Raw genomic sequence first — 144,179 nt, forward strand, 5'->3', positions numbered from 1 at the left:
GGATCCTACAGCCCTTTTTGACTGAGCTATAGCCAACCAGAATTCATGCTTGAGTTTTCTTATCCAGCTTGCTTCTTTTAACAGCTAGTACTTGAGCATAACACAAACAACCAAATACTCTCAGGTGAGCCAGTGAAGGCTTGAACCCAAACCAGGCCTCAAATGGAGTCTTGTGCTCCACTACTTTGGTTGGTAGCCTATTCTGAATATAGACAGCAGTATTGACTGCTTCAGCCCACATAGTCTTGGGTAAATTCTTCTCAAACAGTAAGCATCTGGCCATATCCATCAAGCTACTATTCTTCCTTTCACTTACACCATTTTGTTGAGGTGTATAAGTGTTGGTGAGCTGGTGTTTAATGCCTACTTCATCACAAAAGGTATTAAATCCAGATGAAGTATACTCTGTCCCATTGTCTGACCTCAAGGTCTTCAGCTTACAGCCTGTTTCAGTCTCTACAGCAGCTTTAAACTTCAAAAATACAGAACCTACATCTGGCTTGTTCTTCAAGAAGTAAATCCAGCAGTACATTAAAAAATCATCAATGAAAAGAATGAAATACCTACTGCCATTTAATGACAGAGTCTTCATTAGGCCACACACATCAGTGTGTGCTAGCTGCAGCTTATCTGAAACTCTTCAGCTTGATTTTGCAGGAAATGGCTGTCTGGATTGTTTTTCAAGTTGACACATTTCACACATATCATCATTTTCCACTGAACTAGTAAAATTTTCAGCCAAACCTTCTTTGATCATCTGAGCCATAGACCTGAAATTTGTATGACCAAGTCTTTGATGCCAAAGTTTGGACTCTTCTGAAGAAACAACATAGGCACTATCTAGGCCTTTAACCCAGGCAACAATAAAGCTCTTGTCTGTCATGGCTACTGACATGAGCATAGATCCACTTGGATCACTAATCTGACATTCATTTTCTTTAAACACCATAGTATAGCCTTTTTCAACTAACTGAGCTATACTTAACAGGTTTCTGTCAATTTCAGGAACTAACAAAACATTTGAAATGATTTTGTTACCTGTTGGAGTGCAAATAACCACATCTCTTTTTCCTTCTGCCTTAATAAAGTGGCCATTGCCAACTTCAACTTTTGTTTTACAGCTTCTGTCTAAGGACTTGAAAATAGTTGCATCTGGTGACATATGGTTGGTGCAGCCACTGTCTAGGAGCCAACCATTTGAAACTTTCTTCTGAGCAGCTGAGCAGGAGACTGCAAAGAATTACTTCTCATTATCACTGCCTTCTTTAGCTACCCGAGCTTCAGCCTTTGGCTGCTGTTGATTCTGCTTTGGTCTTCCTTTCTCTTTGCAAACTTTTTCAATATGGCCAATCTTTTTACAGTGTTGGCACTGCACATTTTGCCTAAACCAGCATTTGGCTTCTGGATGACTAGGCCTCTTGCAATGCCTGCAAGGTCTTTCCCATTTTCTTGAAGCATCTGACTTAGGTTTATCCTTCCAAGTCTTCTTTCCTTTATAAGCAGTGGTGCTTGAGCCAGTGTTTGTTTTAGCTTGGAAGGCACCCTCCTGGTGTTCCTCCTGTTTGTTGGCCCTTCTTTGTTCTTGTGCATAGAGAGCATTGATCAGCTCAGATAGAGTAATGCTGGTCAAGTCTCTTGAGTCCTCTAAAGAGGATATTTTTAACTTATACCTTTCAGGTAAGGTAGAGAGCACCTTCTCCACTATTCTTGCTTCATTGAACTGCTCTCCAAGGAGCCTTATGCTATTAACCGCAGCCATTATTCTGTCTGAATACTGCTTGACAGTTTCTTCTTCCTTCATTTTCAAGTTCTCAAAGTCCCTTCTCAAGTTGAGAAGCTGCTGTTGCCTTGTTCTTTCAATACCTTGGAACTCCTCCTTCAATTTGTCCTAGGCTTGCTTTGATGTCTCACAGGCCATGATCCTTGTGAAGATCACATCTGAGACACAGTTCTGAATACAGGACATAGCTTTGTGCCACTTAATCCTTTCATCAGCATGTTGCCTGATCTATGCAACTGTTGGATTTGCCCTCAATGGTGCTGGTTCAATATCTGAGTTGACCACCTCCCATAGATCAAACGCTTGGAGATAGGTCATCATCTTAACCACCCAAATGTGGTATCCTTCTCCACTGAAGACTGGAGGTGCAACTGGTGAGAAGCCTGATGAAGCCATTATTTTGAAAGTATGCAAGGACAGGTCCACTAAGAAATGAACTCTTGATACCAATTGTTGGTGTTTTGGGACACTTTATCCGGATGAAGTATGAACTTCAATCTGGACTTTAACAGTAATGTAATGTATCCGGATGAAGAATGAAGAAAAAATGCTTGAAATTCAAGCTTTGAGCTTTAAGCAGGAATAGAAATAGAATTTTGAAAGCAAAGAAAAAATTGAGCATATGAAAGGAAAATCTAATGATTTCATTCAAAAAAAAATTTGGCTTAAAGTCATTACATATACCAGACATTAGCTGGTCAAAATAAAAAAAATTCATCACCTAAACACTACCTAACTTCACTTAATACATTGGAACTAGGTGATACTAACTTGTACACTTAAACAAAGCTGGTAACCAGCTCTATTACCATCAAGTTACATCAATTGTCATCCAAAACATAATTCAAAAAGAACTAAATTACAAGACATTGTTAAAAAATAACTAAATGAAACTAAGATGAAACAGTAGCATTAACATCACCAGTTGCACGTATTTCATCCTGAAAACCTATGTGCATGAATTTGCATGAGCTGCATGGAGGCCAACTTCAACAATTTCACATGTCGTGCTTACATGGTTGAAGTTGATACATCTATTGGTCGGTACTACTTGTCATACTCAGTACAGTGAAAGAAAGTAAAAGAGATTAATGGCGGGTATTCTTACCTTGATTGCAACCGTCAAGTTCAACTTCTTCTTCTCAGGTAATTATATTTTATTATTGTAATTATGTTTAACATGAATTATTAAAAAATAATTTGCCTACTATTATTGATTTATACATTAATTGTTATTTACTTGCAGTAAATTCAAAAACATTTCATCAATAATGACCTTTCATTCATCATTACTTATTCATTACTATTTACCTTGCTTATTACTATTTTAGGTATATTATCACTGTTAATGTTGCTCACGATGCTAGCAATGCAAAGTTTCTCTTATTTGATTCAAAAGCAACGCAAATTCTTAAGGAAAAACAAGAAGACAAGGATGGTGATTAAAATCAATATTAAGAAAGCTTATGATAGGGTGGGATTGGAGTTCATTGAAGCTTTGCTTAGGGCCATTGATAGTCCGAAATTTTTGAGGAAGATCATTATGTCTACCATTTCAAATTCTACTATATAGTTATTGTGGAATGGGTCCCAACATGGAAGTTTAAACCTGCAAGGGAGATCCTCAAGGATATCTTCTATCTCCATACTTATTTGTGTTGTGCATAGATTGGTTTGGGCCTGATATTTATTCAGTAACTTTAAGAGGTTAGTGGTGCTGAATCAGACTGTCCATGTTAGGTCCAAATTCATCTTATCTTTTTTTTTTTTGTTGATAATTTAGTTATTTTTAGTAAAACAGATTTGGTGCATACAAAACTCATTGAGGAAGTTTTGGGCCATTTCTATATTTTGGTCACAAGTTTAATGCACATAAGATGAATATTTATTTCTCCTTTTGTGTATGAGCCTCTTGGAAATCGAATTAGTAGTTTGTTGGGTTTTTAGAAAGTTCATGACTTAGACTCTTATTTGGGGGTTCCTTTATTTCAAGAAAGAGTTACTAAGAGTACCTTAATATTTGTGGTGGACAAGGTACATAGTAAACTTTTTAGTTGGGATGTTAGATATTTGTCTCTTGTTGGGAGAGCTACTCTAGCACAATTTGTGCTTTTATCAATACCTAATTATTTCATGCAGTCAATGATGATACCGAAATGAATTTGTAAGGAGATTAAATGTTTGGCTAGGCAATTCATTTGGGGGTCTTTGAATGGGAAGAGGAAAATGGGTCCCAGAAAACATAATTAGGCGTATTGTGAGTATACCCCCTCCACATCTTGAAGCAGGGCCAGATAAGATTTCTTGGCTATTGAATTTGACAGGGATCTTTTCGATTAAGAGTGCCTATCATTCGATTAGGAAGAGTCATTGGAATTTTAAATAACCAATTTGGGATACTCTTTGAAAGTTTAAGGGACCTCATAGAGTCACGTTTTTTCTATGGCTCGTATTCAAACAACACCTCCTTACTAATGTGGAACGAGCAAAACGAGGCATTGGATAGGAAGCTTTACGTCCAGTTTGTAGATATGACACAAAGGATATTCTTCATGTGCTTAGAGATTTCTATGCAGCAAAAGAGGTGTGGGGACAGGTGGTACCTTTTAGCCAAAGTAGTAGATTCTTTAATTCAAGTTTTCTAGATTGGCTTACACGTTACTTGCAATCTTATGAGCTTTTGAACCTTGTGGGAGTTAGTTGGGCAAGTTTATTTGGCATAAGTTTATTTGGCATCATCATTTGGCGCATTTGGAAGAACAAAAATTTATTCATCTTTCAAGGATTTACATGGAATACCGTTGAGATTGTTAAATTCTCTATTACTTGGGCGAGACAATTTTGGTCCACACATAAGGAGGTTTTGACTCAAAGACGTACCTCCATTCAGAAGGACCCTTTATCAGATAATTGGGTTAGCCTGCATATTGATGGTGCAATTAATTTGACCATAGGTTTAGCGTTTGTAGGGGGAGTCGTACAGAATCGTACAGGTGATTAGATTTTGAGTTTCACTCATTTTTTGGAGGAATGTTCCGTCTTTGATGCTAATTTGTGAGGTATTTTGGATTGGCTGACTCTTTTACAAAAGCGGGGTGTGGACAGGATTTTGATTCAAACTGATAGCTTTGAGGTAGTCCAAGTAATCCAAGAGAGGAATTCAAAAGCCTGAGTTTAGCTCTAGTTAGACGTGTTCAAAAACTATTATAGAATAAAGAATTTTGTGTGGTAAGACATATCTCTAGGAAAGTTAATTATGTTGCTGACTAGATTACCAGGATGGCTCCTGCTAATGTGGATGGGTAAATGTGTTGACAACTGCTTCTACGAATTTAATTAAAGTCATTAATAATGATAAGACTAGTGATGCTTTTGACATTGTAATTCTAGATTAAACTTTTATGATTTTTTTCTTCACCAAAACAAGCAACGTGAATTCCTGATTACCTTACTGATCAATTATTCCACCTTCAATATGAGGTTCAATTAGTATCTTCATAACTATTCAATGCACTATGTTAACATTGTAAATACTACTAACACTTTTAATTTTTTTTTTATGTTAGGATAATGGTTTTTGGAAAGTTAAAAGACTCAATGACAAATTTGGCCACTAAGGCTTACATGTTTTGTCAAAATGACCCTATTTGTATTTTTGAACTTTTTTTAGCCATCAACATTTACTCTTTGTTTTCAATTTTTTTTATTAACAAATTTGATAAAAATACCATTGAAGTAATAACTAAGAACGTCTTTAAGTTTTTGTTTGATAGTTACGTTTATTATTTAATTAAGAGTTTTTTAAATTTTATGGATGATTTATTTATTTTATTATTTTTCACATGTAATTATTTTATTGGGATACTTAAGTATTAAATTAATCTCATTAAAAATATTCCACATGAAATTCTATAATCATCCCGTTAACTTTTTAACAATATTTTATCAAATTTGTTAATAAAAGCAAATTGAAAAAAAGAGCAAAGGTTGATGGTTAAAAAAGTTCAAAAATATAAGTAAAATCATTTTAAGAAAATATGTAAACGTTAGTAATCAAATTTATCAAATTAAAATATAATTCAAAGAATGGTGGACGGTGAATACTTATTTGACATAGAATTAAAAGATTCCAATTACAAGTTGATTGTTACAAATGTGACTGAGATTTCATTTAAGAATGAATCATGATTTCTTCTTGATAAAATTAAGAAGGTAATACATACTTCTAATTATTTTAAAATTATAAAATAAAAATAAAAATAAAGAAGAAGAAAAAGAAGAAAAAAGAACATCGTTTATGTCTTCTTAATATCTTTCATTTTAATTGCGCATTTCATCTATCTCACCTCTTGCATGACTTGATTCACAGATAAACTTGAGTTCTGCAGAAATTGAACACCAAGACTATGAGTTGCAAACTCCATCAAAAAGACTTTTCAGTAGGTACTGACAATCTCTAAATACCAACAAATAAAATTAAAGTTGTACATTTATCCTTCTTTAATTATTAAAATTCCTTAACTTTTAGAGAAGGAAGCAACCGATGGAAAATTGATTTTTCCACTATTGGAACCCACCCATTTGTTTGAAAAGTCAAAAAGGGTAGGCACCGAAAGTAGAAAGTAATATTGGTTGGCAAGTTGGGTTAAAAGTTGGCATGGGATAATTGCAATTTTGGTCCCTAATTGTATAGGGACATTGCAAGTTGATCCTTGAACCTCAACTATAAATAGGCCTAACCATTTCTTACTTTCTTCATCCCATAATTGCCATTCTCTACTTAAGGCATTATTCTCTCTCTATTTGTAAATTTCACTTGTAATTTTTGGAGTGAAATATATTTGGTAGTGCTTGGGGCGTAGGCAAAATTTGTTGAACCTCGTTAAAATTCGTGTTCTTTATTATTTATTTTTCATATTCTGTGAATGTGATTGTAGTGATTTATTGTGCTATTAAATTACGATAGAGGGATATTCTGGCTAGGAAAGACTTGGTTTTTAAGTGATCTTCGTGATCTACCTCTCTTTCCTGGGAATTGAACTTAGTGTGATTTTTCAGTACAATAATTTTACTCTTTCACACGCTTCCGCGCAACAATTGGTACTAGATTCAGATTCATACTTGGGGAATACGACCGTTTACGGTACTATTCACGTATACGGCACTATTTACATATACGACACTATTCACGTATACGGTACTATTCACGTATACAGTAGTTGGGATTGAGGAGAAAATGGCAGCAGCATCGTCATCAGCAAGGACTACTGTGACAAATGCAAAATTTGAAGTAGAGAAATTTGACGGTACCAATAATTTTGGTATGTGGCAATGTGAGATCTGGATGTCTTATGTCGCAAAGAGCTAGATATAGCCCTTGAAGAAAAACCCGACAAGATGGATGACAAGGAGGGCCAAGATCAATAGACAGTGTGTGGTATAATCCGCCTATGTTTGGCCAAAGAGCGAAGTACTCATCATGAGGAGACATCGGCGAAGAAGTTATGGGATACACTAGAAGAAAAGTTTCTAACGAAAAGTCTTGAAAATAGGCTTTATATGAAAAAGAAACTTTATCGATTCACGTATGCACCCGGTATGCCGATGAATGACTATGTGAACTCATTCAATAAGATTTTAGCAGACTTGCTAAATTTGGATGAGAAATTTGAAGATGAAGACAAGGCATTATTGTTGTTGAATTCCCTTCCTGATGAATATGATCATCTTACCACCACATTGCTTCATGGGAAGGACACGATCACATTTGATGCAGTCTGTAGTGCGTTGTATAGATCTGAGACTCGAAAGAAAGATAAAAGAGATCACAGAGATACAACCGCAGAAGTCTTAACAGTAATAGGTCGTTCACATAGCAACAAATCTGGTAGAAGGGGAAAGTCCAAAGGGAGACCTGCCAAAGATGAATATGCCTTTTGCGTTGAAAAAGGGCATTGGAAAAAGAATTGTCCTAAGCTACAAAAGGGCAAGGCTATTTCTAATGCATGTGTAGTGAAGCATGATGAGGAGTCAGACTTTAGCTTGGTTGGCATGGCAATGGCATGTCAAACGGATGAGTGGATTTTGGATTCAGGATGTACTTACCATATGTGTCCTAATAAGGACTGGTTTTCTAGTCTTAAAGAGCTAAAAGGTGGAATTATTCTTATGGGCAATGATAGTACTTGTAAGACAATGGGAGTGGGTACAGTCCAATTGAAGAATCACGACGGCTCAATCCAAGTCTTGACAGATGTTCGCTACGTACCTAGCTTGAAGAAAATCTCATCTCATTAGGGGCCCTAGAATCTAAAGGGCTCACAATCACTTTGAGAGATAGATTACTAAAAGTAGTAGTGGGCAATTGACGGTGATGAAAGGCACAAGAAGAAATAACTTGTACTTTTTAAATGGAAGTACGTTATTGGATCAACATCAACAGCTTTCTACAAAAGATGTAGATTCGAGGCTACCAGATTATGGCATATGCGATTGGGACATCTTTGGTGAAAAAGCTTTGCAGACTTTGGCGAAGCAAGGCTTGTTGAAAGGTGCAAATTCTTGCAAATTGGAATTCTGTGAACATTGTGTTCGGGCAAGCGAGCGAGAGTAAAATTTGGTCTAGCAATTCACAATCTGAAAGGAATTCGGACTACGTTCACGATGATGTGTGGGACCTACCAAAGTGGCTTCTTTGGGAGGTATGCACTATTTTGTTACTTTTGTTGATGATTATTCAAGAAAAGTATGGGTGTATCTAATGAAAAGAAAAGTGAAGTTTTGGATGCATTTCGAAATGGAAAAAGATGGTGGAGACTCGGTGGTCGAAAGGTCAAACGACTTCGATCGATAATGACACCGAGTACAAAATGATCCATTTCTACAAGTATGTCAAGATGAGGGCATTGTGCGACACTTCATTGTTCGGGATACACCACAATGAGAATGGGGTGGCGAGCATGAATCGAACTATCTTGGAGAAAGTTTGATGTATGTTGTCCAATCTTTGGATTGGGCAAGGAATTTTAAATGAGGCGATTACATATCGTGCCATCTAATTAACCGCTTGCCATCACCGCAATAAATGGAAAAACTCCTATAGAGATGTGGATGTAAATCACTCTCGATTATGATTCTTTACATGTATTTGGTTCCACTGCATATTATTATGTAAAAGAATCTAAGTTAGACCCAAGAGCAAAGAAAGCATTATTCTTGGGTATAATTGATGGAGTAAAAGGATATCGTCTCTGGTGTCCTGATACAAGGAAGATTGTTTTCAGTAGAGATGTGACTTTTGATGAATCAACCATGTTAAAGTACAAGGATTCACAAAAGGATGACAAAACCAGTAGTACTTTGCAGCAGGTGGAGCTTGAAAAGGTTAACGATGATCCAGCTAATATTGAAGGGACAAATGATGAAGAGGTTCCTACCCAAGAACCTCTACAGCAACAAGATTCAATTGCATATAGGAGGCCAAGAAGAGAGATTCGTAAGCCTGCTCGCTTTGATGATATAGTGGCCTATGCACTTCCAATTGCAGATGATGATATTCCTTCCACTTACACAGAAGTAATAAGTAACCCTGATAGTGTAAAGTGGAAGCAAGCAATGAATGAAGAAATGCAGTCTCTTCATAAAAATAGGACCTGGGAGTTGGTGACACTACCCAAGGGAAAGAAGGCAATTGGATGCAAATGGGTATATGCAAAGAAGGAAGGATTTCCTGGTAAAAATAAAATTCGATACAAGGCTAGATTGGTAGCAAAGGGTTACGCTCAGAAAGAAGGAATAGACTATAATGAAGTGTTTTCTCCAGTTGTGAAGCATTCATCTATACGGATTTTGCTAGCCTTGGTTGCGCAATATGATCTCGAACTAGTTCAACTTGATGTGAAGACTGCATTTTTACACGATAATTTGGAAGAGGAAATCTATATGACTCAGCCAGATGGATTCAATGTTGCTGGAAAAGAAAATTGGGTTTACAAACTGACAAAGTCGCTTTATGGATTGAAGCAATCTCCGAGGCAGTGGTACAAGCGATTTGATCAATTCATGAAAGGGCAAAGGTACACAAGAAGTAAATTTGATCATTGCGTATATTTTCAGAAGCTACAAGAAGGAACTTTCATATACTTGCTCTTATATGTTGATGATATGCTAATAGCATCTAAGAGCAAAATTGAGATTGAAAGATTGAAGACTCAACTCAATCTCGAGTTTGAGATGAAAGATCTAGGAGAAGCTAAAAAGATTCTCGGCATGGAAATATGGAGAGATAGAGCTCATGATAGAGTTAGCTTGTCTCAGAAGCAGTATTTGAAAAAGGTACTACAGCAATTTGGCATGAACGAACAGAAAAAACCTGTAAGTACCCCGTTGGCTTCTCATTTCAAGCTTTCTGCACAACTATCTCATTCGATGAATACAGAACGAGAATACATGTTGTAAGTTCCGTATTCTAATGTAGTGGGTAGCTTGATGTATGCAATGGTGTGTATAAGACCCGACATTTCACAGGAGGTTAGTATAGTGAGCGGTATATGCATAATCTCGAAAAGGACATTGGCAAGTCAGAAATGGATTCTACGGTATATTCGAAGACCGTGGATGTTGGATTCTTGTTCAAGCGAGGATAATACACTTGGTAAAGGTGTTATTGGGTGCGTTGATTACGACTATGCGGTGATTTGGACAAGCGAAGATCAACCACCGGTTATGTGTTTACACTTGCTGGAGGACCAATAAGTTGGAAGTCTACACTACGATCTCTGATTGCGTTGTCAACCACGAAGCCGAGTACATGGTACATGTATAGAGGTCGTAAAGGAGGCTATTTGGTTACAAGGTATGACTAAAACCTTGGGATTGGTCCAGAGCATATTAACATGTATTGTGATAATCAAAGTGCTATTCATTTAGCAAAGAATCAAGTTTATCATGCACGTACAAAGCATATTGACGTACGTTTCCACTTTGTGCGGGAAATTATTGATGAGGGGAAAATTTGTCTTCAGAAGATCAAGACTGCAGATAATCCCGCAGATATGATGACCAAGGTGGTAACAGTAACCAAGTTTGAACATTATTTGAACTTGATTAATATCCTGCAAGTTTAACAGTTGAAGAAGGCACTATCAAGTATTGTTGTCAAAGGCAGAAAGAATTGTGTGAAGATAAGATTATCCTAATCAAATCTTCAAGGTGGAGATTATTGGAACCAACCCATTTGTTTGAAAAGTCAAAAAGGGTGGGCACCGAAAGTATAAAGTAATATTGGTTGGCAAGTTGGGTTAAAAGTTGGCATGGGATAATTGCAATTTTGGTCCCTAATTGTATAGGGACATTGCAAGTTGATCCTTGAACCTCAACTATAAATAGGCCTAACCATTTCTTACTTTCTTCATCCCATAATTGCCATTCTCTACTTAAGGCATTATTCTCTCTCTCTTTGTAAATTTCACTTGTAATTTTTGGAGTGAAATATATTTGGTAGTGCTTGAGGGGCGTAGGCAAAATTTCTTGAACCTCGTTAAAATTTTGGTGTTCATTATTATTTATTTTGCATATTTTGTGAATGTGATTGTAGTGATTTATTGTGCTATTAAATTACGATAGAGGGATATTCTGGCTAGGAAAGACTTGGTATTTAAGTGATCTTCGTGATCTACCTCTCTTTCCTGGGAATTGAACTTAGTGTGATTTTTCAATACAATAATTTTACTCTTTCACACGCTTCCACGCAACATCTACATTTGATCTTTACATTTGCTACTATTATTTGTTTGCTTTCAGTTCACGTACATTTTCCTTACTTTTATTTATGAATAAACTTATGTTTATATATTCCAAATTTGCATTAATTTCTATAAGTACTATATTTATAATAAAAATTTGCTTATAAAATTATAATTGAATAAAAAATCAACTATTATGTGAAAAAATATTATTTCGGGTTATAAAACTAAGTTTTAATTAATAAAATCAAGGTAATTACAGTTCAATCCTAATTTTTTTTTGGTATATTAGGCAAAAAAAAAAAAAAAAGGAATACAGGATTTGAATGGGCAAGTGGTATTGTAATCATAAGACGCACTTTTCTTCAACCCCACGTTGATTACTTACAAGGAAAACGGTTAATGAGACAGACAATCACAACATTAACTAAAATAAAAGTCAGGGTTCCCTGAGGCGCCCCCTGGTTATGAGTGAATCGTTTCTAGTTTTCAAGTCAACCACGTATCTAAAAAGTCCGCTACTACACCAATAAAATAAAGTCAAATAACAGAATATATTAGTTTTAATTCGAATTAACCAGCCTATCCAAAACCACGACAACAGAATACTGCTACCACATAAAACCAGACACTGATTCTCCTGCAATCAAAACGGTCATTTGACAGAAAAGCAAACCATTGGTGTGCTTTGCGTAATGCAGTGACCTGGATATGGCTTCTGCAGCTATAAATACAACCTTGATACCTTTCTCCTTTCTCCATCAAGCACACACAAGAAAATAAAACCAAGTAATCACATTGACAAAAGACTTTATTTCTGTTAACAGCCATTATGAGTACTGCTGGTCAAGTCATCCGTTGCAAAGGTGATCAATCGACTCTCTCTCTCTCTTTCTTATAAGCAACTGTTTCTGATTATATGATCACTGTTCTTTGTTTTTTTTTTTTTCTGAGATCTCTGGTTTTGCATGTTTTCTGCTGGTTTTGACTTTTGTTAAAACTTTCTCTTTGTTTTGTCCATCTTGTGACTGATTAATGGGTTGTTTGGTGATTGCTTTGCTAATTCAGTGGTTGTGGTATTATTGCAGCTGCTGTAGCATGGGAGTCGGGAAAGCCACTGTCAATAGAGGAAGTGGAAGTGGCACCACCGCAGAAGGATGAAGTCCGTATTAAGATACTCTTCACTTCTCTATGTCACACCGATGTCTACTTCTGGGATGCTAAGGTTCACACTTCTCCTTTTGTTTACTTCAACTTGTTAGGAGAAAGATTTTCAATCTGACTCTGACATTGTTTCTGTTATTGTAGGGACAAAATCCTCTGTTTCCTCGCATACTTGGACATGAAGCTGGGGGGTATGTATATGTCAGTCTAAATGTTTAGAGTTCCTACAATATACTTATCATGTGTATACGCATTAATCCTTTTCTTTGAATATTGTTCAGGATTGTGGAGAGTGTAGGAGAGGGCGTGACTGATCTAAAGCCAGGTGATCATGTTCTCCCCATCTTCACTGGGGAATGCAAGGAGTGTCCCCATTGCTTGTCTGAAGAGAGTAACATGTGTGATCTCCTCCGAATCAACACTGATAGGGTTGGAATGATTAATGATGGAAAATCCAGGTTTTCCATCAATGGGAAGCCTATCTACCACTTCCTTGGGACTTCTACTTTCAGCGAATATACTGTCGTCCATGTCGGTCAGGTCGCCAAGATCAATCCACATGCTCCACTTGATAAAGTTTGTGTTCTGAGCTGCGGGATGTCCACAGGTTAGTTAGGGACTAAATCCCCCCCCCCCGGGGGTCGCCTTTTCTTTGGGATATGTAAACGATGTAAATGAAAGTGAAGTTCTTGTGTCACAACTTGTTTTGCTTTTGTTCTTGTAGGTTTTGGTGCCACTGTGAATGTTGCTAAACCTAAAAAGGGTCAATCAGTTGCGATTTTCGGACTAGGCGCTGTTGGTCTTGCTGTGAGTTATTCTTGTCGCTTTGATGCTATGTTTTCTTTTTCTTGACGACTAGAAAGAGTGTAGGACTCATTTATCTTTAATTCTCTATTCTGCAATTTAGGCTGCCGAAGGAGCAAGAGTATCCGGTGCTTCAAGGATCATTGGCATTGATTTGAACCCCAGCAGATTCGAACAAGGTAGCATTGGTTTTGTAGTTACTTGAACAAAACATTCCAAGATCGGTTATGTTTCTGATTAAGCGAAATCACAAAACTGATCATGTTTTATTCTTATTACTTGTTGCAGCCAAGAAATTCGGTGTTACAGATTTTGTGAATCCAAAAGATTACAACAAACCTGTCCAAGAGGTTGGTTCCCCCTTGAAAATTCATTTTATAAGCATCCTGTTGGATTCTGATTGGAACCTAACCATTAGTTACTAGGGTCACCTTGCGTAAAACCTGTCAACTTGTTATGGGATCCTTAATAAGAAACGATTCTAATGATCAGGTCATTGTTGAGATGACTGGTGGAGGAGTCGATCGCAGTGTTGAATGTACGGGGAGTATCCAGGCCATGATTTCTGCATTTGAATGCGTCCACGATGTAACTAGCTTCTCAACATTTTCCTCTTCATCAATGATGCTAGATTATATCATTTTTCATTTTTAGCTGAAATGACTTGATTTTCAGGGGTGGGGAGTTGCGGTGCTTGTGGGTGTTCCAAACAAAGACGACGCATTCAAAACTCACCCAGTGAATCTGCTGAATGAGAAGACTCTCAAGGGTACTTTCTTTGGAAACTACAAACCTCGGTCTGACATTCCTGCTGTTGTGGAGAAATATATGAACAAGGTGAGTTTATCTTCCTGTTTATTGGAACCAGGAGTGAGTGTTGAATACCAAAACAGAATGTGTTCGATATTTATGCATGAATATGTAAATGCTGGTTCGAATATGTATTGGACACGAGTACATTTCCTCTTCCATACAAATATACTAACAGACAGTAAACACTGTGATATCTTTGATGTTGCAGGAACTTGAGCTGGATAAATTCATCACACACACTGTGCCTTTCTCAGAGATCAACAAGGCATTTGAGTTAATGCTTGCTGGTGAGGGACTGAGATGTGTGATTCGCATGGATACATAAGGAATGGATAGCCTGGATTGATCATCCATGGATGAAGGGCTTTTCTGTAGGGTTTGGATTTCCTCATAGTTTACGGACACAATATACACCACATATTTAATATTTTTAAAAGTCCTTGTTTCTTGTTTAATCAATTACCCTTAAAAAATTTAGTGGCTAAAAAGTTGTCTGAGATTTTAAATACTTTGAGCTTGAGTTTCTCCTTTTGTTTATGCACATGTGCAAAGAGTGATTAAGGAAATAAATAAAGTATGGTACATGGTTTTGCTGTTTGTAATGGTAATCTTCTTCCTTGTTTCGTGCCTTTCATTCTCTGTTCTCTGCATTCGTATTGCTATAGGTTCAGCTTACTGACACTTGTTTCGTTACCCCATTACTCCTACTTTTCTATTTGTGTCAATAATATCTGAAAAAGGACCTCGAGGAAAACATTCGCAATTTATTAATAAAGCTGTAAATTATCACTAAATCATAGATATATTTAGAATATTTAAAAACATTTTTTTATACAATATAATTTCAAACTCACACACATACACTACATTATCACATACACAAACTTAAAGATCAAACTTTGATACGAGATACAAGTGAATTTTATCCACATCACATCTAATTTAATAAATATGTCAAGAATTGTTTTGACCTGTAACATAATAGGGTTTCAGAAGTATTTATAATTTTCTTTTTGTGAAGAGAAAATTAAAAGAGAATTATATATATAAAAAAAAAAAAAAAACTCAAAGCCACACAACATATCAATCTCTCATTGAACTAGTTGTCTAATGTGACAAGATAAAAATTTTCTTAAAAGAAAAAAGTTAGTTGGTATGTCATATGGCAGCATCCTATAAAATGATTTCATGAAATGATGTCACATGGTATCATTAATTTTAATTAAAAATTATTTTCTGAATAAATTTTACATATTAGAAAAATAGATTTTTTGACAATATCTTTGCTTCTAATTAAGGACAATTCTCATCGTTACAGCCTACCTTAACTCTATGATGCTTGGATTAAGGTTTAAGGGCAATGCTATAGGACCCGATTTTCATATATTATAATTTACGTATATAATGTGTGATTAGTTAAAATAAACTAAAAATAAAATATATTAGATAGATATTAAGCAGATTTAAAATTATATACTATAATATATTATGAAATATAATAATTTAAAAAATATAATTCCTATGGATGAAATTAAGACTGCGTAAAATTAAGTAGGTTGTATAGATTGTACATGTCATAGTTTTGTTGAAGTAAAATTATTCTCTATGTTAATAACAATGTTATTGAAAAATATATTTTAAAACAATGTCGATATTTATATAGAGTTGTTTAGCGATAATATTACCTTTTTTGGAAATTTAATTTATACATTATTTGTTGTGTTTTTAGATTCTATAAGTGAATTTAAAGTGTGACAAATATTTAATAATTTGTAATATAAAATTAAATATATAAATAAATGTGATATTGATCACATCTTTAACATGATTGTGGAATCTAATAAAATTCTATAGACAATATATTAAATAATGGGAAAATATTTTATACAATGCGAGTGAAATTTTTAGATTCTATAAGTATGGTTAGGGTTGATAAGTGTCCTATATGAGTATATTAAAATATTAAAAATAGATATTTAAAAAAAAAGAGACAAATCAATTTTCACAACTCCTTATGAAATAAAAAAAATACACTATAGGTATACCAAATACTTACCCTTAAATAATTATGGTATTTTATCAATTTGTAAAAGATGAATATTTGATATATTGATAATGCAATTTTAACTCTAAAAGCAAAATTATAAATTTACCATGTTTCTTATTTCTTTTATATATAATATATATAATTGTCATCACTTCAATTTTAATTTTACTTGCAAAATTTTTAAATTCGAGTAATAGTGTTCCAAATATTTATCCTCTATAAATTAACTTCTTTATATATTTATTATCTATTAATATGAAAAATGCATTCGACTATAATAATCATTAAGAAATAAAAAAATTAACAATTAAAAAGAAAACTCATTAACTAAAGTTAGTATTTGCAAATTTTGGGTAAAATCGAATTAATTCGTAGAGGTTAGATTAATAATTTTTAGAAATTTATTTAACGGTTAATTCGGTTCGAAATCGATTAATTAACGAATTAATCGAAATTTTATATTTTATATATATTTTACATATAGTAAATTCGGTTAATTCGATTAATTTGATTAATTCAGTTAATTTTTATATGTTTTATATTTGTTTTAACCAAAAACAAAAAAAAACATAAAAATTTCAATTAACTGTCCGAATTAATCGAAAAAGTTCGGTTCGGTTAATTTTTTTTGAAAAAATTTTGATTTGATTAACGGTTAAAAATTTAAAAGATAAATTAATTCAGTTAATAGTAGTTTGAATCGATTAACCGATTCAACACCCCTAATTATTACAATAAATCAGACACCAGAACACATACACTTTCACTCAATTATAGACTAAATTGACAGAAAAAAAAAAACTAATTTCTCCGATCGAGGATTTAATTTTAGTGAAAATAAATACTAAAGGGTTTAGTTGAATGAAATTGATGCTTGAATTTAATTGTTTTTTTAAATAATTAATTATTTAATTTTAATTCAATGATAAATTTATGGTTATATTATTTAACTACTAGTGTAATGTAAATAATTTGTGTTGCTTAAATTATATATATTTTAATTAAACTTTAGTAATAATCATAAATTTCATTAAAACAATTATAAGTTTATAAAACAATCGCAATATTTTTTTCTAAATTTTATTACATCCATGAAAAAGAAAAAACAGAAAATGAAAATGAACTTATAATTACATCACATCACATTTTATTTTGGAATTCATAGATAAAGATATCAACAATTGTGTTAAATATCAACTAAAATGATTATAGTGAAACAGAAACAAGACTAAGCTTTGTGTTCCAGTTGATGATGATGAGAACTTGAAGAAGCTTTAGTTCCTTCTTCAATGTCTTTAAGATTTTGCAGAGTAGAATGGAGATTGGAACCTTTTTCAGTTTTCTGGGTCTTTATAATATCTTCACCGATATGAATATCGTCTTCAATCTCAAGTAACACAGCGCGAGGTCCATCGGGACCAGGAACAATGGCCTCCTTCACTTTCAGATGTTCATCCACATGAACCCTGTCCATATCTTTAACCGTCTTCTTCTTCTTCTTCTTGAGGAAGCAAAAGAGAGCGGCGGCCAGGAATGCTAGGAAGAACACGCCGCCGCATGAGACGAATACAATTATTATAACTGTATGGTTACTAGGTGATGGTGCTGGAGGAAGTGGTGCTGGTGGTGGTGGACGCACATGGGGAGGTGGTGGAGGATGTACATGAGGTGGCGGTGGAGTGATTGGATGGTGGGGTGGTGGTGGTGGAGAAACTGGATGGTGGGGGGGTGGCGGTGGAGAAACTGGATTGTGTGGTGGTGGAGGTGGTGGTGGAGAGAAATAAGGGAAGTTGAAGTTAATAGGAGAAGCCATTGGGATATGAGAAATAGATAATACAAAGTAATTGATACCTTTTTATTTAACTTTTGGTTGCACAAAATGGTAGCATTTGGAAGTCTATTTGTAGTGAAAGTTTGGGCTTCTTTTTTGGAGAATAGAAAGCATATGAAGTTTTTAATAACTTGACTCTCATTCTAAGTTTAGAGGAGTTGGGCAACAGGGGCTTTGTTTGCATTGTAAAACACTTATACTTCCATGATAATAAGAAATACAAACTCATAAGATATATATTGTATATTTTATATATGCATATATGGATAAAAGTGGTCACCTTGGAGAAGCAAGACATGAAATTATAAAAGAAAGTCTAAATTGTCTTAACTTTAATTTGGCCAACTACTTAGTTTAACAAGGATAATTAGAACTTGCAAGCAAGCCATTCTGTAAACAAAGTTTCTTGTATAATCGCTATTTTCTGGTTTATCATCTCTTTTCATTGATATTTACCATAATTTATCATAATATTATATATGATAAGTATGATTAATTTTGCAATTAATTAAAAGGTTAAGTAGGTTTTTTAAATATAATTTTTAATAGTATCATGTCAAAAAATGTGTTGATAGGAATACTCTTTTCACATGAGCAACTTATTTATACACAATAGTTAATCCTATCCTTGAAAGATTTCTTTCCATGTATGACTATATGAGGCAGGCCCCAATGGCAAAACTGCAATGTATGTGTTTGACACAAGTCTATAGCATCTTAATAATTGGGGTAAAGTTGTGAGGGTGTTAAATGATTATTTTTATTTGTATTTGCTTATAATTTTTTTAGTGTAAATTATATAGATAGTCACTCAATTATTAGAACATTTCATATTAAGTTGTCTAACTTTAAAAAGTTATAAAATGGTCACTCGATTTATCTTTTTTATTTTTTTTAGGTCCAAAACAGTTAAATACTTAATAATTGGTTGATGTCGTTATTAAGTTAATCACTTGTTTTTTAACATTTATTTTTAACACACATCATTTTCCTGTCATATAATAATTAAAAAAATTATTAACTTAAATTACCTACCTTGTCCCTCTCCCCTCCCTCCACCATCGCTCTCCTCTCCCTTGGATGTTAGGGGTTGGTTCATGGTACTGAAGGTCTAAACAAGAATGTTTCCTGAATGTTTCAAGTTGAAATAAAGGGGATAACCTTAAAATTCACTTATATTGGGCCGAGAAAGGCTCAAAACATGGTTCCTTTGAACTCTATGGTCTTCTTATTTCAACTATTTTAGTAGAGCCTAGCAGCACATCTCTTCATGCTAGCTTGCCAGCTTTCCTTTTTTTTTTTTTCCATTAATTTTTAACAACTATCAACTTCATGTTTGAACGCAGTTCTCAAACCTGTAAAACATTCCAAGTAGCTCTCTCTTTTAACCATTGTTGGGATTTTAGGATCCATTGTTCTATTCTTGGTTTTGGTTTTTATTTGCCTTTGGACAGTGGGTTACCTTCGTGGCAATGAATAAAAAATCGAAGGTAAATATTAAATCAACTAGATTTAGATGAGGGTTTAGCTACTAAATCATGGTGCTAACACGATTCTTATTTGTTTTTGTGTATACTATTAACAACATTAGAAAAAAAAAACTTATTTCATTGCTTCACTTATAAGCAGCTAAAAGATGTCACACAAAATTTCAACAATGAAAACAAGATAGACGAAGGAGGGTTCAAAGTTGTCTTCACGGTATGGTCTCTTTATTCTTTGATGCTTGATGATAATGATTGCTGAAAATTATGAAATTGACATTTTGGTGATAGAGGGAGTGCCCACTTCTCTATCCACCAAATCTATATGAAATAATTTTCATATTTAAAGTGTTGGCAATTGAACTGTTTATGTGGGTTATGTGATTGAATGGATGATATCTAGCCCATTATGGAAAATCATATTAATTGGGAAATATTTTATTGGTGATTGGATTTGTTTGAAATTACCCAAGACAATCCCTTAGATTATGGATTTTAGATTGGATCGTGATTTTGTGGGATGAAACTTGCAGTTTCATACAAGTTAAGGGTGATTGATAACAATTTCTATTGTAATTATTCTAATTTATGTTAATTGTAATTTGTTATTAGAATAATGCACTTTGGTTGATTTATATGCTAGAACAAGAGATTTTCATCCATAAAGGTGATTGTTGGACTTAAAGGAAAGAAGGAGTTGAAGTTCAAATGCTGACGCTCAATGCCACAACAATACTATAGCATAAGACCTACAAGATTAGGTTGAGAGGTTGTTATCTTTAGATGCCCCAAATTTGCTTGTTAGACCTCAAAACACTCCTTAACTCAATGCTAAAGAGGACCATTAAGTTTGGATAGCCTAAATCGTCCACAAAAGAGGAGGAAAACCTAGTCTACATCTATCTCAATAACATGGGAGAAAATCAAGCAACCATCAACCACTGATGATGGAATTTGAACAGCCACCAATCCATTTGGAGAAAATCAAGCAAACTCCACCATGAATCAAGGAACCAACACCAAAAATAAAAAGGTATCGAGGGTGGCTAACAAGTATAAATAAATGGCAGTAGCTACACTTCAAACACACCACAATCACTACAGCAAAATAGGTTTTTAGTGGCGTTTGGATAAAAAACGCCGCTATAGATCGAGCATTAGCGGCGCTTTTCAAAAAACGTCACTATAGGTCAACCACTAGCGGCGCTTTTTAAAAAAAGCAGCAATAGGTCGACCATTAGCGACGCTTTTTGAAATGTCGCAAAAAAATTAATCACAACTTCGTCGTTTTATGTTGAGCTTTACTGGCATTGGTAGTGTTTTTTGAAAAACGCCGTATAGATTAAGCATTAGCAGCGCATTTAAAAGACGCCGTTATAAGTCGACCATTAGCGGCACTTTTTGAAAAACGCTGCAAAAAACATTTTATCTGTCTATTTATCATTTAACTGGTTTATTTATATTAATTAAAATACAATTTATTTTAATTGAATACTTAAATTCTTCAAAAATAATGACACGTAGAAAAAATTTGAAAGTAAAAACATAGAAAAATATTTGTTAAAAATGAAAAAATTAAAATATTATTATTTAAAATAATTTAAAATTTTTGGGTATATGACTGGTTATTTTTAATTTATATATTAAATAATTTTAATATAATCGTAAAAGAGATAGTATTAATTTTAAAATATTGAATTAATTATTATTATAGTTTAGGGTATATGGTTTAAGGTTTAAGCATTAGGAGTTACTATTTTAAGGTTTATGGATTATGGGTTTAAGGATTTAGTTTATGGTTTATGGGTTGGGGTTAGGGGTGAGCAAAATCCGATTCGATTCGAAAAACTCGATAAAAAATTTAAATTTTGAATTAAATAGTTCGAGTTATTTGAGTTAATCAAGTTATTCGGATCAACTTGAATAAAAAATTAAGCTTTTCGGTTTAACTCAAATATGAATTACACAATTCGAGTTATCCGAAAATTCGAATAAGAAAAGACAAAACTACGTAGTTATAATAAATGTTTACTTTATTAAAAGTTAAAATTCAAAATAATTAAGTTAAAAGGTAAAACTACGTTGTTTTGATAAATGTTTACTCATTGAGTTAAAAGACTAAATCATTATATTATTCATGTAGTTAAATAATCTTGTACTTCATCTACTAGTTAAATAATCGGTCCATCTAAACATAACATTAAGTATAAATAATAGGATTCGTTAACTCTACTCGATTTGACTCGAAATTTTTTGACTCGATTCGATTCGATTCGAAAAAATTTCAAATTGAGTTCGGTTGCTAAAATAGGATTTGTCAACTCGACTAACTCGAAAATTTTTTACTCGACTCGATCGAATACTCACCCCTAGTTGGGGTTTAAGGTTTAAGGGTTATGGGTTAAGTGTTAGGGGTTTAGGGTGTATGTTTTATAATTTAGGGTTTATAGGGATATAGGTTAGGGGTTTAGCGTTTATATTAATTAATATTTTTAATTTATATATTAAATAATTTTTATATAATTGTAAAGAGATAATATTAATTTTAATATATTAAAATTATGATTATAGTTTAAATTATTTAAGAGATAATAGATAAACTTTATATATATATATATATATTAAATAGCTTAAGATTTAAGGTTTACTTGAGATTTGTTAAATAAAGAAATTTTATATAATCAATTAATGCTTTTATATTTAAAAATATTTAATCTAAACCATTTTATATATATTTAAATATTAGATTTAAAAAAACATTGATAAATAAATAAATAAAAGTAATGATTGATATGAATAAGTAACTATCTATTTTGGATAGGACCAAATTATAACAAATAAAATGGAATACAAAAACTAAAATCATTCCACATCGAATATCTAGCAAAATAGTTATATTTTAGTTAGGAAGAAATATTTCTAATAAAATGGAGATTAGAACGGAAAAGAATAATATAAAATCATGATTAACGTCTCAATCTTTAATAGAAATTTGATATGTGAGAGATTGATTACTTACATTGGATAATCCTAACTTAATAATTAATTATAGCCATTTAATTATTTATTTTCTTATTAAAATATACGATATTTATTGTACTTGATTTTTTATAAAAATCTAATTTATAAAAGATAATAATAATAAATATTTTATAAAATCACTTAACTAATAATTTTAGTAAACAAAATAAAAAATTTTAACAGAGTAAATGACGTCGTTTTGTTCAAAATAAAATAATTTTTTGCGATGTTTTCTTCATAAACCACAAAAACACCACAAAAGGTTGGGCTATAACTTCGTTTGAAACAAAAACGCCACTAATATGTACTAAAATTTTCAAAGAACCTTTTTTTTTTTTACCCAAATCAATTCCCCCGCCCCCTCCCCCTTCCCCAAATCATTTTTCCCCAAATCAGTTCCCCTCCCCAGATCTGTATGTCTCTTTTCAATGCCTCTACTGTCCAGATCTTTGCATGTCTAATCTGTTGCTGAATGAGCTCAATTTTCCTTTTTGTGTTTTTCTTAATTTTAAATTTTAGGTTGGTCATATGATTCAAGCAAAATCCGATCCCCATAAAATGAATACTTGCAGAGACTGATGGCACTTCCCAACCAGGTTTATTATTGATAGACATAAGGTTACCTTTTTATTTGTGGGGTTTTTTTTTTTTTTGGTTTGATGGACTTTCGGTGTATGAATTGTTTTGGGGGTTTTCAGTTTCATTTTGCTTGATGTATTATGTTTATTTATACTTTTGGGTTTCCATTTCATTGTTAAATGATTCATCCTACTAAGTCCCGATATAGTATGTAAAGATGTAGCTGATTTAGCAGATTATGTGCAATAAGTTTCTTGTTTCTGAATGCTGTTTGCTGATATTTTCTACGTGGTTGGAATTATTTATTTTGATTATCCGATTGGATTTGTTTATCCATTTATAGTAATCTGTTCGGTGTGTATATTATGAAAATCCATTTGAAATATGGTGTGCTACTATTTCAAAGTTAGATTTCCTTGTGTACATTACTACTTTCAGCAATAGTGTAGCCCCTTTGTAATGTTGGAGTTGCTATCGAAGAGGAAAATATATGTATAATCACTCTTTTGGGATGAGCTTAGTTTATAAATTTCAGTAAGTTGACTTATCATGTTGATTAAATGGGACGCAACACCCCAGCGTTTCAACGGTGATCATGTGAACAATATTGCAATCTTCACTTGTTGCTATCAAGCCTTTTTATATTATTTTCCCAGCTGATTTTTTCAAGCTTGTGCATCGTATGGGGGGTTTGAAATTTGTGTAATTGTTGTATTAATATGCTTCCGGATTTCAGGTGGGTAATCGGATTATCAGAAGAGGATTCATGTCAGAATGGAGCATGTTCTTCAAATTGATAGCTTTTGGTTTGGTATCACTATGCTTTCCATGCATATCCAAATATGTGGTATCATTGTGCATATACAAATTTTGATTTTTTTCCCTTTTAACATTTCTTTATAACAAATTTTGAAGTAACAACTAGTCTGTTCCTCTTAGCATGTTTTTAACATAGTGACCATGTTTTTAACATGGTTTTTTTGCTATATCATTTTTCTTCAAAGTTTTTTGCTTTGTTGTGAGAATGTAATAAGATGCTTTTTACATTAATTTTTATTCTCCCATTATGCTGCAGGCATTAGTATTTAATAAAGTCAATTTTGTGTCTCGCTGCAGGCATTAGTGACAATAAGATATATCATTATCACTTAAATCTTAGAGGAAGTGTTTCTACCAGAAGGCGGACTAGGCTACCTTCAATTCCTAAGAATGATGCAAAGTTCAGGTATGGGCCATAAACATTTCTCTGATCTTAGGTTATACAAAACATTATGATCTTATTTATTTGTTTATTTATAAAATAAAATAAAATAAAATAAAATAAAAACTAATATTGTTGTGCTACCACCGGTCCTCTAGTGGATACTAATAGTAATAAAAAAAAGGGGGAAAAAGAACAAAGCTATTCCATATTCTGCAGATGAATATGGTGTCACCCATGGATCTACAACATCTATTCTTAACTTCTTCTTTTTTTAAATATATTGTTGTTTTTCTTTTTTGGTATGTGTTGTCTATGTGGCTGTAGGACAAATGGTAATCATAGTTCATAGATGACTTTGATCCAAGCAAGCATTGATAACTTCTACTTCTGTATTTAGATTGATAATTGAGTTTGCTCTTGTTTAAATTGTTTGTTCTTTTTATCTCTGACTGTCGTCTTGTTAATTTTGTTCCTTTTAAATAGATTTGACATTTTTCCTTGTTATAAGAAAGAAAAAGAAATATGACCTTTTAATGGACATGTGCATGTTCTTGATGTGTTTGTTTGCAGGCTTACATGCATTTGTTTGCATGTTTATATTCATGTCTCTGCTACTGTTTCATCATACTCATGTTTCAAATGACATTTAGTCAACATAATCAATTACCAGTATCTTACTTGTCGTAAAATAATCAGTTTAATGTTGTCGTAAATTAAAAACAAAAACTATTTAGGTTTTGATAACTTCAATGAATCAATATCTCTTGGTTTGGTTAAGTTTCATTATATTCATTTGATTTTAATTATAATTATTTGTAATTTTACCTTTTTATTAAATATTTTATAATAAAAATCTTATATAACTTTTTTTAATTTTTAATAAACTGCTTACTACCCTCAATTTCTAAAGTAAAATGTTTGAAGTATATTTTATAATTTTTTAATGAAGCAATTTCAGGCTCTAATTAACCTGCTAGTGCATCACTAATGAAGTGTTTAGTTGCTAGAAATTGAGATGTTTTATCGCTATAATTGAGGTGTATAAATGTTGTTAATTGAGATGTTAAAGTGCAGCAAATTGAAGTGTTTAAATGCTGTAAATTGAAGGGTTAAAGTGCTACAAATTGAAGTGTTAAATGCTGTAAATTGAAGTGTTTAAATGTTGTAAATTGAAGTGCTTAAATGTTGTAAATTGAAGTGTTTAAGTACTGCAAAATGAAGTGTTTAGTTGCTGGAAATTGATATGTTTTATCGCTATAATTGAGGAGTATAAATGTTGTTAATTGAGATGTTAAAGTGCTGCAAATTGAAGTGTTTAAATGCTGTAAATTGAAGTGTTAAAGTGCTGTAAATTGAAGTGTTTAAATGTTGTAAATTGAAGTTTCTAAGTACTGCAAATTGAATTGTTTAGTTGCTGAAATTTAGTTTATGTGCCATGTGATGATTGTGTTTTAAAATTTAACTTGTTTTAGTTCCTTACATTCTTACAGGATTTACATTCAATGAGCAAGAAACATTGCGGCAACTCATTGGGATCGAGCAGTCAAAATTCAGAATCAAACGACACATGAGCTATATTTGGAGCTTAGACTGTCACTGTAATCAGTAATTTTTTTCTGCCACTTTAAATGCATGCTCATGGAACTGCATTTTATGCTTTCCTAGAATTGTAAGTTCAAATAAGGTGTTGATCTTGCAATTCATACATACAACTTGAGCAAGTTGATATAAACTAATTTGAATTTTTTTAAAAAAAAATTCAAAGGAATCTTATGTAATCAAAGGCAATTTGACTTGCTGCATGAGATATAGTGAAAAACATTTTTCTTTTCGTTCATGAATTTCCATTTTAATACGTCTTCAAATTAAATTGTACATTTCTAAATTGGTGGAATCCCACTTCTGCTGCATTCTCTAACCAAAAAATGGAGTGATGTATGTACTGATAACATTTCTGAAGGATTTGCTTAAGCAGGTAAAGGGATGGGAATGGATTTGTGGCGTTTTTATAATATTTTAATTTTTTTTTTTATTTTTCGTGACCTTTAGTGACTTTTTTGGGAAAAGCGCCGCTAAAGAATATGACTTTTAGTGGCGTTTTTTGGGAAAGTGCGGCTAAAAGTTAAGTTCTTTAGCGGCATTTGTAGAGAGAGCGCCGCTAAAGGTCATGTTTTTTAGCGGCCTTTTTGGAAAAGCGCAGTTAAAAGTCTGGTTCTTTAGCGGCGTTTGTGGAGAAAGAACCGCTAAAGGTCATGTCTTTTAGCGGCATTTTTAGAAAAAGCACTACTAAAGGTCATGTTCTTTAGTGGCGTTTGTGGAGAAAGAACCGCTAAAGGTCATGTCTTTTAGTGGCGTTTTTGGAAAAAGCACTACTAAAGGTCATGTTCTTTAGCGGAGTTTTTAAAAAAAGTATCGCTAAAGGTCATGTTCTTTAACGGTGTTTATAGGAAAAGTGCCGCTAAAAGTCATGTTCTATAGCGGCGTTTTTTCACATAAATATCGCAAAATTTAGTGGAGTTATTTATAGTGGTGTTTTTTGCGGTGCTTATCAAAATGCCACAAATTGTTTTAGTGGCGCTTAATAGGCCCCAAAAAATGCCGCTAAAAACTTATTTTTCTATAGTGAATTAAGAGCATTCATCTTAGAAATTGAGAGTTGAAAAGAAAAGCAAAAGCCTAAGAGAAATGTCTAGGAGAGGATGAGAGCCACCGTGAGAGAGCAAGTAGAAGTTAGTCATAGAGAACCATTAGATTTGACTAACATCTCTTCTTAAATGTGCATTAGCCATAGAGAATCACTATTAGTTATTCATATTTCATCTTTCCCTTATATTATTTGTTGTTTTGTTGCTATGTTGATGAACATGATTGTAAATTGTCTTCTTGCTTTCAATTTAATGATCATGACTTAATGTTGTCTTCTTAGAATGATTATAAATCTTTGATATGTTATATTGACTCTTTGCTATTAATGTTTGTGTTTATGATTGTTTATTCATTCAAGCAATTACATGTTTAACTTACAAATGCATGACCATTATGTTGGATTTGGTGCCCTAAGTGTAGTATTTTCGTTAATATATACTTGTGATTTTTTTCTGTACAGATTGATTAATAAAACAAATTCATTGATTACAATTAATATGCTTTGTATTATTTTTCTCACATGATTTTTGCACGCAAAGCAAAATGAAAGCAAATGTTGCTCATTAGTTGTCTAATGTTTAACTAATACTAAGCAGTATTACGTGGTCAAATTGTAATATGAAAAGACAACTTGTATTAGTAGATAAAACTAAACATGTCTTTAGTCTAATCGAAAATGAGCAAATCGATTGAAAGGGTAGTCTTGGACATCGGAGCAAATGACTCTCAGAAGATAGAGACATAAATGTGACTGATTAGACTGATAGTACATTGGACATGATCTATACAGAACAGATTCTGAATTCGTTTATGGATCTATTCAATTGTGACGTTCAGAGTATGACATACCTAAATCCTAAGTGGATGGTGAGCTATATATGTGTGACTTGTACACTTTGGTGTAAGTAAAAGCCTGTGTTTAAATAAATAAGGAATTGAAAGCTGGTGTGTTGGGTGTATGACTTCTCTAGTATGTAGCATCATTCACAATAGTGAAATTCATAGTCCAAAATATGGGTAAATTATATCATTTCATTGATATTACATGGTTGATGAATAGTAAACGTAGCCACAGGTCACTCGTCTTTGTGATGGATGACTTGATCACTATTTGACAGTGATTGACTTTTAATGCAAAAAGATGTAATGATTACCATGAGATAATATAAGATCATATTGGGAGAACGGATATTATCCCAAAGAGATCAAGGATATTCTATGAGGGTAACACACTTATGACAATGTCATTGGACGAGCATTAAGTAGTTGTTTTCACAATGGTATATTATTGGGGAGAGCTTAGTCACGAGACTATTATGGAATGACTTAATGAATAAATGAGTTTATAATTAATAGGAAAAAATCTGAGACTTAATTATAAATTATTTAAGCCTCAACTACATATGTCTAATTGATCCCTCTGTTAACTTATTGAAACCATAAATGAACTGCTTGTTTGAATAGAAATGAACGGAATGAATAGAAAAAAAGAAATATGAAACATTCAAAAATGATTATAATTTTCTCCAAAATAGGGAAATTGAATCATTTGGAAGTGAATATAGGTTTCCAAAAATGGAAATGGAAATAAAAATGTAAGTTTGTAATCTTATATAGGATTACTTAAAAAATGATGGAAGAATGATTTTATATTTTTGGACTATTTTGAAGTTCAAAAATGAAAATAAATCATTCGGTCATTGTGAACATGTTGAGTTGTGACATATTGAACGAATTTTCTCGAAATTTTATTGGGAGTAAAATCGTCAAAATTTTACTGGAGTAAAATTGAGATGAAAAATTTATTTAATATGTAAATATGTAAATATTATTTTATTTTATTTTATTTTAGGAAATAGAAAAAATGAGTCGAGTTGGATCATATTATAGAGTACTGGATTAAAAAGGCCTAGGAATTACTCGTAATTGAGCCCGACGTAAGAAAGGTCTAAAACCCCTCATATAACATGAAGGGGCGAAAACCTTAGTAGAAATACAAGGGTGAGTCATCTATTTAAAATAAACTTCTACAACTCTACAAGGATTCTACTTTTTCTTCCTATAAATAGATGGCATCAGTAGATCTATTTACACAACTTTTGAGTGATTGTTATTTTACCAAAAAATAGAGAGTTTATTCTTAAATTTTAAATATATTTTTCCAGAATACCGATTTCTCTTAAGAAAGGAGAATTTATGTTTTCATCTTAAAAGAGAAAACTTTTTCTAATTCTATGTTTCGATTCAATTGGTTCTAGCCCAGACTCAAAGTAGTTCATGGTATGAGAATAGCGGAGAAGATCTTTTGGTTGAAAGTTGGGAATAACGAGCGTCCGTTAAGCCAAAAATATAGGTAAAAATTCAGTTAAGTTTATTGCTATAATATTACAAATCGGGTCAGTTTTTAAAATTTTAATTTGATAAACCATAAATGTAACATTTTTTAATTCTATGCTTGGCATATTTTTGGATGATTTATGATGAGAATTAGTGAATTTGATGCTCCTAATCCCTTAAATTCATGTTTCTATCCTTAGAAAAGCATTTAGAAAAGCATTTGGGAGCAAAAAAAGTGAAAAATGGGCCAAAATCGGAGTTTTCAAGATCTACACAGGCTGGGCACATGCCTCTGGGATCCACACGGGCAAGCCACATGCCTATCTGCCAGCCCGTGTCAATATCTCTTCCTGTTTCTCAAACATGCGAAAAAAGCCAATTTTTAGGATTTTTAAGCATTCTAAAGTCTATATAAACATACTAGAAGAAGACCTAAATGGGGCACGCAGAGCAGAAAGCAGAAATTACTTGAAGGACGTCGTTGGAATTGTCTCAGAAGCAGATCCACATCAAGATTGAAGATCTCTATTCAAATTTCTCTCGAAATTTATTTGGGTTTTTCATGTCTTGTTGTTTTTCTAAATTTGATATGTCTTCCTTTTATATTATAAACTAAACTCCCTAAATACCTACGGAGGATGAAACTTACGATGGATCTTATTATTTAATTATCTGAATTACACGATAAATACTTATTCTTGTTCTTGATTATGTGTTTTTAATCCTAGTTTTAATATTTTTAGGATATTATTCCAAGTTTGATATGCTTATTTAGTGGAGCAAAAGTCCCTGTTTAAGAGTAGATCTAACATAATTAAGTGGAGTTGCATGCAATCCTAGAAATAGGACGAAATAAATCTATCGGATTAGAGTCAAATCTAATAGGGGAATCCATAAATCGAGTTAATGCGATGATAGGGGTTTTAATTAGAAAGAGATTTCAACTAATCAACCTAAAGTCAGTTGTTTTTAGTCTCGAAAGAGATATTAATATAATTTAGGGATTTCTACGGATCAAGACAAGTGAATAAATCATTTGATTCAGAGTCAGAAAAATAAGTGAAGTTTAAGTGGATTCTTTTCTGGGTATTGTCCTCCTTATAAGTTTTCTTTAAGTTTTTTTTCCCAATTTGTTCTCTGCCGCGTTCATTAGTTAATTAGTTTAGTTAATTTTAGATTAAAAGAAATCTTTTTTTTTTATTTTAGGCTAAATAATAGAAAGATAATTAATATTACCATTCAATAGGTGCGTTTGTCTTAGTCGTGATCGTAGTCTGGTTAGTGGTTCATAAAACGATCATCAAGTTTTTGGCGTCGTTACCGGGGACTAAGATATTAGGAACACTTGATTTTTATTAGTTTAGCCATTTTTTATTTTATTGTATTTTATTTTTATTTTTAATTACTAACTTTCCTTTTGTTTGATTCTGGCAGGTTCTTGTAGTTTATGACTAGAAGAAACCCATCAGAACCTCTACTTTTTGACAGTAAAATTGAAAGCACAGCTAATAGAAATCATAAAGAAATAAGGCGAAGTCTACAGTATATAGAGAAAGAGCACGAGGACGATACCAATAATACCGTGGAGATGGCTGAAAATTGGAATAATCCGTTACCTCCTATGGTTGCCGCGAATCCTGTAAATCAGAATCCTGCTCTTCGTACTATGTACGATTATGTTAAACCCACTCTCACTGGGGCTGAATCGGGTATTGTTAGACATACCATTGCTGCAAATAATTTTGAACTGAAACCTAACACTATACAAATGATTTAACAGTTTGTTCAGTTTGATGGTTTGCAAGATGGAGACCCAAATACTCATTTCGCCAATTTCTTAGAGTTCTGTGATACTTTTAAGATAAATGATGTTTCTGATGAAGCTATTCGCCTACGATTATTTTCTTTCTCGTTGAGAAATAAGGCTAAGCAGTGGTTGAACTCCCTACCACAAGGTTCCATCACTACTTGGGATCAAATGACCGATAAGTTTTTATTGAAATATTTCCCATCAGTTAAGACAACTAAGTTGATGAACGATATCTTCTCCTTCGTGCAAATGGATTTAGAGACTTTGTATGATGCATGGGAGAGGTATAATGACTTATTGAGAAGGTGCCCTCACTATTGGTTACCTTTATGGTTACAGGTTCAGAATTTTCATAATGGTTTGAACCCCTCAACTAGGCAGATGATTGATACAGCTGCCGGTGGTACCATAAATAATAAAACACCTGAGGAGGCTTATGAGTTCATAGAGGAGATGTCACTGAATAACTATCAGTGACAAGTCATGAGGACAAAGCCTAATAAAGCAGTCGGTGTTTTCAACCTTGACGCGGTCACCATGTTATCAAACATTAGAGCTCTTAAATAAAAAGATTGATGGTTTATGTGTTTCTACACAGGTACATCTGGTGATGCAGTGCGATGCGAATAGAGGAGGAATGAACTACATAGAATATTCATCCTACAACCCTAGCACAGAGAACGAATAGGTCAACTATGGGTAATAATTCTAGACCTCAGAATAATCCATATAGTAACATTTATAATACAGGTTGGAGGAACCATCCCAATTTCTCGTGGGATGGTCAAGGACATCAAAAACCGCAACCCCCTCCAAGTTTCCAACAACCACCTTACCAGCAGAAAAAAAAAGCCGAACCTTGAGGAGATGCTAACGAAGTTTATCTCGATGTTAAAAACTCGCTTCTAAAACACCGAAACTGTACTAAAAAATCAGCAAGCGTTGATTCAAAGGCTCGAAAATCAAATTGGTCAACTTGCCAAGATGATTTTAGAATAACCACAAGGTAGCTTACCGAGTAATACTGAAACTAACCCAAGGGAGCAACTTTATGCGATTAATGTTTGAGATAAAGAAAGGTTAGTTAAAGATGAACCAAAATCGAGACAAGAAGATGTGGTAGGTAAAGGTAAGGTTGAGGTGATCCACGAGCAAAAATCGGTCATTAAGGAATATAAACCTCATGTGCCATATCCAAATGCGACAATGAAAGACCACACAAACGAACAATTCGGTAAATTCCTTAAACTGTTGAAAAAATTACATATTAACTTACCGTTTATTGAAGCTCTTTCGCAGATGCCAAATTTCGTTAAATTTTAAAGGAGCTTTTAGAAAATAAGTGGAAGTTAGATAATTCATTGCACGTGGAGCTAGATGCAGTGTGTTCATCCATTTTACAGAATAAACTACCCAACAAATTGAAAGATCCAGGGAGTTTTACTATTCCTTATTTAATTGGTCATTTAAGTGTTAATAATACTTTGGCTGATTTAGGGGCTAGTATTAATGTCATGCCCTACAAAATGCTTAAGCAACTAGGTCTTGGGAAACCCAAACAAATTAGGATGAAAATTTAATTGGCAGATAGAACAATTAGATTTCCTAGGGTATTGTTGAAGACGTACTCGTCAAAATTGACAAATTCATTTTCCCAGTTGATTTTGTTGTTCTAGACATGGATGAGGATAGTGACGTACCATTGATTTTAGGACGGTCCTTTTTAGCAACTGCTAGAACTATCATAGATGTTGGTACACGTGAGTTAATACTTCGTGTAGGTGATGACATGATTAAACTCCAAGCTCATAATTTTGTTAAGATATCTAGTGATCGAGATGATATTACGAGCTCTGTTAATGTTAATAACCTTGTGACTCAACATTCTTTACAAGAAACACCTCAAAAAAACGTGATAAAGCAGTAGTCCAGTCTACATAACAAAAACAAAACAAATCATGAAGAAAGAAGATTACAAATCGATGAGCTAGATGAATGGCGGAAAACGTCAAGGAGAAACCTAGAATACACGATGAACCAAAGCGACTCCATCACGAGCTTAAGGATGAGACGAATCAATTTAAGATTGGCGATCAGGTATTGTTGGATAAAACGGACCTTCGAATCGCCACTTCAGAGTATAATGCAAACGGAACAACTCCTTTTACGGTACTGAATATTTTCCCATACGGTACAGTCAAGGTTGGCACTTTTAAGGTAAATATTAGTCGGCTAAAACCTTATGTTGATAATAGAATTGACAGTGAGAAAAAGGAGTTCCGACTCCGTGAACCACTGTAACCGTGTGAATACGAGGTAAGTTGAGCTTAGACTTTAAACAAGCTCTTCTCGGGAGGCAACCCGAGTGTTAACACTGTTAATTTTCTTAACATTATTTCATGATTTTTTTTAAAATTAATTAATTTTCAAAATCTAAAAAAAAATGTGTTTTTGACCTACATGCCCTGGCCACACGGGTGTGTGGAGCACACGGTCTAGCTACACGGGCGTGTGGGATCTCAAATAGGCATGGGAGAAGCGAAGGAAAACACACAGAGCTTAGCAACATGGCCATGTGACCCACACGGCCTGGACACACGAGTGTGTCCTAGGCCGTGTGAAAACTAGAGCTAATTTTTTTTCAAAGTCAAAGAGTTACACGGCCTGGTTACACGGGCGTGTGGGATCTTACATGGGCGTGGGAGAAGCGAAGAAAAACACACACGGCCTAGCGACATGGCCATGTAACCCACATGGCCTGGACACACGGGCATGTCCATGGCCATGTAAAAACCGGGTTAATCACCCCAATTTTATTTTATTTATTATTAATTGTTATATTTTTAATTTTTATATATTTTTTAATTTATATATATTTTTATTTTTATTTTATTTTGCTATTTCTATTTTTTTTTTTTTTTTTTTTTTTTACTATTGTCATTACAATTACCTTTAAGTTTATTGATATCATTGAGTTTATTTTTATTTTTATTATTTTTTTATTTTCTTTTTTAATTTTGTTTTAGTTGTTTTTATTTTTTTATTTTATTTTCTTCAACTTATTTTCATTATTATCTTTTGAAATATTTATGGTTGTTTCTAATCGAGTTATAACCCCTTAATCTTCTTTATTATTTGTGTCTATTTTCTTGTTAGTTTGCTCGAAATCATGAGTTACATTTATATTTGACTGCAATTCCGCTTTTCATTACTTTGAAGATTTCATCCAATATTTAGGGCAGTTTCAGTTTTCTCCTTCTCTTATGATATTCTGTTTATACTGTGATTATATATGTTTGTACATGGAGGACAATGTACAACTTAACTGTGGGGAGGTTATTTATATGATTATATGAAAATCCTTGAATTATGCCTTGTGTTTAAGTAATTTTCTCATATTACTTTTAGAATGAACTCTTATTGATTTGTGATTTTTATTGATATGTTTTAAATTAAATTCGTAGGTATTTGTGCATTGGTTGTTTAAACTTTAAGACACTAGAGAATCAAGCATGATAAGTCTATTTTCAGAATTAAAAATTTTAGATTGTTTCCCTAAATTGAGGTATTATCTTGAAGTTTGAAATTTGTAAGATTGACATCAAAAGCAATAATTTTTGTGAGATTTTGAGCCTTTAGAACATACATTTTTCTTGCTCACTTTATTATTGGTTATGAGTGTGTCAATATTGATTTGTTATTCTAGAACTTGCTTCGATTATACATGTCAAAACCACACCTTTGATTTAATATATTGAGATGATAAAGACACCTAAGTTTTAACCCACTTATCCCATAAAAAGCCTACCTTCATAATTAACCCTTAATGAACTCCTTTGAGCCTAACAAACCGTTTCTTAATCTACTATTCATATTAACCCATAAATTTTTTTGATTTATTGAGAATTGTTTCCCGTTTTATTGACTCCCTTTTTGTCGAGATTTGATTTGGTTAGTTGCTTAACTATGTTCTTTTGTTTCAGTTGTTAAATTTTCTCTTATTATCTATTGTTTTAAAAAAAAGTCAAAAAAAAATACATATATGTTGATTATTATTATTTCTTTGTTCTGAGCTTAAGTAGTTAATTTCATATTCTGTGAAGAAGCTCGTGTTATTCTTTAATAATTCCGGTTGATGTAATTATTCAGCATTAGCTTATTTTTCTAGTTAGGTAATTGATCAATTCGATCTCGATTCTAATGTTCTTTTTCAACTTTTATCCACACCTTTAAACCAAGCCCCATTACAACCCTGTAAAGACCTTTTGATTTGTGTATCATCTCATTTTATAGTGGTGGAGATTTGATTTTCATGCAAGCTTGTGGTAATAAATTTTTATGTTTGACTTTTGAGTGCTTAATTTTTAAACATTAAACACTTTGAGTGATTTGAGTGAATCTTTAGGGAGGATGTCAATTCTTGTCAGTTTTGAATTAAAGGTAAATACCTATGTTTTCATGCTTTAAAAAAATGTTTGACTTGGATTATTTGAATCTTTAGTGGTCTTTTAGTTGAATTATCAATGTGTAATTATTTGTGAATTATGATAAAACATTATTGATGAGAATTATGAATTGAGAAAGTTTAATTTTAATTATGAGTTGAGAATTTTTCTTAAGGACAGACAAATGTTTAAGTATGGGGATATTTGATAAACCATAAATGTAACATATTTTAATTCCATGTTTGGCATATTTTTGGATGATTTATGATGAGAATTAGTGAATTTGATGCTCCTAATCCCTTAAATTCATGTTTCTATATTTAGGAGAGCATTTGGGAGCAAAAGGAGCGAAAAATGGGCCAAAATTAGAGTTTTCAGGATCCACCAGGCTGGTCACACGCTCATGTGATCCATACGGGCAGGCCACACGCCCATGTGTCAGCCCGTGTCGATATCGCTTCCTGTTTTCTGAACCTGTAGAAAAAGCCAATTTTTAGGGTTTCTAAGCATTCTAAAGTCTATATAAACACACTAAAAGAATACCTAAAGGGGGCACGTAGAGTAGAAAGCAGAAATTACTCGAAGGAAGCCGTTGGAATTTTCTCAGAAGCAAATCCACGTCAAGATTGAAGATCTCCATTCAAATTTCTCTCGAGGTTTATTTGGGTTTTTCATGTCTTGTTGTTTTTCTAAATTTGAGATGTCTTCATTTTATATTATGAACTAAACTCCTTAAATACCTAGGTAGGATGAAACCTACGATAGATCTTATTATTTAATTATCTGAATTATACAATAAATACTTGTTCTTGTTCTTGATTATGTGTTCTTAATCCTTGTTTTAATATTTTTAGGATATTATTCCAAGTTTGATGTGCTTATTCCGTAGAGCAAAAGTCCCTGTTTAAGAGTAGATCTAGCATAATTAAACGGAGTTGAATGCAATCCTAGAAATAGGACGACATAAATCTGCCAGATTTGAGTCAAATCTAATAGGGGAATCCATAAATCTAGTTAATGCGATGATAGGGGTTTTAATTAGAAAGAGATTTCAATTAATCAACCTAGAGTCAGTTGTTTTTAGTCTCGAAAGAGATATTAACATAATTTAGGGGTTTCTATGGATCAGGACAAGTGAATAAATCATTTAATTCAGAGTCAGAATAATAAGTGAAGTCTAGGTGGATTCTTTTCTGCGTATTGTCCTCCTTATAAGTTTTCTTCAAGAATTTTTTTCCAATTCGCTCTCTGTCGTGTTCACTAGTTAATTAGTTTAGTTAATTTTAGATTAAAACAAATCTCTTTTTATTTTAGGCTAAATAATAGAAAGATAGTTAATACTAGTACTTTTAGTCCTTATGGATACGATATTCTGGACTCACCATAACTATATTACCATTCGATAAGTGCGCTTGCCTTAGTCGTGATCGTAGTCTAGTTTTGTGGTTCATAAAATGATCATCATAATTTTTTGCTGTGCACGAAAATCATTTTCAAACCCTTTTTTTCCCAACACATCATTGTAAGTAAAATGAATTAATTATTTAATCTGGGAAGAGGTAATAATTGATATACACAAAACTTGAATGGTGCATGTTGATATCAATATCGAGAGATAATTGCTACATGCATGGTACTTATAAACAATGCTTAAAAAGGTGATCTTAATATTAATTTGGCATAGATATATGTTAAGTAATTAAAATATTGATGTAGGACTTCAAGAGAAGCCTACAACTTGAAGAAATTGGATTAATAAATCATCATATTGCCATGAGTTAGTCGTAGCAATTTATAGCATTGCCTTCATTAATTGCATATTAAAGAGAAACAATTATTCTAGCCTTTCATGTAATTGTTTTGTTAAATTTGTCAATTACTATTTTTTTTGTGTAGTTATTTAATTTGTTTACATGCTTAGTTTTATTTAGTTTTAATCCTTAAGTAAACCTTCAAATTACAATCTTTATTTTCCACTGAATTGTAAATAATTGACTTTGCAATTGTTGATTTACTTATACAACCTATGTAGGGAAGATAACTCTATACTTACTACTTTATTACTTGTTTACAACTGTTTATACTTGCACATCATTTGAATGTCACGAACAATGAGCTACCAAGAGTCCATATTTACATTATGTGTTATTATAATTGTTATTCTTACGGTATTACTATTTTAGTGGGGTTGAATTAGATATTTATTTGTAAGAAAGTTTTGAAATTATAGTCTATATATTTGAGAAACGTAAATAAATGAATGGACTTAGAGTTAGGCACTTAATCTATTTTTTTTGAGAATATAATTATTAGAGTGCTATTTTGATAGTAAAACCTTTGTGTTGTGGTTTACTTACTGTATTCACAAGGGGTGAATCCAGTGGTTAGAGTATTGTATCTTCAAAGTATAAGGGTGAGGGAAATTATCAAGTTGTATATGATTGAGAAGGCTACTTCGTAATTATTGAAGAGAGTGCATATTTCTCACTTAACTAGGCTCCGCAAACTTAAGGAAACCAAACTACGTGAACAACTCATTTTGTCTCGTGTGTTTTCTATTTTCCATTTAGTGCTTGAAGGAGTGGCGACCATCTTAGGCACCTCTTTGTTTGAGTCTAAGCAATGAATTAGAAATTTCAATTGGTATCAAAGCCTACCACTTAAAGTAGCTAGTAGAGATCTAAAGTGTTGCTAAAACAAGATGTGGAAGGTTCATCCACATCTAGACCCCTGATGCTCGAAGTTGTCAATTATGCATACTAGAAAGAAAACATGAAGGCTTATATAAAATTTATTGATTAGAACGCTTGGTGTGTAGTTTTGATTAGTTGGAAATCTCCCAAAATGTATATTAATGATGATAGGGTAGTCAAGCCAAAGGCTTAGTGGACTATTGAAGAGGAAAAATAGGCTAATGCAAATTCAAATGGCTTGTATGTTATTGTCTATAGTGATGACATGTACGACTTCAAAAGAATTGCCTAGTGCACTATTGTAAATAATGCTTGGGACATCTTGGAAACTGCTCATGAAATTCCACAGTCAAGCAATCAAAAATAAAAATACTAACTTCTAAGTCTGAAAGTTTGAGAATGTAAGGATCAGAGATAATTGGGGAGTTTTAATGCCAAATTATGTGATTTGCCAAACCAAACCTTTGTATTGGAAGAGGAATATTTGAATGTTAAGATTGTGAGAAAAGTGCTAAGATCTCTCCCTTAGAGGTTCTCCATCGAGGTTATTGCTATTGAGGAGGCTGAAAATCTTAAGCAATTGGCTATAGATGAGCTCATTGGTTCTTTACAAACCTTTGAGATGAATTTAGATAAAGTAAAGCATAGCAAAAGAAAATGTGATAAAAATATTGCTTTCTAAGTAAATAAGGAAGTTCCCACTTCTCAGAATACTACCTTGGAAGACTTGCAAGAGCAAATAGTCTTACTTACTCAAAATTTTAATAAGGCTTTCAATAAATAATTGACTAGATTTAAGAAGTTTGAAGTTAGTGCTAATGCTTCCAAAACCAAGTTAAAAGGAATTGTATTCAAAGAAGAAGTTGAGGAAGACAAGGAAAAAAGTTTGCAATGCTACGAATAAGGTTATGACCATATCCAAACTAAGCGTGCAACACTCCAAAGAACAAGAAGAAAAAAACAAGAAGTCACTTTGTGTGACTTGGAGTGATGAGGACTCTTCTAGTGGATCTGAAATAGAAAAAGATCATCAATTTTTCATTAATTGCTTTCATTGCCACCACAATTGATGATGATTCTGATGAAGAAGTTAATGATGGAATTAATGAAGATTTTCTAAAGACTTATTAGGTGATGCTAGGGAAATGAAGGATAGTGTGTGAGATTAACATTCAATTAAAGGATGAATATGTTGTCTTGGTCAAATAGGCAATTGGAATAAAAGCCTAATACTTGACAAAGGAACTCTGAATGTGCCAATAATGCCCTTATTGAAGAATGTCTTTCTAGTAAATAACCTCAAAGCCAACTTGGTGAGTATTAGTCAACTCTGTGATCAAGGTATTGTTGCGAATTTCACAAAAGTAAATGTATTGTGACAAATGGTGATGATAAAGTGATCATAGAGGGAGCACACACTTTTGATAATAGTTACTAGGTTATGATAAATGTTCATTATAATAGTTTTACAACTTTTGAGTTAGAACTTTGGCATGAGAAACTTGGTTACTTGCATTTTGAAGGACTAAAAAAACTGGTAAGGTATGAAGTTATTCGAGGAATACCCAAGTTAACAAGGAGCATTTCTAAAGTTTGTAGCAATTGTATGAAAGGGAAGCAACACAGAGAGAAGCATAAGAAGATGACTTATGTATAGACCAAGGCACTTTTTGAACTTGTGCGCATAAACTTGTTTTGGCCTATGCAAACAGAAAGTCTTAGAGGGATGAGATAGAGAAAAATCAGATACTTTTGATGAATTTAAAAAACTGTGCAGAGAGTTGATGAATGAGCAAGAAAGAGTTATTGTTATGATAAAGAGGGTGTGTAGTGACCATGGACGTGAGTTCAAAAATGAGGAATTTGGAAAGTTCTGTGATGAGGAGGGGATAAAGCATTGAGTTCTCTACCCCAAAACACCTTAGCATTTAATAATTGAATCATATGTTGAGTAATAAAGTACTCACAAATAAAATTTTCTATAGACTTAGATTCACTATTTAGACTTCAATTTTAGTAGTTTTATTTAAGCATTTAATATAAAATTAATAAAACCGAAAACACCATTTATCCATTATATTAAGATTCATCATTAAAAATCAATTTTAAGTAATTTTCTAAACTAAGTTAATGTATAATTGATTCATAAATCAACTTAATCAATCACATCATATAAGTATAGATAAAAAGAAAAAAAAAGAAAAATATTACCTCAAAATTTTAAAACTAATCATTTAACTTTATCCAACGTTGGTTGAACCTAACAAGTTGAAAATTTGAACCAAATAAATTGATTCTTTTAGTTTTTCAATTAGCTTATTCAATTTTAGCAATTTATTCAATTGATTTTTTTAGATATCCAAATCAAATAAACTGATTAAGCATTAAACTAAACCCAATATTCAAATACACAATATCTAATACCAATATATAAACCAATGTTTTTAAAACTGCATTGGTGGTCAAACTAGTTAACACATTGATTAATTGGTCAAATTGGTTCAATCAAACCGTCCGATTTAATTAAATAAATCATTAAAAATTTATAAAAATTAAAAAAAATATTAAGAATTTAATTCGAACTGTCCGTATCGATTTTTAGATCAACCTGTTCAACGTTTTTTCTTAGACGAATTTCTATTCAAACTAGCCTAATTCAAACAACCTTGATATAAACAATCTTAAATATAAAATAACTTAACACAATTAATTAATCCAATTCTATTACCCAAATATAATATAGCCAAATTAATTAATTTTAATAAATAACCAACCTCAATTAAACTACTCAATTAGTTATCCAAATATAAAATTAAATACTTGAATATAAAATAACCCAACCCAAATATACTATTTTAAAAATGTTTTATAATGATAATTCTTTTATTTTATTTTATAAATAAATCTTTAAAAAAGTAATAAAAAAATCAATTGTTATTTCATTTTGATATATAAAAATCCAACCAACCGAATCCATACCCCTAATTATAATCTAACACTACACAACAGCAATGACTCGACTGTTTGCCCTGGCATGAAGCTGTGCTGCAAAGTGAGGCTTTTATCACTCGTCCTCATGCAACAACAATGTATCCACTTCTGGAGCACACCCATCTTCTCTCATCAATACTACCAAATCCTTCAAAATTTCTTCAATTTCATCTGCTTTAGGATGAGACTTATCTCCTGCAATGAACAAATTCGTTTTCTGTCCCACCACAATCCAGCTACAACCAGGGTGCTTCTGGACTCTTTTTTCTCTCATTTTCCTCCTCAATGCATTAACCTCATCCCAGTTCCCTGTTGCAGCATATATGTTAGAAAGCAGCACATAGGGCGATGAATTTTCAGGTTCCAATTCAATCAGCTTCTCCGCAGCCCGCCGTCCTCTAATTTCATCTCCATGTATTCTACAAGCACCAAGTAGTGCAGCCCAAATCATAGCATCCGGTTCAAACTTTAAACTGTCAATGAAATCCTCTGCTTCTTTAAGAAATCCCCATCGTCCAAGAAGATCAACAATGCAGGCACAATGATCTACTCTTGGCTGAATCCCATAATTAACCATCATGTCAAAAATTCGACGACCTTCATATACCTTCCCTGCATGACTACATGCAGTAAGAACACCGAGGAATGTGACATCATCAGGCATTACTTGTGCTTGCTTCATCTCAAAAAATATTCTCAATGCATCTTCTGCATAACCGTTTTTAGCAAGCCCAACTATCATTGAGTTCCAGCAACTGATTCCGTTCTTGCTATTCATTTCCTTGAAAACTTGTGCAGAATGTTTAACTTCCCCGCATTTAGCATACATATCTACAAGGGCACTAGTTGTTAACTCGTCTAAAGCATAACCGGTGTGATGAATTAGAGTGTGGATCTGCCTGCCTTCTTGCAAAGAAGACAAAACAGCACATGCTCTAAGGACACTAACAAATGTAGCTTGGTCAGGTATTATGTTGTAGCTACGCATCTCTTGGAATAAGTGTAGGGCTTCCTCATTGCAATCATTTTGAGTATGACCCGAAACTAATGCAGTCCATAAGACTGCACTTTTTCGGTTTTGGAACTCTTCAAACAGAATTCTTGCATCTGTATCTCTAAGGGAGTTCAAGTACATGCACAGGAGTGAGACCCCCAAGAACTCTTCGTCATACAAAAGGCCTCTCTTTATTATACAACAATGGATTTGCTTTCCTAGGTTTAACTTATGAGGTTCATTACAAGCATCTAAAAGGCTTGTAAATGTTACTTCAGATGGTTTCAATCCATCGACCTGCATCTCTTGTAATAAGATAATTGCTTCTTCTAAATCGTTTGGTGCATACCCAGTAATCATAGCATTAATGGAGACCACACTCCATTGAGGCATACCTTGGAGGACTTTACGTGCATCCCTAATGGCCCCAGACTTGGCATACATGTCAATAAGGGAACTTCCAGCGTAGAGGCTCTTATCTAAACTAGATTTGACTGCTAGACAATGGACTTGCTTCCCCAGCTCAAGACTCAGAACATTCGCACAAGCACTGAGTATAGTGGCCAAGGACACCTCATCGGGCAAAACTCCATATAAAATCATTCTTCGGAACATGTTAAATGCCTCAAGCTCATTCTCATCTTGAACATATCCAACAATAATTGCATTCCAAGAAACATTATCCCGATCTTTTATGATCTCAAATTGCTGCCTTGCTTCTTTTAGAGCCCCAGATTTTGCATACATATCAACCAATGCATTCACCACAAATAAATTTGATGCAAATTTGTTCTTGATAATAAATGCATGAAACAGGCGACCTGTTTCCAGACATCCTAAGCAAGCACATGCACTCAAGATACTGGTATAGGTAAATTCATCAGGCTGAGAATTAGACCCCTTCATCTGAGAGAATAATTCAATTACTTCATCAGCATACCCATTTTGCGCATAACCTCCGAGCATTGCATTCCACAAGACAACATTTTTCTCATGCAACTCATCAAATACTTTCTTTGCAGCATCAATTTTGTCACACTTAGCATACATATTAATTAAAGAGCTTCCAACATAAACGTTAGAATTCAACCCTTGTTTAATTGCTTCACCATGAAGTAATAAGCCGAACTCTAAAGATGCTAAACTAGCAATCACACTGAACATGCTTCCCAATGTGGAGCGCGTGGACTTAACCCCAGATGCCCTCATGTTTTGGAAAATTTTAATAGCCTCCACCTCATAACCTCTCTTGGCATGCCCTGAAATCATCACATTCCAGGCTACAACATTCGGATTTGGCATCTCGGAAAACAAGGCCTGTGCATCGTCAAGTCTACCTAAACCAACAAATGCATTTATGATAGTGACAAAAGCCACCTGATCAGGAACACGACCAGCCTTCAGCATGCTTTCACACACTTCTAATGCTTCCTCAAGCAAGCCAACCTGAACATAACCCGCAACCATCGATGTCCAAGAAATGGTATCAAGATCCATTGAACCATCAAACACCTTCCTAGCATCAGTTACATAATTACACTTGCTATACATATCGATAAGAGCACCTTCACAGAAAGAACTCGTTTCAAGCCCCATTTTAACAACACAACAATGCACCAGTCTACCAAATTCAACATCTTTCAACCTGGCACATGCAGATAAAAGAGTGGACAACGTGAACTCATTTGGCAAGACCCCACTATTCAGTAAAGGTCCGATACTCTTGACCACTTCATCTACCAGTCCTCGTTTTGAATACATCGAAATAACTGAGTTCCAAGAGAATACATCTCTCTTTTCTAGGCTAAGAAACGCCTTCTCAGCAGAACCCACATCTCCACATTTAGCATAAAGATCAAGAATTGCATTTCCCAACAACCCTTTTGTCCAAAACCCAAGTTCCAAACCCTGTGCGTGTATCAATTTGCCGGCTTTCAAAGCCCGCTCTGTTGTCTGAGACATTTCGTCGAACATGTAATGAGTTTTGACTTCTCTGCATTGTCGCAAGCATAGCCTTAACAGGTGGGTGTATCTCTCGTGTTGTGGGCTCCCGCTCGAGTGAGTTGACTGGGGAAGAATCGTTGAGAAGAAAGAGCGGTGAAGAAACGAGCTCGACTCGGAGGTTGGCAGAGTTCTGGACAGAAACTTTAGACGCATTGAGTCGGGACGCTTCTGGCATGGCTCGAACGAGTTAATGAGTTAATTGGGCTGTTGAAAAGCAACCCTGGGTTTGGCGCCAATATGAATAAATTATCTACTCTTGCGAAGCCTTGAATTGAATTCTTTAAGGCCTTTAAGCCCACGACTATCCCAAAACTAGAGTCCAAAAACAAAGCCATGACAAAAAAAAAAAAAAAGGTAAATAGTAAAGGTAATTGAGGGTAATATTGTAATGACAATAAAAATTTAAAACGCGAGATGCTCGATTAGGGTTGTTCTTTATAGAGCTTCTTCTTCCCTTTATAAAGTGTCAAATCTAGCAAAGTGCCTCCGCCAAGAGCTTCCTTGTTACTTACATGGGATCGCTCAGGTTAGTCTGCAGGTTCTTTATTTCTTTATTTTGTTATTAACTTTGTTTCAAATTTCATTTCTTATCGTATAATTTGGGCGATGATGAGAAAATTAGAGAAAGTCATGCACCACGCTGATTTTAATTTGTGCTGATAAGTCTCTCTACCCATAGTTTTTTTCTGAGCTCTTTTTCATTCTATATTTTTTACGAAGGAATTTTTTACCAGTGTTTGATTATCTTCGTTTTTCAGTTCCCAAGGTTAAAAGGAAAATTGAAATAAAGGAACCAAATGATGCGATCTTCTTTGAAGAGAAGATTGAACCATGATGCGGACCGTATAGCTATTTTGCTACTGGGGATAATTTTTGGTTTCTGATGGTTCCTCTATTTTTATAATTTAGTTTAATAAAGAACCAAGTATTGACTGATAAATTATAGTTCCTTTTCGGAAAATCGAAATATATTAGGTTTTTAATCTTTTGTATTTCGATTTAAGTTTATAAGAGTATAAAGTAATACTCATCGATACTTCGAAATCATATTGGTAGAATTTTCATCGATACCGAAACACAGAACACCAAATAAAAGCAAATAAGAAACAACAATACTAAATGATTGAGAAAATGGTTATGGTTGGTAACTAATGGATGTTGGCTGGTCACCACTTGCACTGTTGGAATGTCTTTCTCTTCAGCCTGAAAATATCGTATTTCCAATTTAGCCGATTGAGACTACCAGATTGAGAAAATTGTTAGGCCCTTACAACCCCATTGTTCGCAACTATTAAATCCTAAGCCCTTCTTCTATTTTCCCATAAGAGTAGCCTGGTATCTAAACATATTACTGAAAGTTCGTCCAAATCGCACAAAATTGAAATTTGACTCAAAGCGCAGTCCTGTAGGGAGAAATTTTTAATTGGCTTCTGTTTACAAGCACATCAGTAAATCTTGTGTGCTGCGAAAGGTACGAATCTGCCTTTCTTGATGCAATCCTCTTAACTCTTTGAGACATTGTCGATATGGTGGTTTCTTGCTGATAAGATTTAATGAGTTAATTGGGCTGTTCAAAAGCAACCATGGTTTTGGCGCCGATGGTCTAAAAGCGTAAAAATTCTTGATAAAAAACTTAATAAAATCAAGATTTATAATGTGAATAAAATAAAAAACAAGATTATATGTGGAAGCATAAAAAGATATATGAGATAATCTTATTTGTTAAGGACCATTATCTTTTAAATAATTAATTATTAAATTAGTTTTGAGTATTTATAATTTAATTTCTCATCAAATTATAAATACTAATTTTATATTATTCTTTATAATAGTATTATACATTATATATGTATTCATAATTGAGGATTTCAATTCAAGACTGATATGAATTAATTATCAACCAATCCAATATTGAATAACTAAAGTAGTCGGAGTTTAATTTTATAATTTTGAATAGGTGTTCCAAAAAATTTTAAAAATTGAAATAAATTTAAAATAATTTAAAGTAATTTTAGAAATTAAAATATATATAAAAATTAAAAATCTATATTTTAATAGAACTTATATAAAAGAGATTCTAAAGAATAGATAAACAAACTTAAAATATTTTTTAAATGAAATAAAGTAAGTGTATTTTATTTTATTTTACTTTGAAATTTTATAAAATATATATGATTTTAAATTTATATATTTTATATGAAATTATTATATTAAAATAATATTTTAATTTTACATATTTAAATTTAATTTAAATAATTTTATTTGATTTGAATTTTTAAATTGATTAATCAAAACTTTTCCATTTAATTTGACTAAACACTCACTTCTACTTAAATTGAAGTCTTAGGCGTTTGAGCCCACGACTATCCCAAAGCCAGAGTCCAAAAGCAAAGCCATGATAAAAAGGGTAAATAGGATTAGGGTTTCTTCTTCCCTCTTTATAAAGTGTCAAATCTAGCAAACTGCCTCCGCCATTGGATCTCTCAGTTCAGTCTGCAGGTTCTTTTTTCTTATTAATTTCTTTTCAAATTTCATTTCTTATTGTAGAATTTGGGCAATGATGAGAAAGTTAGAGAAAGTCATGCACCACGCTGATTTTAATTTGTGCTGATAAGTCTCTCTACCCATATTTTTTTCTGAGCTCCTTTTTGCTCTATTATTTTTTCTATTATCGATCTTTATTTTTGAGAAATAAATTTATTTACTGTGTTTTATCTTCGTTAAACCCTATTTTTTCCTCTAGTTTTTCAATCCCTAAATTAAAAGAAAAAATAATATAAAGGAATCGGATGATGCTCTCTTCTTTAAAGAGAAGATTGAACCATGATGTACGAACGAGCAGCTATCAAATCAAATAACAGAGGCAAGTACATCAAGTGGACATTGTTGTTATTTGCATCTAGCATGAGTACACCCCTTATCAAATGCATTATATATGCTCGAGCAGTGCACATCATCTCTCGTTCAGTGGCAGTACTCAGTAAAGTTTCGAAATTTCCCTTCAACCATGAAATTCTCAAACTTGTAAATTTATCTCCACTATCACCGAACGAGTGTCCTAGTAAGTAATAGTAAAGCGTCGCCAGTTCAGACACTGTATTTACACCTGTAATTGCACTGTTGTCGATTAGGAGCCCGAGTTACAATGAAACATCTTCCAGAGTGATGATGCACTCCCCATACAACAAATGAAATGTGTGGGTGTAACATCCCTAACCCAAATCTGTCGCAAGAATAGGGTTACAGAGTATTACCGGGGTTTACGGATCAATCAAACAACAATTTCAAATGTTTCATTACATATCAATATTCATAATAAAATAATCAAAATTATTTATATAGTCCCTTAAACGAGCCCTCAAGGCTCAAAATACATATTAGAAACAAGTAAGGACTAAATCGGTAACTCAGAGAATTTTTCAGAAATATTCAAAATTTTTAACACTGTAGGGGTCACATGGTCAAGTCACATGCACGCCCGTGTGCTAGGCCGTGTGAGCATATTGACTTGCATTTTTAAGAAGGTACTTGGGACACACGACCGTGTGTCATACACGACTAGACACACACTCGTGTATCTACCCGTGCGAACGAAAATAGGCCATTTTCTAAGTCACATTTCTCACCCAAATTGACACCAACCTAGCCTCCAACAAATTGCACATTAATAAGCCATAACAAGGCATTCAAATCAAGCTAAAAATCAAGTCTCAAACATGCATTATCACCAGATAAAACCAATATGCCCTTAGGCACATCAAATGACAACTTAAAAACATGTCAATCAAGTATCCAAATTTACCTAATTAATTTATGATAAACCGTAATTTATACATAATTCTATCCCATGCTTAGCACAATTTATGGATGATTTTTCCTTAGATTTGGTGAATTCGATGCTCCTAATGCCTTAATTTCATGTTTTATACTTAGGTGAGCATAGGAGAGTGAAAGGAACGAGAAACGGGCCAAAAACAGAGAGAATGAGCCAACATACAAAATCAACATGGCCTGGACCTCCTCACACGGGCATACCACACGGTCATGTCAATTTAGCAGAATCGAAGCACGACTCACAGGGGTGGACTACACGCCTGTGCCTATTTAACAGGCTTGACCACTGATAAACCGTAATTTATACATATTTTTACCCCATGTTTAATGCATTTTATGGATGATTTCTCATTAGAATTGGTGAAATCGATGCTCCTAATGCTTTAATTTCATGTTTTATACTTAGGAGAGTATAGGAAAGCGAAAGGAACAAGAAACGGGCAAAAACGGAGAAAATGGGCCAAAGTACGAATTGAACACGGCCTGGACTTCCCCACACGGGCAGACCACATGGCCGTGTCAATTTGGCAAGCTCGAACACGGCCTGAAGTAATCGAACACGGGCGTGTGCCACGGGCGTGTCCCTAGCGAGCCCAAGTTGAGTCCAATTTGGAAAAGGCCACTTTTGAGGGCTTTTAGGCATTCCAAAGCCTATAAATACACCCTAGAGGAGGAAGAAAAAAGAAGATGGAGAATAGGGGGTAAGGAATTACTCCAAAGAAGCCGATTGATCCAGCTCAGAAGCCGGATTCATCATCAAGACTGAAGATCTCTCCCCAATTTCCCTTTAGGAGTTTTGGGTTTTCTTTATGTTTTGTATTCTTATTTCTTCTGAGATGTTTTCTTATTTAGTTATGAACTAAAACCCCTAAATAGCTAAGGGGAATGAAACCTAAGACGAATCTTGTTATTATTTTCTGAATCGTATGATAAATATTTAACTTGTTCTTAATTATGTGTTCTTAATTCTTGTTTTGATATCCCAGAATACTGATTCAAGACATGCTCTTATTCAGAGGAGGAATAGACCCTGTCTAAGAGTACTTTTGTCATAATTAAGCAGAGTTGATTGCGTGCCTAGAAATAGGGTGACAAGATTTTGCCGGATTAGGGTGAAACGTAATAAGGGGATCCATAGATCGAGTTAATGCAACCATAGAATGTTAATTAGAGAAAAGTCTTAGTTATTCAATCTAGGGATTAGACGTTATTAGTCTTGAGTAGAGATAATAACATAACTTATGGATCTCTATGGAACAAGTTGAATGAATAAATCGTCCGATTCAGAGCCAGAATAACAAGTAAAGTCTAGATGGATTTTTCCTTAGGTATTGTCTTAAGTCAATCAATTTTCCCCAAAAGCAATTCCCTAATTCTTTACTTTGTGAGTTCTTAGTTTAGATAATTAGTTAATTAAAACAAAATCTCTTTATTATTAGGCTAGATAATAAAAGGACAGTCATTGCTAGTACTTTTAGTTCCTTTGGGTTCGAAAATCCGATCTTGCTAAAACTATACTACTGTTCGGTAGGTACATTTGCCTACATTGCGATAGTAGTTAGTTCAAGAATGAGTAATTATAAATATTTAAAACCTACCATGAAATCACACAATCAACCATGGCCTTAAGCAATCGCACACGGGCGTGTCCCTGTCGAGTCCAAATTGAGCCTAATTCGGAAAAGGTCAATTTTGAGGGTTCTTAGGCATTTTAAAGCCTATAAATACACCCTAGAGGAGGAGGAAAGATGACACATAGAGGAGGAAGCAGAGAATTGCTCAAGGAAAGCTGATTGATCCATCTCAGAAGCCAGATTCATCATCAAGACTGAAGATCTCCCCTCAATTTCCCTTCAGGAGTTTTGGGTTTTTCTTTATGTTTTGTATTCATTATTCTTCTGAGATGTTTACCTTTTTATTTATGAACTAAAACCCTTAAATACCTAAGGGGAATGAAACCTAAGACAGATCTTATTATTATTATCTGAATTGTAGGATAAATATTTGACTTGTTCTTAATTATGTGTTCTTTATTCTTGTTTTGATATTCCAGGATATTAATTCAAGTTAAGCTCTTATTCAGAGAAGGAATAGACCTTGTCTAAGAGTATATTTGTCATAATTAAGCGGAGTTGATTGCGCGCCTAGAGATAGGGTAACAAGATTTTGTCGGATTAGGGTGAAACCTAATAAGGGGATCCATAGATTGAGTTAATGCAACCCTAGGGAGTTAATTAGAAAGAGATTTCATTTATTCAACCTAGGGTTAGACGTTGTTAGTCTCAAGAGAGATAATAATATAACTTAGGGATTTTTACGGATCAAGTCAAATGAATAAATCCTGATTCAGAGTCAAATAACAAGTGAAGTCTAGGTGGATTTCTCCTTAGGTATTGTCTTAATTCAATCATTTTTCCAAAAGTAATTCCCCAATTCTATTTTTCTGTGAATTCTTAGTTTAGTTAATTAGTTAGTTAGAACAAACCCCATTATTCTTAGGCTAGATAATAAAAAAGAAGTAAATACTAGTACTTGTAGTTCCTTTGGGTTCGACAATCCGATCTTGCTGAACTATACTACTGTTCGATAGGTACACTTGTCTTAATCGTGATAATAAGTTAGTCTTAAGAACGTTTTATTTATAAATCTTTAAAACCTGTTACGAATATCACGCATCAAGTTTTTGGTGCCATTGCCGGGGAACTAAGATATTAGGAACACTCTATTTTTATTACTTTAGCCATTTTACTTTTATTGCAATTTAAATTTTTATTTTTTTTCTAACTCGTCATTTATTTTCTTCTGCCAGGTTTTTCTAGTTTATGACTAGAAGAAACCCGTCAAGACCATTACTTTTTGACAGTGACATCGATTACACAGTTCACAGAAACCAACGTGAAATAAGGCGAAGCCTAAGATACACAGAGGACGAGTAAGAAGACAATACTTCAACCACAATCGAGGAGATGGCTGAAAACCAAGAAAATTCACTACCTCCTATGATTGCTGTTAATCAGAATCCTGCTCCGCGCACTATGTATGATTATGCTAAGCCTTCTTTAACAGGAACTGAATCGAGCATAGTTAGACCTGCTGTAGCTGCAAATATTTTTGAACTGAAACCTAACACAATTCAAATGATACAATAATTTGTTCAGTTTGATGGTTTGCAGGATGAAGATCCCAACGCTCATTTGGAAAATTTCCTATAATTTTGCGATACCTTTAAAATGAATGGCGTTTCTAATGACGCTATTCACCTTCAGTTGTTTCCCTTTTCATTAAGGAATAAGGCTAAACAATAGTTGAACTTGTTACCACGAGGGTCAATCACTACTTGGGAATAAATGACCGAAAAGTTCTTATTAAAAAATTTTCCGCCGGCTAAAATGGCTAAATTACGTAATGATATCTCTTCTTTTGTGCAGATGGATTTAGAAACACTCTACGATGCATGTGAGAGATATAAGGACCTTTTGCGAAGATGCCCTCACCATAGGTTACCACTCTGGCTACAGGTTCAAACTTTTCATAATGGCTTGAATCCTTCGATTCGACAAATGGTTGACGCAGCTGCTAGCAGAACCATTAATAATAAAACACCTAAAAATGCCTATGAATTTATAGAGGAGATGTCACTGAATAACTATCAGTGGTAAGTCATGAGGATAAAGCCAATGAAAACAACCGGTGTTTACAACGTCGATTCGGTCACCATGCTCTCTAATCAGGTAGAACTCTTGAATAAGAAAATTGATGGTTTCCTTAGTTCTTCACAGGTTTACCCAGTAATGCAGTGTGAAGCAAATAGAGGTGGATCAAGCAATTCAGAATACCCACTTTATGGCCACAACATGGAGAACGAGTAGTTAAATTACATAGGTAATAATCCTCGATCTCAAAACAATCCTTATAGCAATACTTACAATGCAGGTTGGAGGAATCACCCAAATTTTTCATAGAGAGGCCAAGGCTTTCAGCAATCACCATACCAGCAGGAGAAAAAGTCGAAACTTGAGGAGATACCAACCAAATTCATCTTGGTGTTAGAGACTCGTTTTTAGAATAACGAGACGACACTCAAAAATCAACAAGCATCGATCCAAGGGCTCGAAACTCAAATTAGACAGCTGGCTAAGATGATTTCAAAAAGAGCACTAGGAAATCTACCTAGTAACACCGAACCCAATCCAACAGCACATGTGAAAGCAGTTACACTGAGGAGTGGGAAAGTGTTAGCTGAATCGGAAAAGAAGCCACAATAAGAAGCTGACAGAAGCAAAGAAGAGGAGGTAAAATCTGAAACCAATTGCAATCTAATGCCGAAGGAATACAAACCACCAATTCCATACCCAGAAAAGCTGAAGAAAGACCGCATGGATGCACAATTTGGTAAATTCCTTGAACTTTTTAAACAACTACATATTAACTTACCTTTTGTTGAAGCTATATCACAGATGCCTACATACGCAAAATTTTTAAAGGAGCTCCTAACAAACAAAAGGAAGTTTGAAGACTTATCTACAGTGGAACTTAACGAGGAATGCTCGGTTATACTCTAAAACAAACTGCCAACCAAACTAAAAGATCCAGGAAGTTTTATTATACCCTGCTTAATTGGTAGTTTTAACGTTGATAAGGCACTAGTTGATTTAGGTGCTAGCATTAATTTGATGCCATATAAAATGTTTAAACAACTTGGTTTTGGGGAACCTAAACCCACTAGGATGAGTATTCAACTAGCTGATAGATCTATTAAATATCCTAGGGGTATTATAGAGGAAATACTTGTAAAAATAGATAAATTTATATTCCCTGTTGACTTCATTGTGCTTGATATGGATGAAGATGTTGAAGTGCCTTTAATCTTAGGGCGTCAACTTTTAGCCACTGCTAGGGCTGTTATTGATGTGGGTGATGGTAAAATGGCACTTAAAGTAGGTGACAAAGAAATCATTTTTAAAATTTATGATGCTATGAGATTTTCTAGGGAACAGGATGACTCATGCTATTTTATTAACTCTATTGATCATGCTGCTCAAGATTCTTTTCAAGAAATCATACATAAGGACAAGTTGGAACTATGCCATGCCCAAGGAGAGGAGATAGATGATGATGATTCTGAGACAGGTAAAATAAAAGCTAAACTGAACTTCAATGAAACTTCCCAAAGACAAGTAGAATATGAGGACATTAAAGGGAACGATGATTTTAAGCAAAAACCCTCTATTGAAGAACCTCCCAAACTGGAACTCAAACAATTACCAAATTACTTGGAATACGTATTCCTTGGAAATAATTCCACATTACTAGTTATTATTGAGTCCAATTTGCAACCCAAAGAGAAAGAGGAATTAATCCAAGTATTAAAAGAACATAAAAAGGCCATAACTTGGAAAATTTCTGACATTAAAGGGATCAGCCCTTCTTTTTGCACCCACAAAATTTTAATGGAAGATGAATAAACCATGTGTGCAAGCTCAAAGACGACTGAACCCCAGCATGAAGGAAGTGGTTAAAGCTGAGGTAATTAAACTTCTAGATTCTGGAATTATTTATCCTATTTCTGACAATTCTTGGTAAGTCCAGTGCAGGTTGTTCCTAACAAAGGAGGCATGACTGTAGTAGCCAATGAGAAGAATGAACTAATTCCAACTAGGACAGTCACAGGTTGGAGAGTTTGCATTGACTATAGGAAGCTAAATGATGCCATGAGAAAAGATCACTTCCCCTTGCCATTCATTGATCAAATGTTGGAAAGACTACCAGGGCACATGTACTACTGCTTCTTAGACGGACTATCTGGCTATTTCCAAATCCTAATAGCCCCTGAAGATCAGGAAAAAATGACATTTACATGTCCATATGGTACATTTTCTTATCGAAGAATGCCCTTTGGATTATGTAATGCTCCTGCTACGTTCTAGCGCTGCATGATGGTCATATTTGATGAACTCATAGAAGATATCATGGAGGTATTTACGGATGATTTCTCGATATTCGGTAACTCTTTCCATCTTTGCCTAAAAAATTTAAAACGAGTTCTAATAAGATGTGAGGAAACTAACCTTGTACTTAACTGGGAAAAATGTCATTTTATGGTTCAAGAAAGTATTGTGTTAGGACATAAAATTTCTAGTAAAGGGATTGAGGTTGATAAATCTAAAGTCGAAATCATTGAAAAATTACCTCCTAGTTCGGTTAAGGCTATTAGAAGTTTTTTAGGACATGTTGGGTTTTATAGAATATTTATTAAAGATTTTTCTAAAATAGCTAAGCCTTTGACCAAATTACTAGAAAAAGATATGCTCTTTAATTTTGATCAGGAATGTTTAGAATCATTTTAATACTCTAAAGGATAAATTGATTAATGCTCTAATTATAATAGCACCTGATTGGAATTTACCTTTTGAACTAATGTCTGATGTGAGTGACTTTGCAGTAGGTACAGTCTTGGGACAGCGAAGGGACAAGCACTTTCAACTTATTTATTATGCTAGTAAAACTTTGACAGCCGCATAGGAAAACTACACCACCACGGAGAAAGAATTGTTAGCTGTAGTTTTTGCATTCGGTAAATTTAGGCCATATCTAATATTGTCTAAAGTTGTCGTTTATACTGACCATTCTACCATTCGCTACCTGTTAACTAAGACTGATGCAAAACCTCGACTCATTCGATGGATTTTGTTATTGCAGGAATTCGACTTGGAAATTCAAGATAAGAAAGGAGCAAAAAATCTCACAGCTAATCATTTATCCAGGCTTGAAAATTCAAGTACTAAAGAGCTAGATGAAGTGGAAATAAATGATTCGTTCCCTGAAGAATAATTTTTTGCTATTTCTGACTCGAAAGTACCTTGGTTTGCAGACATCGCAAATTTTTTAGCCGCTAACGTTATCCCAAAAGGGTTGACACATCAGCAAAAGAAACAATTCTTTACTGATGTGAAAAACTACTTTTGGGAAGATCCTTTTCTTTTCCGTATATGTGCAGATCAAGTCATTCAGCGATGCATCACAAGAACAGAAGCATTAAAAATCTTTGAACATTGCCACTCAGGACCAGCTGGAGGACATTACAGTGGAAATAAGACCGCACATAAAATACTTGAATCAGGTTTTTATTGGCCCACCTTATTCAAAGATGCCAACAGGTATATTATTTCTTGTAACAAATGCCAAAGGATAGGTAATATCTCTAACCGTGACGAAATGCCTTAGACATATATGCTTTCATGTGAAATATTTGATGTTTGGGGTATCGACTTTATGGGTTCATTCCCTAGTTCATTTAGGAATAAATACATCTTAGTAGCTGTCGATTATATGTCTAAATGGGTTGAAGACCAAGCTCTGCCTACAAATGATGCTAGAGTAGTGGTATGTTTCCTTAAAAAACTTTTCTCTCGATTTGGAACATCTAGATTAATCATTAGCGATAGGGGGACTCATTTTTGTAACACCCAATTTGAAAAGACCCTCAAGAAATATAGGGTTTACCACCAAACAACTACCCCTTACCATTCTCAAACTAGTGACCAAGTCGAAGTGGCAAATCGAGAACTGAAACGTATCTTAGAAAAGACGGTAGGATTAAACAGGAAAGATTGGGCAATGAAAGTAGATGACGCATTATGGGCTTATAGAACTGCTTTTAAGACCCCCATAGAAACATCACCATACAAAGTCGTTTATGAAAAAAGTTATCATCTACCATTTGAGTTAGAACATAAAGCATTATGGGCTATAAAATTTCTAAACTTTGATCCCAAACTTGCAAGTGAAAACAGATTAATACAGTTAAACGAGTTAGACGAATGACGAACCTATGCATATAAAAATTCAAGACTATACAAGGAAGGAACGAAACGACGCCATGATGCTCGGTTAAGAAAAAATAAACAATTTAAAGTTGGAAATCTTGTACTATTATATAACTCGAGACTCAAATTATTTCTTGGGAAGCTTAAATCACGATGGTCAAGTCCATTCGTAGTCAAAACAGTTTTCCTATACGGCACCGTAGAAATAAGTCACCCATCGCAATGTACTTTCAAAGTAAAAGGACATCGCCTCAAACCTTACAACGGTGAGAAATTTAAAGATGACAAGGAGGAGCTACGGCTCCACGAATCTTCTTAAGTGTACTCACACGGTAAAGTCTAGCTTAGACTTTAAATAAGTGCTTTTCGGGAGGGCAACCCGAGCACTAAGAATATTACTTTCTTTAAATTTTGGCTTTTAAAATCTAACATACTAACCAAATCATTGAACATAGGCTTTTCAGAACCACACGGCCAGACACACGGGTGTGTCGTAGGCCGTACACATACCATGGGATGCAACACAGCCGTGCGATACGGCCGTGTGAAAATTGGGCAAAAATTCCTTCCCTAACACGGAATGCGATAAGTCGCCACGGCCGTACGAAATGGCCGTGGGTGAAACTGCCAAAATAACACGGGCATGTGACACACCCGTGTTTTGAAACCGTGGGTAAACCTGTCAATTTAACACGGGCGTAGGAGAAGTGAATGGAGATCGACACAGCCGTACAACATGGCCGTGTACACCAATATGCCTAATTTCAAAAATTACGAAACGCATGGGCTGAGCTTAGAGCACATGGGCGTGCCCTACGGCCGTATGCCCCAATTTCTCTATAAACACCTATTATTTATTTTCTTTTCTTTTTATCTCTATGTTTTGAAATTATTATTTTTATTTCCTTTTAATACTATTTCATCCTGAGTTTTTACAATTTTTACTCTTCGGCTATTTCATTACGAGTAAGTATGCTTCAGTGGTACCTCTTAAAGAGTTCTTGATTTTAACACAGTTAGAAAGAGTATCCTCCTCCATTCTCACACCGATTATCCTCCAAAACTCCAGTTCAAGGAATTCATTCATCATTCAGGAAGTTTCACTTCTCTCCCTATCCTATGATTATGAATCTATCCTTTTCATTGTATCTATCTTTGTACATTGTGGGCAATGTACATCTTAAGTTTGGGGGGGTCTTTTATATCAGAAAAATCCCTGAATTTTGTTTTATTCTCATACGATCTTCTCATATCATTATTAGAATGAATTCCAATTAGTCTATAATGTTTATTAATATATCTGGAATTAAAACATAGGCATTTATGCATTGATTGTTTAAATTTTAATATATTAGGGAATCAAACATGATAAGTTGATTTTTGAAGAATTAAAAACTTTTAGGTTGTTTCCCCAAGTTTAGGTATTACCTTGAGTTGAAATTCACAAGTTTAAACATCAAAAAGCCATAATTTTTGTGAGATCTTGAGCCTTTAGAGCATCTATTATTTCTTTCATACTCGCTTTCATTATGAGTGCGTCAGTATTGAATTGTTATTCTAGAACTTGCTTGATTATGCATGTCAAGACCACACCATTTGATTTGATATATTAATATGATAAAGGCACTAAGGATTAACCCACTCATGCCATTAAAAACCTACCTTCACAATTAACCCTTAGTGAATCCCCTTGAGCCTAACAACTCATTCTTGATTTACCCTTAATATTAACCCATAACTCATTATTGTTGAAATCCCCTAAATTAATTTGATCCCTATTTTTGTCGAGATTTGAATTGAAATAGTTGCTCAGCTATGTCTGATTCTTAATAGTTAGTCTATGTTATTTGACTTGTTATTAAAAAAATGTATACATATTAGTAGTAATCTTTTGTTTTTGAGCTTAAGTATTTAAATTCCATATTCTGAGAAGAAGCTCTTTTGTACTCAAGTGATGATTAAATCTTTTTCTAGTTAAATAATTTTTCAATTCAATCTCGATTCTAACATTTTCTTTCAGCTTGTGACCACACCCCGAACCAAACCTCGTTACAACCCTCTAAGGACCTTTTGATTGATGTATCATCTCAATTTATAGTGGGGGAGATTTGATTTTCATGCAAGCCTATGGTAATAACTTTTCATATTGACTGATGAGTGCTAATTTCATTGTCCTTAAACACTTCGAGTGATTTGAGTGAATCTTTAGTGAGAATGTTAAACTCAGTGAGATTTCGAATCGAGGGTAACCATCTAGATAAGAGGAGATGCCTAAGTTTTTCGTGATTAAATACTCAACTTGGAATGTTTGAAGCACTAATATTCTTTCAGTTGAATTTTCAATGTATGATTACCTATGGATTAGTTTGAGAAATTATCGATAGAAATTATAAGTTGAGAAGAATTTATTTTGATTATGAGTTGAGGATTTTGCTTGAGGACAAGCAAATGCTTAAGTGTGGGGGTATTTGATAAACCGTAATTTATACATATTTCTATCCCATGCTTAGCGCACTTTATGGATGATTTTTCCTTAGATTTGGTGAATTCAATGCTCCTAATGCCTTAATTTCATGTTTTATACTTAGGTCAGCATAGGAGATTGAAAGGAACGAGAAACGGGCCAAAAATAGAGAAAATGGACCAACGTACGAAATCAACATGGCCTGGACCTCCTCACACGGGTATACCAAATGGCCGTGTCAATTTGGCAGAATCGAAGCATGACTCACATGGGTGGACCACACCCCTGTGCCTATTTAACAGGCTTGACCACGGCCTTAAGCAATCGCATACAGATGTGTCCATGTCGACCCCAAATTGAGTCCAATTTGGAAAAGGCCAATTTTGAGGGTTCTTAGGCATTCTAAAGCCTATAAATACACCCTAGAGGAGGAGGAAAGATGACACACAGAGGAGGAAGAAAGGAACTGCTCAAGGAAAGCCGATTGATCCATCTCAGAAGCCAGATTCATCATCAAGACTGAAGATCTCCCATCAATTTCCCTTCAGGAGTTTTGGGTTTTTCTTTATGTTTTGTATTCATTTTTCTTCTGAGATGTTTACTTTTTTAGTTATGAACTAAAACCCCTAAATATCTCAGGGGAATGAAACCTAAGACGGATCTTGTTATTATTATCTGAATCGTAGGATAAATATTTGACTTGTTCTTAATTATGTGTTCTTAATTCTTGTTTTGATATTCCAGGATCTTGATTCAAGTTAAGCTCTTATTCAGAGAAGGAATAGACCTTGTCTAAGAGTACATTTGTCATAATTAAGCGGAGTTGATTGCGCGTCTAGAGATAGGGTGACAAGATTTTGCCAGATTAGGGTGAAACCTAATAAGGGGATCTATAGATCGAGTTAATGCAACCCTAGGAAGTTAATTAGAAAGATATTTCAATTATTCAACCTAGGGTTAGACGTTGTTAGTCTCGAGAGAGATAATAATATAACTTAGGGATTTCTACGGATCAAGTCAAATGAATAAATCGTCCGATTCAGAGTCAAATAACAAGTGAAGTCTAGGTGGATTTTTCTTTAGGTATTGTCTTAAATCAATCATTTTTCTAAAAGTAATTCCCCAATTCTATTTTTCTCTGAATTCTTAGATTAGTTAATTAGTTAGTTAAAACAAACCCCATTATTCTTAGGCTAGATAATAAAAAGGAAGTAAATACTAGTACTCGTAGTTCCTTTGGGTTCGACAATCCGGTCTTGCTAAACTATACTACTGTTCGATAGGTACACTTGCCTTAATTGTGATAATAAGTTAGTCTTAAGAACGTTTTATAAATCTTTAAAACCTGTTACGAATATCACGCATCAATTTACCTAACCAAGTTACCAAAGTTCACTACAATTCAAATACATACAAACATATATCACTTATACTAACATTACAATTATACTTTAATTTCAATCCAATATGTAAGTTAATTATATAATCAAAATATTAATTATAATATTTACATAAGCTAAACTTTGAATAAGATCGTACGAAAGCCTATACATGCCATATAACCTGTATTTAATGTTTAAAAAATTACCGAGATAAGCTGGATAGTGTGACTTGAGTGCTGATTTCATCGTCCAACTTTCTGAAAATCTACAAAGACATTAAACAATACAAAAAAGGTTAATGAAGCTTAGTAAGTTCAACAGGTTAAACAAAAAATCTTATCGAACCTACTATAACAAGTCAAATAAATAAAATCATTCATGTCAATTCCTTGTCATTTACAACTTCAATTGATAAATACATCCGTATTCAAATCAATATAAAAATAAATAACATGTCTTTCAAATTCATTTAATAAATCACTTTACGAAATTTTTCTATTTGAAGAACGACTTACGAATAAGAGTACATCGTCAACAGAAGCTCGTAAGAGATGATCCATTTGAATATGCCAACAGAAGCTCGAAGTTGAACAGAAGCTCATAAGAGCTTAACAGAAGCTCGTAAGAGCTAATCCACCCAATTACGCCAAACAGAAAGAAAGTAAAACAGGAAAGTTCGCAACAAATATTGAACCTCAGTTTACTTGGGTAAAATGCTGATATCTTCTTCCAATACCATTGTACACTAAATTATGAATGTACTCAAATCCCGCGTTCAATTCAAACCAAATATCCAATTCAATATTACAATTCTAGCAACAATTCATTTCTAACAATAGAATAAATGCATAATACCATTAATTAACTTATACAAAATATCAAATTTTAATCGTATGAATTTACTTGGATTGAATTGTAGTAATTGTAGAAGTTTAAGGGCTATTCTACTATTTTTTCTTTTTCACGAGCATCTACAGGATCTTGATATGAAGCAAAAATATAAAGAGCCAGCTTAAATTCTTTCTCTTATGGCTGTTTAGGCCGAATTTGAAGAAGAAATGCCTAGAAAACCTTTAAATTCAATTTGTTTTATTTTAATTTCATTAAAATTACCATTTTGCCATTGAATCATTTTATTTTATTATTTTCTCTTTATATGCCGCCTCATCTTTTAATTTAGGTTTATTTATTACTTAAGTTCTTCCTCTTTTATTAATTAAGTCATTTAATCACTTAAATATTAAATTAAGTTCTTTTTAATTAATTAACTATCAAAACGTTAAAATTTTTTAACAAAACTTTAATACTACCTTAATGACACTCCGTAAATATTTATACGGCCGAGGTGTCGATACCTCGCTTTCTAAAACCACTTGACCTAATAAACTATTATAAAACACAAATTACCAATTCAAAGACCTTTTAAAAATCATAATATTTATGAGCTTACTCGCTGGATTTGGTAGCCTCGAAACCACTATTTCCGACACCACTAAAAAATCAGGCTGTTACAGTAGGTCTTCGGGTGCCACCGCTTGACCAAAACTGATATCAAGTCGCACCTCAAATCGAGCATGCAGACCAATGTCGTTGATTCGAATTTGGATGCCTCCAAGTATGGCATAAGACGCTCATCCAACCGATAACCTGGACTATTGGCACGGGCCCTCAATACGTAATACTGACCTTGACCATATTAAATTATCGCATTAATTAATATATCCCAATTAAATAAAAAATGACGTGTAACTTTAGAAGAGGACTCATGAATAACAAATAACAATTTTATTATCAACACATTAATCATATTTGTTGTGTGATTTTTTTCTCTAATAAAAGAACCCATTTGGATATCTGCAGTTTCAAAAAAAAAAAAAATCATCACTGAACAAATAAGCAATATACAAATAACGAAATTACATTTTAACATAAAAATTAAAGTTTAAACATTTTCACTCATTAACAAAACACATAAATATAATACAAAAGCATGAAAATCACAATAAAAAAAATATCACAATAATATATACAAAAGCATGCAAATCACAATGATATCACTTTTAAACTTTTTTAATTCCTACACATACCAAAAAATATTAAATTGTTTTATTCACGCAAAAAATAACATTACCATTACAAAAATAAAATTATTATTTTATTATATATACAAAAAATTCAACATGCAATCTCTAAATCATTCAAATAACATTAGACCCATAAATTTTCAACATAAAAATAAAAATCTAATGTTAAAAATCTCAAATAAATTATAATTACATAAAAGCCTTGAAAATTAGATAAGAATTTTAATATTAACCAAGTAAAAACAAACAAATATATAATAATGAAAATTAAAATTAGAAACAATCACATATTTTTTTTGTACCATTTCACTATATAATAATTTTCTTTATACTAGTTAAGTAAATAACAAACAAGTAAATAATATTAAAAAACACAACAATTTCCTTTAAGTAAATAACAAACAAGTAAATAATATTAAAAAAAACACAACAATTTCCTTTCTTTCCTAACACAAAATCTACAAAACCAAACTACCAAATTCTTTTTTTTTTTTTTCAAAGGGGACCATATGATGGGAGCTTATATATATGCTTTAAGGGAAAATGAACATGGGGAAATGGACAACTGTTTCGAGGGTGAGAAGTAGAAACACCCCGTGATCGTGCATTCATATTCGCTGCAAGCGATTAGATTACTAGCAGTGGTGCCACTTGACAACGGCTCTCCTCCCCTAGGTGCCGTATGACAAAAGCCCTCCTCCCTTAGGTGCTGCTTGACAAAATCTCTCCTCCCCTTAAAATTATTTTTTTTCAGCCCGTATATGGCTTGTATTGTGCTTGAATATTTTTCAACCTGTATACTGGTGCCACCGTATGCCTACCCTCCGCCATTAAAATATAGTTTTTTAATTCAAATATGGCCTAATGATGGGAGGTTGTTGGTGGGGAAAAAATGGGTGGTGACATCATCCCTTCAAGTACCACCCCTCAATAGTGTTCATTTCACCCCATTTTGATAAATAATTTATAAGAATACCATTTTGATATTTAACTAATTTTTTAGTATTATCAAAATAAAAAGTCTCATAAAACTGTATTAAGTTACCAAAGTTCAAGTGCAGTAAAATTTAGGCTCAAATTTATTAAATGTTATTTTATACACTAGACAATAAAAATAACATTGATTTTTAATAGACCCATAAAATTGTAGTCTTAAGTTACCATGTCTAATTAAAATTTATATTTTCTTAAACCCATAAAATATAATGATAAGGGTCGTCATTTTTATAAACAGATAAAATTGTACAGTGAAATAATTTATGTTTTATTTATTTATTTATTTATTTTGAAATCTAACATGGTTGTACTAAAATTTACTTAAATCTAACATGGTTGTGGTAAACTTTAGTGAGTTATTGTTAAATTTTACGAAAAAAAAATTATGGTGGAAAATTTAGTCTCAAATGTGGTACAAAACGAAAAAAAAAGTTTGTATAACTTAAAGTTATTGCAATGTAGTATTTATAAGAAGAAATATTTGGATATAGAAAAGAAAAGAAAAAGAAAGAGATGAAATTTATAAGATTAAAATTATAATTAACAACGACGCTGACATTATTGACGGTATGTTTAATCAAGACTAATTTAATAAAATAGAAGCATTCTAACACTGCTTATAAAATTCTCAAATGCGTCACCCTTTACCGTTGCTGATGATGATCTACCGGTGCATAAATATATACATGCCACCCCATATGCCATATTATTCATCATTACATCCCACAACATATCACTCATTGATATCAAACACTCATCTTCGCTTTTTCTCTCTATTATAGTCATTTCACACTTTGATATAATGGATAGTTTTAAATAATACATCTGATGATTAATTATATAAAAATAAAAAAATTAGAAAGAGGAAAAATATAATATAAAATTACCGCAAGAACTGTAGTGTAATCCCAATATTTAATAATTTTTTAAAAATAAAATTCAAAAAATTTAAAAATATCAAGAAATTAAAATAAATAATTTTAAAATAATTAATGATAACTATCTACAACAATTTGACTTTGTTTGCTTGGAAGTGCATTTAATGCTAATACAATTTACTTTTTTTTTTGTAATTTTTTGCTTTACTTTTATTCTTTTATGCATAGCACCTAAATCAGGAATTTGAGACCATAAATTCAATATTGAAACAAAAAAATTCCACCTAAAACATGTCACAAAACCATTTTATATTTATTTTTAAACAATTGTTTGGTTACATATAAAGAAATGTCACTCCCAAAATTTTACAAATGATCCATTATTTTCTAAACATTTTTTTACTTTTTAATAAATGATTTTAAGGTGCTAAACATAAAAATTTCTAAATCAAAATTTGTTAATCTATATTTACTTAATTTAAAATTATTACTTAAACTATGTTCCCAAATAAATATTGGACCTTTTTTCATAAAAAAAAGTCAGGGGTTTTAAAGGTTGTAAAAAGTTTAAAACTGTTAAAAATAAAAATTATTTAAATAAAAATAATTACCAAATATTTTTTTCTAAAACTTGTAATAGTTTTTATTTTTATTCTTTTAGAAAATGTTGTTTCTTGTGTTTTAAAAATAGAAATTAAATGAAAAAAATTAAAAGAGCGTCGTAAATATAATTTATGTATGCACCTTATTATATTATATATATAATTTGAATTTTTATAGTTTTAAAATTTTATATATATATATTAAAATTTATATAAAATAGTTTTAAAATATCACGTTTTCATGTTTTTAATTGGTGTTGTATAAAAGAAGTGAACCATTTTACAGGGTAAGTGTATAAGTAATTTAAAATAGAAAAGTATTGTATCAAACTGTTATTACACGTTATTCATATCCCTTCTCAATAGGAGAATGATAGATTAGATTTTTTCTCTTGTTTTTTAACTTTTTTCTTATAAAAATTTAAATCTAACTAAAAATGTTAAAAATCAACGAGGAAAAAAATTAATTTGTCATTCTTCTATTGAAAAGTGATAGAGATGACGTGAAATTACAATTTCATACAATCTCACCTTTCTTAAAGGTATATAAAATTAAATTAGAGAAAAATTTTAAATTTAGAGATTAAATATTATTTTTATTCTAAATAATGGACAGTTATGTCGATTACTTGTCATTATATATTGAATCTATTATTCGGTAAATTAAAATATGTTTTAATCATTTCACCGACCACGGAAGCATCAATTTCTCCAAATTCAGTTGCCTATGATAGCAGCCATGAGCTAACCATTTCTTTTCTAAATCACTCCCTAATATAATAATAACATTAATATATTGTTTATATCGTCGGTGGGGAGTGCAGGAGTTAGCGACATCTTTTAAAATACCAAAATTTTCATTTTTTTATAAATTATAAAATTTTAAATTAATAATAGTTAAATTACACTTTAATCTTTAAAAATGATAAAATTTAATTTAATTTTGTAAAAATTATAAAAACATAATCTATTAAAATAATAAAATTATATTATTATTATAAAATATATAATTTAGTTTTAACCCTTAAAAAATTTTCTGACTTTACCTATATATCATTCCACATTATTTCACTTTTTACACCATTAATTAATCCAAAGTAATGTATGAGATGCTCTGAACAATTTATGAATTACTCACATTTCAATTTTAAAAGTGCATGTATTATGATCGGATAGTTTCTACTCTTTTTGAAATTTTTTTTGAAGTGTTATTTACTAAGAAATCGGCCAAACTTCCACCTATGGTACATATTTTTTTCGTTGTCGAGGGAAGGAAGTGTTTGTATTGCTAGCTGAAATCCCAATAATAATTGGTACGGTACCACTTGGAACTATCTACGTTGAAAGTTCAAACACTTCAAACCTTTTTTTGGGGAAAAATGGGAAGTTACCTCAACCACAAAAAGGCGCATTCTGAATCAAATACAACAACTGATAACGTATTCTGACCAATAACATTGATCAATACGTTTGAAGACGACTAATCAACTAGACACAAGATTATTATCATATTGTGAATTGCACATGGGCGGCTTGATTTTTTTGAGTTACTAATTAACTATAAACCAATCATTGAGAAGATTTATTGTAAATGCATGTTAGGTGACTTGTCCACCTTTATATTCTCCCCCCCCCCCCTCCCTTCCCCACCAAGCAAGCAATGTCAGGCATGGAAGAAGACAAATATCGTTCTTATTTGCATGGAGAAGGTGAGCTCAACACCAATTGGAGATATGGAGGACCTCCAAATTATGATATTGTGAACAAGCTCTTCGAAGACGAAAGAACTTAAGGTTTTCCCTCTCTCTCTATACTTTGCTTGTTTTATCCTATATTCATGTTGGAGTAAATTTTAATGAACTTTCAATCTGTTAATGGAAGGTATGGCCTCCTGGATCATTGGAAGAGAAAGTTCAGAACCTTGTAAAATCATTTGAAATGGAGATTTTCCACAAGGCATCCCTCGAAGATTTCAAAACAATTGACGTAAACAAATACACATTTAGCTTAAATGGTATTAAAAAGGAAAAAAAAAAAGAGAAACAAGAAGCTGGAACATTGATTTTCACAATTGCTGTTGTGAATTAAAAACATTAATGATGGTTTTTCAGGTCGGAAAGGTTTGACGATGATGGAAATAAAGAAGCTGGGAGGAGGATACAACCCACTATTACAAACGTCCCTTAAGAGCTGAGATGTTACGATCCTGAAAAAGAAACAGATGAATCATCTCATAAGGCATTCGTAACAGCGTTCCCAAGAGGCTTTGCCTTTGAGGTTCTTAAGGTTTATACCGGACCTCCTGAGATTGTCCTCAAGTTTAGACACTGGGGTTACAATGAAGGTCCTTTTAAAGGTCACGCACCTACTGGAGATTTGGTGGAGTTTTACGGAGTAGCCATCTACCAGGTAATTTAATTACATCGATAAAAGATAACACGACGATTTGCTTATATGTTTTGTGAAATAGGTGGATGAAGATATGAAAATTGGGAGAGTGGAGTTCTTCTATGAGCGGGGAGAATTGCTTGGTGGTCTCCTGAAAGGTGCTGCCATTGAGAGCTCTGCTATGGAGGCAGCTTCAAGTTGTCCAATTCTGAGGAACACGGGCTAGAATTATTCCCAAATTTCGTTTTATGTAAAATAAATACTAGTTGGGGTTACCTCTTTGTCGCTTAAAATGAATCGCCACTTGCTGATTCCTACTTCTTCCTTGTCCAAATTTGTATGTTGTTAAATAAGGAAGTTCCCTAGACATGGAACAAAAGCTTTCTATTATCATCTTTTCTTTTAAGGTTTCGTATGCATGAAAGGTTGTTACACAAGTTAATGCAACATGCAATGGGACAAAGATTAATGCTAGAGTTATTCAGTCTAGTATGGTTCCCATGCTTCAGGTTCGCTTACATTATTTGTTTGTATTAAATTATGAAGTAAAAATTTAAAAGTTAAAATATTATCTAAATTTTTATATATTTCATACATTTAAAATTTAATTTTTATTTTATTTTTAGAAATGTAATTCCTTTACTTTTAAAAATTAAAATTTAAGTTTAGTTGTTATCATTGTTGAAATTCTTCAGTTAAATTTGAAAATTTAAAAAAAAATCAATTAGTAGTGTTGTAGTAAAAAATATATTTAAAATACTTATGTAAAATTTTTTTCTTAAAACACACATTCAAGCTCATTACGATAAAATAAATTTTTGTTGGAACAGTGTTGTTAAAAATTTAGCATTATAATTGAAGTAGTTAATAATATTAACTATCTAGACTAATTAATGACATTATAAAAGTAGAACTAAATCATGTAAAAAATTAAGTATATAGGTTTAATCAAGTTTTTAGTATAGTATAGAAACCGAAATTGAAATTGAATCATTGTCTTATAATGGAAAAAAAAGAAGACATGTATTCAATTATATATAACTATGTAATATTTTAATCGAAAATTTAATTAAATTAGCTAATTATAAAAATATAAGATAAAATTAAATTTCAAATTTAAATATAATAAAAGAATTGAAATTAAAACATTTTTGTAAAATGGAAAAGACGTTTGAAATAGGAGGAAGGTCCACATATATATAACTATTATAAATTGCTTCCAATTAAATTTGTTGATTTAATTAATTATAACTTACTAAAAATAAAACAGGAGATTATTTTATGTACCATTCCCATCATATTATCTATGGTCTCTTTTCAATTATTTAATAACATTTCAATAATTTTTTCATACTATTGATACATAATTTTGATAATTTTTTTACCCTGAACTTTGAACCTAGAACCTGGAACTCCAAGCCCTGGATCCAAAATCTTGAACCCTAATTCTAAACCTTAAACTCTAAAATCAAATCTTAACCCATAAACCTAAAATTCTAAACCTTAAACATCAAACCTCAAACCCAAGTTGAATGTTTGGGGTTCAAGATTCACAATTCAGAGTTGAGCAGCGTTGAGGTTTGAGATTCGAGATTCGAGATTCAAGGTTCGACGTTTAAGGTTCGGGATTTGAGTTCAATGTTTAGGGTTCAAGTTCAAGTTTCAAGGTTTGGAGTTCAAGATTCAAATTCGAGTTCTGGGTTCCATTTCACATTCAGAGTTCAAAGTTCAAGAATCGAGATTCAAGATTTAGAATTCAAAGTTCGGAATAAAAAATTATCAAAGTTATGTGTCAATAACATGAAAAAAAAACTATTGAAATGTCATTAAATTATTATAAAAGAACCATGAACAAAGTGGAAAAAGCCTGTAAAATAATTACTACTAAAACTGTTATAAGAAGAAATATTAATATGCCGAAATTTATATAAACGTATAACACTTCAAACATGACTATAATATAAAAAATAACACAAACACAACAATGATATAAGTAATACTAGGTCTAAATTCATCTTCTTTCTCTATTATTAACTTGGTTATTGAAAATTTATATAACAAAATTATGTGGTCAAGTGTCTTTTGGTATGGTTAATTTTGATATGCCCATGGGAGTGAACCTTGATAAGGAGCAGTCCCGCAGTATCTAAACAGACCTTCAATTTCGGGGCATCCATTGGGATACGGGATCGACCGATGGAAAGGATCACGGCCTACTTTTTTCTTCTTAAGCAATCCGATACATCCAAATGGATCATGCTGAAACTGAGTCCTCACCAATGCCTCACCTTTCAAAGCAGCTTCTTTTGCAGTCAACGAAGCTGGGGTGCCTCTGTAAAAAAATTGTGACTCGGGAAAGTCGATTGCAGAGCGATGCAAGTTTGCAAATCTCTCTTCCTTGAAATCATAACTTACAACCTGATTCAAATGCAATAGGATTAGGATTAATTTTCTTTCTGAAACTTGAAAGTAGCAAGTACATATCACAAAAAACCTCCGGATAAGAAAACACAAATAATATATTTAGTTTGGGAATCCATGGTGGCATCAAAGAAGAACTCGACTGTTTAATCTTTCACCTTATCAAAACATGCTGATATGAGGGAAGATGAGTGGGGGGAGAGAAGTAAAAGTAAGAAAGATTAACGAAATGCAGACTGGTTCGAGTAGGATTTGCTTACGGTTATGTTTTGTGGATATGCCCCAGTAAGCTCTCGAAACCGACAAACGCTGAAGAGAAGATTTTCGAAGCTATCTCTTGCATGCTCCTCTGTTAATGCCCTCCACTTCACACTTTCTTCCTTCCCTGAAAAACAATCGAATATAATAACAATGACACTTGGATAATTAAAAGCAAACTCAAAATAAGTTCTCACTAGTGCGCTACAATGGTTGCATATTTGGATTTAAAGGTCAAACTAACTGGAACTAAAGCTAGAAATTGATAAATTTGATGTTGTGTATGAACCAGGAATATATTCGTAGAAACTAGGCAAACAATCAGTGCAATGCAATCATTATAAATTGTTCATGTTTAAATTTCATTCTTCAAATCAATGGGAACATTCAAGTATAAATAAGGAATGTAAGGACAGCATGGAGGACTGAATAAAGTGAACATACCAAACCATCCTTTCGAGTCAGCAACTGTCCAATAACTCTGCGCCTCACTTCGAGGACCGGCAGCCTTCCGAGTCTCTCCACCACTAAACAGAAGCAAAGCCGCATCATCTTGTGCGGTGCTTTCGACTCCTTCCTTTATATGAGTCAAAAAGGTAGCAGCTTGGCCTGGATTCTTCTGATACGGCTCCAAAAACCAAGAATCCTCCTTGTCGACTTTCTCACAAGTACTGCTTGTATAAACTGAATGCCCAGCAACCATTACAAGATTCTGAAGCTTGGCATAGGGATAGTAATTACTGAACCCCTCATCAAGTTTCCTATAATTTCTCAGCATCCTATAATGGTGCTCATATAGAGATAAACCTATGAGGATTGTGACCCCAAATGCCAAGGAAACAAAGAAAACAAGGAGCGGATGTAACTTGTAATAGTAGTGAAGCCTGTTAGCCAAGGATTTGATCATTCTAACAGGGTAAAACGATGAAACTTTAGACCTTCTGGTTCTTTTGATATTACCTGATTCAATATCAAAGTCACCCCTTGGATAGGCATTGAAGGACTTAGGGCTATTTGACCCAAATGGATAGTTATTCATGATAACAGAAATCCCGCTGAAAAGCTTCGCGATTTAAACAAAGCATACCCAGACAGGCAATTCAACAGATATCGACTAAAGATCAAGAATTTGGAGATTCAATTCAACAAATCCAAAACATAAACTAGTGGAAAAGGAAAGATCTTGATCATTGAGTTGAACTTCTCGTTTGCAGCTTAGGAAAATAGAAATGAATTTTAAGGCAGATAAACAAAATGGGGTTTTGATTTACATGAAAAACAAGATCAAAGCAGAGGAAGAAAGGGTAAATCACCGAAAGCCTGGCAGGATAGAAATTCAGATCCAAGATTTCAGAGAGTTTGTTTATTAAAAAAAAAAATCAGAGATGATGGCTTAGGGAAGAAGACTAACAACAGGGACTGAATTCTTGGGTTTTGCCCATTTGAAGCCCAACGAAGGAAGTTCCATTTGTTTCTAAAGGTTGCTTGCTTATCGATGGGAAAAGAAAATACTTACGATACAAGCCCATGTTTTAAAAGTCAAATCAAATTTTGTATATGATAACTCGTTATAAATAATTGTATTCCTAATGTATGGTTATTTGAGGGTATTTTATTTTTTATTTTTAACATCATATATATATATATTTTTAATGTTATTATTAATTAATTTCAAATCTTACATTTTTATTGTTTATTATATGTTATATTCAAATGTACACATATATTTCAAATATATCATGTCCACATGCAGTGGCAAAGTTAAGGGGTTGGTAAGGCCTTAACCCCTAAAATGAATTTATTTTTTCATTTAAACTCTTTATAATTTATAAAATTTTAAATTAGTAATAATAAAATTATACTTTGCCCTTCTAATATGATAAAAATTTAATTTAATCTTATAAAAATTAGAAAAATGTAGGTTATTAAAATAGTTAAATTACATTTTACTATCATAAAATATATAATTTAAGCTTCGTCCTTGTCCACACACATATGTATGTGATAGGAATACTACTACTAATAATAAATTGGTGAAAGATAGACTTATACAATAAATATATTTATAAAAAAATATATATATATAAAAAGAGATTTTAATTAAAATGGTAAAGTAGAAATGTTAAAAGTCATAGTGTCACAAGTTTAAATCCCATTATGTGTATGCATTTGTTTTTTTACATAAAAGATAAAAACATACAAAAAAACACCTTCAAGATTATGCAATTCAATTTGTCAAGCAGTGGTATTTTAGTCATTATCTAATTGAGTTGATACTTAATTGACTCGTAACACCAACTTAGTTAGGAACATAATATACACACTTGTTGTTCCACGAGTTACATCTCTCAAATACAAAATTGTTGATGAGTTAGCATATATTGCACCCTGCTAAAACATCTTATTAAGAGAGTGTGTTGATGTTACAAATAAAGGGAAGTGCGTTGATGGTATTACTAAGAGAGTTTTTCTTATTCATGTTTATTGTTACTATTTGTTTTGTTTATTGTTGATATTGCCTACATGTTATGTTTTTGTGTTGATAAAATTTCATCTTATTAAGATATTTTTTCGATTGTATTTGTCTGAAGTTATTTTGAACTTTTGTCCAAAAAAAGAGGGAGAGTTGGAACTTGTTGTTCCTAATGTTTGTGTTGCATTTGTTGCTTAAAGAATTGACTACATGGTTTTTGATAAAAAAATGTCAAAGAGGGAGATTGTTAACCGAAGTATTTGAAGAGGCTATCTATGTTTCAAGGAAAGTGTCCACTTTCTCTATTATTGCACTAGGCACATAGCTTGCCTTATTTGTAGACATGTTTGACTAAAATATTTTGATGATTTCTTTGCATCTTTTTTAGAATCTTGATTATTTTTCAAGGAATATTCTTATATGGTCTACTTTCCTCATATATTGAGATGTGCAGTTCATAAAGATATGAGTTAATTTTATGATTATTTGTATAAGGACAATTGATTTGATGAAATTTAGTAGATTAAGATAGGTTAAAGGTTATCTTGCTTTAAATATAGAAGGTCTGTTTAACCTTAATTGAGGTTCTATTATTAAGACAGTGTGTTTTTTAAGTGACCATCAATATGTCAAGAGAAGTAGTCACTTCCGCTAACACTTCAAAGGGCAATATAACTTGCCTTATTTGGAGTCAGAAATTTTTTTAATCAAATCAATTCGACAATAACTTTTTCAGGTTAAAAGACCACTTTTAAATTATTGTAACTTTACGTGACGTATGATATTGATGAAAATCTTTGCTTTACTAGAGGGTTCAAGCGACCCCTTGATGACAATTTTGGTCTTGTAAAATATACAGTAAATGAGTGATAATTTTTTAAAAGAATTTCAGCTCTAGTAGATTATATTATCATGTCATTTGGAATATATAGACAACCAGCTTGATGGCATTCAGATATCTTGCTTTATGCCGTTGGGTTACCTGCATATCTTAGCAGTTGTCAATGTTCCTACTTTGGGGGAAAAATGATGAAGAGAACAGTTAGTCAGTCCGGTTATAAAGTTCCATTGTTCCTCTTCTGTTCCTACAGGACAACCGTCGCACTGCCTCGCGATAGTTGTCTTCTGAGACTTATCAGGGCCTTCAGTTTCATTCGTTTATATGCATCAAAGAACTAAAAAAAGCAATACTAAGGAGTTCATATCAGATTAATGAAGTAGCAGTTTGAGGCTTACTTTTGCTACAAATTATCCGGATTCAGACCTATACAAATGGCTGTTAAGAAGCAAATACCATTGAAACTAAAGCACATAAACTATGAAGGTGAACTAATGAGAGGTTCAGATGATCTAGAGAAACTAGAACATTGAACTGTAGCTTTGGGGTTGTTTGTTATTCTTGTACAAAGAAGATTTGGTTTCTCAGAATCATCATTCTCGTTCCTGATCTCTTTCAACATTGCTGTTACATCTTTCATGGTGGGTCGTTCTTCGGGACACGGATTGACACATAAGAAAGCCACCCCCAGCACTTGAAGCATCTCTTGGATTTGTGTGCTTGATCTTATGAGGAGCATCTGGTCAATAATTGTTGTGTAATCTTTCCTCTTTTCACGAACTTCAGTGTTGATCCAAGTTATAATGTGGACGCCGTCTGGAATACTGTTGTCTGTTGGTTCCATGCCTGTTAAAACTTCAAGGAGAACTACACCAAAGCTGTATACATCACTTTTCTCTGTGATCCTCATGTTGTATCCATACTCTGCAAATTGTCATAATAGTGTCAGGGATAAGATAGCTGCTACGTTGAAGTAATGAAGTGATCCTGTCTGGTAACTGTATTCAACAGATATAGGAAGGAACAGGAAGCATATCTCTAAGTATCTAAAAATCTTAGAACTTGTTGAAGAAAAAACAGGTTTAGAACATGAAAGGCCGAAGTTGGGAAAAACTTTCATATAATTTAACAGACTGAAATATTTGTACTCACCTGGAGCAATATATCCATAAGAACCTGCAATAATGTTGGAGGCTCTTGGACTCTCTGAAACATCAATCAGCTTCGCCAGACCAAAGTCTGCCAAGAAAGCTTCAAACTGTGGACCAACTAAGATGTTGTTGGATTTGATATCACGATGAACTATCGGTGGAATACAGTCATGGTGAAGATAAGCTAAACCTTGAGCTGCTCCAAGTATGATCTTATATCTTGCATCCCAGTCCAAGAACATGTTCTTCTCATGTAGCAATCCAGCTAAGCTCCCATTACTGATGTAATCAAACAACAGTAGTCTGGTTTTTCCATTGTCACAACATCCCAGTAGCCTCACTATATTTTTATGCCTTATGGATCCAAGGGTCTGAACTTCTGCAGAAAACAAATCCCTCTCCGGAAACTCACCGTTCTTGATTGGCCATAGTTTCTTCACTGCAACCACCTGCTTTGTGGTTGTCTCAACACGATAAACCACACCAGAACAACCCTTTCCAATGATGTTTGAATCAGACAGACTCGTCATTATGTCATTCACAGAGAAGTTTAGCTTTTGGAAGGGGGTAAAATGCCAGTCCAAGAAATCATCTTCATGTTTGGCTCCATGAACTCTGATAAATAAATACACGGCAACAATGACTACTAAAATGGTTACAGTTACACTGAAAAGAGTGCGCATGATAAGATTTCGGGTTGATCTTTTCGAATGGGGACTTCCACTCCATCCGCACTCGGTTTGGTTAATGCAGAGCTCTTGATTGCCAGAAAATGCAGTGCTGGGGAGATTGTGGAATAACTTAGTATCAGGAAGGATACCTGAAAAGTTATTGAATGAGACATCCAATGAAACAAGATTGTCAAGGCCACCTAAGACCATAAGGCTCCCAGTTAGCATGTTGTGAGAAAGGTCTAAGTTGGCCAGTTTTGAGAGATTTGAAAAGCTTTCTGGAATAGGTCCAGTTAAAGCATTCCAACTCAAGTTCAAGAGTATATCGAGTCCTTGGAGATGACTGATCTCTTCCGGGATCCAACCGGCAATCTTGTTTCTGCTTATATCCAACAACTGTAAATCCTTACAGTTTCCCAGCGACTTAGGGATGAAACCTGTTATGGAGTTTCCACTGATTACCATCTTGTTTAACGATGTCAGCTTGCCTAAGTTGTGAGGGATGGTGCCTATTATGCTGTTCATTGAAAGGTCCAGGATGTTAAGATCAGAAAGGAATTCAAAAGACGCTGGAATTGTACCTTGGAGCTTATTTGCACGCAAATCTACCATTTCTAAATGAGAGCAGTTGCCAATATCAGGAGGAATTTCTCCAGTGAACTGATTTTCTGATAATTCAAGATAGCTCAAACTATGCAAAAGCCCGATTGCTGATGGAATGTGACCACTAAAGTTATTTGATCCCATCCTTAAACGGGTCAAGCTAGTGCAATTTCCCAGAGTTTGTGGGATTTCACCAGAAAGTCTGTTTGATAACAACAACAATTGGGTCAAGTTCTTCAAATTGAACAGAGAACTTGGAATTGAACCAGTAAGGAAATTGTGTGATATATCCAAATGTTGAAGTTTCTCACAGTTGGCTAGCTCAGTTGGTATGCTTCCACGAAGCTGATTTTGCCAGGCAAAGAACTGTGAAAGCTCCTTCATTTGTCCAATGGTGGCTGGAATCTCACCAGAGAATCTGTTGTTATCTAACTCCAGTTGCTTTAGGCTTGAAAAGTTGCCTATAAAAGGTGGTATCTCACCAGAAAGGTTGTTACCAGACAAAAGTAGCTCCTCCAATGCAACTAAATTGGCAAGAGATGAAGGAACCTCCCCACTTAGATAATTCAATGAGATATCAATAATAACCAAACTTGAACAGTTCCCCAGTGAGTTTGGAATTCTCCCACTCAGCTGGTTTTGCCACAGTAACACCCTCTTCAGATTCTTCAATGAACCCACTTCTTCAGGAATCTCACCAGAAAGTTGGTTTCCATAAAGGAACAAATCCTCCAAGGCTGATGAATTACCTATTTCTGGTGGGATCTGACCATTAAGTTTGCTTGTATAGATTGAAAGAGTTTTGAGATTCTTCAGCTCCCCTAAGCTTGTTGGAATTTTCCCTGAAATACCAGTGTCTGCAAGCCCAAGAAAAGCTAGTCGTTTGCAATTCGATATCTGCGTTGGGATTTCACCTTCAATACCTGAGTTCCCCCCAGCTCGGAAAATCTCCAGTGCCACCAACTGCCCTATCTCTGTTGGAATCTTCCCAGAAAGATGATTATCAAACAGTTCAAGCAGCTGAAGCTTTGAACAGTTTCCAATTTCCCTTGGAATCCCACCGTGCAAGGAATTTGTATTCAGAGACAATGACTGCAAATCAGACAACATCCCAATCTGAGCTGGAATATTTCCAGAGAAAGCATTAAAACTAAGGTTCAAGGTGACCAATGATGAGAGGTTCCCTATTGAAGGTGGAATTTCCCCAGTGAGGTTCCCACGTGAAAGAACAAGAGCAGTAAGATGCTGAAAAGAGACGATCTGAGTGGGAAAGGTTGTATGAAGATTGATGTTGGAGATTGTGATTTCAGTAACGAAGCCTCCATGATTACATTTAATGTAATCCCATGTGCATGGATTTGAGTGGGATGGATTCCATGAAGAGAAGAAAGCAGCAGCTGAAGAAGAATTGAAAGTAGAAAGCCATGAAAGCAAAGAGAGACCTTCATGGTTCAACCCAGAAATGGATGAAACAAAGTTGAGAAACAAGAGAATAATACCGATTCCATTGCTTGACATGATGAGAATAGTATTCGAATACTGTTCTATCTCCCTCTAGTTATAGATATCCAATCTCATGGTTGTTTTTGGACATGCATGCTTTAATTTGCTTTACTACTGGTATTTCTACACTGTAAAATGTTACTTTCATTATATGTATGTATATGAAAAAAGGATTGATAGTTACATGTAATTTTCCAAACACTTTCAAACAAAGATTGCTTATCTTTTTTTCCTTGAGCTAAGTTGCATGACAACTCGTGAGGGTGTCTGAAAATGACAAAACAACACCAAAAAAACTAAAGAGACCAAAACATGGTGGACACCACAGCTTCTTTTTCATTTATTTATTTATAATTTTTGAGAACTGGTAAGGTTTCAAGATCAGTTTGAAATAGAAAAGGTTCTTAGAAACAAAGTGAAGGCAATGATGTTTGTAAAAGGATTAGACATTGGGTATTCTTTCTCTCATTCATGAACCTTCTCTCCCCACCACATGCAATATTGGGTAAAAGCCACTACAATATGATGCCAAATTTGTCCATTTTCTTACTTCTTATTGGCAGTTTGCCTTTATTAATATACTTCAATAACTAAATAATAAATTTATTTAAATTTTAATTTATTTCCAACTTTTTTTGCATAGACAACCTGTACTCGAAGTTTTCATCACTTTTTCTCTAATTAATCAATATCGTAAATAATGCTTCTATTCATTCTTTATGTTTTATTTCTTTCTTTCGATTTCATCAATTTCTTTGGACGACTTCACCTTACCTAAAACAATGAGGGGAAATGGTTGTCAAAAAGAGTTAAGGTAGATATTTGGTTGAGATTGCGTAATAATTATTACCATATTGTATACTACTAATTATTAGTATGTTATTATCATTGCGTAATAATGTCTTTATGATTTATGTAAAGCAAATTTGTAACAAAATTTGTACCACCAATATAAAATTAGGTAAATTAGATAATTAATAATATATTTGTTATACATAATATAAAGCATATCACATAAACCCTGCTCACCCGATATGTGTGCTCGCCACTCATCCTAGTTGGCGAGATATGGTCTAGTTAGCCAGTGGCGCCCCAAACCCGGTTAGGATGGTCCGACCCGAATTTGGAATGTCAAATTAGTCACCAAAGTGACCCAAAACTTCACACAACATTTTCGCATGCAATTAATTATCTGTTTTCTTTTTCAATCAACAACGAAAGTCTCATGCATACATTCAACTCATATATAGACAAAAATAAACAATTGAAACCTATTTGTATGCTTTTTCTAACAACATTTACTCAAACGAGGCATAAAGGCAAAAATGTCATTTCATGTCCAATTTAGGCAAACAAATATGTAACATCGATTCAAAGGTACATTTTAATTCTAAATATTTTTAGAAACATTTTGTAAAGAATCAGTTTAACCCGATTAGCAATTCTTAGTTAATTTTAAAAATAAATATCTTAGGGACTAAATCGAAACATTGAAAAAATATTGAAAATAATCAAATTACAAAATTATCAGTAGATTTACGAAATTAAACATCTAGTACTCTGGTAGGTGAATTTTCAAAGCATTTTGTAAACGTTTGGGACTCCAATTACATCACCAAAATCTAAGGATCAAATTGCAAAGCTAAGAAAGCATGCCTTGGACAAGCCAAGTGTAACGTTGAGACAATGCGATGCATCGGAATGAGCCCTGGAAGGAACCCCTCATTGAGACGACTCAATAGAGGTAGTTAAGATGTCAATCCCACGTCAAGATCTCGGATCCAGTTTCAGCTTGAAACTTGCAATTTTCAAGTTTAAACAATACTACACATACCATTTTGTGCATTTAAGGCTATTTCTCACTTCAAACATTTCATATTACCTTCAAACATCAATTAGAACGTGCTCACATACACCATAAAATATCATGGCAAAATTTGACATACTATGTAACAATCACGCTAGCAACCATACTTTTACCCCAATAGATCATTACTCAATACATCAGATCAGTATCCTAAGGTTTCCTAAGGATCCTAAATGTCCATTTTGAACCATTTGGTCATTTTAAACATGCTCAAATTTCCAGAATACTATTTTAAGCCTATTAACACTTTTTAATCAATTTACATGCCACTTTAATACATATTCATCAATAAATCATAGCACATATCATTAATATCATTCTCAAACATTAAAATATCCACAATCAAAGTCTAAAACATCATCAACATCCCATGAGTCTAGTCCCAAAATAATAACCCACATCGCATTTATTCAAAGTATTCAAAACCATAAAAACACCTACTCAAGAGTTATGCCTTGGATGGATCACGACACTTGCCCACTCCTCACTCCTTGGATGTGCTACTAGCTTGCAAGTTTTACGAAAATAGTGTGAGCTTTTTTAAGCTCAGCGAATGTTCAGAAGTGCTACTAAGCATACACAATAACATAAGTCAAACAAGAGCATACTAAGGCACATTTGCAACCTCATTTTCATCAAGTAAAAAAAAAAACATTTTCATTTTTCATTATCTCACAAGTTTGACATATTCTTCTACATAGATTCACACATAACATAACTCACATATAATTCAAATAATTATAATTTGGAAATTTGGGACTATGAAACATATAAGTGGACTCAATCACTACATATTGGATAAATGAACCTCCATCACAATAATAAATAAATATGTGTAATTGCGGATATTTTGGCGCCATTCAGTTCACATTTATCAGTTTCTCATCACAACCTCATACACAATACATGCTTATCAGATACACATTTTATTGCATTGCAAGTGCCACAATAGTGCTCATTGAGCTATTTTATATCAGACCTCACATATGTGTATTAAAAATTAGTAAATCACCTTTACATTATTGCATTTTCACATATTGCTTGCTACATTAACATTATATATCACAACTCGTCTTACTCTCGGAACTTAGGATAGGAGTTTAAGCTAATTCTAAGCTCTCAATTAACACTATGAATCACCCGTACCAGCAGCGACTCCAGAACACTCACTTATCTCGATTTCGCTTGTTAGTCGAAAGCTTAAACAAGCCTCGCCTTGCCTTTTGACTTGCTAGAGGGCTCCGATGGATCCAAGATTTCTCAGACATAATACACACAATACATATAGGTCATTAACAACCAAAAACATATGAAAATCAAACAAAAACGTAGATCTAGTGTAATTCTTCTAATTAATTAATTGATTGGTTGATACTCGCTTATCTCCCGACCTCACTTTTTCAACTAGGACAAATTACGATTTACTCAATTCGACTTATCTCCCAACCTCACTTAACCTATGATAACTTTCTAGGGTTGTCAATCCTAATGGTTTAAACACACGTATTTCATACTAACTAACCCCTCTTGGAAAACCCTAAATCCTCTATTAATCACATCCCTATCCACTCGTTAATATCCCCTAAGGGATTTAGCCACTCATGTTATTCATAATCTCTATCTCGATTGAATGAATCATGTGAAGAACACAATTGATTCAGAAAATAAAAGAGATTTGAATAATCATGGATTGAATATCAACTGAGGAACGAAGTAGCAAATCACTTGATTGGAATAAAGAATTAAATTGAATACAAAAGAAAGTAAACTGAAATACTTGAATTAAATAGATAAACTCTTGAATCAAAACTAATTTCAAGAGGAAAAACAAAAGAGTATTGAAAAGCCTAAAAGAAAATAGTCTAAATCTGCTTTTAAACTATTAGGGTTTTTGAAGGAGTCTAGGATGACTTAGTTACATCAAACCCCTAATGTTTAATTTAAAAAAGTTTTGGCAGCCCAAATTAGGTCTTTTACATGTCCTAAGTCTTCTTATAAAATTGATTACGTGAATGAAAATAACCCTAAATTACTTAGGCAGGATGTCGACCTGTGTTGCGCCACACCCTTAAGTGGTATGACACGACACCCAATTCCAGCCTTGTATCATTCGTTTTGTGCTTTAGCATATCGAGAAGCTTGTGCATCTCTCTCCCCTTACTTCCACGCCAATTGGGCCTTTATATCTTTATCCTACACACTCAATTAAGCATTTTAGTACAACCTAAGGCCCGTGTCAGACTATTGGATCACAACACATATAAAATATGTTAAAAAAACACTTATTTTATTAATATTTATTCCTAAGGCCTAATTACCAAAAATATAATATTAATCCTAAATTACATAGAAAATAATGCCCTTAAGTGTGAAATTGACTACTACATTTGACGGCAGGTTAGAAACCACATAACGGGAAGAGGAAACCCAACAACCTTCTAAAAGGCAATGAGAATGAAATGAAGTCAATATAGTGCTTCTTATTTTATAGTTTTCATATGATGCGGGACTGTCTAGAGTGATCTAAGTGGTCCAAAATCAATAAAAGAAAGCGGAGCTTGATAAGGAAAGGTTTCGTCTTGGTTTAATGATGCTTAATTCTATGAAAGTAAAGAGGGATCAAAAATAGAATGGGTTGATTTCAACATTGCAAGCTGAAGAAAGAGTGCTCTTGTTGATTCAGGGGCTCTGATTTAGTCATGTCGAAAAGAATCGTGGGTAAAGTTGGTCTCTTAGTTAGCAAAACAACTAGGAGAATCAATACGATAAATCTAAAAGGTTCTGTTTGTGGGAGTAGCACAAGGAGTTTGAGCTACAGATTGGTTAGTGGAAAGGATGTTATACCTAACTTTATTTAATAATATGTTTTGATATAACAAATTAAAAAGTTTTTGAATAAAAGTTAAAGTTGAAAAAAATTAGCAAAATGATAAAATCAAGTTAAAATGATTTCAATTGAGTTAAAGATTTTCAATCAAGTTAAAAATGTTTCAAAATAAGTCAATATTGCTCTAAGCTAAAAAGTATCGATACTTTTTGGCTAGGTATCGATAGTTTTCAAAATATTGATATCCATTCTAAAATCGATACCAATCTGACATTCTGTTTTGAATTAATTGCAAAAAAGTATTGATACCTTTTACAAGGTATCGGTAAATTGTCTTTGGTATGGTTGTAAACTAATCAGGTACGTCTCGAGCCTTAATTGTTTGGCATGTTAGCAAAAATGCGAGAATGACTAAATAATTGTATGATTGATATTGTTGTTGATGATTAGTTAATATGTTGTATGTTGGTCATATGTATAGCATGTTTCCAAATGAGAATGAGGCTTATGCATGACATATTTGTATGAATGATTTTCTATGAAATGTTTGAAAGGCTGTTATACATGCACTCAAAAAAGTATCGTAAATTTATAAGACATTGTGATATGTTGAATGACACCATCTTAATGGTGAATTGGAAGTTGGATAAATAATCCTATTGACTAAAAGTATATGAATGTATAAGGGCGCGTTGACCGTGCCACTGAAATGAGAAAGTATTGAATTCATGATTATGTATGAGATTGTATGACATATTACATGTGCATCGGGGTAGTTGATGTTGTGGTCGACGAAGGAGTTCCGTAGAGTACTGGCGGCATGTTAAGTCTGCATCTATACGTAGTCAGTGCACTGCACCAAGAGTATTGTGGAAATTAGCGATTTTATCAAATTTAATATTAAATGGCAAAATTTCTGGAACTATGCTTATACAGTGGTTTTTACCACATCGAGCTTTGCTCATAATGTTTGGAGTTTGGCAGACGAGTTCTAGGGAACTCATAGTGTGTAGCGGATGGTTGGGGTAGAAACTTTTTCATTATGACTTGTTCATGACATGTTTGAATGTTGATATTGATGCTATGATTATGATACATGCTTTCTTGATTGAATGGTCTTAAATGTATGTTAAATGTACTTATTGTTTAGAATCATATTGAGCTAGTTAGCTCACCCTATTACCTCAAACTTCTCAGGTAATGAATGAAACTAGGATCGGACTTGACATGCAGACGTATGATGATTTTGGACTTAATTATTAATTATTATTTTTATTTAAAGTTTCCTAAATTTATTTAGTTTTTGATTGTAAAATTATTCGAATTGTGGTTTGGGTTTATTTATGTTTTGGGGATTTTTTATGCTTGCATAACTTCATACTTTAAATTGATTTATAGGACTATTTTGAAATGTGACTAAGCATGTTACTTGGCTTAATAGATAATTGGATTTAAAATTTTTTTTGATGCAATTAAACCTAATAGGATTTTTCTAAAACAATGTCAAGTAGCGTGCTTTCCTAAAATCACACTAATGTTATTAACTTGACTTAATGAACGCAGATCTATTTAATGAATGTTTTCCAAAATAACAAAGGTAACCACTTATTTATTTAAAAGGAAGTGCATTTGAGGTTTTCAACCGATAATAGGGGTGACTTTCACGATTCGGCCATAACATCTAGGCCGGTTTGGAAGGTTACATATGAGAGTTTTCTTTAAACCTTTTAATGATGTATCAACTAGTAGATTTCTTCAACCAATTCACATAGACTTATTTGGTCTTATTAGGATAACTAACTTAGGTGGAAAATAATATGCGTTTGTACTTGTTGATGACTATTCTAGGTTTACTTGGGTTCTTTTCTTTAGTACTAAAGATGAGGCTTCAGAAAAAGTCATCACATTTTCAAAAATAAATTAAAATGAAAAAGGTTACTCTGTCATTAGTGTTAGAAGTGTCCATGGAACTGAATTTCAAAATCTTGGTTTTGAAAATTTTTGCAACTCAAATGGAATTAGCCATAATTTTTCTACACCTAGAACCCCTCAACAAAATGAAGTTGCTGAGAGGAAAAATAGAACTTTAGAAGAAATGGCTAAAACCATACTTTGTAAAACTAATTTACCAAAATATTTTTGGGTAGAAGCTACAAATACCGCTGGCTATATTGTTAATAAAGTGATAATTAGGCCTATTTTAAAGAAAAATCTATATGAACTTTTCAAAAATAAAAAGTCTAACATTAGTTATTTTTATCCTTTTGGATGCAATTTTTTTTAAAACAATGGAAAAGAAAATCTTGATAAATTTGATACAAAAAGTGATGAAATAAATTTTCTTAGTTATTCTTTAAATTTTAAAGCTTTTCGAGTGTTTAACAAAAGAATTTTGGTAGTAGAGGAGTCTATACATGTTATTTTTTATGACTCTAACCTTCCTCCTAGAAATGATTCTTGTATTGATGACGATGATGATGATGATGTATGAATTTTTAATAATAATGATAAAGTGGATCAATCATCAAGTGAGAAGATACATGAACAAACACAAGATGCTTTAAAGGAGCTTATAATAGAAGAGAGGAAAGTAACTGATCCAAGAGATTTCAACTATGTGAAAGATGGTAAGATTTTGGGAGATCCATCCAAAGGGGGTAACTATTGGATATTCTCTTAGAAATACTTGTAAATATGTTACATTTATCTCATACATTGAGCCTAAAACATCAAAGAAGAATTAAATGATGAATATTGGATATTGGCTATGCAAGAAGAGTTAAATCAATTTGAAAGAAGTAAAGTATGAACCCTAGTTGAAAGACCTTGTGATAAATCTACTAGGTACTAAATGGGTTTTTAGGAAAAAGCTAGATGAGAATGGTAGCATAGTGAGGAACAAGGCTAAACTTGTTACTCAATGTTACACTCAAGAGGAAGAAATAAATTATGATAAAATTTATGCTCCAGTAGCTAGGATGGAAGCCATTAGAATGCTTTTAGCTTTTGCATGCTTTAATGATTTTAAATTATATCAAAAAAATGTTAAAAGAGCTTTTTTAAATAGTTTTATAAATGAAGAAGTGTATGTTGAGCAACCACCCTGTTTTGAAGATTCAAAATTTCAAAATCATATTTTCAAACTTTCAAAAGTCTTATATTGTTTAAAACAAGCTCCTAGAGCTTGGTATGAAAGATTATCAAATTTTCTTATTGAAAAAAGTTTTTGTAAAAGGAAGATTGACACCACACTTTTTTATCAAAAGAAAAGACAATGATTTAATAGTAGTTCAAATATATGTTGATGATATTATTTTTGGAGCTACTAATGATATTCTTTGTCAAGAATTTTCTAAGCTAATGCAAGGTAAATTTGAGATGAGCATGATGGGAGACCTTTTCTTGGATTAACATCTCTCTCTTAAGCTTTATTTTTTGATTTTTGATATAACAAAAAGTGGGGAGAAAAGAAGAGAAAGGTAAATTATTGGTATTTGGTTGATTATTTCTATAACTAATCTTTTAATGCCAAAATCAAGTGATCAAAATCAAGTGATCAAATTATTGGTATTTGATTGATTATTTCCATATTTCATAAAAATTAATTCATTGATTCAAATTGAACTTTAAAAAGGGAGTAACAAATTAAAATTCAAAAACAAATTTACCAAAATATTATGTTATATAAAAAGGGGAGATTTTATACCTAGCTTTATTTGATAATATGTTTTGATATAACAAATTAAAATGTTTTTGAATAAAAGTTAAAGTTGAAAAAATTAGAAAAATGATAAAATCAAATTAAAATGATTGCAATTGAGTTAAACATTTTTAATCAAGTTAAAACTATTTTAAAACAAGTCGGCATTGCTCCAGGCTAAAAAGTATTGATGCTTTTTGGTCAAGTATCGATAGTTTTCAAAATATTGATACCATTCTAAAATTGATACCAAATTGACATTCTATTTTCAGTTAATTACAAAAAAGTATCGATACCTTTTACCATACATTGATAAATTATCTTTGATATCGTTGTAAACTAACTTTAACGATTACTAAATCATACATTAAATGCTAATAGTATCGATACTTGTAGAAAAAGTATCGATACCTTTTGTTGCAAGTGAATTTATTTATCTAGTATTTTCATCCCTAATGGCTTTATTCATGTTTCCAACAACCACAATGGTTGGAAATGAATTAGAGGATATAATGCCAGCTTTTAAAGGTCCTACAACAATAAGAGAGAACATTCAAGCAAAATCATTAATCAAACAACCTTTGTGTCAAATATTTCCATACTTTTCTTTCATACACTTGTGAGCTTTAATTCTATTCTATTTGCTCAAGTGTTTTTCATTGTAATTGAGCTTAATTTGCAAGCACTTAGATCTTGTAAGGATCATTTCTTTGTTTTCTTTTTTGTTTCTCTTTGAGAGGGTTTGTGTTTTAAAATTTAGGTAGAAATCTTAAAGGAGTTGTTAGGTTAAACATTGTCCTCAAAGGTTGATCAAATTAGTGAATTTGGAAAAGTCTATAGTTGTGGAAAGCTAAGGTAGTGGAGTAGGCAATGGGGTCTGAACCGCTCTAAATTCTTGTGTTCACTTTTCTATCCTTTCTCTTTATCTTTCAAAAAATTTTTAAAAGTCAATTCAACCCCTCTTAGAAATTTCGGTTTGATCTTTTAAGCTAACAAAGGAAAAGAAGACTTTCAGGTAATTCATTTAGATGATTATGCATTTTTTCTTTGCTTAAATTTTCTTGACAAGATTAATGCTCTTTTGGTTTCTTTTATCGATTGCATATATATTTTGGATACTTGAAAACAATAATGCATAGTGCTAGTGAGTTGATACATGAGGGGTGGAACAAGATATTATCGACAATTGAACAAGCTGAGGATGTTCCTTATGGTGAGAATATTGGCTCGGGAAGTCGAAGTGCTAAGGAGACCTCTTTTGGAAATGCTAGAGGGGTGATAAATTGATATGAAGTGTGATGAGTAATTAGTAGGGCTACCATTTATGAGAGATGTGGGTTGTGCTTTGAACTTTGTGGGAAAAATAGTGATGCAAATTGGGCAGTTAAACAGAATAAATGTTATGAGTAAGACACATCTCAAACACTTTTCTAGTATTTTTCATTATGACTTACCATTGACTTGACAAAGACATAGGGTCCCTTTCAAAGTTCCAAAGCGGGTAAGTTAGGGGCAAGTTAGGGGCTTACAAAATCAGAGTTAGTGACAATAATCAATGTTAACATAGTGTTCAATGTGAGCATGCCTAAGCCTTTTTGTGTGAATCAAGGGGATCCTGGCCAAGGCAAGTCACGATGGGGCCAAGTAAGAGCAGTAGGCTCTTACGATCAAGATGTCCAAGGGAAAATACAATTTGAGTTATACAGTGGTAGTGGCATAAGCCGAGGAAAATGTTTTGAGGGGAGAAACTACCTAGAAGAGAGAATAGTTGGGAATCGGTCGAGGCATTGAGATAGTTTTGAGACGAGTTAGATCAATGTCATTCTAAGGAAGCGATAAGAGAGTAGTGAGAATGGATAGGGAAGAATGTCACAAGCTGTGGATCGAAGCTCATTGCACACTGAATCGCTCATGGAGGTCAATTGATCAAATGGGGCTCATTTAACCCACATAAACTAGCCCGATTCTTGGAACACATGGAGAAGTCCATATACTTGAAGCCTTGGTGTCCTAGTGAAACACTCAAGTAAAACTAGAGTTACCATGATGAATATTTGCAATCCTAAAGGATAAGATTGTATCTCTTAGGACTCTCATCTTGTAGGTAGAATTTAATCTCGATCTTCGATGTAATTTAAACTATACCAGTGGATCTGGGGGAGCTCAACTATAAATAGAGTCCTACCCTCTCATTTGTAATCATTCCAATTTTTATTTTTGAAGTTGAAAAGTCAAATAAGTTATTATGCATTTTCCTTATGCTAATATTTTTTCCCAATTGGATTTCATTTTCCATTAGTTACTAGTACATTTTTCCACGACCAAGCCTCGACTAGTAATTTTTGTAGCCCTCTTGTTTTTATTATTGTTATACCTCATCCAGACTTAGATACGTGTTAGCATGACAAGCTACCTAAGAAACATCCATAATCAACTCAATGACTTTACATTACCCGATCTCTTCCACCAGAATACCTTGGAGGTAGAGGTGATCATGGGTTGAGTCGGGTCTGGGTTAGGCCTCAATAGAATTTTAGGCTTGTTTTCTAGGCCTGACCCAAAAAATGGGCCTAAAATTTTGCCCAAGTCTGACCCAAATAAAAATGCTAAAGCCTGAGCCCGGGCTACCTATATTAGTTTTTTATATTATTATTTTTATATAAAATTTTTTAAAAATATAATAAATCAAATACACTAAAAACATTAAAATAAATGTTTCCCAACAAATTGAAAATAAATTAAAAATTTATTTATACTTAAATAACACTAAGATAGGTGCAACTTAGCAAGCAAATACATTTAAAATAGTAGCAAAATTAACAATAAAACAAGAGTTATACAATATCCAAACAATAACAATAAAATAGTAGTAATATAATAGCGAAACGACACCAAAATAGTGGCAAACAACTGCAAAAACAATGAAAACAACAACAAAAACAAAAAGCAACAAGTTTTTTCTTGCAAATTCGGGCCGGGCTCTGGAAAAAAATGTAACACCCCTTACCCGTAACCGACACCGGAATAGGGTATGAGGCATTATCGGACTTACATCGAATTATTCAGTCACATTTCACAACAAAAACTTGCATAAAACTTTTATACATACATCCAAATTGTCCCTTATAAGGTTCTATGGTACCTTAAAACATGCTTAAAAGGGATTCAGGGCTAAACCGATAACTCAAGAAAACTTTACAAAACTTAGAAAATTTTTCCTCATTGCATGGGTCACACGCCCGTGTGCCCAACCCGTGTCACTCACACAGTTAAGTGACACGCCCGTGTGAATATAGGGCATACATACTGACTTCTTCACACGGCCAGACCACACGCCCCATGTGTCCAGCCCGTGTGCCTTGCACATGCTCGTGTTCAGGCCGTGTGCTCGGTCGTGCCAAAACTAGCTTGTATTCTATTTATGACATCAGCAATCAAATAAGGGGTACATGGCCAAGGCACACACCCGTGTCCTCAGCCCGTGTGGTAAATAAAATTCCAAAATTAAGGTGTAGACTTCACATGGTCAGGGCACACACTCATAGCTATTTTTCAAGCCAACTGAAGGCTATTTTCCAAGCCGTGTGTTAACCCGTGTGGACAACTCAAGGCTATTTTCCAAGCCAACTTTCCACCTTCAATTTATACACACAAGTACATATTCACTAGCCATTAACATGGCATATTTCAAAACATGAAATGGCTATCAAACAACCTTATTCGAGTCTAAATCATGACATTCCTATCATCAACTAAAACATGCTTCATGACCTACTAAATCAACAATTAAATCACTTACCAAAATAAACCATCACCTAGACATTATACATGCATCACATAACATGCTCCAAACTCACTATTTAAAGCCAATCAAAATGACCACAAACACACTTCATTTACAAGCCAAAATATACCATTATGACACTAGCCTATACATGCCATGTACCAATATATACATAACTTAAAAAGTACCAAAATATTGATTGATAGTGTGATGACGTTTCCAGACGATCCTCGAATCCAAGTTGCTTCGATAATCTACAAACAATGAAAAATAAATACAGTAAGCTTTATAAGCTTAGTAAGCCATATACAAATAAATCATCTCATGCATCAATATCATTTCATCATTTTAGCAAGTTATACATAAGCACATATAAATGCATAAACAAATTCACAAACCTACTTCATGATAAACACATTCGATTCTATAATTAAATCCATCCAATATTTTCCGTTTCAATACTCAAATGAGTCTCGTACGTACCCGAGTCACTTGATTCACTTATACTTTCTTTCCAGAATTAACTTTTCCCGTTGGACCGCTTGGAATCGTTAAAGATACTCGATAATCACTTATAGCTCGTACAATGCCATATCCTTGATATGGTCTTACATGTTAACACGCATCGGTGCCACTGTCCCACACAGGGTCTTACACGAAGTTGATTAATGATGCCGATGTCTCACACATGGTCTTACACGTAATCGTAATACAATGCCACTATCCCACACAGGGTCTTACATGTAATCACATCTCAATACATAATGTCATGACATTATCCTATACTATTCCTAAGGTTCGTACGGGGCTTTCAGATATCGCAACTTTGTCAATTCTTGCTCGTATATAATTATTCAACATTCATGGCAATTCAATGAAAAAATAGCATAAGCATTTCAATGTAACGATATTTATTTGCATATGAACTTACCTCGTACGGAATGAATGGAAACGAACGACTATTCAACTACTTTTGATTTCTCCCGATCTAATTCCGTTTTCTTTGGTTCTTATCTAATTACAATAAAAATTAACTTATTTAATCACTTATTCATTCAAATTCACTCAAGGACACATAAATGGGCATTTTGCACTTTAGCCCCTAAAGTTTTACGTTTCTTACAATTTAGTCCTTATTTCACAAAACACAAAATATTCAAAATTCACTTTAATCCTAGCTTGCTGATTTTCATATAGCTTCATAGCAGCCCAGTAATCACATTTATTTCACATTTCAATCACACATTTTCTACATTTCTCAATTTAATCCCTAATACGTATTTTTACCAAAAGTCACTTAACAAAACTTGTATATTAAACACCAAGCTTTCATTTTTCATCATTAAACATTCAAGAACACAAAAATTCATCAATGACATTTCACAAAATCATGGACACCCTCAAAAATTAAGACATGGGCTAGCTAGATTGCAAAGCAACAATCACAAAAACGTAAAAATTATCAAAAACCGAACTCAACTCATACCTCAATTTGATCATGCAAGTGCTGAAATTTTAAAGACTTCAAATGCTTATTTTCTCTTCAATATTCGGCAGGCAACAACACAAAATGGGCTAAATTTTGTTTGTGTTTTATTTTATTAACTTTAATGCACAATTGACCTTTTTACCCTTGACATATAACACCAAATTTCACCAACTAATGTCCATCAATGTCCACCATTAAATTTAATGGTATAATTGACATGCAAGGACCTCCACTTTAACAGCCAAGGTCAAATAGAACCTTTAGCAAATAGCATATAACTTTCACATTTTATGCGATTTGGTTCTTTTTCGTAATTAAGCATTTAAACATTAAAATTATCTCACGAAACTTTCACACATAGCAATTAAAATGTTCTAAACACCAAAAATTCTATTAAAATAATTTTTTAACCTCGGATTTGTGGTCCTGAAACCACTATTCCGACTAGGGTCTAAACCGGGCTGTTACAAAAAAAGTTTACTCGAGGCCTGGGCCATTTAGAAAACGAGTATCATTTTTTTGCTCAAACCCTCCCACTTTTTAGCCAGGCCGGGTGGCCTGACCCATGATCAGGTCTACTTAGAGGCTAACCATCCCAAATCTTTGCTCTCTATCCGACCTTTGATCTTAGTAAGGGACCTAGACTATGTACTTCCTTTTGAAAGACATGGACCTCTCACCAAGCATCCTTTATAGGCACCTGCTTTGCAGGTGTGAACATTCTTCAAGTGTGAACACACCCTTGAAGACCATTGGACCTCACTTGAGCAAAACAATCTCAACTACCATAATAGAATAGGCCTCGCTGTGTACATCCTTCATGTACTCTCTGATGGCAACTTCTCTGTAATAGTTTGCCACGTCACACTAGTAGACAAGAGAATCTCTCCTATAAATACCCTTCCAAACAAAGAGAAAGAGATCTTTTGAGCCCTTTAGTAACCCTTAAGCACCTATCCTCCTTAGTCTCCTCCCTAACCTTCTCCTTGTCCCGTTGTCTTTCCCAGCTCTCCACCTTTTAAGGTGAATTGGCCTACTTAGCACCATCACACCCTCCTCCTTTTTCTCCTCCCTATTGTCCACTGCATCAACAAATGGTGCGATAATAAAATATTTATTTTATTTTAATAAATATTTTTATAAGGATGGATTTATAGAATATTTTGATAATGCAGACTGTACAAATAGAATGAATAGCAATTGCTTGAAATGAATAGATATTAGATCATCATTTCTTTTTGTTGGATTTGTATAGAAGCAATTAAGTTAAATGAACAAATAGCTAATATAAGTCATCATTTTTTTCTAGAAAAGCTAATAAGTTAGATGAAATAATGTTTTAATAATTTCGATGTGTCGGCTGACTTATAAATTATTTCTTGCAACACATTAATTATTTTATCTATTTTTGTAGAAATTTGCGTGAACGTTACATAGGAATGCCTCGTTGAAAGAAAAAGAAAATGTGCTAAGTCCCTATCTTTTCCCAACAACATTCTCAAACATTAAGATATTAGAAAATTGATCTTATGAGTTTCTATTATTTATTAGAACAAATTCCAAGGTATTTCTTAATATAAATACTATAATTTAAAAAAAGAGTATAATACCAAATTTAACCCAACGTTTACATTTTCAATCAATTTGACCTTTATTTCTTTTATTAGTTAAATTTGACCTCTACCTTTTAAAAAGAGTCTAATTTGACATCATCCTTTCAAAAAAGAGTTGAATCGTTGATCTTTTTAATGAAAATATTAACTAAAACATTAATTTTTAAACATGACAGTCCGCATAGCAGTCCACGTATACTTCATGTTAATATTTTTGAATTTTTATGAAATTTTTATTTTTTATTTCTTTGAATATTTTTATAAATTTTAAATTATATGTTGATGTGTCATATAAGACAAATAGTGTCGTGCAAACATGAAATACTCATGGATTACCACAATAACATTGGTAAAAAAATTAATATTTTAGTTAGCATTTTTGTTAAAAAAGAGATTTGACTCTTTTTGAAAACTTAATGGCCACATTTAGCTAAAAAAAAGTTTGAGTTGACAAATTATGTAAATATAGAGAGCTCAATTTGACGTTATGCCTAAATAATTTAAATTATTAGATATGTAAATCACATTTATCTTTTATAGTTAATATAAATAAAAGGCAAATTTATAATTTATCACCCAAACTGGCTATTGAAAAGCTAAAATCGTTAGCTTTTTGGTTTGGCTTGAAAAGCCAATTTCTAAAGCTGGTTTGGTTTGAATAATTATATGTTTACATGATTGTTTATCATAGCATTGTTATATTTCTTGAGTTGGTGTTAAGTTAACTTATGACATTAACTCAATCGACGATATTATTATTATGGCATACGCAATGTGGGTGAAAATAATTATGTAATATATTTATTAAAAATTCACATAAAAACTAAATGTTACTTTGGTTGAAATGACAAAGTTGGGGAATTTATGTTTAGTGTTTTGGGCTCAAATCCTATTGTAAGCATGATTTTTTTTTCTAAATTCTATATAAAAAGATAAAAAAATATCTTTAAATTAATATTTATTACCTCGTTAAAATAAGGGCAAATTGGTTAATTAATAACTGAGTTGGGACTCGGCTATGGGTTACACCAAGAATCTTTATATATAGTAAGCATAAAAATGTAAATATAAAATTGATGAAGGTAATAAAATATGCATAAAGCTTTGGTTAAGCTGTAAATTTAAAGTTTTACCAATGCAATTAGTAAGGGTTCAAATCTCACAATATGCATATTCTTTTATTATTATTTTAAAAAAAAAGACTAAAGTACTCTCGAATGTTATAACTTATTTTAAATAGGAAATGATATTTTGTAATTTCCTTAATCGAGTTGATGTCCACTTGACTTGTGATACCAACTCAATTAAAAGCTTAAATAATAGTATAGATACCGGTTTAAGTGATTATAAAATATAAAAATTCGATAAATTGGTAAAATCAAATTTAGTTTTTAAATTTTTTATCGATTAATTTTAAACTTAATTTAATTACTTTTATTTATTATTTTATTACACTTATGACTTAGTTAATAATTAATAGTTAAATCCGCTTATCAATAAGATTAATGATAAAAGATTATATCTGTTGAGGCAAATTTTGATGTGATAAAATTTCTTAAACGTAAAATACTTTAAAATTAATATGATATGAATATATGATAATTTATTAATTTCACTTATAATATTAAACTTTTTAGGATCACCAACCTTTAAATAAAATTTAATTTTTTATACAATACTAAAAATAGGGATGGGTATGTTAGAATTAAGTGACCGAATTCTTATTTAAATAAAATACAGTGGTAAAATAAAATAAAAGTAAAATCCATATAGAACTACACTTCTTTTATTTTATTTTAGAATAAAGTTAAAAACCTTATTAAACTCCATCTATTTAATATTGATTAGAATAAGCTGTTTCAATCTTACTACACTCCTATTAGAATATGATTTTACAAGCCTATAAATAGACATAGTCTACTCCTCTTGTAATCATTCGAATTCAACACTTTGAATTTTCTTCTCCTTTGCCCGTGATTTTTTCCCGAAAGGGTTTCCACGTAAAAATCTGTGTTCTTTATTTTTATTTCCCTTTTCTTTGTGATATATTGTCATTACCGACATTCTATTTTTTACAAATTGGTATCTGAGCTTCTGGGTTATTCATCTCAATCACGGTAATGGCGTCTTTGAAGTATGAAATTCCGTTGTTGGATTGCAACACCAGATTTGCGTTGTGGCAGATTAAGATGCAAGCAATTCTTGCGCAGATGGATCTAGAGGATGTCCTACTAGGGATAGATAAAATGCCTTTGACATTAACGGATGAAGAGAAGAAGCATAAGGATTGAAAGGCGCTAACACAATTACATCTGCATTTGTCTAACAAAATTTTACAGGATGTGATGAAGGAGAAGACTGTTGTTGCATTATGGAAGAGACTGTAACAAATATGTATGTCAAAAACTCTAACTAGCAAGTTGCATATGAAGCAATGTCTTTATGCTCATTGTATAGAGGAAGGTGTGTCTGTGCACGAACACTTAACAGTGTTTAAAGAAATTCTCTCAAACTTGGAGGCTATGGAGGTTTAATATGATAAGAAATATCTAGGGTTGATTCTACTTTATTCGTTGCCCCTGTCTTATTCAACCTTTAGACACACGATTTTATATAGCCGCGAGTCTCTCACAGTTGATAAGGTTTATGATTCTTTGACCTCGTATGATAAGATGAAGCATCTTGTGGTTAAACCCGACTCTCAAGGAGAGAGTTTCATTGTTTGTGGAAGACAAGATCGAAATACTGATGATGATCGTGGAAGGACACAGGAACGAAATCTTCACGGTAAATCTAAAGGTAGATCAAAGTCTTCAAACTGAGGTAAAACTTGTAACTTCTGCAAGAAAAAAAAAGGGCACATTAAATCTGAGTGCTATAAGTTGTAGAACAAGATCAAAAGAGAGGCTGAGAATCAAAAGGGAAAACAACCAGAAAAATCCAGTAAAGCTGATGCTGTAGAAGACTACAGCGATGGTGAACTTCTAGTTGTTTCTATAAACAATTCTAAAGTGAACGATGAGTGGATCCTTGATTCGGGCTGCACCTTTCACATGAGTCTCAATCGAAATTGGTTTACAACTTACGAAATAGTGTCTGAAGGTGTTATTTTGATGGAAAATAACGCTTCGTGTAAAATTACAGTTGTTGGAATAATTAAAGTTAAGATGTTGCAACGTGTTCCAGAGTTGAAGAGAAATTTAATTTTGTTGAGTACTCTTGATTCAAAAGAGTATAGATACACAACTGAAAGTGGGGTTTTGAAGATTTCCAAAGGTTCCCTCGTTATGATGAAATGGCAAAGAAAGACTGTCAAGTTATATGTTTTGTAGGGTTCTACTATTCCTGGTGATGCAGTTGTCGTTTCTTCTTCCTTGTCAGATGATGATATTACTAAACTTTGGCATATGCGCCTGGGCGTATGAGTGAGATTGGCATGGCAAAATTGAGCAAAAAAGAACTTCTTGATAGGCAAGGAATTTGCAAACTAAAGTTCTGTGAGTACTGCATTTTTGGGAAGCAAAAGAGAGTTCGATTTATCAGAGGAATCCATAACACCAAGGGAATATTGAAGTATATCCATTCTGGTTTGTGGGGGCCATCCAGAGTGCCTTCGAGAGGTAGAACTAATTATATGTTAACTTTTATTGATGATTTTTTTCAGAAAAGTTTAGGTATTCTTCTTGAAGCAGAAAAGTGATGTGTTTTTTGCATTTAAGTCTTGGAAAACTATGATTGAAAAATAGACACGAAAACAAATAAAACACCTCCATACAGACAATGGCTTAGAGTTCTGTTCTGATAAGTTGAATGAACTATGCAAGTTAGAAGGGATTGTGAGACACTTGATAGTTTATCATACTCCATAATAAAACGGCGTTGCAGAACGAATGAACAGAACGATCATGGAGAAAGTTCAATATATGTTGTCGAATGCTAACTTACTGAAGTCGTTTTGGGCCGAATAAGCCTCTACTACATGTTTTTTTATCAACCGATCTCCATCTGTTGCCATTGAGAAAAAGACTCTACAAGAGGTATGGTCTGGTAATCCTATTGACTATTCTGATTTAAAGATCTTTGGGTGTCCTATGTATGCTCATGTTGATAATGGAAAATTGGAAATGAGATCCATTAAATGTGTTTTTCTTGGTTATAAAGTTGGTGTAAAAGGGTGTAAGTTATGGTGTCCTAAAAATAGAAAAGTTGTGATTAGGAGAGATATTGTTTTTGATGAAACTGCTATGCTAGCTTACTTATCTCTTAAAGACTCTTCCAATAAAGAAAATCAAAAGCAAGTAGAGCATCAGATTAATCTAGAATTTACAACAGAGTCGACTCCTCAAGCCAGTACAAAAATTCAGAATAGAGTTGCTTCTTCACCACAATACTCTATAGCAAAAAATAAAACTAGAAAAGAAATTAAACATTTAAAGAAGTATGTCGAGGTTGATCTAGTTACTTATGCTTTAAATGTGGCTGAAGATATAGATGTAAACTAAGAGCCATCTAATTATTTCGAGGCGGTTAGCTGTGAAGACTCAGAAAAGTGGATGTTTGTTATGCAAGAGGAGATGGAATCATTCCATAAAAACAGAATATGGGATCTTGTGAAACTTCCTAAAGGTAAAAAGGTTGTTCGTTGTAAATGAGTGTTTAAAAAGAAAGAAGGGACTCTAGGAGTTAAAGAACCCAGATATAAAGTACGGCTTGTTGCAAACGGTTACAGTCAAATTCTAGAAGTGGACTCCACAGATGTCTTCTCCCTAGTTGTGAAGCATAGTTTGGTTCGAGCTTTTCTTCGTATTGTGGCCATGCATGATTTGGAGCTTGAGCAGTTAGATGTAAAAGCTGCATTTTTGTATGGAGAACTAGAGGAGGATATTTATATGCAACAACCAGAGGGTTTTACATTCTCAAAAAAAGAGGACTATATTTGCTTGCTGAAAAAGTCTATTTATAGTTTGAAACAGTTACCAAGACAATGGTACAAGAGGTTTGATTCCTTTATTATGATTTCAAAAGAAATAGCTTTGACAGTTGTGTTTACTTTAAGAAAAACAATAGTGGTTTTTTGGTGTATCTACTCCTTTATGTTGATGACATATTGATAACAACGAAAGATAAAGGAGAGATAAGAAAGGTTAAAGCCCAACTAAGTAAAGAATTTGAGATGAAAGATTTGGGACCAGCAAAGAAAATACTTGGTATGGAGATTCTCAGAGATAGAAAAGAAAGTAAATTGTACCTAAGTCAGAAGGGGTACGTTGAGAAAGTTCTCTACAGGTTCAATATGTAGAGTGCTAGCCTGTTAGTAGTCATTTAGTAGCCCATTTCAGACTTTCATCGGCTTTGTCTCCACAATCAGATGATGAGATTGAGTACATGTCACATGTTCCATACCCTAGTGCAGTAGGATCTCTCATATATGCTATGGTTTGTTCACGTCCAGATTTTTCATATGCAGTCAGTGCAATTAGCAGATATATGGCGAATCCCGATAAATAACATTGGAAAGCAGTTTAGTGGATTTTAAGATATTTACGAGGTACTATTGATATTTGCTTACAGTTTGAAAAAACTAGAAATAGAGTCATTGGGTATGTTGATGCTGATTTTGCTGGAGACCTTGATAGAAAAAGATCTCTCACAAATTATGTCTTTACAGTCGGATGTTGTGCAATCAGTTGGAAAGCCACTTTGCAAACTGCAGTCGCTTTGTCTACCACTGAAGCTGACTACATGATTATTACTGAGGCTTGTAAATAAGCTATTTGATTGAGGGGACTCTTTAGTGAACTCAATGAAGACCTTCAAATCAATACAGTATTTTGTAACAGTCAGAGTGCCATCTTCCTTACAAAAGATCAAATGTTTCATGAGAGAACAAAACACATGATGTTCGGTATCATTTTGTTTGTGATAATATTGCTTGTGGTGATATTGTTGTGAGCAAAATTAGTACTCATGAAAATCCTGCAGATATGATGACTAAGGCACTTCCTATAACCAAGTTTGATCATTGCTTAGACTTGGTTGGTATTCATTATTGAAGTTAAACCCTTAAGGGGTTTTATGGAAGAGGCAGAGAACTTGTTTGTTAAGAGCTCGTGATGAAGAACTTGTTCATTAAAAATTCTTGTCAAGGTGGAGATTGTTAGAATTAAGTGACCTGAATCCTTATTTAAATAAAATTTAGTGGTAAAATAAAATAAAAGTAAAATCCATATAGTACTACACTTCTTTTCTTTTATTTTAGAATAAGGTTAAAAAATCTTATTAAACTCCATCTATTTGATATTGATTAGAATAAGGTGTTTCAATCTTACTACACTCCTATTAGAATATCGTTTTACAAGCCTATAAATAGACATAGTCTACTCCTCTTGTAATCATTCGAATTCGACACAGTAAATTTTCTTTTCCTTTGCCTGTGGTTTTTTTTCGAAAGGGTTTCCACATAAAAATCTATGTGTTCTTTAAAGCGAAGCAAAGCGCATGGCGCTGAAGTGAAGAAAGCTCAATAAGCACACACGAACACGATGCAGGGCATAGCATAAATGAGACCGCTGATCATTTCATAAAACATATATGCTTGACATTTCTCGATGCTTTTTTTAGGGTGACTCACCAACCGACCCAGAAGTGATCGATGATGAATGATACGAACAAATCAAAGTTATTGGATTTGGTAGTTCTCCATTAACTTTTTTCTTTACCCCTTTGCATATGTTCCTAAATGGGTGTGCACCTCCAGATGGGTAGGGGCCGGCCTCCCACTCTCTTATGCAGCATTTATTAGCTTACCTGAGTTGGGTGGATCGTGCAATAAGCCTCTCTCGACCCTCCCTTTCTCATACGTCTTTATCCTCCTCTGCCCGTGATTTTTTTCCCAAAGGGTTTCCACGTAAAAATTTATGTGTTCTTTATTTTTAATTTTCTTTTCTTTGTGCTATATTGTCATTACCAACATTCTATTTTTTACAGGGTAACACAATTTAATTTCGTGTCAAACTAGCATCTCATAAGAATTCTTATAAGTTGTAATCAATTCAAGATAGATAAAATTTAACTATTCTGCATGATGCTTTGCAATGACCATGTTAATGCTGAAGTCTCCAGCATATTAAAAGCACAAGCATAGAGTTTATATAAATCTGAATATATTTATGTACGTTATTACGACTACTACTTATCATATGCATTTTGGAATGCCAAATGACTAATATATTTGTTAGTGTAGTTTCTGTACATAGTAGTAAAATGGCAGATTGTAATATTTCACAATATGGAAGTGTGTTCTGGCTATCTTGTATGTTACCACTATTAATCTATCATAATCGACATGTTTCAGATTGATTATGTCTTGTTTATTAGAGTGCATTTTAAGTGTCTTGTAAGTGTTTGTTGAATGATTGATGAGGGGCCTATCACACACTCTTTAGATGAAAACTCGAATCAAAAACCCATTACTCCCTTTTATAATTAAGTTTATCCCTTCTGGTTCATAAGTCAGTTTCCATGATTTGCTTGCTTGTTTGCATCATGTTTTTTCTGGTATATATGAGCTGGAATACGTTAAATTCCATGGTAATCAAAAGATTTAGACTTAAGATTTGCTACAAACTGCTAAATCTCTCACATTTGGATTTTACTTCTAAAACAGAAAAAGAAATCTGTTTGTGATTTGATTTAGTTTTACAGTTTATATAAACATCAGTATTGCATGGCTGAACCCAGATGGAGTCAGAATGGTTGTAAGAGAAAATTCCATAAAAAACGTATGGTTGCTTCAATTGTTAGCCACTAGGGATTGATATGGTTACCTTATGTTAGAAGCGGGCCAAAGATAGCTTCATTTTTCATGACTAGGAGCAATGCACCCTTTTAAGAACATATATAGAACTTCAAGATTTTTTTATATCTTTACTGAAACAGATGTTGGGGAAAGCTTATGGAGATAGTGGTCCTTTTGGCATCCCCCATAATTTTCATGTTCAATCTTGTTCATGCCAACCAAGATTATGTCCAAACCCTTGTCTTTTATTGGCTTAGCTCCGAAATGGGGTTTGATAGCTACCCTTTTCCCTATTGGTCCCCTACTTGAAAACTGCAGCTGATGAACAGGCGTAGTTTTTGATTGATTTTTCTAGTACTATACCACTTCTAAATTATTGTTTACTTTCCGTGATCTATGCCATTGACGAAAAGCTTTGCTTTATTGGAGGGTTGAAGTGACCCCCTTGATGACAATTTTGGTCTTGTAAAATATACAGTAAATGAGTGATAATTTTTTTAATACAATTTCAGCTTTAGTATCGTATATTATCCTGTCATTTGGAATATATAGGCTACCAGCTTGATGGCATTCAGATATCTTCCTTTATGCTACTGGGTCACCTGCATATCTTAGCAGTTGTCAATGTTCCTTCTTTGGGGGAAAAATGATGAGGAGAACAGTTAGTCGGTCCGGTTATAAAGTTCCATTATTCCTCTTCTATTCTTACACGATAACCGTTTCACCGCTTGAAAAGACGTCAGATCATCAATTTTATAACTAATCGCTTACTTTTTTGATAATTTACTTTAAATTAATTCAACATAAATAAGTAAAATAATTCTTCTATTCATTCTTTATTTTTATTTAATTCTTTTGATTTTGTTTTTTATAGTTCATCAATTTCTTTTAAGAACTTCATTTACCTAAAGAATGATGGGAAATGGTTGTCAAGATTGTGTAATAATTATTTACTAATTATTTGTATGTTATTATAAGTGTAATAATGCCTTTATGATTTATGTGAAGATTTTAGTATGCAAAATTGTAACAAAATTGTACCCAAAATTTTATAGCGAATATAAAATGGGTAAATTAGCTAATTAATAATATATTATTACTTGGCCAAAACTTATATTTAAGAAAATATTATAAATTAAGGATAATTACTAAATGACCGATTATCTTATAATTAGAGTGATCACCCCCAAAAAATGGAAGGGTTTGGGTAAAAATATAGGCTCGAAAAATGGGCTTGGGCAAAAAAGAGGCCCGTTTAGAAAGCGGGCGGGCCTCGAGTAATAGTTTTTTGGCCGGGCTGGCCCGACAATTATATATTAATATTTTTTATTTTTTTATTTTAATTATTTAAAATTTTTAATATAACTATTTTTATTATATTGTTAATTTGTGTATAGTTTTAAGAATTGTTTTAGTATTATTTTTCTTTGTTTTAATTTTTTTATGTTTTTAAATATATTTAATTTATTATATTTTAAAATTTTTTATTTAATGAAATAAGAAAAAAATTTAATATGGGCTGGGCGGGCTGGGCTCGGGCTTAATAATTTTATTTCGGGTCGGGCCGGACCTGAGCCTAGTAGATGGGCCTAAAATTTTGTCTGAGCTCGACCGAACTCGGCCCGGCCCGGCCCGGCCCGGCCCAGCCCATGATCACTTCTACTTATAATTAAATTTATTTGTAATTACAAAAAATAATTGTTGATGTATAGAGTAATTAATAATATTAAAGTAAGATCAAAACAATAATATTATTGTTGATGTAACCGTACCAATGAATTTATTAATTTTCACATACGCTTTTGGCTTTTTCTACGTACATGTCAATTATTAACTATTATATATGGTTATTTAACATCGATTTAATTTGAAATAGATATTTCAATTTTTTCCAAGTTTATTTATATTTGTAAATGATTAATATGATTCTATTTAGATTCACTCATTTTTTTAAAAAGGTTTTAGAGGTTTGTGATAGTTCATTCCATGTGTAGAATGTCATAAGAAGATTTAGAAGATCTGAATACGAGATCTAAGAAGAGATTACGGAATACGAGATCTAAGAAGAGATTAGATGAGAGAAGATAGAGCTGAAAGTCTAAGAGGAAAGAGTGTCTTAGCCCATTTCCTGGTGCCAATTGGAATTTAGCCAAATTTCTAATGTTCAGGCATCATAGATATAAGAATATTCGCTGTTTTAAGATAATTCTAAATTAAGTTATGAGTTAATTTTATATGGGTTTTTTTTTATTTTCATTACTAATTTCTATAGTCCACTTGTCCTTATTATTGTTAAATAATAATAAATATTTTTATGATGAATTTACAGAATCATCATTTCTTTTTGTTGGGTTTGTATAGCAGCGATTAAGTTGGATGAAAGAATAGGTAATATAAGTCACGATTTTAATTTAGGTTGGATTTGTAGAAAAGGTAAAGAGTTAGATGAAATAATGTGTTAATAATTTGGATGTGTCGGCCAACTTATAAATTATTCTTGCAACACATAGGAATGCCCCATCAAAATAAAAAGAAAATGTGCAAAGTCCCTATCTTTGTCCAACAACATTCTCAAACTTTAAGATATTTGAAAATGACCTATTGATCTTATGAGTTTCTATTATTTATTTATTTTTTAGGAAGTTTCTATTATTTTTAGAACTAAATTTCGAGGTATTTCTTGATATAAATACTATTAAAAAAAAAACAAGATAGAATGTTAAATTTAGCATTACACTTTTATATTTTCTGTCAATTTGATTTTTTTATCTAAATTTGGCTCTCGACATTTTAAAAAAAGTTGAATTTCATCATTATCCTTTAAAAAAGAGTTGAATAGTTGATTATTTTTAATGAAAATATTGACTGAATCATTCATTTTTAAACATGGTAGCCTGCTTGGCAATCCACGTGTGGTTCATGCTAATTTTTAAAAACTTTTTGTTTTGAATTTTTATTTCTTTGAGTAATTTTATAATTTTAAAGTTATTTTTTGTCATAACATATAAGACAAATAGTGTCATGTAAACATGAATGCACATGAATTGCCATACGGGTTGCCACAATAACATCATTTAAAAATTAATGTTTTAGCCAGTATTTTCATTAAAAGTATTTTGACTCTTTAAAAGGTTGTAGCCACATTTAGCTCAAAAAATAGTAAGGGTCTAATTGATAAATGATGTAAACATTGAGGATAATTTTGACATTATGCCCAAATAATAAATTATTAGTAAAGTTTAATTTGTATATATAAATCATATTTATCTTTTATAATTAACATAAATGAAGAATAAAATTTTAATTTACCATCCAAAATATAGAGAAGTCAAAACCTAAAATTTTTAGCCTTTTGGTTTGGATTCAAAAGTTGATTTGGTTTGAATAACTATCTGTTTACCATTGCTTTAGACTTGAAAAGCACTTTCAAAATTCAAAAGTAAACAAAATCTTAATAATTAATACAAATTTAAGCAATTATAAAACATAAAAATTTTGACCAATCAAGAAAATTGAATTGATTTTTTTCTTATTTTTTATATATGTGATGTAATCTTAACAATAACCTCAATAGAATAACAATAGATTCTAGAGAAATTTTGATTAATACTGTAATTCTTTGGATACAAGTAAATTGCAACAAGGAAGTAAGTGCATAACTAGAAAAAAGATGAGAGAAAATGAAAAAAGGGGGAGGTGAGAATTAATAACAAATAACAACTGAAAATAAGCATAACTAACTCCTCTACATAATTCTTCATATAGATCTTTTTCTGTGTAATATCTCGTGCTAATGGTTAGACCTCTGTTGATGTGGCTCCTATCAAACAATCAACCTATCTTTTAGAAAGCACCCTTTGGCGTAAGTTTCTCCTTGGTTGTTGTTGATACATATGACTACTTGTGGAATTCCTAGAATTGGTCATAACAGTACCCTCTCGATTGGAAAGAACTTTTTCCATACAGTTCCAGTTAAGGAATATCTTTAAAAGTTTATCCTTGTCTTTCCATGTAGCCTTAACAACAGAAAAACCATTCCAATAAGTCAACCATTGCTCCACCAAGAGACCAAATCGGAAATGAAATGTTTATCAATTAATGCAAGAGGATGTAAAGTCAAGGTAGAAATAGAATCAACCAAATTTAATGGGGCAATTTGTTGATCAGGTTTACTAACACATTTGTGAAGCAGCGAGACATGAAAACATGATGAATGTTGGCAGAATCTAGAAGCTCAAGCTTATAGGCCATATCACCAGTATGTTTAAGGACTTTGTAAGGCCCAAAATATCGTTTGCCCAATTGACGATGTCATTGTAAGCAAACCAAGTTTTGGCAACAAGGTTGAAGTTTGACATAGACCCAATCCCCTTTAGCTAAGAAAATTTCATGTCAATGTCAATTTGCTAATAATTTCATCTGTTCTTGATATTTTCGTAGATTATGCTTAAGCGACAATAACACCTAGTCGCAATTAAGCATCTAATTTGCAACTAAAGAATTTCCTGTCAAGCTATGGGCACAATGGATGATTGTTGGTGGAAGATGACTATATAAAATATCAAAATGAGTCATTTAAGTAGAAGTTTGGTAAGAGGTATTATACCAATATTTCGCTCATGGTAGCATTTTCATCCAAGTGTTGGGATAATCAACCATATAACAACACAAATATATTTCCAAATACTTGTTGAGGGCCTCGATTTGTCCATTGGTTTGGGGATGGTATGAGGTGCTCATGGCTAAAGTGGTGCCTTATAACAGGTAAACTTCACGTAAAAAAGAACTCCAAAATCAAGCATCACAGTTAGTGACAATTTCCTTTGAAACTTCATAGAAATGAATGATATCATTCACAAAAGAAACAACTACAATTCATATGTGAATTTTGTTGGAAAAGATCCAGTTTGAAAATGGTTTTCTTGCACAGCGAAAAATTAAAATTTTGAAAACCAACTCAATTTGTGATATTTATAACAATAAATCTTATGCTGAAATCGTACCAGTGTTTTAAGATAAGCGGATCCTTAATGTTTTACGACTTTCAACCAAATGATCTTCTCTAGTATTCTCATACCACGAACTGCTTCTAGTGTGGGCTCAAACCAATTAAATTGAAACACAAAAATAGAAAAAAGTTTTCTCCTTTTGGGGTAAAAACGAAAATTCTCTCTTCTTTAATAGAATCCGGTAAAATTGTTATTTTGAAAAATATGTTTATATGTTGAGAATAAATTCCTTCTATTTTTCGACAGAATAACAATTTCTCAAAAGTTGTGTGTATAGCTCTACTGGTGCCATCTATTTATATGAAGAGAAGGTAAAACCCTTGTAGAGTTGTAAAAGTTTATTTCTACTAGAAAAACGATATCCTAGTTTAACTAGGATGTAGGGGACAACAACCCTAGTTAATGATACTAGGGTTTTGTTGTCCCACCTCCTTCTATGAGAGGTTTTGGGCCTCTCTCACATCAGGTCTAATTCTGAGTACTTCTTAGGCCTTTTTGACCCAGTATTCTGTAATGTGATCCAACCTGATTCAGTTTTCATATTTCCCAAATTAAACTTTAATATTTACATATTAAACAAATTTCTCATCCCAATTTTACTCTAGTAAAATTTTGACGACATTATCCCCGATAAAAGTTAGAAAAATTTGTTCAATGTGCCACAACTCAACATGTTCACTATGAACGAATGATTTATTTTCATTTTCAAGCTTCAAAACAATCCAAAAATATAAACTCATTCTTCCATCCTTTTTTAAGTAATGCTGTACAGGATAGCAAATTTCCATTTCCATTTTTGGAAACTTACATTTATTTACAAATGATTCCATTTATCTATTTCAGAGAAAACCATAATCATTCTTGAATGTTTCTCATTTATTTTTTTCTATTCATTCCATTCATTTTTATTGAAACACGCAATTCATTTCTAGTTTCAATGAGCTAGCGGAAGAACTGAATGAACATATGAAGTTGAGGCTCAAATGATTTATAATTAAGTTTTGGCTTTTCGCCTATTAATTATAAACTCATTTAGTCATGAAGTCATTCCGCTATAGTATTGTGATTGAGCTCTCCCAACGACGTACCATTACAAAAGCAACTACTTAGTGCTCGTCCAATGACGTTGTCCTTAGTATGTTACCCTCATAAGATATCATTGATCTCTTTGAGATAATATTCATTCTCCCAATATGATCCTATTTTATCTCATGGTAACCATTAGGGCTTCATTATGAAAGTCAATTATTATTAGTTAGTGATCAAGTCATCCATTACAAAGACGGACAACCCGTAGCCACGTTTACTTTTCATCAACCATGTAATGCCAATGAGAGGATATCATTTATCCATGTTTTGGGCTATAAATTCCACTGTTGTGAATGACGCTACATACTACAGAAGTCGTATACTCAACACACCAGCTTTCAGTTCCTTATCTATTTGAACTCAGGCTTTTACTTACATCAAATTATACAAGTCACATATACATAGTTTGCCACCCTCTCAAGATTTAGGTATGCCACACTATGAACGTCACAAGTGAATACATCCATAAATGGATTCAGGATATATTTTGCTTGGGTCCTGTTTGATGTACTGTTAGTCTAGTCAGTCACATCTATGTCTCTATCTTCTGCGAGTCATCCGCTCTAATGCCCAAGACAAGACATATTCCCAATTGAACTTGATAAATGATAGGTTATTCTTTCAATTGGTTTTCTCATTTTTGATTAGGCTAAGGACATGTTTAGGTTATCTACTAATACAAGTTGTCTTTCTGTACTACGATCCAACCACATAATACCGCTTAGTATTAGTTAAGCATTTAGACAACTAATGAGCAACATTTGTTTCCATTTTACTTTGCATGCAAAAACTATGTGAGGAAAATTATACAAAGTATATTAATGTAATCAATGAATTTGTTTTATTCACCAATCTATTCAAAAAAAATTATAAGTTTATCTCGACGAAAATACTAAACTTAAGGCACTAGATCCAATAGGCTCCCACTTGCCCTAGTGAAGTAGATGAGTTATGTTTCGCATTCTTGTGCCCCTCCATTTGTTTCACAAAGAGCTCTCTAGCTATAAGAGTCATGGCTAAACAAATCCTCGGGGTTTTTCCTCATATGTGATCTTTGACTATATCCATTATTTCGTCAAACACTACCATCTTCCTTAATGTGTTTTATCCTTATGTGGTTTCTTTTAGTTTTGCACATAGGAAGGGGGTACCTTTAGAGGCTTCACCATAGGATGAATATATTGTATTTATGTAGTTCCCTTAGAGTCTGGAGTTGAGACAGTAAACTTTTATTTAAAATTTTTGTCTCTATTGTAAGTTTTTATAAATAGGTAATACATTTTAACTTAAAAACAATGAGTTTTAATCTTGTACATGAACCCGATTCAGTTATGAGACTCTATACCTGAATTCGACTAGCGGGTTGAGTAGGGGTGTTATAGGGAATGACGTTGAGTCAGATTTGCTTGATTCAATCTTCAAAAGGGAACTTTGTTTCCATTAGGAAGAATGACTTTGTTAGGAGAGTTTCTTGAGACAAAAAGGAAACTCGATGACCTAATTTTGGGAGTAGGTAATATTGGTTTAGAATTATTTAGGGTTTAATATACCCTTTTTTTCCAAAGTTATACGTTGTTCATGCAATTGAGATAAGCGTATAGCATCCTCTAACGTGGTGGGCTTATGAACCAAAATAGAATGTTTGATATATGAATGAAGGCCAAAAATAAAAAAATGCATCGAAAATTGGGGAGGCAAGTACATAGTACGATTGGCAATGGCCTCAAAACGAGAATGATAGTCACTAAATGTGGATTGTTGTTGAAGCTTAGCAAGTAGCCCTTCAGGCTTCTCATAGTCTCATGATTGAAAGCATTTGACAATGGTCGTTGTGAAGGAAGATCAGTTAGTGAGTTATCGATTGTGATACATCCAATCATACCAATCAACAAAAATATCGTCAAGGTAAAAAGAAGAAATTGTCAATCTATCTTCTTCTTTGATTTTATAAAATTCAAAGTACCTGTTTGCTTGCGAAATCGGTCGATCTGGATTGGTGTTTGCAAAACGAGCCATTTGCACCGGTGTAGGTTTATGCTGCCCAAAAGGGTTCAAATTTTAAAAGGCGCCCACCGTGGAGTTAGCAGGTACCATTTGTTATTTTTGGGCAAGCAAGGAAGATAAGCGAGCCAGAACTCCTTGAAGAATCTTCTTTTGATCATCAACTGGAGAGGTTAAGCTATCTATATCTAGACGGAGCAAATAATGAGATTCTTGAACTGCTTTAATATTCTCATCCACAACATGGGAATGAGTATGATACTCTTCCATCTTTGCAGAGAATAAATGAAAGCACTAATGATGTAATCTCAATAATAACCTCAATGGAATAATAATAGATTCTAGAGAATATTTGATTAATATTATAATTCTTTGGATTCAAGTAAATTGCAGCAAAGAAGTAAGTGCAGAACCAAAAAAAAAAAAAAGATGAGAGAAAAAGGAAAAGGAAGGAGGTGAGAATTGATAGCAGATAACGACTCAAAATAAGCATATTAACTTCTCTAAGTAATTCTTCATATAAATCTCTGTCCGGGCAATATTTCGTGCTAACGGTTAGACCTCTGTTGATGTGGCTTCCATCACACAATTAATATATATTTTAGAAGACACCCTTTGGCGTAAGCTTCTCCTTGATTGTTGATCCATATGACTATTTGTGGAATTCCCTTGATCATAACAATGTGATGAAATCTAAACTCTTAATTTCTTAGATTCAATCAAAATACTTACTTTTATTTATTATTTATCATTTATCATTTATTACATTTATTACTTATTTAATATTAATAATTAAATCCACCTATCAATAAGATTAATGATAAAAGATCGTATCAATTTGATTCTTTAAAGAAATTTTCTTAAAAGAAGTTACATTACACAATTACACTATAATTAGAATTGTAATTATAATAAATTTAATCCTCATTATTATAAATAGATTCAATTATTACAATGTACAAAATTAAAATATATTTAAACTTAAATCAGTAATTAAAGATGTGTGCATTACAAGTGTTCATGAATCGAATTAGGTTGGGCGATGTATGGTTTTATACCATATATAGTTGCTCAAATTTAAACGACTCTAAATATAAATCTCAAATTTATGCCCAAACTCGTTTATATTTATAAATGATAAGCCCAAATTCATTTAGACCGCCTATATTATTTTTTATTTAATATTTAATAATTATATACATATATATAACTTTTACTATTATTATGTATTTTTTTCTTCTATTAAATTTCAAATACACAACATATTTTTTTAATATTTATGTTATACTATAGTATATTTAATTTTCATATGGTATAAATTATTTAATATATAAAATAGAAAATAATGTATCATAAACTTGAAAATAGATCATATTAAGATAGATTTTTAATGGCCAAACTTTTTTTCAAAGATAATATTTTATCAAAATCCTATCAAATTTAAAATCTTTCAAACTTAGATCTAATCAACATGTTTTCCAGTGTAGAGTTCGGTTTTGCACCCTTTATTGAAGTTATTGAAATTTTAATTGAAATCAAATTGTTTTTCAAATTTGATAAATTCCTTTACCCTAGATAAATTTAAACAATCATTTCAATATAACCAATCATCTCTATCACAACTATTTTCTATTAATTTTTTGTAGATCCAATTTTTTTTATGTTTTACTTACACCTTCGAATTAACTTTTCATTTATAACAACAATAATTATAAAGTATGAAAGACATTATTTATAAAGTTAATTCTCTTTAAAAGGCCTTTCTCTCATTTTTTAGTAGAATTAGTTCTATTTATGAGTAAAATAAAAATTATAAATGTTAGTTAAGATAGTATTTCAATAAAAATGTTTAAGTTTTACATAAAAATATACTAATCATATTTTATTAAATGAAAAATCATCTTTAACAAATGGAATTACATTTGTAAATTTTATTAAAAGTATTAATTTTAGTAATTAATATTAATATATTATAGTTGCAAATCTAAAGATTAAAAATAATTCAAGTATAATCTAAAACACAAATAATGTTGTAAGTGTATAAAACCACTTCTCTATAACATCCAAAATTTTAGCAAACAAATAGAATTATTGTAGAGAGGTTTGATTACATATTATTATACGATTTATCATATTTTTGGCATAATATCAAATTCAACCCTCAAACTTTACATTTTTTTATTTTGGCCCTTTTTTTAACTAAATTTGGCCCTCAAATTTTTAAAAAGACTTAAATTTGATCAACCTTTAAAAAAAGCCAATTTGTTGTTTTTCTGACGAAAAATACTGAGTAAAATTTTAAAATATTTTAACATAGCAGCTCACATGGCAATCACCATGTACTCCATACTAATTTTTTAAATTTTTATGAACTTTTTATATTTTATATTTTATAATTTAAAATTACTTGTAATGTGTCATATAAGACAAATGGTTCTATGTTAGTATGAAGTATACGTGCATTGTCACGTATCTTACCATGCCAACATCATTAAAAATGGTTTGAGAATGTAAAAAGCCCTCACTTGAAAAAAAAAACAATTAAGCCCCTGTTATTTTTTTGGCACTCAATTGGGTACTTGAACTGCCAAAATACATCAAGAAGACCCTTTGACTGTTAAATTTTATGGTTGACTGTTAAAGTTAACTACCTCTAATTTTTTTTCAGTTGAAGCCACCACGATGTGACATGTGACAAAAATGATAAAAAATAAATATTAGTTATAAATTTCATTAAATTTTAATAAAAAATATAAAAAGTATTTAAAAGTTATTAAAATTAGAAAAAAATAAGAATCTTAAAAATAATATATAAAGAATTTGTAAAATTTTATAAAAATTATAAAATTTATAAAATCATAAAATTTATAAAATATATAGGAATACAAAAAAATTATAAAATTTTGTAAAGTTGTAAGAAAATTATAAAAATTATTGTATTCCATTATTGTGTCTCTCTAATACGCCCAAGCCAATCATAATCAACCCAATATTTCTTTAGTTTTGTTTACCTTTCTCCTCTTACATATATTCAATCTTTTCTTGCTGGCTTTATTTTTTCAAACTAATTTCTACCCAAAATTTTGAAATATTAGAGTCATTGTAGCTATTGTTGCATTTTGTCACTACATAGCATGCACCATTTGATTTCTTGTGCTGCTTCCTTTTCAATGTTTCTAATGATGTGTAGTGTACGTGTATCCAAAAATTATATGATTTCATATGTTTGTAATGATCTATAGTGAATATGTATGTATGTATGTATGTATGTATGTATGTATGTATGTATGTATGTAATACTCCCCATAGAAGCAACTCCTGCTGCAGTTCTAGTGCAAAACACTTCATCAGCTTCTATCAATTCATTCACTAATATAGCTCTTTCCTTTACTTGATTTTATAATTTTTATAATACTTTTTACAATTTTATATTTTTACAATTTTATAAAAATTATAATTTTTCTATATTATTATATATTTTATAATTTTTTACCATTTCTATAAAAATATTACAAACTTTTATAAATTATTTAAGATTTTTATAATTTTTGTAATTTTTTGATTTTGATAATTTTCTATATTTTTAATAAATTTTAAATATTTTATATAATTTTAAATGCTTTTCTTATTGATTTTATTTTTTTATCATTTTTCACCACATATCACACCGTGTTGTAATACGTCATGGCTTTAACTAAAAAAAAAAGGGGACTATTAACTTTAACGATCAATGATTAAATGATCATTTTGATGCATTTTGACAGTTCAATTAACCATGAGTGAAGAAAAAAATAGGAGCTTACTTGCTTATCTTGAAAAAGTTTAAGGGCTTTCTGCACCCTTAATCCTTAAAAAATTAATGTCTTAGTTAGCATTTCTGTTAAAATTAGAAAACGATTCGACTTTTCTTAAAAAAAGTTCAAAGACTTTATTTGAAATGTTCAAGGACTAAATTGATAATGTAAACATGAAGAGCTAAATTTGGCATTACTTGATTATAATTTAAGTTTATATATGTTATATATAATGATATTAATGAATTTTTTTGAATAATTTAACTGGGCTTTTATTATTGAAAAAAGCAAATACCCAAAATTTTCGTTTGGGCTTAGTAAGGTATAGCTAAAAACAATAAACTATAATGGACATACCTATTATTTTTTATGCTAAGCCCATTCGTGAAAACAAAATAAGAAATTGATTATTAAACAAAAGAGAAATTAAATAAAAAGAAACCTAAAATACAATTCCTAGTCAAATCAAACAGGTTGGCCATTTATTACATCCATCATTTTTTCACGTCCATCAACTGTGCCTGTTCAGAGATAACCTTTCCCAACGATTTCAATGTACGTGTTATCTTTAACCACTCACTTCTCCCTCCCAAAACGATTTCAATCCGAATTTTCTCTTGATCTTCCTTCCAGATCTATTACTCTATGAACCATCATTTCCCCCACCAGATATGATTCTTCTCTTCTCTTTAAAGCTTCTTTTGCTAAGTTATGGGCTTGAACATTCTCCGATCTATGAATGAACTCGAAAGTAACCTCTTGGACACTGGTTCTTTTAGTCTGTTTATCTCGAATAATCGCTCCAAGAACTGACTTGTCCATTTCTATTGATTGGCAATTTTTAATGACTGTTTTCGAGTCCCCCTTTATTCTTGCTATTGTTAACCCCATTTCTATTACTAACTTGATGGCATCTAATCCAGCATGAGCTTCTGTTGCGAACGGGGAGGGAATATTTTCATGAAGAACTATCTTTAAGACTTTTAAAGTACCCATCTGGTCCTGAACTACTAAACTTGAGGCCAATCTAGAATTTATCTTATCGAAGGCTGCATCAAACTGTACTGTAGTACCCTCCATCGCCTCTATTTGGCCATGAGCTCTTTCAGTAATAGAGGTGAGTTTTTTCTCTTGGACCCCTTTCAGTTCTGCTATGTATCTACTGATTTTCTGTGCCATATCCCTAACTGAAATGTTTTTCCTTTCATGAACATATTGGTTTCGGGAGCTCCATATAAACCATAGAGCACAGCAAAAGATCCGACACTGTTCTTTTGTACTCATTTCAAAAACCCAAGTTAGCCATTCCTAAAAATTTTGATTCATATGAGTTGTAGTCCAAGAGAGGTTGATGCTTGGCCATATTTCACTGATTGTAGGGCACTGTCTAAAGATATGGTTGCTATCTTCTTCTCCGAGACTGCACCGAGGACATTTGTCGTTGGCGGTCACTTTTTTGTATCTTAGGTTAGCTAATAAAAGGAAATAGTTCCAGGAGATCAGCCATATTGTTATTGTAATTTTTGATGGCATCTGTAAATCCCATAGTTTTCGATAGAAATTTTTAGTTTCGGGTTGTAATAAATAGCTATTAGGATCCAAGCTGTTATACTGTAATAGTTTATAGGCGCTTCTTATTGAGAAATCCCTTGAAGGTTCTTCTTTCTATACTTGGAAGTCTCTATGGTCTACTTCTGCCAAAGGAATCTGCAAGATCTTTTGGGCTATGTCCGGTTGAAAGGTATTACTAATCAATTCTCGTTTCCAAGTTCTACTTGTACTATTAATTAAATCCGAAACTAATTGCACTACACCATTTACCTCTCTGTGTTGCCAACAAACTGTTGCACTCACTAGAATCTAACAATCTGTCCATATGGATATCTCAGTCCCTCGTCAACTCTCCAGCAAATACCATCATGAATGATCCCCCTTGATGCCCAAATGTTCTTCTAGGTAAATGAAGGTAAAGATCCCAACTGTGCGTTTAAAAATTTTGATTACGAAAAATATTTTGCTTTGAGAACTCTGGCTAATAAGGAATTCAGATATTTAATAAGAAGCCACCCCTGCTTGGCTAATAACGCAACATTAAATTGGAAAAAATTCCGAAAATCCAAACCTCCATTTTCTTTTAAAAAACACGTATTTTTCCAAGAGCACCAATGGATTCCCTTCTTCCCTCGCCCCTTTTGCCACTAAAATTTAGTAATAAAGATTTTGGTAATAAAAAACAGGTCATTGAGTACATCGGCATAGCTTGTAAAACAACTTTAATGAATACATATTTTCCACCTTGAGACAATAATCTAATATTTCAATTATCAATACGCTGTTTGAGTCTGTCTTTCAAAATTTGAAAAGATTCTTTTTTTCTTTTGCCAACTAGACTCGGTAGCCCTAAGTACTGTTCCAAGTCATTTGAACTTCGGACTCCTAGCTGATTAACCACCAACTTTCTATCTTCTTCTGGGGTGTTTCTGTTAAAAAAGACAGGTGATTTATCAAAGTTTACATACTGAACTGAACCGTTTTTGTACTCCTGTAAAATCTGTTTGATTGCACAAACTCCCTTTCCTGTTGCCTCTCCAAACAATATGCAGTCATCTGCAAATAATAATGAGACACCTTTGGGCCACTTCTACTAACCTTGACACCTTTTAAAAATCCTTCTCTAATTGCCAATCTCATTAGGCATGATAGACCTTCCCCACATATCAGGAATAAAAATGGGCTTAATGGATCACCTTGCCTAAGTCCCCTTGTTGGATAAAAAATTTCTCCAATATTACCATTAACTACAGCCAAATAAGAAATAGTAGACATGCACTTTATAATAGAATCAATCCATTTTTGAGCGAATCCCATTCGATCCATAATTTCCCTAACAAAATTCTATTCTACTCTATCATAAGCCTTACTCATGTCTAACTTGACTGCCATGTATCCCTTCTTCCCCACTCTCTTTTGCTTCAGCGAATGTAAAGTTTCATAGGCCACTAATACATTATCAGTTATAAGTCTTCCTGGCACAAAAGCACTCTGTGCTTCATCAATACATTTATCAATTACTCCTCTAAATCTTTTTGCTATAGCCTTTGCCAGTATTTTATACAGAACGTTGCATAAACTAATCGACCAAAAATGAGTCATATTAGAAGGGCTGGTGATTTTTGGGATAAGCACAATATGTGTTGAGTTTATTTAACTAACCTCCATATCTCCATTCAAAAGATGTAAGCAAAAAGAAACGACATCATTCCCAATGATATCCCAGCATCTTTGGTAAAATAGGGTTGGAAATCCGTCTTCTCCTGGTGCCTTTGTAGAACCCATTTCGAATAGACCCTCTCGAATTTACGCTAAAAGCTTTCTATTATCTTCATCAGTAATACAACAATCAATGCCTGAAAATAAATGCTCGTTAAATGTAGTCCTCCCTGCTGTGAATAAATTCTCAAAATAAGCCTGTGCAATACCCTCCATTTCTTGAACATTTTCTGTTTCCCTTCCACTTTCATTTTGTAACTTGTTAATCTGATTTCTCCTCCGTCTTTGTATTGTATGGCTATGAAAAAAAGCTATGTTCCTATCGCCATATTTCAACTAGTTCAATCGAGCCTTCTGTTCTCAGTAGTATTCATCCTTTTTGATCTCAAAGTTTAGCTAAATCTTTGTGTCAATCATCTCGACCAAAGTCATATCATCCCTTTCAGCTTCTACTAATTCTGATAGTTTCATTGTTAATACCTCCTTTCTCCACTTTCTATGTATTCGTATTTACCTAGCCTATCTTTTCAATCCTTTTCTCAAGAAATCTAACTTTTGCAATAGATCTCCTGTTGCTAGTCCCCATAAATGTTTGACTTCTTTATTAAAAGAGTCTTCTAATGTCCACCAGGCTTCGAATTTAAAATTATCTCCTTTTCACCTATCCTCTTCTTTATTCGTGACAACCAAGAGAGGACAATAATAAGAAAAAGAATGAACCAGGTGTTAAACTTTTACGTGAGGAAATATTAGCATCTATTTCGCATTGGCCACCCCCTATCAAGTCGTTTTTATACATTTGTTTCAGGTAAATTTCCTCTCTCCCATGTAAACCACTTATCAGAAAACCCCATATCATTTAATTGACATTCCTCTAATGTTTTTTGAAACAATTCCATTCTTCTTTCATCTCTAGGCAGACCTCCCTTTTTTTTTAACCCATACATAATTTCATTAAAATCTCCGCATACATACCAAGGAGCATTCTCATCTTGACAAAGATTTTTCAGAACAGCCCAAGAATCTTTTTTATCTTGAACATATAGGGTCCCATAAAAACCCGTAAATCGCCACTTTTTCTTAATTTCTGTATCTTCCACATTCACATCAATATGCCTTTTAGAAAAACTTTGAAGGTTAACATCAATATCGTTTCTCTATCCCAAACACAATCTTCCTCTAGTACCTTCCAAACCAATTTCAATACCATTTACAAAACCACAACTCCTTCGAATTCTCTCCAGTTGTATTCTGCATAGCTTAATCTCTATAAAGAAGACTATTTGGGGATTAAAGATCTTCAACGGGTGCCGAAATCTCCCTATTGTCTGTGGTCTCCCCAATCCACAAACATTCCAACTTAAGATTTTCATTGCGCTCGATTGGCTTGCCTTCTGGCAGCAGCCGATGATAACTGATTTTGTTCCCCCATTCTTCTATTTTTGGACAATAACTTACTAATTTCATCATTTTCTAAAAAATCGTCGATTTCTCCTCTAGATCTTTTCTTCCCCTCCTCACCTATTAATGTTGTGTCCTCCGAATCATGGTCTATAGAATTATGAATCTGATCTATTAGTACAGTTTTCAGCCGTTGACTAGAACCTTATGATCCCCTTTCCAAGTTGAAGCGAAGAACTGGATCCATTATCTTTACGTATCTCTTTTTATTTTCCACCGTCCATTGCCCACTTCTGCATCCTCTATTATTTTCACCAACTCCACCCATTATTCCACCCCTATCCTTCCGTAACCATATACTAGTCATAGTTAAAGCTCTTCGAGACTGAGCTTGTAAAGATAAATCCCATCCCATTTCAGCTACTTCCACTCCGAGTGTCATCTTTGCTTCACAAAATGAGTCGCTATGGCCCAATCTACCACAGAAAAAACAAAATAATGATAACCGTTCATTTTTAAAATTAACATACGACTGTTTCTCATAGAATGAAATTTGTTTCTTTCTTTTTAGAAGGTACCTTACATCAATTTGAACTCTAATTCTCATGAAATTTCTATTTTCCTTACCCATATTTAATCCATCATATTCTAGAAAAGTCCCTAAAAAATTCCCCATTTGCACCGCTAAACTCTTAGAGAATAAACCAATAGGGACATCATGTATCTATACCCAAAACGTAGTCATAACTAAGGGTACTTGTAGTGGATCCTCTCCCCAATTCAATTTATAAAGAAACAGCAAATGATTGTTAAAGGTCTAAGGAGAACCCTTGATGACTCTTTCCAGATCCTTATTATGAAAAAATTGGAACAAATACCTTTTCTCTCCCAAATCTCGAATCTAAACACCCCGAATCGGATACCACATATTCGCTATAGTAATCTTCATTGCTAGAAAGTGAATAATACTAGCAGTCAAAAAACAGCCGACAAGTTGAAAAATCTCCCCTGTTCTTTCTCTGTTCAGATCTGGTTGTATTTGAATAACTTCTTCTTCTTCTTCATTAATTGAAAGTTGAGCCAGTTCATTTTCCATCATTGTAGGTGTAAATCTCACACTATGCTTTTTTACTTTAGAATGCAGAAGTTCGACACACAAGATGCGCCGACTGCAAAAATCACAAAAAGCCAAGCAAAACAGCAGAAAACCTATAAAAACTTTTTGCCAGAGGCGGCAGACAGGAACGTGCTAGGGTAGCAAACACCATTAGGAACAACTTTTTTTTTTTTTTTGCAAGTAAAGATATTAATGTATTTTAAATTTTTGTATTCCATGCATTACATATATCGTAATATTAATTAATAAATTATTTATAATACTTTTATTATAATTTAAGTTTATAATACTTTTATTATAATTTAAGTTTTTATATTCTCTATATTATAATATTAATAAATTTAAATATTATTTAGATATATATATTTTTATGACATTGTATTTAAAATAAATATTTTATCTTTTAAAATACATAATAAAAATTGTCAAAATATTTTAAAAATATTTTTTTCATGGTGACGAAAATCTTGAAATGGTCCCCTGAGGAAGACAATGGGAGGAATATTTTTGGAAAGGCATTAAAGAACAAACAAATACAGAGCAAAAAGTAATTTGGTTTTCGATGAATAAATATATATAAGGAATAAGTTAGAGAGAAGGTGGGGCCGAGTGATGCCCTAGCCTTACCTAGTGGACTGCTTTAATTTTATTTTCTCCACATTTTCATTTGGATTATGTAAAGCCATTGAGTACATTGATTATAATATATTTAATAATATGAAAAATAATATAATATAATATAAAAGTTAAATATTACCTTAGTTGAAATGGTAAAGTTGTATTGATAAAAATTATGATAATTTGGGTTTAAATATTTTCATTATTATTATGAGTATTAAAATGAATAAGTTTTTATAATTTTATATCTGAATTAAGATTAGGTTAGAAGTGACACTAACTAAATCAAATGTTTTACATATGGTAAATATAAATGTAAAAAATATAAATACGCTTAAAATAACATCTATTTCTTTATAAAATAAATAGACTTTTGATAATTTCATAGCTATTTATACTTGAAATGAAGTGAAAAGGGTGAAAGCAGTAGAAGAGATAAAAATGGCACATCAAATGGAAGACATTGGAGATTGGTCGGAGATAGAGATGAAATTGGTAAAATATCAAATAGTACTCACTATTGTCAACATAAAATAAAACAGTAATGTCGGCTTTTAACCACAAATGATAGATATGATGCTTTTGGGCAAATCAAACAGAAAACAAATAAAGAAGAAAGAAAAGAAAAGAATCATTCATGATAAAATTTGGGTGTAATTTTAGTCCATATGGAAACATCAGCATGAGATAAGCCACATGGTTTACGTTCAATAATTTGTTTAATAAACTTGGATTGTTCATTTCGATTGGTTTTGCTTAATTATAAATTGCCTTGAATATTCAGCAACATTTATGGTGTGATATGGCGGATGGATCTCCATTCCAGTGGTCCTTGTCTGCTTTTTATTCAATATGGATACAAAACCATAACTCAACAACATCAATCTACTATCCATTCTATTTCATTTAGTCAAAAACTAGCTGTTCAGCAACCTCTCTTCCAACATGAATACCAAAACTAAAACCCGCCCCTTTTCACATATATATACTCATATTTAATATATAGCAAACTCTAAAGCTAACAGTTGTTAAAGGTAGTTATCCCTTTCTTATGCCTGAACTCTTAAGTTTTTTCCTGCTATTAGGGTTTTGCAAGGATATGTGTGTGAGACGTTTAATTGGCTACATTTTCTGGTCATTTTGGATGGGGTTTTGAAATAATGAAAGTAAGCTAAAACCTTGTGTTTAAATAATGTTGTAAGGGTAGAGGTAAGGGTAGTGGTAGGGGCCTCTTTTGTTATTTTGTTCTCTTGTGACAACTTATCTCTTCTCTTCCCTTTTTCTTGTTTTTGGGGATGAGAAATAAAAACCCACCCTTATTCTTGATAATAGAAACTAAAAAAATCCTTGGTTTATATAGAAAAGGACGATATGATTATTGATCTTAAGAAATTCTAAAGCACACACCTGCTATGTGAAATAGTATCCTATAAATAGACTTTAAATAACTTCATCTTCAAGTGGTTAAGTCAATCATCCATAAATTCAATCTAACTTGAAGTTAATTTTGATCAGCTATTCGTTAAATAAATCTTTATCTATGTTAGTGTTTCAAGGGCTGCAAAGTTTTTTGTTATGACAAAGTCCTAGGGAGATTTGTTAGCTTGTTAGTAGTAGTAGGAAACTAGGTGTTGTTAGCTTGTTAGTAGGGGTAGGAAACTAAAATTTGGTTGAGTTTGTTACTTGGGACAAGTATACAAGGGTTGCTTGGTTAATGAATTCAATCATCCTTTCCATTCTTATTTTATATGCTTCTGTTAGTTCTTTGCTAAACCAACAGTGGTATCGAGCTCTCTTTTTCTTGATGGACCTGTGAGAAAAGTTAGTGAGAGTTTTGAGAGAAAAATCGAGAGATACACATGTGAGGTATTGAGGAAAATGAAATTGGGATCAAGTAACATGGTTGTCTTAGCTCTACCTATGTTTGATGGAGAGAACTATCAAGCATGAGTTGTGAGAATGCAATCATACATGGAGGGTTGTGATATTGGGAAGTTATCGAGGAAGACTATGAGGTGACTCCACTTCCCAACAATCCAACTATGAACTAAATCAAACTACACAAAAACAGAATCATTAGGAAGGCAAAGGTAAAGGCTTGCTTTTATGCTTTGGTTTCACCAGCCATATTCAATAGAATTATGGCTTTCGGATAAGCCAAGGAGATATGGGATTACCTCAAGGCTGAGTATCAAGGACATAAGAGGATCAAAAGCATGAAGGTGTTGAACTTGATCAAAGAATTCGAGAGGCTACAGATGAAGGAGTCTGAGTCAATTAAAGAATACTCTAACAAGCTGTCAAATATTACTAACAAGGTAAGGGCTCTTGGGACTAATCTCTCTGATTCTAAACTGGTGCAAAAAATACTAGCCTCTGTGCCGAAGAAGTATGAAGAAAAAATTGCCTCTTTGGAGAACACCAAGGACTTGACTTAGTTGAGAAAAATGGAGTTGATCAGTGTTTTATAAGCATAAGAGTAGAGGAGGCTAATGAGGTAAGAAAGAAGCATAGAAGGAGCATTGAAGGTTAAGATATAGTAGGGTGAAGTAGGAAAGGACCAAAAGTGGAATGGGAAGAAGAGTGGTAGTTGTAGTAGTTCAGAAGCTGTTGCAAAAGGTAATGGTACTGGAAATTATAACAAGTATTCTTCATGCAAGTATTGTGAAAAACAAAACCATCCTTATTTCAGGTGTTGAAGAAGGCTAGATGTGAAGTGCAGAAGGTTCAACTTTGTTAGCTCAATAATTCAACTTAAAATCACCAAGAGTGGGTGAATTGACCTCTTAAAAATATATGGTTGCTAAGAAAATGATAGAAATAATGAACACTTCAACTTATAGTGGTTTGGCCCCAATTGTCTACTCCACTATCTTAACTTTCCACAACTAAGTATCTTCCCAAATTCACTAATTTGATAAATTTTGAAGACAAGGTTTAACCTTCCAATCTCTCTTAAGATTTCTACCCAAAATCTTAAGATTACAACTCCTTCAAGATTTCTATCCAAACCTTAAGACTTAAACCCTTTCAAAGAGTAAATACAAATAGCAAATTAAGAAGTGATCCTTACTAGATTAGAATGTTTGCCAATTAAGCACAAATAAACAAGAATACACTTGAGCTAAAGAATAACAATGAAGGCTCACAAATGTGTACAAGGAAAGTATGAAAGAATTAGGCAGTAAGGTTGTATTGATTGATATTTAGGCCTTATGATCTTTTTTCTTGTTGTAGGACCTTCGAAATATGATATTTATATCTTCTAATTCATTTCCAACCGTTGTGGTTGTTGGAAACATAAATAGAGCCATTTGAGATGAAAATACTAGATCATTAAATTCACCTGCAACAAAAGTTATCGATACTTTTTCTACTAGTATCAATACTATTAGCATTTAATGCTTGATTCAGTGACTATTAAAGTTAATTTACAATGATACCAAAGACAATACTAGTACCTAGTAAAAGGTATCCATACTTTTTTGAAAAGATATTGATACTTTTTGTAATTGATTGAAAACAAATGTCATTTGGTAACGATTTTAGAATGGGTATTGATATTTTGAAAAGTATTGATACTTTTTGGTTGGAGCGTACTAACTTGTTTTAAAACTCTTTTAACATGATTGAAAAATGTTTCACTCAATTGAAACTATTTTAACTTGATTTTATCATTTTGTTAATTTTGTTCAACTTTAACTTTTATTCAAAAACATTTTAATTTGTTATATCAAAACATATTATCAAATAAAGCTAGCTATAACAATCTCCCCATTTTTATATAACAAAACATTTGGTAAATTTATTTTTGAATAAATTTCCCCTTAATAAAATTCATTTTCAATTTAAGACTTAAAAATTGACATAAGATCAAATTTTACATTCATTTTACTTTAAAAACATGATCACTAAATGTTGCAAAAAATCAATTAATCATGATCAATCAACCATTATATTTACCTTCTCTTCTCCCTCTTTTTTTTTAATATAAAAAATAATCAAATTAAGCTTAAGAGGAAAAGAAAGTGGTTGGTCCAAATATATATATTAAAAATAAGGAACAAGTGAGCTAATATACCAAGTAAACATTAAGGTGCAATCACATAGAATTTGCATTAGTGATGTTTTCCTTGAAGCAATGCACCTTTTCCTACAAACATAGAATTCAAATTTTGTTTTTGGTACCCAATTTCTTTTGGTTCCATAAGCTTTAGTTTCCAAGATTCTAGTCCCTTTAGGAATCCATTTAGAAAGGATATCCTTATCTTTAGTAGTTATGAGTCTTTTAGGGACTCGTGCACTTTTAACATTTTTTCCTTTTTAAAAACTTAAAGTTATTTTTAACAAAGTTTTATATTCAATTTTCTCCTCTTTCAATCCTTTTTTCAAAAACCTTATTAAAGTGAGCTTTTTCACTCTTAAGCAACTTAATTTGCTTTTGATGATGATCATGAACTTTAGAAAGTAAATTATACAAGTCACAATTCTTTTTCACAAAATCATTTATAATAGCTTGCATATCATTTATTTTACTTTCAGGTTCATGTTTAGCTTTGGAGAGTGAATTATTTTCATCTTTTAGTTTTGAAATAGTTTTCCTATATTTTGAAACCATTAATTCAAACTCCTAGCCTAATTCATCATAGGCATCTTGCAACTTATCAAAAAAAATAAGAATTTGAAATAGATGAGTTAGAAGTTATCTTAGAATCATTGATGGCCATAAGGTATATAGGTTGGCTACTTCTTGATCTTCATCATCGAATGAATTCTCATCACTCCAAGTAGCAACATTGGCCTTATGTTTTTGTTTGCTAGACCCTTTCTTCTTCCATTAAGGATAATAAAACTTGATGTGTCCCCGTAACAATCCGGTTTTGACCCTAGTCGGAATAGTGGTTTTGGGACCACAAATCTGAGTTAGAAAAATATTTTAATATTATTTTTCGTGCCTATTATAATTGAATTGACATGTGTAAAAGTCTCATGTGAAAATTAAACTGTTTGTGTGCTTAATTTGCAAAAAAAAAAAAAGACCTAATCGCGTAAAATGTAAAAGCTGTGTGCTAGATGTTAAAAGTGCTTATTTTTTGACTTGGCTTTGTAATTGAGAGGTCCTTATGTGGTTATTATGCCATTTACATGGTTAATGGACATATATGACCTTGATATGCATGGTTTATTAATGTTATGATACAATAGAAAATTGGTAAACAAATTATAAATGAATTATACTTAAAAAAAAGACATGAAATAAAATACAAGAAAAGAAAAGAGAAAAGTTTGCTTAGGGTTCGGCACTTGTAATCCTGATTAAGGTATGTGTTTTGATTGGTTTTTGATAATTTTTCTACGTTTTTGTAACCGTTGCTTCAAATACTATTAAACCCATACATCAATTTTTGATTTTGATGATGATTTTGAAATGTGTCATTGATAAAGCTATGAGCTTTGTGATGTTAGTTGGTGAATTATGAAAGCTTGATGTTGGGTTTACATGTTTTGTCTTTGAATTTTTGATGAAATTGAGTATTATGGTCTAAATTGTAAAAAAAATATTATTTTAAGGGACTAAAATGTGAAATAAATGAAATGTATGGACTTCTATGAGAGTCAGGAGAATTTGGCCAAGCATGAGTATAAGCAAATTATGTATATTTTGTGATTTTGTGATTTAGGGACTAAAGTGTCGAAATGTGAAAATGTGAGGGCTATTTTGTAAAATGCCCTAAATATGTGTATATGGATTGTTTTGAATTATTTGGTGAATAAAAGGGTTAATTTTGAATACATATAGATCAAGAAAAGAGGAATTCGAATTTAGAAAGAGGGAAGTCGAAGATTATAGTATAAACGATCGAGTTGACAATTTCGAGTACGAGGTAAGTTCGTACTTAAAACATAACGTTAAGTATATTTTGATGTTTTGATTATATATACATTGTATATATGTTTGGTTTGGATGAATACGACGATAAATCAATAGTATTTGGCACTAAGTGTGCGATTTAAACCTAGCTTCGGCTATATGAGGCACTAAGTGTGCGATATCGACTTAGCTTCGACTAATTGAGATGGCACTAAGTGTGCGGAATTGTTCTAGCTTTGGCTAACTGTTACAACACTAAGTGTGCAGATGTTCAAAGCATGAATAATTTACGGGAAGTCTTAAAATATTTAAACGAAAGGTGAGGATGAAAGTGAATAAGTACGGGAAGATTCAGGTATGTACGATTCTTATGTGGTAGATGATACTATGTATGTGAAGTTCATTGATTTGGTATGAACATATGGATTGTGTTGGTATAGATTTGATAGATGATTTGAGAATTTGTAAGCACTTATGTATTGATGATTTTTGGTACGAGCGTACTAAGCTTTTGAAAGCTTACTTTGTGTATGTTTGCATTGTTTTATAGATATCGAAGCTACTGCAAGCTCAGGGACCAACAAGGATCGTCACCACACTATCGAATCTCATTTTGGTACTTTTGAAAATGTATATTTTTAAAGAATGGCATGTATAGGCTAGTGGTTGTGGAATTATGTTTTGTGGTGTGTATAGTTAGCCAGGTGATTTGGCTAGTTGGTGTTTAAACTCATAGTTGAAAATGGCTTATGGTATGTGATGTTAATATGCAATTGTGGTATGTTTTAGTTGGTAAGTTTTGGTAAGTTTATCTTGAGATTGATTGATGTATGGAAAGAAATGTTTTGGTATGATCTTATTTCATGTTGGCATGAATTGGTAAGGTTTATATATAGGAAAATGGTTGATATTGTTATGGTATAAATGATGAATGTTTTGGCATAAAATTTGCTGAAATGGTGGTGCATATATGCTTGTTTCTTTGCTTGTAGGTTGACCCAAATTTGGGGTGGCAAATTGGATATTCAAATGGCCTATTTTTGTCCACACGGGCAGAGACACAGGCGTGTGTCTCAGCTGTGTACGACACACGACTATGTTGCACGGTCGTGTGTCCCCTGGGGTACCCTACAATTTTTAAATCAGGCCTGAACACGGCCAAAGTACACGGGCATGTGGCCCAAGTCAGACTCGACCACGGCCAAGGCACACGGGTGTGTCTTGTAGCCGTGTGGGCAAGTCAGTAGCTATGACCTATTTTTCCACGGCTTAGACACACGGGTGTGTCTAAGGCCATGTGAGGCACACGGTCTGTTCACACGAGCATGTGACCTTTTTAAAAGTTGAAAATTTTTCTAATTCTGAAACTTCCTTATGTTATCGAATTAGTCTTAAATGTATGATTTAGACCTTGCATGATTGTTTAAAGTTTGTGTTAAATATAAATGATCTATATTTCATTGAATTGAGATGATTTTTGTTATGTTATTGTTCGGATTTGGGTTGTGAGTCCGGTAATGCCTCTTAACCTATTCCGGCGATGGTTATGGGTTAGGGGTGTTACAGTCCCTGTTTCTTGCACTCATAGCAAATAATGAGATCTTTCTCCTTGGTAGATTCAAGCTTCAATTCCTCTATCTTTTGGAATCTTCTTCTTTTATTGGACTTTATAAACTTCTTAAATCTCATAGCAAACGTCTCCATCTCTTTGTCTTCATCCACCTTTTCACTTGATTCGCTATCTTTATTTGTGGTCGATTTTTAAGTAACACCAACCTTTTTTTTTCATAACCTTTTCTTTTTTAGCCCCTTCGTTGAGTCTCATCTCATATGTAAACAAAGAATCGATGAGCTCATCCAATGTCAAAGTTTCTAAATTCTTTACTTCTTCAATTGCGGTCGTGTTGGCTTCCCATGATTTAGGTAAGCTTCGAAGCATCTTCCTTACCACCTTTTCATTTGGATAAATTTTTCCATAAGACTTCAATCCATTTATAATTATTGTAAACCGATCAGGCATTTCCTTAATATCCTCTTTGGGCTTCATCTTAAAAGTTTTATAGTTGAGTGTAAGGATTCCAACTTTATACTTTTTCACTTGGCTAGTGCCTTCATGGGCAACTTCAAGCTTGTCTTATATCTCCTTGTTGTTTGAACAAGACGAAACTCTACTATACTCATTCGAACCAAGAGCACAAATTTGAAGGACCATCCATTGAGTTGAATGATTCTCTTATCTTTCTCATTCCATTCCTTCTTACTTTTTGGAACTAAAAGCTCTCTTTGTTTGGATGGAATTGAAAGACCATCCATAATAATGTCTCATATGAAAAGATTATTTTCTTGGATGAACAATATCATCCTAGTCTTCCAATAGGAATAGTTAGCACCATTGAAATAAGGAGGTTTGGAGATAGATTGATACTCACTAAAGAAAATTAACCTAGAAGTAGATGTCATTATTGTAGAATAAATTGTTAATTGTTTGAGCTTCTCTGAGGATCTTCTCTTGGTTGTTAAACTATATTTACAGAGTAGCTTTGATACAAATTATTAGTTCGATAATTCAACTTGAAATCATCAAGAGAGGGTGAATTGACCTCTTAAAATTTTTTGGTTGATAAGAAATGGATAGACACAATGAACACTTCAATTTATAGTGGTTCGGCCCCAATTGCCTACTCCACTACCTTAGCTTTCGAAAACTAAGGATTTTCCCAAATTCACTAATTTGATAACCTTTGAAGACAATGTTTAACTTTAAAATCTCCCTTAAGATTTCTACCCAAAATCTGAAGATTACAACTCCCTTAAGGTTTCTACCCAAACCTTAAGACTCAAACCCTCTCAAAGAGTAAATACAAATTGGAAAACTAATAAGTAATCATTACTAGATTAGTATGTTTGTCAATTAAGCACAAATAAACAAAAATACACTTAAGCTAAAGAATAACAATGAAAGATCACAAGTGTGTACAAGGAAAGTATGAAAGAATTAAGCACTAAGGTTGTATTGATTGACCTTTAGGCTTGATGATCTCTCTTGTTATTGTTGGACATTTGGAAGATGGTATTTATACCCTTTAATTCATTTCCAACTATTGTGGTTGTTGGAAACATGAATAAAGCTGTTAGGGATGAAAATAGCAGATTATTAAATCCACCTCCAACAAAAGGTACCGATACTTTTTCTACAAGTATTGATTCTGTTAGCATTTAATGTTTGATTTAGTGACTATTAAATTTAGTTTTACAATGATACGAAAGACAATTTATCGATACCTGGTAAAAGGTATCGATACTTTTTGTAATTTATTGAAAACAAAATGTCAATTTGGTATCAATTTTATAATGAGTATCGATATTTTGAAAACTATTGATACTTGGCCAAAAATTATATGCTAACTTGTTTACAAACTCTTTTAACATGACTGAAAATGTTTAACTCAATTGAAATCATTTTAACTTGATTTTATCATTTTGCGAATTCTGTTCAACTTTAACTTTTATTCCAAAACATTTTAATTTGTTATATCAAAACATATTATCAAATAAAGCTAGGTATAACAAACTTGATAGGGCACATTGAGAGGTTCTGCAAGGAAATAAGAAATCAGTAGTAAGGTGGAGCACATGCTGCAGTTAAAGAAGAAGAGGAACAATAGTTTGTTGCCTATTGCTTTTCATCAAGCACTCCATGTGAAAATTGGTTTGTTGATAGTGGTTGTACCAATCACATGACTTGTGATGATAAGCTATTTAAAGACCTTGACAGGTCATTGAAGTCGAGAGTATAGATAAGAAATGGAGAATACCTAGAAGTGAAGGGAAAAGGCACAATAACAATAAAGACATGTGCTGAAACTAAGTTGATCTCAGGTGTCCTCTTTGTACCTGAGATTGATAAAAATTTACTAAGTGTGGGGCATTTGTAGAGAATGGATTTAAGGTGATGTTTGAAGTAGGAAGGTGTTTGATCTTTGACTCTAGTGGAAATGAATTGTTTAGGAACAAGATGCAGAAGAAGAGTTTCTCATTGAATCCACTTAATGAGGAGCAAAAGGCATCCAAGTGTCAGGGAGAAATGTCATTAGATCAAATGGACTTTCTAGTTGGTCAAGTTAAGGTTCTTGATGGAGAGATTGCATTTAGCTCTAATACCTTAAAACGTTTGTTGGACCAGTCTGCAAATGATCCCAACAGCTCGAAATCCCAACTTCAAAATTTGGAAAGAAAGATTTAAGAAAAAAGGAATCAGATGAGAGCTTTAAAGCAACATATAATTGAGAATGGGAAGCTTCAATTTCTAATGTATCATTTGTCGAAATGCAATAGAAAATTATGGAATTGATGACACAATGTAATGAAAAGAGTTTTGAGCTTGAGATAAAATTGAAAGATAATCATATCCTAGAAGAACAACTACTAAACAAGTGTTTTGAGAATGAGGAATTACAAGCAAAGGTAACTCTCTTGGAGAAACAGTTGGCATCTCTCTCTAATGATAAACTATCATCTTCTGCACCTGAAATATCTGAAGAACATGTTGATGAGTTACGAAAAAAATTTGATCTCAAGAGATAGAGAGTGAAAAACTAAAACTGGAACAAGTGTAACTTTTAAAAGATAATAGTGGGTTATGTTTCCAAAATTAAAAACTGACTGAAGAAGCTTCATATGTGAAAAAATTGGCATCTGTAGCTGCTATTGAGTTTAAGAATTTAGTTGGTGAGGTGCTCAGGCTTTCAATGAAAAATGCAAAATTGAAAAAGGTATTATTGGCTGCGAGAAGATTTGTTAATCAAACCATAAATGGTGTTAATTGCAAGTACAATGATAACACAAGACTTAGGAGGAAGGGGTAGCACTTAGCCATTCTCATGACTTTTCTAGAGTAGTTGGCGATGATTTTGAATTGTGGAATTTTGATTTAGATGATCTAAAGATGGAATTGCAAGCTAGGAAAAAATTGAAGGCAACTCTTAAAGCTGAACTAGCTGAGAAGGAATTCATAGAAGACGTGTAACATCCCAAGATAGGGCCTGGAAGTTTGGACTTTGTAAGCAGGGGGTTTACAAGTGGTACGGTGAACTGGTGTTTGCCAGAAGACTTTTAGCATAGGTTGTTAGCAAGTTCGACGAGTAGGGTACACCTAAAAGACGTGGTAAGGAGTGTTAGCCAGTTGGTTTTGTGAGCTGGGGATCACCAGTTGGTTTGGCAAACTGGGGTTCGCCAGTATAAGTCAGGTTACACTTGAATTAGGAAGTTAACTTATTTTCCAATTACGGCATTATCCATGCACGTAACTGTAACACCAATAACTTGATCCAGTCGTCAAACTCGAGTTACGGAATGTTACAGTCATAACCAGAATAGAACACATTCAATTTACATTGATTATCTCAAATGAACATAGAATACTTCATAAATGCATAATTATTACTAAAATTTAACAAAAAAATCATCCGAACACAGTCAATCCAATTTATGATTAACAAATACGTCACCTCTCACATCATATACGGGATTATGTATGTTTCAATACCATCCAGAATTTAACTAGGACTAATTTGCAACATTATCAAAATTTCAGTTCAATTATAAATGATAACAATCAAGAGCTCAATTTAATCATCATAAATTAATAGTCAATCATTAATCATAACATTAATACAAAAATGACCTTAATTCAAGCCTATGAGATCTTTAAAATAGTCTGGAAACAATTAAAGACTAATGTGAAACAAAATAGAAAAATATGAGAAAAACTGAAAATAGGGGTCACACGGCTGTGTCACTAGGTGGTGTAACTCACTATGACCATGTAGACTAAACTGAACCTGAACATTAACAAGAAAAAAGTGTAACGCCCCTTACCTGTACTCGAGACTAGGACAAGGTACAGGGCATTAATGTGCACGAACATGACATTTCCGGGAAAATTTCGGGCTATAAAATTTGGTTCCAAATTAAACCAATCAATCATATTCAATAATGTCCCTTTTATGGACCTACGAGGCCCAAGACATACATTGAGAATGTCCAGGACTAAATCGAGAACTTAAGAAAGTTTTTGGAAAATTTCCTAGGTTAAGCCTCACACGCCCGTCTAGAGGCAATGCACACGCCCGTGTGCTTTGGGACACACCCGTGTCTTTTATCCGTGTGGAATTAATTGAATTTATTTCTCATTTCAAACCTACAGGGGTTCTCACACGACTGAGCACACGCCCGTGTTGTCGCCCGTGCCCAAGAACTCGAGCATTCTGTTTATGACATCATCATACGTTTAGCGAAACACGGCCAAGACACATGCCATTGTGCTAGGCCGTGTCCTCCACACGGTTGAGACACACGGCCGTGTCTCTACCCGTGTTTTTAATACCATGCATTCTAACCTAAAAATTTTAGGTGCAGGGGACACATGGCCATACCACACGCCCATGGGGCTAATTATGTGTCACACACAGCTTAGACACACGCCCGTGTGTCTATCCGTGTGGACCCTTTTGAATGCTACAAATCTAAGCCGGTGGTCATCCTCTATAACCATTCATATTCGTGAACCTCAATGATGTTTAACATGGCTTAAATATGTCCAAGTACTACCATAAATGGTCTATTGCATGTTAACCTCATTTCATCAGTTATGTACATGCTAATTTATCGTCTTTGTATTTAGGATTTCCATCTCATTCAACAACACATTTAGACTTGGCTCATTGTTATAACTCATTGCCAATTATGACCTAACCATCCCAAGTGATTTGGCCACATTTCATATGTCTATTTATAATATACCACATTTAATCATCACAAGAACATTTAACCACAAACAAGCACAATTAGTAGGTCATAGCCTACATCAAAATGAGCCATGTCTTATGGCCATATACAAAAAGAATAAGTTTAATATTTAAGCCTTTACATAGGCCAACCAATGACACATATCACAAAATAACCAAAACCTATACATGACATTGAAACAAAATAAAGTATCTATATACCAACGCAAGATAGGTTAATAGTGTTGACAATGCTCTAATTGTCTTCCAATCTTCACGAGTCCACGAGCTCTGTAAAACAGGGAAAAGAGAGGGGGTAAGCATTAACATGCTTAGTAAGTCTGGATAACGGGAAAGTCAACTTACCGGTTATTTAGCATGCAACCATATAAGACATTCAGGCCAAACATTCATAGTAAAATTTCCTATCACATGTACTCAACCATCAAGTTAGTCCCATGCTAGTACAATGTAACATCTTTCATAGATGAGCTCATCAATTCAAACATGTCTATTCCCATTTAACATTTTAATCCCATCAAATTTCTTAGAATCTCAATGGATATCTCGTTTACCATCAAATCATGCAAATGATCTTTTAAATACGCAATCATGTGAACCTCACTTTTATGGTGGGATTACCATTCCAGGCTAAATCCCCCACAACGTAACTCACAAAGTAATGTCGGGATTACCAGTCTAGGCTAAATCCCCTACAATGACATATACTCCTATGAGTTCAGGTTTGAATTACCAGTCTAGGCTAAATTCAGATCCTATTCGGATTACCTGTCTGGGCTAAATCCGTCAAAGCACACATATTCTTCGGGATGCTAGATCATTATAGGATCACACGTCCGGTGTAGATCCTTTATACCATTATTTCATTTTCGAGTAATCCATCAGACATTCTTTTTTATTCAACCAGGACATTTCATCATAACATTAATAATTCATGAGTTGTCATACAATAAATATTACTATTATAATTCATACATGTGCATACATCTTTAATGTATTTAAAGATAGTTTACATTCGAGTTACACAAACTTACTTGGTAATTGCTTAGGTTTTGTATTTCAGTTATTCCGAAACCTTTCGTTTTCCATGATCGATCTCCGAAATCGGTTTCTCGGGGCCTATATCAGTAAAAATAAATTATTAATACCTCAAGCTATTTATTTCGAATCTAAAATTCACCCCCGGGTAAAATGACCATTTTGCACCTAACATTTCAAAATCTTACAACTTAGTCCCTAGGCTCGTAAAATGAAATACATGCAATTACATGGTTACCCAAGCCTAGCCAAATGCATTATAAACTCATACTAGCCCACATTTTCCTCTATTTCACTTTTCTACCATATATTTTGTACCTTTTGCAAAAAGGACCTTTTAGGGGTTTTTCATGAAAATCACTTAGGAAAAGATGTTTAACACACATCTAACTTTCATATTTCCCCATAAATCATCAAAGAACAAACATATCACACATGGATCATTTTGCATACATGAACCCTAGCTTAAAATATGTGTAGAAATGGAGAGAATATGTTTCAAGGATCTCCAAAATACAAAGAACATTAAAAACGGGGCTAGGAGTCACTTACTATTGAGCTTGGACAGTGAAGAAACCCTAGCTATGGTGTCCCTTGGAATTTCGGCAGCAAGAGGGAGAAGAATGTCTGATTTTTGCCTTCATTTCCCCTTTTTATTGATTTTATTACCAAATGACCAAAATGCCCTTCCTTACTAAACTTAATTTTCCATGCATGCCCATTTTTGTCTAAAAACTTAGAAATTGGAAAAATTACTCTTTAAGACCTAATTAATAATCTAAATCAATTTCATGCAAATTGCTTCTAAAATCCAAGTTTTGCAATTTATTCAATTTGGTCCTTAATTTCTAATTAGACATCTTAAACTAAGAATTTCTTCATGAAACTTTAACACATGCTTACTTTCATATTCTAGGCCTCATAATAATCATAAAATAAATATTTTTACATTGAATTTGTGGTCCCGAAACCATTGTTCCGACAAGACCCAATTTTGGGATGTTACAATAAGGCCGTATGAGTAGGCCGTGTGTGGCACACGATTATATGACAACCCGTGCACACCTAAAATAACTTCAAAATCAAGCCAAAACAATGCTCATTTCATAAGTACCAAGCCAAACCAATTTCAACCATTCACATACCTTCAAAACACATTCTAACAAACCTAAAACATACCAAAACATTTAACCTATGAGCTTAACCAATGTACCATCATTGGTTCCACAATTAAACATTTAGGATCCAAATCACATACATCATTTCCTAAAACACTAAACATATATCTATCAAGCATTTCATAACCTTAAACCATAATCAAAACCAAACTTGCAAAGGCATGAATCTTACCACTTATATACTTGTGGTCAAAACAAACCAAAACAGCCAAATAAACATGACCACAACATCACATAACAAAGCATGAAACTTAATAGTCATAAGTTATTATCTTAAAAACAAATCAAACATACCAATGCATACATTCCATTCCCATCCATTTTACCATAACTTGAACTACTTTCATACGGCATAAATCATATGACCAAAAGTATTTATATATACATGTCTAAGCTAAAGATACCAAATAGATATACTCAACCATAAACCTTACTTAAACCAAAGTTATAAGAAATTTCAGCATAAACAAAATATCCTAAAAGTTCCTAGTGCATACCATTTATAACCCAAACCAAAATAACCAAATAGGTATCAAATAAGTTGTCGGATAGTGTGATTCCAAAAAGTAATCCAATCGACAACTCGAATCTGTCGATTTACAAGAAAGAAATACCCACACAAGATAAACTTACGTAAAGCTTAGTAAGTTCGTAATAAATTTAAACTTTAACTTACCAAAAAGGATTTAATTTAAACAATTTACAGAATAATTCAATACCTTGATCATGAGCTCATTAATTATCTATGCACATCGCAAATCTCACAAGGTTAGTGAGTTCATATATAAAACATGTAACTTTATCATGTTATCAAACATATACAAAAAAAAACACATTTTGTAACACCCTAAAACTCGGCCTAGAATTTTAGACCGAATCTCGGAGGTTATATTTATCATTGAAGTGATCATAGGAAAGTTTTATAAAACAAATTATCTCAAATTCCATTACAAAAACATTTTTCTATTTTCAAACAAAAACATTTAATCATTTAGATATAAATTAGAAAAATTACAGTTAAGTTTAATTTATGAACAAAGTAAGGTTTACAAGAAAAATCCAAAACAGAACTTGTACCACAGTTTTAATAAAACCTTACAGTCGTATATCAAAATGGGGACTGAAAAGAAGAACTGTTAACTTATTTTTAACTGTGACTGTCCGTGACCTCCGTATATCGAGTCCAGCTACAAAAAACAGAAGTACTTGAAAAAGGGAAACTAAAAGAGGTGAGTCACACGAGCTTAGTGGGAGTCCGAACCCAAAGTAATCAACAAGTGACTAAAGGTCAAGTCACATACAGTCAGATACATGAAACATACATTTTTTTAAACAAAATCAAAACATTTTTAAGCTACCATACCATCAAACTCTCAGTACTCGAATACGTTGGGATACAAACTCGGAACCAAACAGAATATAGACAAATAAACTTACACTCAGTCACCTAATCAGATGTGTATGAATGTAGTCACGTAATAAAAACCCACCCATCCAACCAAACACCTCTCCATCCCCCGTCCACACCACAAATGAGCTATAAAAACTCGATCAACCATGCATACCACATAGGACCTTGCAAGGCCCGTCCAGCCCTACACACCACGTATGTGAAACTAAGCCATGCAAATAACAGTATGCAGTTGAGCTGCCAAAAGTATCGTACTGTGTGGTAAATTGCTATACAGACGTAATGTAGTTGAAACTGCCAAATCAGATCAAACTTCTTTCTCTTCATATCCCAAGCTCGAAATCATAATGCAAATGTGAAAATGCACACCAAACACTATCAATCACACAGATGCTTGTTTTCAGTCAATCAACTACAGAATCGATTTACACAGTTTATAGACAGTCACATAGCAGTTAAACAGAATCAGAAGTACGCATGTTCAATCGACCAAACTCAAAATCATATTTCATAATTATCAAACCACTTAAGCATTATCACATTAACGAATCACTTAACTAGTGAAACGATTGAATATGACACATATGACCGAGTCACAACAAAGTCTCGACCACCCTTACTAAGAACTAGCCAAGTATCGGAATACACAGAACCACAAAAAAGTTATAAATCAACACAGAACAAAAATTGGCGAGACAGGGCCACACAGCCGTGTGCCCCGGCAGTGTGGAAGTGTCTAGGTCGTGTGGGATGTCAACACACTGATGTGGAGGGACACACTTATATGTGAAATGAGGCACATGACTGTGTGACCTAGGGACATGGCCGTGTGATCAGGCTATGTAACTCTTTGTCCAATTGCGCTAAAATAAGGTACAAGGCAGACCTGGCCGTATAAAGGTCTCAAACGCCCGTGTACAAACCAAACATGGCCGTGTGGCCACCAAACATAGCCGTATGGAGGTAGACTAAAATCCCTAAATTAGCCACATGGCCGTGTGGCACCAAAATTTACCTGAAACCCTAATTCTTAATTCCACACAGCTGTGTGAATCGGCACACGCCTATGTGGCCACCCGTGTGGTCACGAAACCACTTAAAAACAGCTTAAATTTTGAGTTTTCCTATCACTAAACCGATCCCCAATCAAGGCATTTTAGAAACCAACTTTAGCATGCTAAATTGCAGGTAATTATTAACAACTTAAGCCTTAAAGGCTCAAATACTGAAATACACAAAAAGATCGCCGAGTTTCACAGTAAATCAGTACCAAACTACACAAAATTAAATTAACAATTCGTAAAAGAAAATGAAAAGTTTCGGAACCCACACCTTAATTCGCGATAAAATGCCCAAATAAACAGTGAACCACAATGCCCTCTACTTGATACTCAATTGCATCTCCTTCTAGACCCCAAAATCGTTCAAGACAATGAAGTCGCAACGATGCAAAAAGGAAATTTGTGAGAAGAGAGGGAGAGGGGAAAAAGAGGAACGTGCAGAGAACATTTGGGAAAACCAAAACATGAAAAACTTTAAGTAAAATCAATAAAAATAAATATCTAAACTTTTAAAACAAAACAAAGCTAAATCAAAATAATTCCCTCAAAACACCTAAGGACTTGAACTCGGGACCCTAGGCTAAACTAACACACAACCAACCACCAGACCAACAGGCTCATTCTGACACTAACACTCAGAAATAAACAAACTTCTTGAGCTACTCACTGTCCCTAACCAAAACCCTCAAATCTACTAACCCCAAAATCCAGAGTGTTACACATTTGGTATATAAACCAACCATCACATATTCATTTAACATTTAACATCTTTATTTCAAGTATATATTTCAAATGTCCCTTTTTCACATATCTATGTCCTATAAACATTTCATATAAACACTTCATATATCCGTTACATGTATCTATTTTCATAAAAACATTTCGTATAACCATTTCAAGTATTTATATCAACATCTTTCAATTCACATGCCTTAACCATATAACATTTCATATATATGCATATTCGTTTAAGCCTTTATCACTCATTGAACCAAATGAAATAACATTAGATACTCAGGAAATGCTCACACAATTTGTGACTGTAACATGTAATCATATATGCTTACACGAGCTGTGAGTCAAGATGTTAGGCTATACGATGCTGCTCACACGAGCTGTGGAGAATCCACAACAAATGTAGGACCTCAGCCATCGGTAGGGCATCCAAGACTAGCACTCGAAACTATAAATAACCTCTTAATGACATGTCATTTGTATCCTAAATATTCACAAGGTTCAAACGGGACAAATTCCATATGCATATCATTTAACTTTCTTCATATTATACCATTACGAACACACATCCATATAGGTCTCATTTATCAAGCATAACATTGATTTAGCTAATAATGCAATTTAGTTCAATTTACTAATTGTTATATATCAATCAATTTAATTCATTCATAACATAAATAATAATTAACATATTATATAATTATTTAGGCATTTTTTTTGTCACATATATTTAACTATATACTTTCTCCATTTTCAATCATAACCCTCAATTATAATTTTATTTCAATTTGATCCATCTCCACAACTTAATATTTACTATGCAAGCAAATCTAAATACAACATATGTAGATAATTAATAAATTGAAAAAAAACAACCAAATCAATTCATTTATTATACAAACTTACCAAAATACAATAGCTACCGACACCTCGACGATGACTTTTCCTTTCCTGTGATTATCACCCAACTGATTCGTTTCTTGATCTAAATATAATGTTTTCATTCAATTAACCAATTCAATACTTTAAAACACTTAAATTCACATATATAACCTTTTATTAATATTTCACACTTTTACCCTAAATATTTACCTTTTGTTCAATTTAGTCCTTAAACTCAAAACTTTTACAATTATCACAATTTTACCAAATTCATGGTAGCTGAATTTTCTGTTATACCAAAACAACCCATATTTATTAAAATTTCATAAAGATTTCATCCCCAAATCTATTATTTTATCAATTTAGTCCTTAAACTTTAAATTCACTAAAAACTACTTTACAAAATAGTCTTATTTACCTATCAAGCTTATAAATCTACCATCAACTTTTAAAAATACTATAATTTCATCAATAGCATAACTCAAAATATTTAACAGTTTTACAAATTAGTCCCTGGCTTAGCTAAATTAAGTGACAACGATCTCAAAAATATAAAAATCATTAAAAACATGTTAAGAAACACTTACCATGCAATTAATTAAACCTAAGAAGCTTTGAGTTATGGCTTCTCAAGTTTTCTCTTTTATTTTCGACGGTGGAAGGTTGAAGAAACAAGAAAATAAGGGCTTTGGCTTCCTTTTCTAATTAAAACATATAAATTATTTTATTAATAACTTAATATATTATTTACCTAATAAAAAACACATGTGGTACTTAAAATGGCCTAATTTTCATTTAAATTCATTGAATTATACCATTTTCTCTATTTAACTAATATAAATTAATAAAAATTAATTTTTTTCAATTTTATAAATTTCTCTTTTTCCTTAGTTAACTATCCAAACATTAAAATTTCTGGACCAACTTTCAATATACCTATATAATTAATACGTATATATTTAATAAAAAATTTAGGGGCTCGACTTCTAGAAATGAAGTTCTAATACCTCATTTTTTGAAATCACTTGACTTAGAGACAAACCACTTGTACTTAACGTTTCATTCAACTAGCGAACCCATGTTGTTATGCGAACCTGTAACACCCCTAACCCGTCTCGGTCGTTAGATTAGGGTTACGGAGCATTACTGTACAATCGAAAAACATATATCATCATAATATTTAAATAAACTAAACATATTATAAACTATTCATTCATATGCATTTTGTCCCCAAATCGAGTATTTGATGCCCTAAAAATAGCTTAAAAACAATTCGGGATCAATTTGAAACAAAACGGAAAGTTTAAGAAAAAGTTGCAAAAATTGAAAAATAGGGGTCACACTGTCGTGTGACATCACCCTAGGCCGTATAACATTCGAACAAGGGACACAGGACCTTGTTTCATCCTGTGTCCTTACGCGTGTAACTCACTAAGATGCCCCAAATGCCCATGTGTCAGGCCATGTGCTAGGCCGTGTAGCTCACTGACTTGGAACACTAAGTAGTCTCAAATGACACACGGCTGTGTCGCCAGGTCCTGTGAACCCAAAATTTACCTAAAATTAAGCCATTATAGGTCCAACTCATACCTAGTCATTCAACCCATTTAGGCATACATTTAAGGGTTTCAAACACCATTCAAACATATATAAACATGCTATTTCAAACATCCTAAATCACCTAACCAATATGACATTCAATGCACCACAAATACATCCAAACACCATTTACTTAAACATGTCAATATTGCTTCATTTCATAAATAAAGACCTAGTTACAAACACTCCAAAAAAACATCACAATTGACCATTTTCAAACTACCATAAACATACCAAAAAGGATCCTTATATACAAACACTTATAAGTGACCAAAATGACATAACTTAGTAGGCATCAAGTATACCAAACCAACATAACTTTCAAAAGCTTAAACATACCAAATCATGCATTACACAATTCCTATACATGCCATTATTAACCTTGGCCAAAATACACAAAATCTACCAAAATAGTTTTTGGATAGTGTGATAGGTCTCCGATAAGCTTCTAACCGATCGAGCTTTCGATTATCTATAAAACAAATGAAAATAACTATGTAAACAACGAATGCTTAGTAAGCTTGAATAAACTGAAACATAACTTACCATGTCATTTAAAAAATTCAAATATTAAACATAAATCATCACCAATGCCATAAGCTTAGTAAAAGCCTATACAACATCACCAACTCACAAGTTAGTATACTTTTCCATTATACAAATGAAATCAACCATAAGATATGTAAATTCCATAGCTAAATACATCATATAGCTCATAAGTCCTTTTTATAAGTCATGATTCAATCCATTTACATACTTACCATTTCATTTCCTTTTTTTCCCCATTGAGCCATCTAGAATTACATCAGATACTCGGGAAAGTTCACACATAGTGTGCCTTTACATATAACCATAACCTTTCTTTTACATCATTGCTCACACAAGTTGTGGGTCGGAATGTAAGCTACACGATGCTGCTCACACGAGCTGTGGAATATCCGTAACAAATGCAAGACCTCAGCCATCTGTAGGACATTCAAGACCAGCACCCGAAAAATGAAATCCCTAATGACATGTCATTCATATCCTAAGAATTCTTAAGGTTCAAACGGTAATCATTATTCTTCAATTCATCATAGCATGAATAAATTTATTTTATAATTCGTTTATATTACAAAAACATAGCAAATATTCAAATTTAGCTAACGTTACAATGATTGCAGTTCACACGAACTTACCTCAATAGTTAAGGCGTAATAATACAGTCGAACTAGTCTGAAGCTTTAGCTTTTCCTCTATATAAGTCCGAACGTGGTTTATTTTGATCTAAATAGGTAATTTCAATCAATCAAGTACTTCTAGTATTCAATTTAATCCATAGTTCATTCTTATACAAAATTACAAATTTCCCCCTAACATTTTAACTTCTAACAATTTGGTCCTTAAGCTCATAACTTAGAATCTAACCATTTTAACCTAAATAAAACTTAACCCATGATGCAAGGGACCTTAAATAAACCCTTGGATTTATACTTTTAACAATTTAATCATTATTTCCAAAATTCATCAAAAATCATTTAACAAAACTTTTTTATTTTTAAACAAGGATCAATAATTCATCAACTAAAATCAAAACCTATTCAAAAAAATTCATGGCAAGTCCCTAAATCTTTAACATTTTTGCAAATTAACCCCTGAGCTAGCTAGATTAAGCTAAAACGAACTCAAAAACATAAAAATCATTAAAAATGAGACTTGAAAACTCACCATGCAAACAACACAAGCTTGAACGAATGCTCCCTTTTCTCTAAAGGTTATTTTTAGGTTTTGAAACAAGGATGAAGAAGATTTCATCTTTCTATTATATTTTGTTTACTTATTTTTCATTTTATTTACTAATTTACTAAACTAAACTTAATAAATAATTTAAACTACCATAAAACATATCCATCACAATCCATTATCTTAAAACATGGTATAATTGTCATTCAAGTCCAATAAATTTCCTTTCTATAGCCATTTAGCTCATTTAACAAATAGAATTCAACTTTTACACCTTTTACAATTTAGTCCCTTTCACCTAATTAACCAATTATACATCAAAATTTCTTAACAAAATTTTAATATGAACTTAATATAATATCATGGACCTATAATAAATAATAAAATAATAATTCACTTGTTGGATTTGTGGTCCCGAAAGCACTGTTTTTAAACATCATTGAAAGCAGGCTGTTATAGAACTTATACTATTATGCGAACCTATGTTGTTGCGCAAAACTTAGTATTATGCTCTAAGTACTTGTATATTTTATTTGAATATGTAAACCTTAAAAATATTTAGGTTTCTACCTCATACGAACCCATCCTCTTTACGTAAATTTTATGTGCTCACTTGTTTTGATATTCTATGCATGTTATCATGACATTCCGTTGCATTATGATACATTAGCACATTATTATGAATTAAATAGGTGGTGTGTTGGAGGTTAGGTTGGGAGTTAATGGAGAGTAACTCCCATGGCTAATATGGCACGCTAGATTCGGGTCGAACTAACTCGGTCGGGTTTGGGTGTTACAAGACGAATAATGTAATACCCCATACCCGTAACCTATTTCGGGGCGGAATACGAGGCATTACCAAACTCAATATCATGCACACAAACATTCCCTAAGTCACCAAGACTTGGTCCAATTTAAAACTTTTTCAAGTTTTACTTTAAACTTCTTATTATGGGCCTACGAGCCCCAAATCAACCTTTGAAAACTATTTGGGATAGATCCAGGTCCTTAAACCATCTATAAAAAATTTGACTTTGAAACATGGTACATGCCCGTGTGGAAGGGCAACACGCCCGTGTCCTTGTAACATTCCGAAATAGGGTCTAGTCGGAACAGTAGTTTCGGGACCATAAATCCGACGTTAAAATATTTTTTTATGATTATTATGAGGCCTAGAATATGAAAATATGCATGTGTTAAAGTTTCATGAAGAAATTCTATGAGTAAGGTGTCCAATTGGGAAAATAAGGACCAAATTGAATAAATTGCAAAACATGGATTGTAGAAGCAATTTGCATGAAATTGCTTTAGATTATTAATTAGAAGGTATTAAAGAGAAATTTTCCCAATTTCTAAGTTTTTGGACAAAAATGGGCATGCATGAAAAATTTTGGAAGTTTAGTAAGGAGCGGCATTTTGGTCATTTGGTAATAAAATCAATAAAAAGGGAAAATGAAGGCAAAAATCAGCCATCTTCCCCCTTTTACCAGCCAAAATTTTCAAGCCCTCCATAGCTAGGGTTTTCAACATTTTGAAGCTTAATAGTAAGTGACTCTTAGCCCCGTTTTTAATGTTTTTTTATATTTTTGAGATCCTTGTAACATGTTCTCTCCATTTCTACCTATATTTTAAGCTAGGGTTCATGTATGCAAAGTGACCCATGTGTGACATGTTTGATCTTTGATGTTTTATGGGAGAATATGAAAGTTAGATGTGTGTTAAACATCTTTTCCTAAGTGATTTTCAAGAAAAGCCCCTAAAGGGACCTTTTTGCAAAAGGTACAAAATATGTGGTAGAAATGTGAAGTAGAGGAAAATGTGGGCTAGTATGAGTTTATAATGCATTCGGATAGGCTTGGGTAACCAAGGAATTGCATGTATATCATTTTACAAGCCTAGGAATTAAATCGTAAATAATGTGAAAGGTTAGGGCCAGAACAGTCATTTTTTCCGGGAGTGAAATTTAGGCTCAAAAATAATAATGTGAGATATTGATAATTCATTTTTATTGTTATAGACCCTGAGGAACAAATTTCGGAGTTCGATTGAGGAAAATGAAAGGTTTTGGAATAACCGAAACGCGAAAACCGATACAAATACTAGGTAAGTTCAAATAACTTAAGGTAAACCCATAATATGCCTAAATGCATGTTTTATGAATGTGTGATATTTTTATATAATGATGGTATGAAAATCCATGAAATGTGTTAATAATAATAATGGCAAGATGATAAATGTCACAGATGAAGTTAAAAGGGAAATTCGATGGATAAACCATGGCTTACGTGACTTGAGATCCTGCATATGTTGCAGAAAAGGATTTAGCCCGAACGGGTAATCCGTTGATCTCAAATATAGGAAGGATCTAGCTCGGACAGGTGTTCCTTGAGTGACTGAGCGTCCCGAAGAATATGTGTGCATTAAGGATTTAGCCCGGACGGGTAATCCGATTAGGGTCTGAATTTAGCATGGACTGGTAATTCAGATCCGAACTCATTGAGGGTGTTTGTCACTATAAGGGATTTAGCCTGGACTGGTAATCCTGACAACACTCCGTGAGTTTATATTACGGAGGATTTAGCCTGGACTGGTAATCCTACCGTAAGATGTGAGGTTTGCAGGAGTGTGTACTTGAGAAGATCACTCTTATGACTTAACGGTAAATGGATAATCCATCAAGATTTTTGAGGTACTCAACAGGATTAACATGAGGTATATAAATGAAAATGCTGAATGATGAGCTCATCTAAGATAAATTACATGATGAATTATTGTGGGACTAACTTGATGTTTGAGTGCATGTAATAGAAGGCTACCCTCTATTTATTGGATTGGTTGTCTAACATGGTTGTATGCTAATTAATCGGTAAGTTTACTTTCCAGTTATTTGGGCTTACTAAGCATGTAAATGCTTACCCCTCTCTTTTCCCTATCTTACAAAGCTCGAGGACTCGTAGAGATTAGAAGACTGTTGGAGTATTGTCAACACTATCTATTTGTCCTGTTTTGGTATATAGATACTTCTATTTTGTTACAATGGCATGTATAGTTTGTGGTTACTTGGTGTTATATGTCATTGGTTGGCTAATGTAAAGGATTAAATGTTGAACTTATTCTTTTTGGTATACGACCATAAGACATGGCTCATTTAGTTATAGGTTATGATCTACCAACCATGCATGTTTATGTTAGAAATGTTCTTGTGATGATTAAATGTGGTATTTCGTAAATAGGCATTCATAATGTGGTCAAAACATTTGGAAATGGTTAGGCCATAATTGGCAATGAATTGTAATAATGAGTCAAGCCCAAATATGTTTCAATAGGACGGAAATCATTATCATAAAAAGGGGATAATTGAGTATGTATTTAACCGATAAGATGAGGTTAACATGCAATAGATTCATTGAGGATAGTCCTTGAGTATATTTGGGTCATGTTAAATGCAATTGGGGTTATTATATATGAGGAAATGATGAGGGTGACCATTGGCTTGAATTATAGCCTAAAAAGGGTCCACACAGGTAGACACACGGGCGTGTGTCTAAGCCGTATGTGACAAACGATCAGCCCCATAGGCGTGTGGTACGGTCGTGTGTCCCTTGCACCTGAAATTTCTTTAGTCAGAATGCATGGTAGTAAAAACACGGGAAGAGACACGACCGTGTGTCTCAACCGTGTGGAGGGCACGGCCTAGCACACGGGCGTGTGTCTTGGCCGTGTACCCCTAAATACA

General features: G+C 32.8%; 5 protein-coding genes, 3 long non-coding RNA genes, 3 other non-coding genes and 1 pseudogene across 14 annotated transcripts; 7 read left to right on the forward strand and 5 right to left on the reverse strand.

Moving 5' to 3' along the window:
* The first annotated feature begins 12,088 nt into the window (after positions 1–12,088).
* LOC108475420 (alcohol dehydrogenase class-P-like) lies at positions 12,089–14,906 on the forward strand. Its single transcript, XM_017777381.2, has 10 exons — positions 12,089–12,389; positions 12,612–12,748; positions 12,832–12,878; positions 12,969–13,294; positions 13,412–13,494; positions 13,595–13,670; positions 13,780–13,841; positions 13,984–14,079; positions 14,167–14,328; positions 14,513–14,906. The coding sequence occupies exons 1-10, from the start codon at positions 12,356–12,358 to the stop codon at positions 14,627–14,629; spliced, it is 1,140 nt and encodes a 379-aa protein (XP_017632870.1). The 5' UTR covers positions 12,089–12,355; the 3' UTR covers positions 14,630–14,906.
* Positions 14,907–17,464: 2,558 nt separating this feature from the next.
* On the reverse strand, positions 17,465–18,256 carry LOC108475735 (protein TRACHEARY ELEMENT DIFFERENTIATION-RELATED 7A). Its single transcript, XM_017777724.2, has one exon. It carries the CDS (start codon positions 18,162–18,164, stop codon positions 17,580–17,582), a length of 585 nt encoding a protein of 194 aa, XP_017633213.1. The 5' UTR covers positions 18,165–18,256; the 3' UTR covers positions 17,465–17,579.
* A 4,686-nt stretch (positions 18,257–22,942) lies between these two features.
* Positions 22,943–26,307, forward strand: LOC108466018 (uncharacterized). Of its 3 annotated transcripts, none has more exons than XR_008280418.1 (5): positions 22,943–23,100; positions 23,207–23,305; positions 24,003–24,113; positions 24,383–24,491; positions 25,961–26,307. It is a non-coding gene; the product is annotated as an uncharacterized LOC108466018 (long non-coding RNA). The 3 variants fall into 3 exon arrangements; XR_008280419.1 differs by having other exon boundaries at positions 22,946–23,100; positions 23,207–23,283; positions 24,003–24,077; XR_008280417.1 differs by having other exon boundaries at positions 22,947–23,100; positions 23,207–23,283.
* Positions 26,308–41,265: 14,958 nt separating this feature from the next.
* Positions 41,266–44,692, reverse strand: LOC108474894 (pentatricopeptide repeat-containing protein At3g09040, mitochondrial). The gene has a single exon (XM_017776934.2). The coding sequence runs from the start codon at positions 44,541–44,543 to the stop codon at positions 41,466–41,468; it is 3,078 nt and encodes a 1,025-aa protein (XP_017632423.1). The 5' UTR covers positions 44,544–44,692; the 3' UTR covers positions 41,266–41,465.
* Positions 44,693–44,783: 91 nt separating this feature from the next.
* On the forward strand, positions 44,784–45,434 carry LOC108475563 (uncharacterized). The gene is made up of 2 exons (XR_001869988.2): positions 44,784–44,916; positions 45,149–45,434. It is a non-coding gene; the product is annotated as an uncharacterized LOC108475563 (long non-coding RNA).
* On the forward strand, positions 44,992–45,084 carry LOC128290902 (small nucleolar RNA Z221/R21b). The gene has a single exon (XR_008280680.1). It is a non-coding gene; the product is annotated as a small nucleolar RNA Z221/R21b (small nucleolar RNA).
* A 1,294-nt stretch (positions 45,435–46,728) lies between the features above and the next one.
* LOC128290639 (uncharacterized) lies at positions 46,729–49,176 on the forward strand. 2 transcript variants are annotated; one of them, XR_008280421.1, is made up of 3 exons: positions 46,729–46,889; positions 48,324–48,520; positions 48,631–49,176. It is a non-coding gene; the product is annotated as an uncharacterized LOC128290639 (long non-coding RNA). The 2 variants fall into 2 exon arrangements; XR_008280420.1 differs by having other exon boundaries at positions 48,324–49,176.
* Positions 46,943–47,034, forward strand: LOC128290901 (small nucleolar RNA Z221/R21b). Its single transcript, XR_008280679.1, has one exon. It is a non-coding gene; the product is annotated as a small nucleolar RNA Z221/R21b (small nucleolar RNA).
* A 2,443-nt stretch (positions 49,177–51,619) lies between the features above and the next one.
* LOC128291282 (small nucleolar RNA R71) lies at positions 51,620–51,726 on the reverse strand. Its single transcript, XR_008281058.1, has one exon. It is a non-coding gene; the product is annotated as a small nucleolar RNA R71 (small nucleolar RNA).
* A 14,342-nt stretch (positions 51,727–66,068) lies between these two features.
* Positions 66,069–67,234, forward strand: LOC108475002 (pathogen-related protein-like; annotated as a pseudogene).
* Positions 67,235–68,737: 1,503 nt separating this feature from the next.
* Positions 68,738–71,063, reverse strand: LOC108474622 (uncharacterized protein C57A10.07). The gene is made up of 3 exons (XM_017776605.2): positions 69,968–71,063; positions 69,526–69,650; positions 68,738–69,262 (listed from the first exon to the last, which is right to left on the reverse strand). The coding sequence occupies exons 1-3, from the start codon at positions 70,560–70,562 to the stop codon at positions 68,936–68,938; spliced, it is 1,047 nt and encodes a 348-aa protein (XP_017632094.1). The 5' UTR covers positions 70,563–71,063; the 3' UTR covers positions 68,738–68,935.
* Positions 71,064–73,172: 2,109 nt separating this feature from the next.
* Positions 73,173–77,096, reverse strand: LOC108476310 (LRR receptor-like serine/threonine-protein kinase RGI2). The gene is made up of 2 exons (XM_017778488.2): positions 73,987–77,096; positions 73,173–73,758 (listed from the first exon to the last, which is right to left on the reverse strand). Exons 1-2 carry the CDS (start codon positions 76,775–76,777, stop codon positions 73,313–73,315), a joined length of 3,237 nt encoding a protein of 1,078 aa, XP_017633977.1. The 5' UTR covers positions 76,778–77,096; the 3' UTR covers positions 73,173–73,312.
* Between the last annotated feature and the right edge of the window lie 67,083 nt (positions 77,097–144,179).

The sequence above is a fragment of the Gossypium arboreum genome, chromosome 3, assembly GCF_025698485.1.
Source record: "Gossypium arboreum isolate Shixiya-1 chromosome 3, ASM2569848v2, whole genome shotgun sequence".
Classification (NCBI taxonomy): domain Eukaryota; kingdom Viridiplantae; phylum Streptophyta; class Magnoliopsida; order Malvales; family Malvaceae; genus Gossypium; species Gossypium arboreum.

Bases quoted from the DNA above. Each gene is read 5' to 3' on its own strand.
- LOC108474622 (XM_017776605.2), bottom strand. From the start codon at position 70,562: ATGAATAACTATCCATTTGGGTCAAATAGCCCTAAGTCCTTCAATGCC. The intron at 69,651-69,967 runs GTATGTTCACTT...ATTGTTTTTCAG, and splicing joins TGACTCGAAAGGATGGTTTG to GGAAGGAAGAAAGTGTGAAG. The intron at 69,263-69,525 runs GTAAGCAAATCC...CATTTGAATCAG, and splicing joins CATATCCACAAAACATAACC to GTTGTAAGTTATGATTTCAA.
- LOC108475420 (XM_017777381.2), top strand. From the start codon at position 12,356: ATGAGTACTGCTGGTCAAGTCATCCGTTGCAAAG. The intron at 13,842-13,983 runs GTTGGTTCCCCC...TCTAATGATCAG, and splicing joins ACAACAAACCTGTCCAAGAG to GTCATTGTTGAGATGACTGG. The intron at 14,080-14,166 runs GTAACTAGCTTC...CTTGATTTTCAG, and splicing joins CATTTGAATGCGTCCACGAT to GGGTGGGGAGTTGCGGTGCT.
- LOC108476310 (XM_017778488.2), bottom strand. From the start codon at position 76,777: ATGTCAAGCAATGGAATCGGTATTATTCTCTTGTTTCTCAACTTTGTT. The intron at 73,759-73,986 runs GTGAGTACAAAT...GACAATTTGCAG, and splicing joins TTATGGATATATTGCTCCAG to AGTATGGATACAACATGAGG.
- LOC108474894 (XM_017776934.2), bottom strand. From the start codon at position 44,543: ATGCGTCTAAAGTTTCTGTCCAGAACTCTGCCAACCTCCGAGTCGAGC.
- LOC108475735 (XM_017777724.2), bottom strand. From the start codon at position 18,164: ATGGCTTCTCCTATTAACTTCAACTTCCCTTATTTCTCTCCACCACCA.